The sequence below is a fragment of the Pempheris klunzingeri genome, chromosome 3 (genome assembly GCF_042242105.1).
Source record: "Pempheris klunzingeri isolate RE-2024b chromosome 3, fPemKlu1.hap1, whole genome shotgun sequence".
Lineage (NCBI taxonomy): Eukaryota > Metazoa > Chordata > Actinopteri > Acropomatiformes > Pempheridae > Pempheris > Pempheris klunzingeri.
This window is the reverse complement of record NC_092014.1, coordinates 7,868,729-8,012,907: the sequence shown is the minus strand read 5'-3', so window position 1 is coordinate 8,012,907 and position 144,179 is coordinate 7,868,729. Positions and strand designations below refer to the sequence as shown.

General features: G+C 40.9%; 1 protein-coding gene across 3 annotated transcripts; it reads left to right on the top strand.

The window, feature by feature from the left end:
• Positions 1-63,632: 63,632 nt before the first annotated feature.
• Positions 63,633-135,184, top strand: fat1a (FAT atypical cadherin 1a). 3 transcript variants are annotated; one of them, XM_070828528.1, is made up of 29 exons: positions 65,322-65,425; positions 67,003-70,292; positions 81,661-81,975; positions 92,084-92,145; positions 97,142-97,471; positions 98,485-98,701; positions 100,544-100,683; positions 107,904-108,179; positions 108,476-108,686; positions 109,309-113,382; positions 114,172-114,368; positions 114,487-114,640; positions 116,030-116,263; positions 119,586-119,972; positions 120,892-121,106; positions 122,141-122,278; positions 122,473-122,616; positions 124,168-124,365; positions 125,084-125,674; positions 126,302-126,524; positions 126,651-126,782; positions 126,889-127,046; positions 127,858-128,326; positions 129,078-129,231; positions 129,583-129,693; positions 129,854-130,494; positions 130,650-130,787; positions 132,589-132,624; positions 133,588-135,184. In XM_070828528.1, exons 2-29 carry the CDS (start codon positions 67,031-67,033, stop codon positions 134,265-134,267), a joined length of 13,887 nt encoding a protein of 4,628 aa, XP_070684629.1. In that variant the 5' UTR covers positions 65,322-65,425; positions 67,003-67,030; the 3' UTR covers positions 134,268-135,184. The 3 variants fall into 3 exon arrangements, with proteins under 3 accessions (XP_070684628.1, XP_070684629.1, XP_070684627.1); XM_070828527.1 differs by lacking the exons at positions 65,322-65,425; positions 132,589-132,624 and adding an exon at positions 63,633-63,702; XM_070828526.1 differs by lacking the exon at positions 132,589-132,624.
• The last annotated feature ends 8,995 nt before the right edge of the window (positions 135,185-144,179 follow it).

The following is a 144,179-nucleotide window of genomic DNA, read 5'->3' as shown; positions in this document are numbered from 1 at the left end:
GAAAAACCTCTATATTGCTGGTCTTTAATGACTATGAGTCTTTGTGTTACTTCCCTCTCATGAGCCTGAGGCTTGTGGAAGCATTTAGCAATGAGCGTGTAATATAGTAGTTATAATCATAAACTACTGTGTATTTCATTGTTGTTTTATATGTTCTTAGTAAAGCACTTTGTAATGCTGGTTGTGATGACTGCTATATTGTTATTATTGTTGTTTTTCTTATTATTATGGATATACTTGCTCAACTCTATTAGGGTTATTTTTTGCCGATGCCACTGTATTAGTACGTATACATTCCAAGTGATTTGGTTCCACGTATTATTTTACTTTTTCAAGTCCTGGTAGCTTATTAATGTGTCTGTATGCTTCATCCAAAGTCCTTGTTAGATGGTTGAACAGTGTCTGAAATCCCTCCCCACACACCTTTCCAACAACACGTGTGCAACACTTTCCGAAACCACCAATCACACCCCATTCACACACTGATTTTCTGGGTGTGTGAAAAGAAACAGGGTTTTAAAGCTGAGCTTTCTTTTCTCATTCTTCACATAACCATTTCTATCACATTTTGTGTGTTCAAGCGCAATGTTATAAATACCTTCAAAATTGTGCACCTTTATCCCCATTTGAAGAATTATTGCGCTCCCACCACTCTGATTGCAGGTTTTCAGCCCACTTTCAAGATGTCGTCAGGCAACACATATTACAAACTACTTTACTTTAAGCATACCTTTTAAAGCTTTTAAAGTTATATCATAAAGAATCAGGAAATCGTTAACCACCATGATCAGCTTCTCCAACTTTCCATTTCCAGGGGGAAGGGGACTAATGCAGCTCTGTCGCCTGTAATCACACAATTTCTTCTCTCTCCCCACTAATTTGCATTCTGTTTTTCGAGGACTTTGGCAGGGATCAATGTGGCATTTACTTCCTAATGGAACTCTGTATTAGTCCAAATGAAGATAGAAGAATCAGCCCTCCTATTGACACACGTTACTGTTTAGTTTGCTTCCATTGTTTTGATTCTCTGTAATGAAAATGGAGATTTACCAAGACTGATTCATATTCTACTGTATGTCCCACATGATTCTCTTATTTCTCACTATATTGGTGTACACTGTGGTCTCAATTAGCATATTCAGTTCCAGGGTCTGTCCTTTGTGCAATAATGGATTATAGAGGAACCCAATCACAGTATTGCAAGGCTTATAAACAGTGTTCAGCTGTGAACATTCAATCTTCAGTTTCATGAAAGGCCCTTTAGACTTTCAGACAACAGCACTCCTGGATAACTTGAGTTTTCTCCATAACGCATTCATTTGTGCCATTTTAACACATCTTTTACACATCTTTCACAATGCCAAGTTCTCTGTGGTGGACAAAATAAAATATTTCTTTTGTGTCACCACAAATTTGTGAAGGTAAAGCTTGTTTAGCAATGAATGTTGTTCCAATGACAGATAAATCTGAGCACTTATATTTTCTATATCAATTTATTTTTAATTTGTATCACAATAAAATGAAAGTTATCTGAGCATAAAGCCACAAAAATGGCATTCAATTTACACATTACACACACTGTAACATTATTTTAGTGGGGTAGGCAGTGACAGTTGATAGATTAAAAAGAAATTTGGTGTTATGGTGCCCAGATGATGAATCCTATCATAACATTGGTTATGGCCTGACTTTTCCTATCGCACCAACATGAGTATCACACTTGGGGTTTTGAATGAAATGTCATTCAACAACTATTGGATGGATTGCCATGAAATTTGGTACAGACAGTCATGTCTCCCTAAGGATGAATTTGTAATAACTTAAGTGATTCATAAGCTTTTTTTGTTTACACCTTATGGTCAGATACCAGCTAAAACACCCAAAGCTGTACGTTGTGTTTTGTGCTCAATACGAAATATTAGCATGCCAACATGCTAAACTAAAATGATGATCTGTCTACAACCCAATGCAACCTTTACAGATCCCATACAGAGCTGCTGGCATGGCTGCAATGATGGAGAGAGATGTGAAAGACTGAATGCTTGTTTTTATTAATGACAGGGCCAAAAGAATCTTCGTTATCATCGTATGGCCAAACAGGTCCTGGTGACCGATTGCTTTGAGCAGAAAACTCAGTCTGACATTGATTTAATAAGCTGATTTTCTAAACCACATTTTGACTGACTAAACATTTTAGTCCTGGCCCCAGAGAGTGCCCAAAAAGATCACTCTTTCACACATAAAAACATCGTCTTATGACTGCACCTTTATTATGATATATGGAGTGGACACACACGTTAAGATTTGCAGCGAAGAACTATGCCAGATGTCTGTGTGTTATCCATAAACACTCCCTATCTGGAGACAGATCCATAAATTAGTGTTTGTGATATAGCAGAGAGATGAGGCATGTTAGTCTAATCAGAGATTTTGCAGAAGCTGGAGCTTTGAACTCTGATGGTGAGGAAGGCAGCTTTTCTCAATGCATCTGGGCACTACATGTAGTAACCCCTGAAACCAGAACAAAGCACTCACAGTAGACTGTTAACACACCCGCACTACACTCAAAACACAAAGGCGTGTGCGGTCAAGAGCCTTCTGGCAGGTCTACACACTGACATGTCCACTAAGGAGTGATGAATGATCCACTGTGGAGTCTCTCTGCAGGCAGAAAAGCACATATGCTGAAGTTCGTCCACTCCAAATACTTCCTAAATGTATTTTCTAAGAAAACAAACCTTGAACCTTCCCTGGATGGAAGCTATTCAGCTTGAAAGAGACCATTTTTGTATGTTAAAAACACAAACAATCTAATTTTAACATAATTAATGTGGGGAAAATGAAAAACAAAAATTTAATGACTCAACATTGATAGAAAGGTTGTGGCAGATATACATGCACAAGAACAAATGTATGATCCCCTCCAGGCTTACGTCTCCCAGGAATGACAAACACGAGAATACAGAATACTACAATGGTGACTTAAACAAAGCAAATCCAATCATTTTCTTTGTTAGTCCCTTGATCATTGGAGAAACTATGAGTATTTGTCAAACAAGGTATACATCCAGAGGACTGGCTGAACAACTTGCAATCACAAGAGACTCGTCTGGATGAAGCCACAAATAAAGAAGTCAAACAGAAACAGTAATATAGCTGTAAGTCAATTAAAGTGAATAGACTGAAATTAAAAACAGATTAAACATACCTCATTCATCACCACTAGACTCAAGATATTATCACAACTGATCATTCAGAGGTATGTAGTTACCATTAGTGGTGATCAGCAAAGCTGCTGATAATATGGCACTTAGCTGATTTCATAAGAGTTTGTCTCAGTTAGAGCCTGTAATTTTGTAACATAATGTAACTTATGAAATGTCCAGAGAAAAAAATTTGCCAGGGCCTTGTTAATCATAGAGACTGAAGTGTCATGATTAACAATTTCATTCATTCATTTAAAGGCCTCATGCCAGTGGTGCAGCTGTGGTAATCCACAGTGAAATTACAGTTCACTGACAGAAGCCATATGTTGCCTGTAACTCAAAAACCTTCAGTGCTTAATTAATCATAAATGTGGCCCCGTGAGGTTTGCATTTTGAGAAAATTAGATTAAAGCTTTAGCCTTTTCTATAATCTCAAGCATTCTTTCACGTATATGCCGAATTTGCAGTGGCAATTAGGCTTTTAATAATGCTAATGGCTAATTTCAATCAAATGTTGACTCTTCACAATGGTAACCATGTGTTTTGTGCCTCAATGGTGTAGGACCATATGTCAAAGCTGAGACCTACTAATTCATGGGATTTTCCTAGCAGTTAAAAAAGTGATGAGTCTTCACCTTTAATGCAGCCGATGACCTTGTAGTTAAATAATGTGTCACTATTCAAATATACCCGAGGCATCAGTTCTTGCTAAATTTCTGTTGAATTCATTTAGACATCTATTACAAGTGGCGACAGATTTCAACACTGTGAAGTCACAGTCATTAGCATGTTTTACCCTGAATCGCTTGTTAAATGAGCTCTCCACTAAAGGCTAGACTTCTTCAATGGTCATTCAAGTGTAAATTACACTTTAAGCATCTCTCCAATCCCCTATCTTGTCTTCATTCTCCTGTTATCTCTATAATCCAATTCACTCTGTAATCACAGTACCGCCAGTGAAAATTAGTTCATCTTCTGGGAGGGAATGTGTTATTGTTTATTTGTTTATTAGGGTTTGAATGCATGATTGACCTTGTAAGTCCTCTGTAAAGGTTCACTTTACCCAGACAAATCAAGAAATGGAACTTACTTTTGTAATCAGTTCCTCCAATTTTACACCTTGTTCTTCTTGAGATATTATCTCTCCACTCATTAATATTGGTGGTAAAATGTCAGTGCCTTTATCTTAGTTTATTAATAATGAGATGAAGGACCAAGATGAGACCCTGAGAGAAACCTAATGTTTTTCCGATTCACTTTTCAGGTCCATACCTTCTACAATTGCACACCAAAGCATTTTCAGCACTCCTATCAGCAGGATGACATCATTTTCTGTCCTTTTTCAAAATTACTACAAGGACTTGGCTGAGACCTGGTTCACCAGCACTGGTGCCTGGGTTGGATAGGGGCCCAATCAGACAGGTGACATTTTGATTTCAATCACAGGTGTTACTGATTATATTGATAATTGCTCCATTTGAGTTACGTGTACTAATTGCAGGGCTCTGGCATTGTGAATCGTGGCTCACTGACACATCTAAATGGAACACACCTGTCTTTCATTTTATTTTTTCGTACTCTGCTTCTCTTGCTTGGACGAGTCTAGGACAAGAAAGGACTGTCCCCTTGGCATTTGGAAGCTTGTGAGAGATTATGTTCTTGTTGCTACACTGGAGACTACTGGTTGGTTGGATGTTTCTGTAGAGATCTGGGAAAGCTAGCTTGTTCCTGATCTGCAAACTAATGCATTACAATAACTAGAAACCTACTTCAAGCAGCTGGCTTGCTTCCTTTTGGTGCAGCCCACCGCACTGGTGTCTCTACTGTATGAGCCCACCAGCTCGTCCCAAAGATTTTGCATTGAGAATAAATCACACACACATTAAAATAGCTTTATAAGCTCTAAGAAGGCTTTTACAAATATTACATTTTTTTGCTTTTGAGAACTGAGCTTATTTGAGTTTATTGAGTTTATTTGTCCTGTTTATAGATTTAGATACTCATGCATTAGCTGACAAATGCTTTCACTATCACCTTTTACAATCTATAGGCTGGAAGGATAAATATTGTTATGTCACACCTTTAATTATCTATCATAATAATACACAGCAGAGTTTAATGCGGCCATGTAGCTCATGCATCCTTCTGAATAAGCAACTTCTTCTACCAGCATTGTAACATATTTGTTTAATTTTATCAATGAAAACACTCATATTTAATGTTAAAATTACCAATTTTGAAATCTGTGTGCATCACACACAAGGAAATTGTTTTACAGATTATCTGCTCCTCAGTAGCTGAGATCTTCACCCTGCAGGACTACAAAATACTGTTTGTGATAAACAATACTCTTGCCAGAGGGAGCTAAGCATTACCCTTCTCACCTATTTTCTCACTCACACAATCATCCTCTAGCTAACCCACACGCACACGTGTAAGCACAGTCTCTCACCTCCTCAAGTCTTTTATGTTCATACGTGCTATGACATTTCTTAGAAAACACATTAGTCTTGGTACTTCTGACCAGCAGCCAAGAATAAAATAAACACAAGTCAGAAAAAAAAAAGACTAAAGACAGATTTGTTTCTGAGTGCACACTTCTGAGAACAGAACATGTACACGGTCAGACATACAGTGTGCTACAGAAGTCACAGGAAATTTGTAATGTGAAGAAATACATGTATTACATAAGGGGACAAGGTTGTCATTCTTTTTAAAATTTACTTGGGGCTCACACTGCACCCAATAGTTTCACACATGAAACTACCGGGTGCAGGAAACCACTCATGTTATTTTGGCACCATGACACTGTTTTTATTAGTCCACACCAACAAAATTTATTTTAAGATAGTTTTAAAATCTCACTGGATGAATACATCAGTATTTGAGATGAACAAAATTCTTCCTTCAAACACAAGAAATGTCACAGGAGAAACACTCTTAACAGCTGCTGACAGATCAACCTGTAATCTCTCCAATGTAAAAAAAATAAACATATAAAAGGATCAAAATAGTAATATCAAAAAAGCAATTACTGGTAATGTTATTAATAGTACTACCAATGCTATTACTGCAAAGTATATTGATAAATACTGTAATTTTTCACATAATGACAGTGACAAAGTTTCCTTGAAGTTGAATTTTTCACTCAGAGAGAGAAATTCATAGCACATATAGTACATTTATTTGGTAGTCATAACAGTTGAACCTTTCTGAGTTAATGGAATGTCAGTCTTTAACATTGCTTGATAATTTGTACTGACTGCTGATGTTTATCAGGGTTTTATCACAGCATTCTGTCACTCTGGCAAATGTATTTTACAAATTAGATTAAAGCAACTGTATAACTTCTTCTTGGCAAGTACTTCCAAAGTCATTTAAGTGTGTATAAATGTGACACTTAAACTAATGCCCTTACACTGATGGAACATGCTCGTTTGTAGCCAAAACAACCAAAGAAGCATTGCTGAAGCACAGATTAACATGATTTAATACTAATCTTGCAGATTGTGGCATTATTAGCCTCTGATTATGTGACTAATCTTGGCCTCAGTGAGCAAGCCAAGTGGTTTAGTGGTGTCCAAGGGTTATTTCTGTCTCTGTCCAGTATTCTACTGATCCAGTGACATATGGTTCACCAGCAAGCCAAGATCTTCAAGCAATGTCAAACTGTGTCATCACAGTTTTCTTCCTGAATAACATTGTCACGGTGGTGAAAATATCAAGTCAAGGCACATTCAGAGCATTTTTATGGAACATTTTGTTGGACAGCAGCCTGTATGTTTTTCCCCTTGCATATAACTGTTAAATAAAAAAGGAGTGAGATGTTTGTGAAAATGATTGGTTTCTCTTTAAAGTTGAAAGATTCCAGTCCTGATTGATTTGACAACACCCACGTGACAGTGCTATTAAATCTATAGCAAACACACCTTGAGCATCTCAGATGATTACACGGGAGTTGCATTTCCTGCAACTCCACAATTAAGGCCACCGTGTGTTTCATCAGTTAAAGCTGCAAAGCAGTAGAAATAGTTCAGTTGGCCTGGCGTCTAATACAGCTGTGACATTGTTCAGAATTAACTTCTTTATCAGGATTTGTGTCTATTAACTCTAATGAAATACTGCAGACATTCCATTTAATTCAGTCTCTTTCTTCAAATGAGCTGTATTCTGATGACTGTGTTTTTTTTACCGTTAAGTGTTAATGAATCACAGTTGTCAATGTTTTTGTAGATTGCTGATGACTACATTCCTATTGAATGCAATCAATTACTCCACGAGCCTGTCGATACATTAATCAGGCTTTAGAGGGCCTATTAGTACTGATCAGAGACCACCGCTTTGTCTGGACCCCATCCAATCAGAGAGAGAGACTCTGGAACCAGCAGGGTCTCACTGAGCTGTTAATTTGTCTTTTTCCTCCAGCAGTTTTGTATTAGTGCTCTTGTTATCAGCAGAGATCAAAGAAAGTCGACAGTAAACTTTTTTGTTTTGCTTCTTTCTATCATCATTCTAAACCCATCTGTCATTTTTATTTATTCTTCTATTTTATACAATTTATTGAAGCTTACCCTGAGGCGTCAGCAACACAGTCCTAAATTAGGACAGCAAAACACCACTAGTCAGCTGTTGATCATAGTTTAAAAGACATGTAGGTTCCAATAAGGTCTTAACTGTCATTTCATAAAAGGGACGAAGCTGTAATTTAGTTTTGCTCCCCAGTGCGTGACTTGTCATCATATATTACAGGTTATTCACTCTGTTTCCATGTACTCTTTTCTTCTACGCCTTCAAAAATCAATATCAAATATTCTATTCAGTATGCCCTGTCAAACAAAGTCAAAACTTCAGCAGAATAATGGAAAAAATGACTCCAATTAAACTGCTAATTGAAAACAATCACTTGAATATACATGGCCAACCAGAACCGTGTATTCTGTACGGCGACCTTGTGAGCTTTGAAAGGCGCCCTAAAGATAAAATGTATTATTATTATCATTATATCATTTAATAGAGGCACAGCCATCAAAGCAGAGCTAATGGTTCTTAAGTGATTCTGTAATTGTTTTAGACATTTACATTGACTTGCACATTGAAACAGCTCAGTGTGATATAACAGTAACCAACTATTAAAGTCATCTGTACTCAAAGAGATTTGACAAAATGAATTTAATTGTCAAAGCACACTGAATGAATACATTTTAAAGTTCCCCTCCACTCAGAAATGTTTTTTGCTTCACTTTGCTGTGTTGTCTTCAGTGTGCTGAATTCATATGCAGAGTTTAACACTAAAAGGCTGTTTTCACATTCATCAACTGAAATTTCTTAAATTTCAATCTGTGTTTAAGTCTGTGTGTAGTTGTGACATCACAACTAGTTTGGAAGTCATTCATGGCCCATTATGTAATTTACAGAAATCTGACGTAGAAGCTTGGACAGTGAAGACATCTTGTGTCTGAATTTTTTTTATTTTCTAAAAATAAGACACTTATAGATTTAGGATTTTTCTAATGAGGGAGTAGATGTAATTAAAAGAAAATGAAAATTTAATTGAAATTATTTTGTGGAAAAACCATATCAGGCACATTGTACATTGTAAGTCTGACATATTTGTTGACCAACCCTGTGCAGGCTTTAGGGCTCTTCGGCATCACACCCGTAGGTGTTGTGGGTGTTGCAACACACCTTCATAGAATCATGAGTCCAACCCACGCCCCTGAAACTAAAATCTGTAAAAACAGAATAAGTTCATTGTCAATCAATGTGCTAGCCAACTCAATCATTCCAGTTGCAAGTCTGCTGCATCCGACTTAATGAGAGATTATTGTAGCTGAGCAGTGGTGGGATAAGTATTCAGATCACTGACTTAAGGAAAAGTATTAATACCACAATGTAAAAATATTCCTCTACAAGTAAAAGTCCTGCATTCAAACCTCTCCTCAGATAATTACGCAACTATTATCAGGAAAAATCACTTCAAGTATGAATAACAAAAATTATTGTGCAGTAAAATGCTCCCTGTAGGTGTTTTACTATTATATTTAATGCTTTTAGATTAATCTTACTGCTGTGGTTTACTGTTGTAGAAGTTTAAGGTTGAGCTAATTTACAGCAGTGCATCCTGGGCCACAAGATCATCATCATATGTTTGTACATTGCTGTCTTGTCAGAACTAAGTATCTTTAAAAAAAAAAAAAAAACATCTTTTCTTCTGAAAAACAGGCTGTTTTCTGCTCTGCGATAAGACATTTTTCAGCTGATCCATATGGCATTGGAGAAAATGTAAAAATGCATTCATTTTGATTTGGCATGTTGTGGAGACTGGAACGGGGCTGAAAGGGGGTGCTGGTTGTTGCTGCATTCACGTACCACTCCTGGAGCGCACACACACACACACACACACACACTCACTGCTCCACCCCTAGCTTCACGATTCTTCCCCCTTTGCTCCCAAAAGACAGCAGCTGTAATTCCCAGAGCTTCGTCACTTGAATGTAAAAATATGTTGTTTATGGGCATTTGCTGAAATGATTGATGCCTTCGTTTTTCTTGGAAGGACATTCTCTGCAAAAATGTATCCGCTGTTTCTTCATGCAAGCATGTCTGGCTCTAACGTCATTTATTATCCCCAACGGGCGAACAATAAATGTTAAAATGCTAGAGGTTCAGTTTCCTCCGTAGTCAGGACACAAGGTGGATGCAGTGATTTAAGCAGCCCTGCAGTGAAAGGCTCTCACTGTCAACGCGCTAACATCCCCAGAATAGGCAGTTTGATCGAATGGGTTTCCAATGAGGCTGGAAAAATAAAAAGTCGATAATGCTTTCATGAGGGTCAGAGTTACATTTTTCATCCATCTGTCTGATGTGTTAAATTCAAAACAGAGTAAACACGGCAGAGCGTGTGTTTTGTTCTCAATAGTTTCACGTACTGCCTCTGTGACATCTGTCCCCTCCTCTCTGTTTCTTACTGCAGCAAGATTGTATCTTATATTAAGCATAATCATCACTGCATCCTTTGATGTCAGTTTTACCAAATAAGAAATCACTTCTCACTAATATCTTCTACTGTGGGAATTTGTCATCACTTCTTGTCTGCTGAGTCACTCCTCTTCAGATCACAATAACTTACTCTGAACCCTGACCTTGATTTTACTCCTGACTTTCTCCACTTTAGAAATCAGACACTTCCGGATAAGCAAAATACTTAAAATATAATTTAGATAACCAAAACTTGTGGCTATGACCTTAACAAAGCGTTAAATTTTGTATCCCTTTTAGCATCCATGTTTAATAAAGGGTGAGACCTTCAAATGTCATGCATTTCTGAAAATAGAAAAACATGCAAGAGTTTAATTTGGTGTCTTGGGTGAATACAGCACTCATAATTCATTTTTGTAAGCAGTTACACTAATTTCCTTCCAAATAATAGATAGTGGTTTTGTTGTTTGATTTGTGTTTATATTTAGTTTGACAGTAACGAGAGAGCGACAGGTGCAAATCTTGCTAAACAAATGGATTGGGAGCTCAGTGCTGGGCTCAGCCCCGATTACCTCCCATAAGCCCTATCAGCTGATACCTCTGAGGCATGCGTCTGCTGTTCTTCATGAGCAAATCCACAAAGTGGAGGATCCAAAGAGGATTTATCAGGCTCTGGTTTGAGTTAATCTATTCACAGGTACGCTAAAGATAATAGCTAATCATCATCAGGAAAGTCCTGTAAGGCATCGAATTAGTTTCCATATGTGCTGCAGGCACGTGGAGGTCTGTTCAGCCAAACTACTGTTCCTCTTGTCAGCTTATCTGTGCGCTCTGTAGACGTTACGAGTAAAGATAGCATTACATATTATATCTGTAGATCTGAGGTCTACTATTTGCAACATTAAGGTGTTTACTGCATTAAGAATTTTCAGAACAAATGAAGTCTGCAGTCGTTTGTGGATACAGTCAAAGTTCAGGGTAATTAGTCACAGTAGCTTTAAAAGCTGTCACAATGTGATGATGAGAAATATGATCTCTGAAGTTTGATTCAATTACTGTCTGTCAGCTGATGGGGAAAGTGTTAGAGGATTCACCTGTGAGCACAGCTGACAGATCCCTCAGTCACACATGTAATTCCTCTGCAGTCTGTGAGTATCTGTGCTCTCCAGCACCATTATGAATGAAACAGACCAAAGTGTGTCTGTTTGCACTGAGGCTTTTCTCTTGCCGTAGTTAATTACTTTTATAGTTTTTAAGCATTGTACATAAAAAATAAAGATTTTTCTTTAAAATGTAGTATTGTGTATTGTTGTAATTGTATAATGTCAATGCGATCAATTCCCAAGGAAGTCATTTCAGACAGAATATACGCTCTTGTGTGGCCATTAACCGGCAGAAGATGTCAGACAAGGTTATATTTTGTTGGGCTCCTCCTCAGAGAAGTGCGACAGAGTGCAATCCTGCAGAGATCCACCACAGACCTGTCACTGTGGAGGGTGAGCTTTGAGAGTTTGATCTTCAACATGGTCACAGGCAGAAATCTAAAATCGGATTAGAACTAAAACAGTATGGGAGCAGCCCTGAGTGTTTTGGATGGATCTTGTTTTCTTCCATATTTTCACAGCATCAGATCAATTTATGAGAGAAATATAGACTAAGTGTAGAAGACATCTAATGTAGTGGACAGGTCAGTTGGATGTCTGTAACTGTTCACATGCATCAGGTAGGTATTCATAAGCAAAATGATATGAAAGTTCTCCAAAGTTGTTGTTTTTTTTAAAACTATTATTTCTTACAAATTTTAGAATCTCCATTCTCAGTGTAGTTGAATGAAAAAACAAATCTTCAGTCTTTTTTTCCAGGAGAATGATTGTATAGTGAAAATAAATGTATTGTATAATTTACCGTTTTCTTAACCCCTTCCCAGAACAGCAATTGTTGAATAATCGCTGGTCAATAGGTATTATTGGATGCCCTCAATGCTAAGTATATCAGAGTTTAGGGTAACGTTTGCAGGTCTGTTCTGCTCTTAAATGGATTTGAGTTCACACTCCAGCAACCTCAGCCAAATGTATTAGTGTGAAAGTCCCTTTCACACATGCACTGCAACCCTGAACTTACCTTTACAGTACCTGGAGAAATAGTACGCGCAAATTCAATTCCCAATCCCAAATTTGTTGGACTGGACATTTAACAGACGTTCCCCCGAGCCCATGTGTGAATACAGCATGCCACTGTCTGGAGGCTTTGCAGCGCGCCAGTGGCCATGTTGACGATATGTTTTGTCATATGACTGGCGCAGAAGCGGAAGAATACAAACATCCATATTCTCTTCTCAACTGTCAATGCAGATACAGCCAAATACATGTAGCACTGATAAATGCAAAAATAGTCATCATTATGAATGAGTCAGTAGCCTCATCTGCTATTTTCTATGTGCTATAAACAAAATCTTTACAATACTGTACTGCACTTTTTGCATCATGTCCTTGCCTCCTGCACACTCAGGTGCAATTCCTTGCCCAAACCAGACTGGGTATATTCAGCAGGTGAGAACTCGTGTGACACGAACAGTCTGTTGTGTGCTACATGTGTGAAAGGAGAATTCAGACAATGACCGGACCTGATTTTGTGGACAATGTCTTGAGTTCATAAGAAAAGGGAGGCCTCAAGCTCTCAAGTTAGTGATCAACATCCCCTTTGAAAATGCACACAAGGTCACATAAATCAAACATTTTGCTAAGAAAGTTAAACAGGATAATGAGACATCTTTTCCTATTGTGCTTACTTTGACTTTTTGCGACTTTGTGCAGCTTAAACTTCAGCTTAGTTTTTCAACATGATGTAACACCCATGTTCATATTTTTAGAACTCTAAATGAGTCAGCAGGACATGTTCAAAAGTCCACCTGAGACCCAAATTCAGCTAACTCATGGGGTTACGTTAGCTATATTAGCTACAACTGATGAATCTGCCAGTTATTATAATAGGTCATCTGGGCAAGCAAAAGTTAGCAGTCGCTGGCAGGAAATAAGGAGGTTGCTTTTGTCTAACATCAAGGACCCATTGTTTCAAAAATAAATCTCCCTCCAATATCATATGGAAATTCCTTATGCACCATTAGCAAATTTGAGCAAATAACATGTCAGCATATCGGAGTGAAATAATACTTGTTCAAGTCAAACATTTGAGTTTGATAGGTTTTATTTATCTATTAATTTATGTATGCACGCATGCTTTGTGTTTGGATTTAAGAAATGAAAAACCTGAATTCAAATTCACACTTGTATTTTCAATGAAGTTATTCCTCAGTGAACTTCAATGTCAAAAACCCCAGTAGCTGGTATACAAAGAAAAGAAAAGAAAAAAACATTATGTTCCTCTCCTTTCCTCATGATGTGTTCACAGCTTTGGAACAAGGAGGCTAAAAAAATACAAATAAAAAAAAAATTCTGAAGCTTGTTAATAGTTGCATGGTTACAGTGGAGAAGCTCCAGCTAAAGGTGCTCTATCCTCAGCTATAGCCGTTTGGAGATTCATTTGTCATCATCCATCTAATCCTTTCTGCCTCCTAATTAGGAGAAGAATACAGAGCTGTGTGTGAGAAAAGAGAAGCAAAGAACAGAGGCTGAGCATCCTCTCTGGATGTGTTCCTGTAGAGAAAAGGCTGTGAGAGCCGTTTGTGTCAGTAGGGTCCTGAAATCACAGTCATTGTCTGAGGAGCCATGCGGGCTGATAAATGAGTCTTGCCATTACAATAGCCACTTACAGAGCATGTTTCAAAGATGCATCGCTTCAAAAAATGCCCTGTGCTGAACCCTAAAGTCATACATCTGGATTCAAAATATACAAATCAAGAAGACATGTGCAGATGTAATAAATACTGAATATAATACTGAAAACTGTAGTAGGAGTTGCTAGTAAGGCGTTGTCAGCTCTGTATGTATGAACAGGTGATTTTGCATGTACAGCAATATGAACAATTATTAACATTTCCCTTATTTCATTCTTTTGACGTGTATGTCCTCAGAAAAATAGTCCCTTTGTTCCTACTATGTATACATTTGTATACATACTCTTCTCTCGATTCATCCTGAAGTTTCCCAGTGGGTTTTTTTGTGCAGACTTTCCCCCTCTTTTTAGCAAAATGGTGGGCAGTGATATTTGTTCCCTGTACTTTCAGATGACCTCTCTGTCTGTCAGACACTTCACACCTGACTGCCGGCTGAAATCCCCATATTATGGTCAGCAGCTCCCTGCTGATTCTCAAAATGCTCCGCTGAGCATGGGTGGTGGCAGTTGGGATAGAGACGGGGGGGGGGGGGGGAGCGGTACCATCTTATTCTAACTTACCTCTGCCTCCTCGCACCACCTCATGCAGAGATTTTAATGGATTGATGTTTAGAAAAACAGAACAGAAGCTAGGCTGGTTTGGGATAAACACTGTGGGGAACATTGCTGCTGTGTTGTCAAAACCCAAAACCTTTGACCCATGACTTTCTGTCTAATGCTTGACCTTCTCATACGGTTTAAAAAAGATGCTGTCTACCTCCCGAGAGTCATTTACATGTAGGGCACTATCTCTGTGTCCTAAACAGATGGTGTGGCATAAAATGTACCATTTATAAGGCCATGCAGTGCTGTAAATCTACGCATGTACAGTGTAAGAGCCTGCATCACGTTATATTTCATGCCACACAGCATATGTGGAGGTTTATGGCAGGTTCAGAACCTCCAATTTGATGTCTGATTTTTTTTAAAGCTATTTGATTTATATACATCTATCATTTATATTACAAAAACCAAGCCTTACATTTCCTCTTTGGATCTGCTATTTCTCACAAATTACATTTTGACGTGTCACAGTAGGAAAAGCACAGGTGTAAATAATTTATGCTGGCTGCCTGAATTGTGCACACCTGTACACCGTCATGGCTCAGTAGGACGCTTCAGTAGAGCGATGCCATTGTTAATGTTATTAGTAACACCTGCGCTTTCCCCACTATGACAAGTCAAAATGTCTGCTGTGACAGAGGCCTTCCTGCTGTTCCTCACCTGCCCACTAGCAGCCTCTGCGGTGTCCTACTCACCCAATCCTCTGCCTGCCCAGCTGCTCACATTCAGTCCTCAGCCCAAGTTTGCTGCACACAGTGGACTGCTCACACTTTCTCTGCCTGATAATCAATGTTTTCATGTGTACTTTAGCAGTTGAGCCAACTCGGTTTCCTCTTTATCTGCTTTCTGCCTGAAATCCCTTTCCTGGGTTTTGCTTGACTGCTGATTCTGTGTGTATTTGCTTGATTTCGACCTGCCTGCCAGTTGCCGACTGGAGGCCTGAACTTTGAACTAGTAGAACTGTTTTTAAACAGTTGCCTCGAGTCCTAAGCCATCCTTTGGGTCCAATTACCTGTTGTCAGTTGACCTCAACAATGGCAGTGTTCCAAAAACAAGCTGTAGTTGTGGTATCCATTTTATATCCTTAGCTCCACTGGCTAATTAGCTAGATATCAGGAATATAGTAGATCAGAGTCACTAGCAGTTTAAAGCCCAATTACCTAACTGTAAATACTGTGCATCAGCCTTACCGACAACCACTCAGTACAACAATAGTTATCGAGAAAGGATACATAATGAATAGTGAAATGTGATTTATTGCATTAGCATGCATATACATGTCACGTGTGTTTCAGAGTCAGTCAATCGACACATAAATGCTGTTGCTACAAAAAGTCTGGGATCGTACTGCATATGAATAGAATAGAATTGCAATGTTCCCAAAACATGCAAACGTTTTAGTAGTTCACATTTAAAATGACCATTTAACAATTTGATGTCAAAGCTTTTAACAGCATATTATAACAGATGCTTCACCTGTAAAGACTGGCCAAACTAACTGCAAAAAATTACATATCTAGGAAACATTAATTTTTAGGGGGAGAAGCAGAGGCCGTATTAAAACTGCCATGCATTAAATGAGCCGGCTGTTAACGCTGTCATCTTAATTTGATCACGAGATGAGATGCCTCACGATTCAGCTCAGTTGGTGACGATGAGTGATCAATCACATTGCACTTTTTCTCTGCTGTAATTAATGAGTGCAACACACTGCAACAGCGGGGAAAAGGAAATGGTTGGGTCAGTCTCAGTCAGGTGTGTGTAGTTGGGGGTGAAGAAACAGAGGAGCAAAAGCAAATCTGCTGCTCAAGTTTAATAATCGCCACCTGGATGCATTCTTTACCACATAGACTCTGCATCAAGTCTCATCATATTTTGAGTTCTTGCTCCTGTAAAGTTTGGAGCAGTCACAGTTGGATTGTCTACCCTATAACCCAGACTTTTGCCATCTTTGTACTTTCTGATCGCATGGGAGGAGTCTGTCACACCTCAAAATTGAAAAACGCCTTACACTGGAGGTACTCAGCCATATATACCGCCCTCATATTTCAGTTTCCTGAAATGCAGTTGCTGTAATAGAAAAGTTTGTATGGCGGTTAACATGCTGTCCACATAAAGTGTTGAGAGACAGCGAGTCCTGAAGTAGTTCCTTCAGTAGGAGGAAAAACAGCAATAACAAGCCTAAGATGAAAGTGAAGATTAAGGAAGGAGAGGCAGCAGCAGAGGCTCACTCCTCAGATAATTCAGGTCTAATCTATGCTCTGCAGGTGTGCAGTTAGCAACAAGAAGGTGAGCCAAGCACTTCCACAAAACTCTACTCTCAGCACTCAGCCAGCATTATCGCGCCAGTAGAAACCACAGACACACACTAGCACATAAAAACACAGATGATTTCAGAAGTTTGTCATCATTAAGTTTCATCACTGATTTAAACCCTGTGATTTTAAACAAGCCTGATGTTTTCAGAATTTGATTCAGACAATCAAAAACGTGTGGATCATGCGCTGTCCTTTTTGGAAATATAACTTGAAACTGTTTGTTACACTGTTTAAAACACAGAAGATGGCACAATAGAGGAAATGATAATTAAAACATGTTTGCATGTTAGTGCACTGTATGCTTGAATAAAATGACCATGAATAACATGGCTAATGAGATTTATTGTGCATTCAGACCATTTAAAAAAACAAAAATACTCCACTGATTAGAAGAATTTGTTCAGAAAGGATGCACCTTTTGTCTAAGACAGTTACTGCAGGTGTTTTGGGTTTTTTTTATTCCAAATCTTTAGTAACTCACTTAATTTTGTAAAAATATTCATCTTGATCTACTTGACTGTTTGACTTGCATATAAACGTAAATATTGAATCACAAGATTTTTCCTGGTGTCATTAGGCTAATCTGATAATTTAATGCAAATAAAAAGTGTGGCAGTCGACCAGTCAATGTGCAGCATTGCATGTAAGTTTCGATAGAGTTTTTGATCTTTTTTAATGCATTGAAAACTCTTCACTGTCGGAATCAATATCACACAAACTGATCTCACTCTGTATTGCCTGTGAGGAGGCAAGTTATATAATTTTGCAGAACATGGGAAAAAGTTTCATAGTCAATATTAACTCTGGGTGAAGCAACCCTGTCTAAAAAAAAAACCTGCCTGCACATACACAGCAGTTTTCAATTAGGCTCATTAGACCTCTGCTCAGGTCTACGCTGGAAATGACACGAGGTCAGCAGAGCTATGTTTCTATATTTATCTCGACTGGTTGTATATCATCGCTGTGTGTGTGGTATGATACTAGTAATTGAATTAAAATAGAAAACGCTTTTCAAACATTGTGTAATTATCAGAACTAGATCTTTCAGTGGCAGCCCTACCACCACCCCCAACTTTGTTAATTGTATTACTTTAGTTGACAGGGACAATGTTTATTAATCAACAGAGGCCTAAAAATACAACTATTTTTAGGCCTCAATTCTCAAATCCTTAGTTAGAGTGTGTAATATTGTACTGGGACAATAGTAAATGTGCAAATTATCTGGTTTTAATAGGTGTGACAAAACGATTAGTGTGAGGAAGATGCCAATCAACCACAGTCACACCCACACAGTGGTGAGGAGACTCTAATCAGGTGAAGACACGTTTTCATATTAAACCTGTAACTGTTAACAGGCACTCTCACCTTCTGTGGCTGTTTGATCAAAGAAACTTTCTCCACGCTATTACCTCAATAATGAAAAGAACGAAAACCAGTTAAGATAAAAAGACATTAAATTTAGGAAGGCTTAATGTGTTTAAACATATAATACTTATTCTATGACCCCGTGCTACTTGGGTAATTTGGTTCAAAGTCTTTCAACACCTTCAGTTTAAAGCGCCCTGAGGATCTGAGGCTGAATGCTGGCTCAAAGAGAATTAAAAATATCGCTTGGGGCCATGTAATCATGTTTTAAAAGCAAGCACTATCGTCTTAAAATCAATTCTGAACAGGTAACCAGTGAAGAGACGCCAGTATTTTATCTGTGTAGTGTTCAGCGCCCTAGCTGGTGTGTCTGGCAACATGATAGAGAAATGTGGTTGATGCCCGGGAACAAGAGGATTGCAGTTTGTTTGTTTTTTTTATTTAAATGTGGAGAAAAACACTCAGGGATGATTTTTTGGTATCTCAACAAGCTTAAAAACCCAACCTGCTTTGCATATTCTATTATATAAAATATTGACCCCCACTGTCTGTATCATCTCTGTCTGCATAAGACAAATAGGTCTTTTGAGTAATAACTCAAAATGGTAAATGGTCTGTATTTGTATAGCTTATTTCGACGACACAAAAAAGCACTTTTACATTACATCTTCATTCACCCATCATTCATACAGGAGGAATCTAAGTTGAAGGAGACTATTCTTTCACTGCCAGCACAGCCGTTAAAACTCCAGCCATCTCCATTTTGTTCAAAAAAGTTTATTTGGTGATTTTTTTTTTTAGTCCCTACAAGTCTGAATTTCTCTAACCATTTTTCCTACCAATTGGTTCTCTGAAAACCTCCAGCACATTCTTATGTTCCGGCTCAGCGGGATAAGCTATTAAACCGCAGTTCATTTTTCTCCTCCATGGATCGAGTATGTAGATGGCATCTTTCAGTGCTTTAGTGCTGCGGGCTGTGGTGTGGTGTATGGTCTTGTTACTCCGCCTCCTCCTCTGCATAGTAAGCCTGCTCTCAGCTGGCAAGCTCCCCCTCAACTTCATTTTCCCCACGCAGGGAAGTGGCATATGCCAAATGGACCATATATGCGTGTGTGTGTGTGTGCGTGCGTGTGCGCACACTTGATAAGTGACAAATGTGCAGTGCTGCAGTGAATGCTTTCCTGATGCCTATTTTGCAGGTTTGACTTTTAAAAAGAGGATCTTATGAAACAGTGAAAACTGGATAGAAAAATCATATTAAACTCACTTTTGTAGCACAAATGCTAAATAGTGTAACAATTTCTCAATAGTATTATCACCAGCAACTAAGCCAAGTCTCCACTTAGTTGTCTCTTAGCAGAGGCGTTTTGACCCATAAGTGGACCTTGTATAGTTTAAACTGCAGTGAACAGTGTCTTCTTGCAGCAGGAAAGGCAACAGAGTTTGGTGAATATAAAATTTGGGGGTTTTTTTGTTGTTTTTTTTTGATTTTGCATATTTTGGTGAAAATGAAAAGAAATAAAATCACACCAACAACCTTGCAGTCTTTGATTTCAAAGATGTTTGTTCTTAGTTTGGTTGTAATCAGCTTGTGTCAACCACACTCACACCTAAGGTTCAAAAACTTGTGTCCACACTAAAAATTACCAATAAAACTAAGCTGCTAAATCCCTATTGCAAATATTTTAATCTACTCTAGCGGTGGCAATTCCAGTTGGTTGGTGGTAAAAAGGGAATCTCCAAAAAAGGTATCAGATTTGTTGCTTGCCACTTATTTGAGGAAAAAAAAAAGTCTCTAAAAAGGGATATTAAAAGGTCATCAAATCTAGAGAGAAAGCCACTAAGTTGGTAACATTGATTGGGTACAGACCATAGACTATATAAAGATGGACAGCATGACAGCACCCCAAAAGTGAAGCCAAAACATGGCAATCCTTTGAGCAATAACTCAAAAGGCCCTAAAGCCTCCCCCCACATTGGCAGATAGGACATGGGCCAAACCAAAAAAAAAAAAAAAACATCAAATAACTTTTTCTCAAGGGTAGTTTGACACAATGAAACGGGGATGTGGCATCATGATTGACAGCTAATACGTGTTCTAAGTTGCAGAAGATGGACCACAAAACAGAAGAGGTAGTGGAAACTGTTGATCATTTTTTTCCCTCTATGACAGGCACCACTACACAGGAACTGAGAAACTAAATGCACCAAACATAACAGAGACTGCAACAACAATGAAGTGAAAACCAGGACTAAAATACAAACTGAACTAATGAGAGAATGGGGAACAGGTGTCACGACATGTCGAGCAAAGGAGCTGATAGGTTGAAGAAACTGGGGGCGAGGCAGGGCCAAAGAAGGTGATGCAAGACAGATGAGCAAACAAGGAACAGGTGCAGACAAACACAAAGACAGGAAGTTAAGCACAACAAAACTACTACAAAGTAAAACAGGAAACTGACTAGACAAAACGATAAGACATGACCAGGGAAGTGCAGACTCAACTCAGAAGTCCTTTAAGTTGAAAGTTCTTAAACTGAACATGAAGAAGGGAACCGGATAATGACAACAGTAACCCATGACTGAGTTGTACAGGTGTGTGAGCGGGACCTTGAGACCAGCCCCAGTCACTACTGCGTACACTCTGGCTCCATATGAAGTCACCAGCTCAATATGGCAGGACCCTTAATTGGGATATTTTAGTTTCATTTTAGTCCAATGGGAGGAAGAGGCGACGCATTGTCCATCTTTCCCACAGGATGAATTTTAATAACTTTGATGATCCTCTCCTTTCATAGCACCTTCATCGGGTCAAAAATTTACTTTGACTTAATCCAAAATTATTTATGACAGCTACAGGATGGATTAAAATGACATCTTCATTCATTATTCCTATAGCCCCACCATAAAGTTGATATAATTTGAGGCTGATAGTAATTTTGACCTTTAACCTTTTATTTAGTGCGGCCTTCAGGTAAAAATTTGATTTAATTTGACCAGTACTTTGTTCGTTCAGAATTAATGATATTCCCATCAACCTCAGTTGTACTGTCACTATAAACATGTTGCAATGCTAACATTAGCATTTAGCTCAAAGCAGGGCTTTGCAGGCTGTAGAATAGCTGTAGAGTAGTGATGATGGACAAATTGTTGATGAGCTATTTGGACAATATTCATGCATGGTCTGGTTAAGGTTGGACAATGACACTTTGTTAAGGTTCTGGAAAGATCATGGTGGTTAAATAAAAACACTGACTCATATGCAGCACCTGGGGTTGAAGGCAAAAAAGTGTCAAGTTGCTCCAACAAAAAAAGTCAGTATTATCTTTCTTGTCTACTCTAAACAGCATTGTTGTCTGGACTGGCTTTTTCACTACGTTATTACTTTTGTTGCTTGGGCCAAACACTGACCTTTAATAATTTTCAGTACCACAGTCTTCTCCTGTGAGTTATACTTACCTCTTTATACCGACATGGATGTTTAGAGCAGGATATTCATCCTCGCTCTGAATAAATCCTTCAGATGTCAACACACTCAAGGACAGGGATTCCCTGAAGTTATGAGCCGTCCTTCCTCTGAAGTAATGTTTGTAGCTCTCCTGAGAGTAGCTGCCAACATTTTCTTTTTGCCCAGTAGACTTGTAATTTAGGCATAAAATGTCTTCTGTACATTCTGAAGATAAAAAATTGAAATGCTTTTGACTTTGAAAATATTTGCTTCCACTGACAGGCACTCACAGTCACACTAAGGACGCATGTTCGAGAGGCAGATTCCTTTCTTTCAAGATTAGGCTAGTGTGTGCAAAGTCATGCATCTGAGGCGTCAATAGATGATGTTGGATGCCATTCATACCTATATAGCCAAAAACTGACCCTACGTATGTTAACTTATAATGAATTCTGAAACAACTGCTTTACAGACTTTGAGCAGTTTTTACTTCTTATATATGCAGTGGGTTTGACCGTACTAGTATATTAAAGATTTTCTACCATTTGCAATTCATAATGGATGCCATTTTTTTATTTTGAGTGCAATCTATGTGTCCTCATGGGAAATACAGCCATTGTTGCCTTTAGATACATTTATGCACCAAAGCTATTTGAGTCCTGTTACCTTTTCAGATCTCTAACTGCCAAGGAGCTCCGGTATTTGCCTGCAGACAGAACATAATCCAGGGCAAACAAAAGAGGAGGAAGACAAAAATGAATCACTGCTATTACAGCAGAGGATGGTGTACCGGGATCTTTGGTGACATTTTTTTTTCTTTAACAATGTAACTACCACCCATGAGGGTCCAAGCTGTCAGGATGTTGAGGACACTTGATGGACTGCTGGTGAGAGGTGTTTTCATAGCTGAAGGCAAAATTCCTATTACCTTACATTTACATTGTCCTGCAGACAGTTTGCAAGGGAATTATAGTCCAGTTCTGCACTGCCTTATAGGCAACGTAAGAATGTGATTATATTTTTGCATTGCACGCTTTTGAATTAAACTGAAAATAAAAAAAATAAACATCTCTATATGTTTATCACAACTTAATTAATTTGATTTGCATTTACTTTAATTCTGCTGTTTAATTCTATTTCTGTAAATGTAAGTGCAGTCTTTAGCATGATATTGATTCTAACCAGTTAAAGAGACAATGTCTCTCGATATGTTACTAGTTATTATTGTATGGTTCAAATATGTTGTTTCTGTAGAGTTCTGATTAAACTGCTCTCACAGACTAAGGGCTGTTTATATATGTTTGAAGCATGCAGAGACAACAGCACTGATTGTATGATGGTCGAGGCTTCAGTGAGAAACCTGTCTGCTTGACCTTGACGTCACTGAGTAGTCTTCTTGAATTCCGTTGGGCTTTACGACCTCCATAATACACGACATTTTACCTTGGTGCAGGCAGGCACTGATGACATTCACAGGCTTTATTGCACCATAAACAACTTCCTCTTCTTACCTTTTCTCCACAAAGAATGATATGGTGTTAATCAGAGAACATAAAGTGGCTCCAGATTTAGTCAAGAAGATGTGACAAACTTTAAAATCCCTACGTCCTTCTCTGGGAACCTAATGAAAGTGGTGGCACAAATGCAAAAATCATAAAAGCATGTCAGCTTAGATTTTGATTGAGTGATTGTGATTTAAATGGTTTAATAGAATGTTTGTTAGATTCTTTTCAGAGAAATTCAGATTTGTTTTTTATGAATGGTTTCAAATGAACGAAATTATATGTTATATAGATAGTTTTATATATAAAATGGCAACATTTTAAATGAGGTCATTTCAATGCTGTCAGTGGATTCACTTGCGGGGCCGAAGGTAGTCGATGCATATTTCTTTATGGAGTTTATCTTTGAATAACTTTGATAGGAAAATTCAAACCATTGACCAAAAGCCAAACTTTTGGTCTTAACAGTTGTGACCTTTGAGGGTACTGAGAGCCACTGAGTGCTAAGCGGAGGAAGCTATAGTTTATTTAAAATGTGTCTTAAAATGATGATAAAATTGTAAAATGTCTTAAAATGTGTTACACCAAGTATTTAACCTCCTTTTGTTGAAGTTGTAGCTGCTCCAAAAAGAGCCACGGTATGGAGACAGTTATGAGACAGCTAGCGGTCCGTACATTACGAAGCCTCTAGAACTACATGTTCTCCTTTATGGTGTGACCCCACCTTAGCTCATCTGAGGTTTGTCATGAATAACAAACTAAAATGCGACTGACGACAGTAGTATTACATTGCTCTATAGAATCCATATTCAACCATTAGACTTGTTCCTTCTAGCTGTATTCATTATACTATAGTGCTGCATGAAATGCACAAATGGATCAATGCCTGACTCTGGGATAACATGCAAGTTAACAACCCATATGTCAGGTAGTATAAGGTCATTTCATCTGAAAGGAAGAGGAAAGGTGTTTGGTTCACCTCCCCTGGGCCAGGACGCACAGCCAACACGTGGTCAGTCATTCATTCTCCATTTTATTTAAGTCGCAGCTGAAGCAGTCTCATTAGAGGATGTCACTAGATACCAATCGTTGGGTCGCAAACCTCACAAGCCGTTTCCATCAAACTGACGTGCAAATCTTAGGAAAACTTAAATTAGTGAGTATTTTGGAATGCAAATTATTAGCACACCTGAACAGCAAATGCAGTTAATTGTGAAAGAATAATGAGATGTTCTTATTATAAGTGGTGAAAAAATATGCTTGCTTTGGGGTTTTGTTTTATCCTCGATGGAAGCTTCTGACTTTGTCTGGCATTTATCCCATCTTTAATCTATTATAGCCAATTTCATGTAGGCTTAAGCGTTTTTGGAGTGAGCAGTTGTACTGGGGTGGATTTGTTTATATATGTGGGTGCATATGGAGAAATAAATGGAGAATGGCCAACCGCGTTTGAAAGTGATCCTGGTTCTTATCAAAATCAGAACATACCTGTAGATTATTATGTGGCCGAGGTTCTGTTAAAACATTCTCAACTTGTCATCCAATGTCAATTTAATTTACTGCATGTCTTGGCAGAATGCGGAATTCATTCTCAAGTGGCTCAATATTTGACCATAATACACCTCCTAGACGAGGGCTCTGTACTCAGGAATGGATGGATGGCCAGAGCAGAAGCCAAATGGACATAGAGCCAAATTATGTCTGGTGCTTTGGAGAGTGAAAGGCGGCATTGTTGTTCACTCTCGCCTCCTCCAGTGTGAGGCTCTGGGTCTGTTCCACAGATGGATGCTGTGCTTTTCTCTTCACGCTCAGCTGTGGCTGGGAGCTTAAATAAAGAAATACACGCAGGAGGTTTTGCGGGAAAAAAAATCTTTCACCTGTTCAGTAATTTGTCAAGCATGAATGAGCTTCAGCTCTTGTTAGGCAAGACAACTGGTTGTGTTGAGGTTCGATTTGAAACAACTGCAACACTGACAGTTTAGTTAACTCAATAACACTATAATGTTGCGTTGAAATCTTCAGGAAATTTGTCAGCAATCTATGTCCATTCTGACACTGAATTACATCACTTGCACCAAAACTGGTAGGGAGTTTTACTAGAGGTAAGTACTGATACATACTGGATAGTGCAGTTCAGTTTTTGAATATGCTTTCAAACACAGGGGCAATTCAAAGGTCTTCACCTTAGAGGAAGAAATGCATTAGAACAGCATTCAAAAACACAATTAAGAGAAATCTAGAGTCAAATGAAATTAAATAAATAAAATGTGCAGTATCAGACCATGTCTCCTGAAGGGCAGGTGATATGGAAAAAAAACTTGTATGTAAGATAATTAAAGCAGGAGGGCTGTCAGCTACCATCATACTAATTTGCTTGAAATGCTTCGAGGGAAATAATGTGTATCTAAATAATGATTGGCTGATGACAAGATTGTTTGCTAACTAGCAGCCCACGGGCAATAAATCATTCCCTTGACTGCAGCAGTAAGTGCCGCTGCAACTCATTGGACTGTAAGACGATGGCAACTGCTCCTTTAACTGAGGGGCAGAAAAGACTTGGAGGACAAATAATGATCCTTCTGGTGAAACTGTTTGCCTTAACTGCAGTTTCCAAGGTCAAGAATGATCTGAGAACCACAGCTTTCAAGTCAACATGGACTGAAAGTCTTTAAAGTGCTCAAAACAGCTTTAATTCCATTATGACCCCAGCCAAAGAGTTGCCCTTATGGTGAGATTGTTTTGTCAACTGCTGCATTTTTGCATTGTTATTGATAAATATTGTGATTTGATAAGTATTAGTAAAATTAATCTGGGCTGATGCTCTAGCTAAATGGCTCTACTTGCTGACCACATCTGTCCTCTGGGCCATCAGCTGAAGAGCCTGGGAGAGCCTCTAACCCCTTTTGACTCTGAACAGAAGTAATCAGGGAAAATTAATAAACCCGCAACCTGCTAACATGCTCACAATTATAATGCAATAAAGTATTACAAAATACTAATATTTTGACTTGATGATGGTGCTATATAAAAAGTAGAGATCTCCAAAGTTAGAACAATTCACCCCAAAGCCCGTTTGTGCAAGATTTCATTGCAATCCATCACCAAAGTCATTAGGATCCATCCACTGGGGACCACAACTGTGTGGACAAAAGTTCATTGCAATCCATCAAGAAGTATCTGAAATATTTCAGTTTAGACCAAAATGTCCAAATGGTTCAAATGGTGGCCCGGCGAACCAACATTGCCATCCAAAGAGCTGAGGCCAATCACTAGGTCAAGCTTATGGTAGAACAGCGCTAAAATTAGAAGAAATCCAACTCAACAACAACTGTAAAATCAGATTCAGTTTCATCCATGGAAAATTAATAGAAACATTGCTGTGTACAATCCTCAAACAAAGTTCAAACAATATCCTTCATAGCAATGCTGCATCTGAACTCTGGAGCGAGTCCAGAGCTGGGTGACAGTTCTTTAAGCAGCGATCCATGACAGTGATCTAATGGTCTAATGGCTGGCGGAGAGGGGCAGGACCTTCTGGGTGCTGTGTGACCTGAACATGTCTTCCTGATAAACTGTCAAAGGGGTTTTGCTGAACTATCTACATTCAGCAGAGGTGAAGGATGATGGTGAGTTGGCCTTGCTATCATCAGTCATCCCCTACACGCTGGTATCCAATCCATACTTGTTTGTCACCTATGAATTTATTCTGAAATGAAATCATATTTTAATCTAATCCGTAGACAATGGGTGCTTAATTTTTGATGATGGAAATCATTATAGGTCACTGCTTTCATATAGCCGACCTACAAAATAGAGATACAAACAGAACTTGCAGCAGTTTGTTATCAAAGACCAGCTTCTTTCATTCCCTTTGTATTTTTTTATTAAATGCATCTCTCTGCCAGACGGAAGATACATCAATCGTAGCAGTTCAACTTCCGTTTCTTAACATCATATTATTTCTAGAATGACCTTTAGGTATGTATTAGGACACAACTATAAGCATTTTCATGGCAAAATACATAAAAAGATGTAGAAAAACATGTGCGGACAGGGTGCATTTTCACAAACAGCTATAGAAGTTATTTTTGCCACTTGATGATGCCACTTAATACAAATGGGTTGCTAGGTCAGATCAGAAAGAAACTGTTTTGATTCACTCCCAACATCTGCTTTATGTGTCGCAGCAGGCAGCCACTTCCAGTGAACATGCAACTAACTGGTGAACACAGTGGAACATTTAGCTGCTAAAGAGCCAGATATTTCCCTCAGGAGTTGGTGGAGACCAGAAACAAAAAAGAAAAAAAGACAGTGAATATTGGATTTACATTCATTTCCCCAAATGAATAGTAATGTTGTTCTGTGTTTCCTCGATGTCAAAGCAGATTTATTTTATTTTACTTGGAATTGTGCTGCCCTTTCCCTCCAGAGCTTTATCTCATGTGTATCTAACTCTGCCTTCATTTAAAAAAAAAAATGCTAGTGGTACTTTTCAAACAAACTGTAAATATACAGATAATAAGCACACAGAAAGAGAGGAGGTTGAAATCTAGATGCTTTGTGTCGATCTCTTGGGTGCTGATTACTAGATCTATGTGGCTTCATGCTAAAGTACGCTCCCGAGTGCAATTGTGGAAAGTAAGAATTTATGTGAATAAGCAGAACAGCTCAACTCGTACACCTGAAAACCACAGGAATCCTGCAGAAACCTGCTGTGAAAAGCTGACGGTGAGTCAACATCAAGCTAACTCACTTTCCAGTACCTTCTATTCATCACGCAGGATGTTTATCCCCTCTTTTTGAAAGCAGCAAGAGCAAAAAGTTTTAGCACACTTAAATCGTTAAGATCAGTCCCACTCTATGGACACTTTTAGGCCAGAATAAGCCTGAACATGCCACCGTTACAATAGCGATGTAGTTGTTTCTTAATTTGTTGTATACCCGTGCTTGGACATAGAATCAACAAGCTCAAAGGGCCACTAGCCTGAAGAATATGATGAATATTGCATGGCTTGTTTGGAGAGGTGTTTTGAGGGTTAATTGTTCCAGCAAAACACCTAATACAACTGCTTATATCTCAGACATTCAATATTCGTTTAAGGTATTCAGAGCATGTAAATCCATCACTAATGCATTAATAATTATCTCACTTCACACAGTGCTACTGTCTCAATTAGCTGTGCAACAATGCAGAATTTCCAACATTGCTATCTCTTCCACAAAGTAAACATTAATTTGTATTTTTCTATTATTTTTGACACTGTGGATATGTATGCCGCTGCTGATAAATTAGCATTTATAAATATTCCGTGGTAACTTTTTTTCACTATAAAAATTTGTAATGATTACAATTTAAAACTAAAGCATGTTAAAGTTAAAACTAGTAAGTCCATAGTTACAGAGAGCTTTAGATATCTTTTAGATAGCAGAGATTGCTGAACTTTTACTGCAATACTTTTCTACCCAGAGGAACATTAGATTTGTTGATAGTGTAATAAACCTGACAGTTGTGCAGTATTGTTTCAAAGATGTACAGTAACTCTATGAAGGGCCCTCTTGGTGTTGAGCATAAAAACAAACTGGAGTGCATGTGAGTCATCTTTGTTAAGTACAGCACAAATATCTCAGAAAAATGACCCACACGGGTACAAATCAGTGTGTTGGTCGCTCTACTCCGGCCCACTCTTGCCTCCCCTACAGAGCTCCCACTCACCATCACTACACTGCTGGGGTCACAGCAGACAGGTATTGGTGGGAAATTAACTAACACACTACATTGCAGGCTACCTACCACAATGATGCTTGCATCGAGATGACGAACAGCTTGTATTCTTCAGCGTGTATTTTTAAAAAACATTCTGGATACATCCAATGTAGGATCTATCTGTCAGAACTGCTGTTAAAGGGAGGCATAGACTTAAGGCAAACTATGATATAAAGAAGAGTGTTTCAAGAGCAACAACAATAAATGATGATAATGTGACTTCAAAAACATTATCTGTTAACACTGTTAGAGGATCTTGATTATTTTCTCAAACTGTAATTCCAAGATCAAGAATTTAATTTCCAGTGGTCTAAGTGTACAGCATGATGATTTACAGTTTTATCATTTTCAAATTACATAATCAGAAAAGAACAGAGGAGCTTTTTGACCAGCGTGAAGAAAACTGACATTGGATGAGAGGTGGGGTTCAACCTGGCCTGGGTTGTAGAGACAGACAACCATACATGTTGACATTCACGCCTATGAGCAGTTTAGAGTCACCACATAACCAAACCTCTTTGTGTTCAGACTCTAGGAGGAAGCCGGAGGAAAACCCTCACAAGCACACTGAGAACATGCAAACTCCACACAGAGCCTCAGCCAGCCAGCTGAGGTTCAAACCTTCTTTCTGTAAGATTACAGCGCTAAATACCGCACCACCGCGCAGCCTATTTTAGACCAAATAAAGCTAATAAAGTGTCTGTGTTGTCTGTGTTTTGTGATGCCCCCTATTGGCCCTCAACTGACAAACTGAAAAGCTGCCTGTTCAAACTGTTTTCTTGCAGAAGTTGACATAAAAACACCTTGATACGGTAGAGTTTGTTGGATTCTAGTAACCCGTCAACAGCGGAACGCAGCCAAAAACTGCCTCTTTGTACAGTCACCTCCAGGTTAATTAACACGTGAAGAAAGAGCCATTTCCCCTGACTGCCACTCTCGGAATAGACTCCTGCCAAAAGCAGCTGCAGGTGAGCCAACCAGTGAGCACAAACAAATCCTGCCTTTGTAGGTTACATTAATTGCATCCCACTCTAACAGAACACACCAATAGCAGGTGCTCCAACCAGATGGGTGTGTAAAAAAATTCACAGCCTCACTCATAATTATTTGTCACTCTTTTTGTATCAAGAGAAATTTTTGCTTGACAGGGTGCCAAGAAAACATCTGATGTGACAAGTCCGTGTCCCTTCATATCAGTTCCTGCTCTGAAACAAAAATCGAAAAATGGAAAACAGGACTTTTTCTCACTATCAGTGTTTGTAACAAAGTTTTTGAAATAGATCTGTTTTCCACTTAATTGTGTTATCAAAGTAGATTTTTGTTCTCTTATTACAGATTTTCATATATTGAGTCAAACACAAAAAAAATCAATTTTCCATTACACAAAAAGTAAATTGGGGTGATTGAAAATGATTTTTAATGAGATAAATTAATTCATCTGTAAAGAGATGATGCACAGGCAGAGGACAAACTTGTGCCTTGTGCCACAGAAATGGATGGAGAGGCCATGAAGCAAAAGCTGGCTATCTATAATTTTCTATGCCTATAATATCCTTGCAATGAAATTTGACCTTCAGTGCCTTTACTGTTACAAATGATCATTTATTTTTCACTGTCAAGTTGACCAAAGCATATGGAAGACCATGTTGAGTAGCTATTGTATTGTCAACATCGCTGTAAATTGTGTAGCCTATTTATAATTTTGTCCAATAGCGATGAAAAAACTAAGATACATTATAGATAATTTACTTATTCTATGGTCAGGAATTGATATAATGGACGGAGAAGACATCTCTGTTGAGATTTATATAAATGACCAAAGGCAGCTTGGCAACTATTGTCGATTGGATCCCGAGCAGCGTGAAGCCATTTATATATTCAGTTAACATTTCCAAACCTTAGGCTTTGTTCTGTAAAGATGTAGGATAACCTACAAGCTTTTTATTTCATGCATTTAGGAATTTTTTACACCCGAGTGGATAATATTGTTAGCAGCCTTTATCAATAGGCACATTTTGAACCAATCAATAATGAACTGTGCATCGATATAACACATCTTAAAGTCACAATGAAATGGCACTTTGTTCTATTAGTGGAACAGTGGAATAAAACTTTCTCATGGAATTTCATGAGAGTTCAACTTTGACAGATTAGTGGATTCGATGCATCAACAGAGGATGTGACATCATTTTGTAGTTCATTCATGTTGAAGTTGAAAAGGAAGTCAGTGTTGTGGCTGCTGTTAATAATGTTAAAGGGTTAGTGTTAATATTAACGTTATATAGGACATTCCTTATCAAGAAAAATTAAACTTGCAAGTGAATAAAACAATTATTTTAAAAATAATGACGGTACATAGATTGTGACGCTACTACTGAGACAAAAGCATTTGCAGTCCTTTTCAGTGTTGTAGCATGCATTTACACTTATTTGATTTTAGAAAATCAATGTATACGGTTTAAATGTAAGCGTTTTGTCCTGACATAATTACCTTATCCAACAATCTACTGAAACGTGTCTGTCTACTGTGTGTTTGACCTCCAGGTCGTGTCTCATTTTTGATGTGGTGCTATGAACGATGGCCCCTCACCCGTACTCCCATGATGACCACTGATGCAGTAAATCTCATGCTGGGGGAGGCCCCATAACAGAGTCACCCAGTCTGCGCGCAGTGAGGGAGGAGCACATGAAGAGGACTCGCTTTGGAAGGTTTCTATCACCACACAGTCAGTTCTTATCGTTTCTCCCTTTGATGAGAGGAGAGTGGGGGAAGATAATGTCTGAAGGTCAACTCTCAGCACCAAGCAAGAACCTGATAAGGACTGAGCTCATACTGAGTAAAAGAAACCCTCCAGCCCCGACCGACACCCGACAACTATAGCACTCAAAAAGGGATAGAGTGGCTTTTTTAACACAGCTGTACACAGTATCTAATGTTAAGCTACATATGTTATTGTGTGGATGAAACTATTTTGGACTTAGTATTTTGTGGGAGCTCTCTGGGTGGGCATTTCCTGTGGCAGCACGGCATTGCAAGGAAACATCCTGCAACTGTAACCTTTGAATGCTCATACATTTTTGTTCCCTTTGTCAATAAGCCCTCAAACATTGGCTATGTACAGCTAGCAATTTAAGATTTCTGTCCCTTTATAACATCTAACATCTTGAAGGCTCATCACACTCTTCACAGTGTGAATTTCACTCGGAAAATGGACGCTTGCAAGCCAGACTAACTAGCTTCCTTTTGGACTCTGGATGCTAGTAAGCTAGTAAGCCTCGCTTGCTAATATTGGCATTGATTCCCACTAGATGTAACTTGTTCCTGTTATATCCATGGATGTATAAAGAGAGCTGGATACAGCGTTGGAGGCAGGGCTCCTGTCATTCCTAGAAAAGCGCTGTGGCACATGGAGCATGTGCACTAGCCTCTCAGGTCTGCTGAGCCTCCTCCATAATGAATGGGAACAAAATTATTTAATCGTTCGGTTCCCAAAGACTTCAGACTTCCCAAATGTTATTGGACCAAAAAGATCAAATTCTGATGGTGAAACAAGTCATTTTGTGGGGGTTGTGGGTTATCCACTGATTTATAGGTGTCTCTTTCACAATCTGAGTCTATGGCAAAAAGTCTTTTTGGGCCCAATGACGTCACGTGACAGACACCATTGCTGTAATTACAGGGTTTGGCTACCATGTAAAATTGGCTTCAAAGCCTGGCACACTTCCTGAGGGCTTGGTTATATTAATAGGCCTACATGCTAAGTAATTGAAGTCCTACACACTCAACTAATGCTAGCTAGACTGTTGCATAATGCAGAACTAACACTACACTTTCATGGGACCTGTTCCGGTGGTAGTGCACGACTGTTGCACATGAATATTGTTGTATTAGCTTTAGGTTAACCATGTGGACTTTTTCTAGAAATTCAAGTGCCCATTTTCCGATAAGAAGGATATACTGTTTAGGACGTCAATTCATCAAATGTAGAAAATGATTTTATTTTTCTGTTATCCTAAAAATGCATCTCAGGCTCTTGGCTGCAGGCATTCACTACTGCTACAGTGAGAGTAAATGTGTGTGAGCAGGGTCACTGGCCCTGATCAGAAGGCGTTGCCATCCTCTGTTTTCAGAGTAATATTTAGGCAGCTGTTCAGAGTTCCCACAGTCAAAGTGGACTGACCAAACCTTTTTAATGAATCAGTCTATTTTCCAAAGTTTTCAGTATATTCATTTCCTAAATTTCCCATGGATTCTTTTCGTTGCCTTACTGCTTTTGCTATTGTCAGTAGTGATAAAGTTACAGGTACAGTGTATTGTCAAACATGTAATTAAATTCCCCTTTTCTTTAAAACACGCAGACCCTGCACACAATGGCAAATCAACCAGAACCAATCAGTTGTTAGAAAGAAAATAAGCCAGTTATTCACCACTTATTGTATCCATATTCAAAGATGTGGGCTGTTCTCCAGTGATAACAGATAGTGGTGGAATAATATTATCTCTCCCCTTTGTATTTGAATTTAAATTTATTTGAATCACAATGGAATGTATGGTATGCCATTTCTAAAAGATATAAAGAACACTCTGATTTGTGTTTGTTAGCCACATATAATTGATTCGCTCATCTCAATGAATTACTGAATTATCTTTTTAAATGGGTGATGCTTCAATCTGTCTGTCACTCACTTTTGTATTTGCAATAACACATTTCTATCAATCCTGGGTTTTTTTCTCTTCACAGTGCCTCAAATGCTTTCAAGCCAAACAATTGTGAATTTAATTAAACTCATGTTATCATTTTTCTTTTAATGTTGTCTTTTAGTTCTCACACCATTTCCGTTGCAGCCATAGCCCTTCACTGCGGAGGGTAATGATCAGTGGACAAAGTTCCCAGAGAGAAAAATTAAATTCAAGGAACTGTAGCCAGTGTTAAAGCTAAAGCAGCATCAACAACGATGAATCATGGGCTAATCCCCACTGAGCGCTCCTAATGCTACAGTTCATGGTCCACATGATGTTTTGGAGTCAAAAGTTATCAGCATGAGTATTTGGTGCCAAATCCACCCAAACGTCATACCAACTTGCCTTTAAGTGACTGAATTGTTCACTTTGGGTTGAGGACATGATGGTCATTCCCCCTGTAGTGTACAGAGAAACCTAGTACACTGTTTGTTTTATGGAGAGGTTCAAGTAAATAACAGCAGTGTGAAGTTGACTGGATGGTTTGAGGGTTTAGCATTTTGTTAATGATAAAGTTAAACACAACTAAATAAACAGCATAAGCCAGTGTCATATCATGCAATTTAGGTCTGTGCTGGAATAAAGAGGGAACTTCATTGGATCTGCATATGACGTTGCTGTCTGTTTCTTGTCCTGGTAGCATCCACCTATTAAAGGAACCCTCTGGAGCTTTTGACCACAGACACACAACAAAAACAAGCAAGCAAATATGCATTTAAATCAACCAGAAAATACGTTTAACATGTGTCTTAGACCTCAAGGGTACACATGATCCGTCTTGGTGTATAACACTGAATGTTAATGTTAACATAATATTGTGTGTCAAAGGGCACCTTTAAGACATATTTTCTGGTGGTTAACTCGAGTATTTCTGCAACATCATTGTGTTTTTCTCTCTCTCAAAACAAGATTTATATCATGACAAAGCGACTGTTCCTCAATATTGATGTGCTTTAAGCTTGGCCTCTTAAGGATCATTATTCAACTAAATATGGCCACAGTGTATCCACCAGTCGTATTTGATTTACATTGTAATCAGCCCAATGTTTTTATAATGGGATAAAGACAGCAGGCTCCATTTTGTCATTCAGACATGAGTACATTACAAAATCGGTGTGAAAGCACAGCATCCAAAGTAAGATGTATGGAAATTGGCAAGGATGATGTAAGACGATGAATTTTGGTTTTGCAGTGTTTCTTTGGTCGTTTTATAGTCACTATGAAATTATTTTAACCCAAAACCCAACAACTAATTAGTGTAATAAAGAAAAGCCATTAGAATGGCATTACAGCAAATAAATGCAGTTTTACCTGATGTTGACCAGTAAACAAACTGGGATTTTAAACTATTTATATGAATGAGATGTACAGTATGTAACAAAAAGTTACAAATTATAAGAATAATGTATTGTGTAGCTTGTGCATTTGTAAATTACTGTGAATATATGCTGTTTATGTTCTGGTTTAGCTACTATGTAAGTATGTGCTTCACTGTACATTATTTCCTGCAACATGGCAATATCCATTCTAAGTTTCATTACATTACAGTGTATATTTGTTCATACTTGACTCAGATTTTAGTTACATTTTTGTCCACTGCAAATAAAATCCCCATTGATCGTGTCACATGTGCTCCACATGTTGGACAGCAGTGGTCATAAAATGTGAAGGAAAAAAAATTGCCTGTGAAATCGACATTTAACCGTCAGTAAAACTTCACAAATAAAACTCTAGGCAGGAAACAACCTTGCTATCTGTGAGGGAGTCAGGACAGTGTCTGCTTTCTAACCATGTAGCCAGTTTTTATGAGCTCAATGCTGGGGTGAAAAATAGAGTAGGAAGGAGGAGGTTCAAAATACCAATACTTGGACAGACTGAAGGAAACAAATGAAAGAGAAGAGCAAATGGGAGGTTCAGCGAAAATGAGAGCCAGATAATGCCTCATCTCTCTGTGGTCAAGGGTAGTTGCACCACAAAGTCTGACACTGCAAACAATCCCAGTTGGGATCTATCTAAAGTTACAACTTGTATTCATGAAACTTCATTATTCCTCTTTAATCTATTTTCTTTTATTTACATAGACATTCTTAAAACTGACCCTGCAGTTTTCGCTGCTCACTGTGTGATGAAATTGGAATTGATTTTATTGATCTGAGATTCATAAGCATCTGAGTTTCACTCCACTGCAGATACTGTGGAGTACCCTGTAGTTTCTGACTTAAACAGCAGCTTTTTGGGGGGGTAATAATCTTAATATAGATATACTGATGAGCATGAGGCTTCCAGTAATTGAAGAGTCCAACATTACCACCGCACCAGCCTAATATGCAGTGCCATAGTCGCATCAGAGATTGGCAGAACAACACTTGCCAAAGCTGATGTTGGAAACGTAATAATATGTGGGTTGTGCAGTAAGTAATGTTGGCTAGATGTTATGTGCAACTGCAACATGACTTTTTGAGTTTGTCATATGTATCGAGTTCTTGCACCCATGCACGATGTTTCACAGAGAAACGATAAAGCTGAATGCACATCTCTACATTCATGTAAATCTGCTTTCACGTGAGTTTATTTAGTGACGTCAGTGCTATAAGAAAAGGTCCGTGTGAAGACACTGTGGCAGTAGTATTGTAGTTGGCAGGCTGCTGTGGTGGCAGCAAAACAAGCACACTAACAGACAGGTTTTAATAGCAAGCACACTGACTGCATTTATGAGATGCTGAGACGTCCGCCAGTTTGCAATATTTGTCTGTTCAACTCAACTCTCATATTGGGCATTCCTACAAAACCTCAAATTATGTTGAATTACAATACCTACACATGGTAATTACAATATGGTTAAGGTTAGGAAAAGATTGTGACCAAGAGTTTATTTATAAGGTTTATTATCATAAAAAAAGTATTTTAACCAATCATGGTGTTTACCTAACCTTAATAAAGTACTTATTGTAACCCAACCCATAATTTCCCCCCAAACCGTACCAAGTCGTTTTTGTGGCTAAACCTCACCCAACCTTAATCATACCAATATCATATCCTAAAATGGTCTCATTTCACTTCATCTACAGTGACTTGTTAAAGTTTTGGAATAGCACAGACAACTTATGTTGTCCTCCCGATAGGGGTGGCACAAAAATGCTTGTATGTGTTGTAGTAGAAGGCATCTGCAAACATTGTATTTTGGCATTCAAGATGGACGACTTGTTCGATCGTTAGTATTAAACATAAATGGTGAGGTGTGTGTGAATCATCCAATATAGAAGTAATTCATCCAAAAATTAGCAATAAGAATAAAAGATTGAGGGGATCACAATTAAAATGTTCTGTGCACAAATGATTTGTCCACCTGTAATTGATGAATGAATCAAGAGTAATGACGATCTGCTGGAGACTCAATCTTTACCCAGTACTTGCAGCTCCTTCAGTTCAAATGAATTTGCAGACTAAATGAATATTCTGCCGAGTTGTTCTATTACATTATTAAGGAAAAATTAAAAGAAATCATATAACAACAACTAAGGTTTAGGTATCTAATTAAACTGTACAGTTCTGAGACCAGGGAGCTGTTTGTCAGTGATGCTCATAAGACCAGTAGGAGCCACGTTTTCCACTGAGTAATCTTTGAGGTGATAACCATTCAATCAAACGTGTGTGCTTTGCATTTAGATACTGTGGAGACTTTCTAAAATTAGAATTTTTTTTTTCTATCAAAGTGAATATTTCATATTTTACCATGGCCCTCATGTCTCTCTACACCCTTGCTTCACTGTCTACAGCAATGTTTCACAAATCAATTCAATCTGTCTGTTCATCTGCCTGTCTGCCCCTCCCCAAACGATTTGCATGTGCTCACACCCACGCACTCACTTTTTTTTTTTCCCATCAGCGATGAGATACGAAGATCACTCAGAAGAGGCTCTCCGCGCCCCCTCATCCCTAATATCAGCCTGCTCTGTCTCCACTTGATTCGAGTAGCTGGTGGCTGGCAGTGAGGAAATTTTCTCTGCGACTGGTCTGATGCCAGAGAAGCTCTGTGGTGGTTCAGTTTTCAGGTTTTACCACAGCAGCCCATTAGGTCATACATTTATTACTCATGACAGGCCAGGGAGGAGGGGAGCAATAGGAAGAGATGCCCAAAAGCACTTTTTTTTTCTGAGAGTAAAATAGACAGAATATTGTAAGAAAGCAAAACACGAACATGCTGTCCCTGTTGCCTGTTGTTACAGATCGGGCCCAGCAGGAAGCCATGGAAAACGTGTGATTCTTGTGAGGTCAAGCCGTTTAGACAAGACACAAAATGGGATGTGGCTCAGGTATAGTATAGCAACCATAGTTAGACGATGTTAAGGAAAGATTGTGGTAGATTAACTGATTTTTTAAACCTCCTAGGGGAAGCACAACAGGTTGTAAACACAACACGTTTACCATATTGAATTTATGGGATGATACTATGTCACAGAGTGGCTTATTTACACATCACACAGTTACAGAGCAATATTATCTTTTATTTGAAGTCCTGTTTCTGGCTCCCTGGTGAATATTGATTCACTGTTCTTGCAGCGCTATGTTGCTATGTTTATGTTTAGATATCTGTCTCTTTAACTTCTAAATGCTCCGCTATGTTCTCCCACTAGTCGCTAACTTTGTGTGCTGTTTGGTGCTGGAAAGTTAGCTCTCAGTTGTTTTTAGAGCTTTTTTCAGCAGCCTGCTGCAGTTGAAATCAATGTGAAACGAGATGCTGGCCCTAAAATCCAAACAATGCTAAAAATGCTTTGAAAATACTAAATTAGAGCTGAAGGGAACTAGTAATTATTCTCGGTGGGTTTGTCACTGGTGACCCTTTTCACATTACATGTATTTACTTGATCCATTGCTAATATAAAAATACTAATTAGAGAAGCTTGCAGATATCATTAAGCTTTGGTTCTGATGCATGCTGTTAGTAGTTTATAAGGCTGCAACAGAGGCAACCCACATAGCTCATTATTTTTAATTAGCTCTACCTTTTTCGTCCATCACAACTATCCTTTACCATTGCTCGTGTCAACAACTGTTTGACCTGCCAATAACATGTCAAGAACACTTTTTACCACCAAACTCTTTCTTTTGATGTAACAGACCTGTTCCTCACCCTTTAATCGAAGATATAATAGTTCACATTGATATGACTGCAAAGGTCAATGAAAATGATTCCTGTCCTTTTTATTGTATAATAATTTACGCTGAGCTTTGCACCTTTAACTGCACAATGAAGCTGGAAAAAATATAGGAAATTGTATGCTAATTTAGTTATTGTAAAATAAATCTCCTTTAGTCTGGCTCACCAAGACAAATCAAGAAATGAGAAGTTTCACCACAAAGCTAATCAAACGACATTATAAATCCAACACCATGCATGACTTGCAGAAGGGATTGAAGCACCGTTTTTCGAAGATGATATGGAGTGATTCCCATAGGTGTTTTCCTCCCTTCAGCAGTGGTGCACAGAGGCTCACAGGTTGACTGTGATAAATGTTCCACATTAGAGATTATAGAGTAGTCAGTTTAATGATAAGTGTTTTCACCCAAAATTACTCTGGTCTATTTCCTAAGGCTCACCTTATTTATTAGCAAGTACATGGCCTGCGTAAATCAGCCATTTAATCGCTGGTTTCACCTCAGCGCTTTATTTCATCGACTGACCCCTATCACACTCGCTGTTGGGACCCTGATCTCATGGTGGGTCATCTTCACCACTGTTCCATTAATGGTCAAATCATGTCTCATGGTCAGGGATTTAGTTGAAAAGAAACTGTCCATATAGAGTACAGTTTATTAAAGCATATACTATACCAGCATGATATAGTGGCTCATATTGATCTGAAATTTGAACTGACATGAGGATAAAACCAGATTTGCATTTGTATGGTTTGACTCTGCCATCTTCATGAAAATGATACAAGTCCTTTGCTATGCAGGTGTATGATTTCAAATGACTTTCTGTAGTACCTTTGGGATTTATTGGCAGAACACAACACATGGTGAATAATGGCATGTTGATGAGTGTTTTGCCTGTTTGAATGTGTCCTCCATTAGGACATATGAAACTACATTGTGGGGCCAGTGGCCTCCAGTGGAGGCAGTTCTTAAGTCGTCCATTTGATGTGCAGTCCTGAATGTCAGCGAAGGCAGAGGGGAAATGTAAAGGACTCATTAGGTTTAAATCCAGGGCAGGACGCAAGGGAGGGAAGATGAGGAAAATAGAGGGAGAAAGTGTAGGGGGACTGGGAGGGCTAGACTTGTGTCTATGCCGGGAAAAAAATTACCCAAGAGGGAGTCGGAATAGACACAGAGACAGGCAAACTTCCTAGGGGGAGAGAGAGATGATTATGGTAAATGATGGACAGCTGCAGGAGTTAGATGAGCTGAGATGATAAACGATACATAATCTGAGGCACATGAAAATCATGGGGCCAATTGATTGACAGATAGGCCAATTGGTGGGCGACGAGTGGGGGAGGCAGGCTACAAGTCATGACTCAGTCAGAGTCCATCATTCCAGCTCCCGATTTATTTGTCAGAGATAAATCTGTGTCCTCACTATGACAGACGGAGTGAGCTGTGTTCAGCACTCAGAATGGAAAGAGACGGACTGTGCTAACTCTGTAATGTCCATACAGGAGTCTAATTCAAAGCTCTAGGGTCAATTATAATACTAAGAATTTTTTAATGGCCTGTGGATATTCTATCAGTGTGGCACATGAATAACAGTTCTCTCACTCCAGGCAAAGTGCACTGCCTTAAAGACATACACAATACAGTCATTTCAAATAGTTCTGAATAAAGCTCAGATCGATTATAAACACAGGCTTCTTTTAGTGATGGAACACCTTTTCATGTCATGTAATACAATAAGTGAATGTTATTACAGCAACTGAATAACACTAAATATTTCACAGTTCAGGGATTAATGGAGGCACTTCAGGGCTGATGTGCCAGATAAAGCCTTTATTAACAGAATGGCTCTAAATGTTTTTCATATCAAACTGACTTGCCTCACACAAAGTGTTTGAATAGAGTGTGCACTTCATATTATCATAGTTTCACCGATATCATTTTTTCCTTGCACTTCTTTTTTAATTTATTCACTGAACGTTTGCACTTAAAAGTTTTGTCTACTTTGTGATGTACTTAATAGTAAAGTAAGATAAAGTAATCACACAACGCATCAATATTAGGTGCATGCTCTCTATGGAGGGATTGGACACAATTACAGTGCAATGTCATACAGCCCAATAACAGTAGCCCTGCTAGAGGTATTATTGCAAGGCTGTGACATCTTTTCATTATGTTTACCCATTGTACTTTTATGTCCTCGTAAGAGCTAAAGAAAAATGAACACATTAGCCTTTTTTAATATCCAAACTGTAGCACTGTAGCTGCCCAATCTTCCAATAATATTCAACCACAAACTCTAAAATCACCGTCACCTCAGGCTAACAATGAATTGCTAAATATATTCCAAAACAGCATCGTACTAGTGTATTACTTACATGATACTATAATTTACTTACTTCAGGCTAGGGGAGCGAGCTTGTCTTGTTAGCCTCATCCCTTTTCAAACTAAGTTAAACTATAAAAATATGTTAAATATTAAACACAATATGGAACAAAATAATGACACATCTTGTGCATATCATTATCCCTATTAACCAGGTGGTAAACAGACAATCTGACATTTTCCCTCATTTATACATGATTGTACATAAAACAATTGTAGTTAAGTTTTAACCCCTCCTTTACTGTGGAAACAGCTGTGTTTACTTCTGTACAAACAAAACACACAGTTCATTCACAGCCATTAATCACACGACTCCTGCAGTGGCAGTATCATATATCATTCACCATAAACACACCTCCTGGTTTGTTAGTAACTTTTAAGTAGCTTTTACAAGCCAGGGATTAGAACCTTGTCGGGCCATCATATGACAAATGTACAATTCACAGCATTTGTGGTGTCAGAACTTTGAACAGACGTGTGGGATTTATGGCAGTGTGGATGGTCTGTGAGTAAAATATCAAACAGCAAAAAATTCCACTGTATGGCTGATAAAAGGCTATTGCCTCAGTGAGTAATTGCCTCACCTTCTCCAAACGTTCCTGCCCAAAAGGTGAGGCCCGATTCTTATCGGAGAAGAGAGGAAACTCTGAAGTTTCTCTTACGGGTGACTTGTACTGCTATTTGATTCCTGTGGAAGGAGTAAATGAGCTGTGAAGGTGAGGCAAGAAAAGAGAGGGGGATTGACACCTTTCTGACCATGGAAATGTGTTTACACTAAACCCCCCTTACATAAGACAGCAGCTGGGTTGTCCACACAATAACACACGCACACACACACACACACACACACACACACACACACGGGCACACACGCATCTTCCCAGCAGATGGAGAGTTCATTATTCGAGGAGAAACAAGCCTTTGTTTAGAGCACAAGCACGGCCAAATCAGACCGTATAGGGGGACTGGCGGTCTGTTTTCAACAGTAAATGAACATAGTGTGCTCTGCCTTTTCTGACAGTCTATTGTAGCCTATAGATGTGATCAGAGCGATACTACATGATTTCATAGCACTGAATTTTCTTTTGGAAAAAAGGAATATGTGGTCACAATAGAAATGTCACAACAGACATTTCACAACCTTCTCTGCTTGTAACAGTATTGTTTACTTAAAAAGAAAAAAAAATTATAATTTGAATGTGATTTTATGTGGTTGTGTTTTCCCATTTCCCATGAACATATATATATCTAAAGTACTGACATGGCAGGCAGGTGCAAGTCTGTGACCACAGAGACCATGTTTTATTACCATCATACATATTCTATTGCAGTTTCACAATGGAAGCAAACATAAATACAAATATATGATGCTGTCTGGATGCACCGAAAACATAGTTTTGTTTTGTTTTTTACAGATTTTTAAAGTGGCCTGAGTATTGCTTGTGAATGCAATATTTTAAATGTAAAACAGAAATAGATTAACAGCTACATAATATCTGAGAGACTTGTTTCAAACTATGCTACAAAGAAGCAGAGGTGTGATAAAATCTGTGATATATACTAATATGTGTAAGATTTAATTGTCAAAATTAGGGTAAAATACAAAGTAAAGGTTCATGTTTATTTGGAAATGTTAGATAAGCCAGAATATAATCATAATATGTCAAAAAGCTCAAGCTCAAAAAGAGAGACAAATCCAAAAGATGTTATTTATGTGTTTATCAATACCGTTTGCATGCTGTCCTTGTATTCCCTCTTTCCATCCATTGCATGTGGGGAAACGTTCCAGCTCCCTCCATGATTCTGCACAGGAAACGGCAGGTGAAGAAAATAAACAACTGAATTAGGCTATACTCATCTTACCATATATGAAATCATTCAAGTACTCAGAGTCAGAGGCATGAACATTTCGTACAACCAATTCAAAGTGCACTAAAGACGTTAAATATGAAATCGAGCATAAAAGGATTTTAAGACATTAAAAGATAAAAACAGAAATAAATCAAAGGTAGTTCAGAATGTAAGTGCAGAGTGGATAGAGATGAATATTTAAGGTTCAGTGAAGTCAGTGAACAGAAGTTTTGATCTATTTTTAGACGTAGTAAAATTTGGGGCTCATCCCTGTATCCTTATATCTTTTAGAAGTTTCTTCCATCTCCATGGTGCATGCTTCGCCATTTTGAGTTTGCACCCTGGAAACTGTTAGCATAGCAGACCTGAGATGTACTAGATGGAAAGTCAATGCAGAAACTTGAGAGTTGGTGTGATGAGTTCAGTTTTCTGCGTCTTCTTTAGGATCCCAGCAGCAGCTTTCTGAATAAGCTAAAGTTGTCTGAGAGTTTCTTCAGGGTGACCTGAAAAAAGACTGTTACAGTAGTTCAGCTTTCTGCAGATAAAAATTTCTCAAAGTCATGCCTGGATATGAATCCTCTAGTTTTCAATATGTTTTAAAGATAGAAATCAGGCTATATTTTACTCAAGGAAGTATAGGCACATCCAATCAATACTGTCTTCCTCAAGTGAAGTTGAGGAAAAGACTTTATGGGGTAGTAACTGCATGGTGCATGGTGACAGAAGGAGAATGTCAGTATCAAGTAAAGAAGGCCCAAGGAATGAGCCTTGGGGAACGCCACATGGCTCAGACTCATTGTTCCAAATGAAAAAAAGCACAGGCAATCGCTTTCTCTCTATGTAAACATATGTGCGGTATGTGTTCATGAACAACCCATGTAAATGAATTTGCATGCTGTGTTTGTTTGGTGTCTCATGTCTATTTGAGTGTGAGGGGTCTGATAGAAGCCCACAGTAATAACATTATCTTGACCAAAACCTCCCTTAGGTGAGCAATGAATCATAGAATAAGGAAATGTAAACACATCTGTAAAACAGACTGTAATGCAGATGTGACATTTACAGATAACATCTATTTGACAGTCTCTCCCTTATGTATTAGAGTGATGGGAATAAAGAACAGAGATGTCTGCCTTCTTCTGCCTCATTATGTTGAACTCTTTTGCATGCAAGTGGGAGTGACTCCATCTACCCCTGATGCGTTTTAGGATCAGATTGTCAGAGTGAAAAAGTTGTACTGAAAATATTCCTCTTTGTAGCCCTGTGATAAAATAGTTTTACTGTATTTTGCCCAGTGCACAAGGACAAGCCCCATCCCTCAGTGACTCCAAGAGGATGGATGTATGGATAAACAAACAGAAGGACCGGATGCTTGGACTGATGACTGAATACAAATATGATTGGAAAGATTGATGGATGGATGGATGGATGGATGGATGGATGGATGGATGGATGGATGGATGGATGGATGGATGGATGGGCACAAACAGACGCATGATTGGATGGATGGATTATTGGATGTCTGATGGGTGGATGATAGGCAGATGGATGGATGGATGAATGGATGGATTGATTGATGCAGTAATCCTCTTTGTCTCAGTGAGTGATACTGAAACGAAGTCACGTTGAAACCAATGAAGTGTTGTGTGTGTGGCTGTTGCCCCCACGAGTACCATTGTATCTTAACAAACCTCCTTTCTCTTCTTCAGAGGCAAGCAAGTGATTATGCAGCTAACTAAGCTACCAGGCAGGATGAAGAGGAGTCTCTGAGGATGTGCGTCTCACCACACACAGCAAAGCTTTGTGGTTTCAACACAAAAACACACCACATAAATGTCAGAGGGCTTCTGTATAATAAAACAACTTACCAGCTCCGAGAGGATGGCCACACACTCCTCTGATCTCATTATTTTTGAAAAGATATGTTCACCCAGTTCTCTATAGTATTGAGAGGTTTCGTTCCAACATGTCTATATATTTGATACCCACTCAAGCAAAATTTTGCATTGAATAGTATTCAAGTTTTAGTCAAGCATATGATGGGAAGCCCTTAGAAAAAACTGAGTGATACAGCTCATGCAAATATTTCCAGAATGGATTTATACAGTGCTTTGGAGTCAAGGATTTAAATTTCTTTTGGTAAATGCAAGTGCATGTCTTTGTGTTTTTGTCTAATGCTTGATACTAACTAGTGCAACGTGAATGCTGTGTGTTTAATGGTCCATTGGAAGTGCAGATGCAGAGAGGTCACCAGCAATGCCCTCCGATTGCTTTCCGCCCTCTTTTGCATACACATGCCGACAAGCCATGCCAGCTGCTATCTGCCACTGCCACGACTGCTGCTGAATTTTTGTTAGTGTGTGCATGTGCAGTGCATGTGTTATGAGATTATGTATTAAAGGTAAACAACTACATCATTGATTTTATCTAAATACTATGTGTGCTTGAGAGCTACTAGACATAAATCTCCACATCTTAATTGGACGCTTTACAAAATGAAATTGGATACTTTTGAGAATTGCTGGCAGCCGTGGCTGTTTGAACAACTTTACTGCTTGTTTGATGCCACACAGCAATATTTACTGTTGCCTAATACTTTCCTTGTCAAATATATTTATTTTCCACATTTTCGGCCACAAATACATAATATGTTATTATACTAATAACAACAACTAATAATCCTGAGTGCTCTAAGGCAGTGTGCCAGTTCTGGGATTGAATTAGAAATTAAAACATACTTCTGCATCTTCAAACTGTCAACGACAGCTTATATGTTAGCACTGCCCTTTGAGACTGTGATTCACAGCTGTGATTCTATGATCGTTGTGGCTCAACTAGCACTGTGATTCATTTATTACTGGACCATACGTAGCTTTTTGGCACCTTGATACTTCATGTGAATTTCGCTGTTGTAAGTACTAAAAATAATTGGTACTTTGGGTGAAAAGTTTAACTGTGTACGTCTTAGAGCTTCGAGCTTTAGTACGGCGACGAGATGAAAGAACGTGGGGTCCTCTTTCTTTAATAAAACAATCCTACTAAAATTTTTCGTGCTGCAAGCCCTCCCCAGCTTATAATGCCAAGAATCATCTCCCCATCTTTAAATCAGATTCTGGCAGTTGCCTCTACCAAGGAGGTTAAAGGACAAAGCTGGCAATATTTCACATTTTTCTTATTGGCAACAAATTCCATTAAAAGACCAGAGTCAACAATAAATTAATACTGTAAACAGTATTGTCTATGTAGCCAAAGCTTGATGTAGGAGGTAAATAGTAGATTATTTCTCTCTGCCACAGATCTCCACTACTATGCAAAAACCATAGCTTTGGCTAGGTGACATGTTCCTTAATTACAATAAAAATGAGAACTGTAGCCACATACAACCTCCGGAATACCTAAATAATTACCGATTTGAATTCATCTGCAGCTGAAAATGGTCCCCCACAAACCAAAAAATATAAAACTTTAATGTAAAAGTTTAATGTCTTCAGTAGTCTTCAGAAACTGTTGACACTATTTCAACAATACAGTTTTTTCTTTCTTTGCCAAGGTGCACCCTTGGCAAAGAAAAACATTGTTTCCCACTTTTGGTCTGTGTTTATTCTGTATATTTGGTCTGTAAGTATTCATTTTACCCAAAAATATAAACAATGAAAAACCAGCAAAGATGAGTGTTGGTTGTTACAACAAATTCCCATAACATCCATTACTCAAACAGTGACAGTTCACGCATACTTAGCTTGAAATTGTGATCGATTCTCTGTTCTTGCTGTGCAGTTTGCAGTTGAATGTGATTCTGACTACTCAGATTTGGAATCAGTATTTCTTCCCATCATTCTCTGCCACCACCATCACAGACTTTTTCTCTGCAGTACTGCTTCCCTGCCTTCAGGCATAAAGCACCCATGCAAGTTTTCTGTGTCTGCACCCAATTTTAAGACCGAGCCAATTGAGCTACACTGTAAAAGAAAAAAAAAATGTCCCAAAGCAAAGCCCTGGTCTGGAGGCAAGTTAGAGTGTCTGTGCTGATAACAGTATAACTGTGGGATATACCAGATAACAGTGATCACACACACATGTAGGCGATCATGTGCAACACTGTTACAACTATAATCAGTGCAATGGGGTGTAACATCACTGTCTTTACCATACCACGGTGTAATACTGCTTTTATGTGGGAGTTACCAGTGGCCCATGCTTCATTTTCTCTCATATAGTTTCTATCTATCTATCTATCTATCTATCTATCTATCTATCTATCTATCTATCTATCTATCTATCTATCTATTTGTACATGTACATATATATAAATGCAGACAGCAAATAGCTGTCTTACGATTTCACACTCCTTTCAGGCTTGTAGATGATGGATGTAAGCAGAATAGAACCTTATTTAGAAACCAAATAACACTCTCTAAAAGGGAAAAGCTGACATTTTCACTATCTTAACTCCAATCCTCTAATGTTTTTGACTATGATGCCAGCTTTGCTTTGAAGACACATTACAAACACTGTCTAAACAAAATCTGTGTGGTTTTACATATTTTGTGAGGAGATCAACTCTATCTGCCTATCCTTTCATCTCTCGAACCCAATTTCACTAAAAGTTCTAACCGAGAAGGATAAAATTAAAACCTCCATAGTCACAAACACTCAACTCAACTCTTTCTCCAAAAGACAAGTGACGGTGGATTTTTAGCCCTCTGTCCACCAGATAGGAAATTCAGGTTTGCCAGCCACACTTCAGTGAAACACTCAAATTTCATCAGGTTCTACAGCATCTTAAGAATATATATTTTTCTCCAAATCCAAAGCCACTGAGCTTTTCACTAATTACTAATCGTGATGATTCAGACAGAGGTACACAAAAGTAAGCCTCTAATTTCTAGCTAGCAGCTGTTCACTGTTAAAAGGCTGACCTGTCATCAGTAGATTTTGCGAGCTATAGCTAGGAAGCTAATCTTCGCAACTCACTGACGTGGCTGAAAAAACACTGTCTCCAATTGACTTAAATGGGCACTGATGAGCTACATACCTAAAGTATAGCAGTGTGGCCAAGATCAGGAAATACAGTGGATTTGCCAAAGTAACATTGCAAATAGCGAATAATATGCAAACTCTTGGCAATGACAGTATAGCAGGGTTAATAGGGTTAAGGAACTCTACCGCAGGTCATTCCTTCCATCAGCCATCAGACTCTTTAACATCAGCATCACTGGCTGATGTTAATACACTGTTTTTCATTCATATCATTCCATTCCTTTCAAATTCCTGTTCATACTTGTACATTTTATGCCCATAGTGTAAATATTTATTTATCATCACAACATATATTTATTTGCTATTGCTTATTTTCTACTGTTGCTTTCTTCACTCTTTCTTTTCTATTGTTGCTGCTGTAACGTGAATTTCCCCCTATGGGGGATCAATAAAGTAAGTCTAAGTCTAAGTCTATTCAATTCAATTCAATTTATTTGTATAGCCCAATATCGCAACAGAGTTGTCTCAAAGTGCTTTACAAAGTTCACTGAAATAAACAAGTGTAAGTGAACAATCAATCTAATAAAGAGTCCAGCAGTCGATGAGACCAATGGATCAGTCCGATGGATCAGTCCAAGGCATCACCTGCCCTTTATGACCCTCCTTCTTCGGGAATGAAAAACTCAAAAAAGTCTTAATACTGTAGGTAGCTAGTTAGCTGGCATGCTAATATTTGCAGCTTATGTTTAAGCGCGACAAATGCTGTGCAATTTTGGATTTTGGAAAGCCAGAGAGGATGACACTTTGACACCTTGTGAACTCAAGACGAAATCCACAGCTTGACAGGCCTGCAATGCATTCTTATGATTACTAAGCTATAATTGAACAATCACTATTCTGTAAATGACAGATGTTAAAGCCTATGTTGATGAAACACTACAAATGGCATTTTATTCATTTTTAAAAAATGTATTTAATGCTGTGGGTAAATTTCTTTTCAGCACAAATAATACCACTCTATTAATATTATTACCGTTAATAGTAGATGTGGTGGTGGAGATATATGGCTTAATTTTTTTTGATTGTAAGATAGATATAGTAGGGAGGCATAATAGGTATTTATAATGCAGCACACTGTTGTACAAGCAGTGCTTCTCTATATGATTGCTAATGCTTCAGTTGTAAATGTAAACTAACAAGCCAAGTGAGTTGATGTCACTGTATTCTCCATAGGATAGACTAAAGCAGCTGATCAAGGCCTCCAAAGAGCAGAGAATCACATTAGAATGAATAGTTAATTAAGTGAGTCTATTTGTCACTGCGGCGAAAGTGCCGTGAGACTGCACAGATTCTGTACTTGTTGATTCTGGTAGCTGCAGCTGTGGGGGTATCAGATTTCCCCGGAGTGTTCGTGAGGCGCAGGCGGGCTGAGAAAAGAGTGAGCGTCTGGTGGCTGAGGCGCAGACAGACACGGCCTGCTGACCTTTGAGCCAGTTGCTGATTCTGCGGGTGGTGGCATGAGGGTAAATAATGGTGACTTGCCTGTCACTTCAGGGTACAACTGCTCGGAAGTTTGGGGGAGCGGGGGGGGAGGCTGTCATAAATTCACCAGGGGCCAGATTGGGTGGTCTGCTGCCTCAACTGAAGGGCATTTCCATTTAGCTGCAGTGGAAGCCTAATGAACTAAATGCGGTGGCAGGAAAAAGAGCAATTTCAACAAATCTTTCATCCTTCAACATAGCTGCTGCAGCATTCACAAAACAGAGTGGCTGTTTAGAGTGCAATGGCCACCAGGGAGTCCAAATGAACAAATAACATGTTCTGCCTTCATTTTGGTCATAATTTAAAGCTTAATGAATCAATATATTTTATATCAACATTGAATCAAATGACCATGTGCATTGAATGTACAAGCACTTAGTTGTGCTGCTTTATGGAGCTTTTTTGCCTTTTCAAGTTCATTGTTTAGCTTTTACTGTATGGTTGGGTCACAGTGTTCTCATTTCCAGTGGCAGCAGGCAGCTGTTTTCAACAAACATGATAAAGTGTCTCCTCCCTGTCTGAATAGCCAAACCAAACAGCAAGCAAATGAAGTTGGCAATTTGCTGGTAAAGAAAGCTGAATATCTAATCAACCATATAAGTATTTTAGTTTACTATGTTGTAAGTACACCCACTCACAACATTTGCATTTTATCAAACTGAAGAAAACACGACTTTATCAGTTGAAATCCACCATAGCCGATTAAGGTGACAACATAGGAAGACACTGAAAATTTCAGACAAATGCCTGATTCTAATTCACAAAATTCAGTTCAGTTCATGGGTCTCCTTCCGCCGCTAGAATGGCCCCAGCACCAATATGCCACTCAGTGATCAATAGAAAATAAAAGCCTGACAAAGATTTATGGTGGAGGCACCATCTTGAGAATAAATGAGTTGGAGGGAAAGAGGAAGTGTGCGCCTTTTTGTCCAAAGAACGTGGTCAATACACGGGAAACATATAAGTTGTTGGTGACAATATAATTGCATTGTGGCAATTTTCTACTGCAAACAAACCATTTTTTTTCTTGTCTCAGTGGGAATAGAAAGTTGTAATTTCAGATTCTTATCGTCGATATGGTTGAATTGAGTTTAATTGTTTGATTTTTTTTTTATTCTGTAGCTAAAGTTCAGACACCGTTTAGCTGATGTAATCTTGATAAACCTTGACAAGGAAATCCCGCTTCAGAGATAAACAGTTTGTGTAAAAAGCACATTACTGGTTTAAAGTATATCAAGATTTAGTCCTGCTACTTGTTTCGCAGCAAGTGCGCTACCATAGTATATTACTGATGGAACAGCAGATGCCCTCACCTTTTATAGGTTACTATTATTTCTCATAATAGAGACCAGCTGACAGATAAATGGATAGATGGCAATAGAAAATAGTTTCATTTTCACATTTGTTGCACATAAATACTGATAAAGGGATGTTTTCCAAGCCATTTCTGGGAGGCAATGTTGAATGAAGTTGCCTCTAAAATTTGTCGTGTCACTTATAATCCTTAATATCTTCATTAAATCAAACCCCATTTCGGTACCATATACGGCCTTCAATTTTCCAGCAAAACCATCACACATTAAATGTCTGTGCATTCTGTATAGCAAATATTAGTTGGTTTTTTTATTGTTAGTGCTGGGGTTCCTGTGCTGGATTCCCTATCTGAATTGCCTATCTGCACGCAAGGAATTCACAAGAAAACTATGCATGCATGTAAGCCAGTGTTGTAGTTTTGTCTCATAGATCAGCCTCACTGTTGACTTTCTTTCCATAATACAGCAAAATAAAGGGTTTATTCGTCCCTCAGCACTAACAGCAGTGTCAATCAAAAATACATCATGGTCATTTTCTGCATTTTTTGACAGCAGATTGTTTTAAATGTTGGGATGATGGAAACGGTCAACTATTGACTGGCTTCTTCTTCTTAAGTATGGAGACCAAAGTTGGGAAGAAATGAGCTCACCTGATCTCTGTCTGTTACTCCTTTTAATACATGCACTTTATAGAGTAGACATCACAGTAGTCCCAAATGCACGCTATGCCTAGCATTTAAATGTGTTATTTTTAGAAGGGACGTGAACAAAGAAACATAATAACATATGGCCAAGCATAATGCCCAGAAGTCATCTTGGAGGCATTGCACTCCCCTTGACTTGTGGGTCACAATATCAGCATCTGTGAAGAGAATGAATGTATAATGTACAGTACATGCAATTTCTTTTGTGTCTTAACTAGAACCCACAAGCCCTGCTCATGTGCTCATGATCCTTTAATGGCCTGCGTTGAAGCCTGAAGCCTGGTCATTCACATATTGAAAAAAGACTATGGGCATAAACATGCCAGAGATTTTAAAAGGCTGAAGATTGGACTGCATGTCTCACTAGCCAAGGGCAATTTCAGGGTGGAACTAAATGAGTGATGATGATAATAACATCCCAGGTCACCCCTGCAGTTCTGTAAAATATGTCTGACCTATCTAATGTATTTTTGATTCCACAGTATCAGCCATGTCCAAAGGCTCTTAAGTCACTGGTGCCCAGTTTGCTGTGTATTGTCAGCCTATGATGAAAAGAAAGAATGAAATATTCACTTCAATTCCTCCAACTTTGCAAAGGCACTGCAATTTTTATGATTTCTTTACTGCTTATGATAAAATAGTTATTATTATTCCCCATCAATATTTTAACCTTCATGCTGATGATTTTCATGCTTTTTCACTAAAAGATACACCGTCACATGCTGCACACATTATTGTAAGAATATTATTCTTTTAAGCGGAACTCATAGGCATTACCATATTGGGTACTAATGACCATGTGGCTGAAATAAAACCCATGTATTAATTTTGACAATGTCATAACATCTAACCGCAAAGATTCAGTGCAGCACTACATTATTTTCGCCCCACATTATCCCGGTATAAAGATGACTTCGTCTTGCTCTTTATGGTCCGGATCTCCTCAGTTTGTCTTCAGTCCCAGAGGAGTTGGGAGATAACTCGGTCTGATCAAAGAATTTGAATGAATCATTCTGTAGTCTGTGGGCCTTTAGCTCCAGGGAGAGTTACAGCCTGATTGGATTTTCCACTTTCAGGAGCAATCCTCTGTAATGTCACTGACACCTCACTAAAGCAACACTGTCATAGCGTGTTATCTGGTTCAATATTCTCCTATTGGCATTTTCCTGCCTGCGACGAGCGGAGGGCATACGAAGAAAATGAGACAAGTGAGGGAATACACCCTTTGTTATTTCCAGCCGGCAAGAAAGAGAAGGGGGGAAAAAATGGTGTTTTGTTACAATGACAGAAATACGAAACCGCCTGTCTCTGCAGGGAGGTGACTGTAACAGCATTTTGATACAGTACAGCATTACACAGCACCATATCAGACGGTTAGATCCACAAGTACAACAGCTCTTCATCAGTTATGCTCAGAGACTAAACACGCAGGGTTTTTGACTCTCATGGGAACACTCTGTTGGCTCATGCATTTGTGTATTCGTATCTGCATGCAACAGCATACAGTATGTGTTGTATTTGTTTATGCAAGAAGATAAATCGTGTTATATCGAAAGGAAATTTTGACAAAATCGCTCTATGAGGGAAATCTTTCAGGTGGAAAATGGACAGAGTATGCTACCTTTTTGTGACTCCAAAATATATTCCTCCCTTGTGCATTTATTCACCTGAAATATGCTGCAAGCTTAAAATAGTAGATGAAAGCTTCCCTGGAGATTAATAAGTCTGTCAATCGTACTTATACGTTACCTTATCATTTTCCCTCTCAGTTGGTATTCTCCCAGATCATAATATATGAATATCGGATCCCACAAGAAATTATTGAATTTAGCTATCCTAGCAGCAAAACTTCATTTTTTAGCTCCAGATTTTGATCCTATGCAGTTATTCACTCTTTTGTCAATTTCTCTTTCCTCTCAGGTACTCTGGTGTACTTCTCCTGGTCTATTGTGATTTTCGTGATGAAATGCAAATGGGTTTGCATTTTCTTGTGAACATCACTTATGTTTTGACTTTCAATTTTAAAGCCACCGTGATTATGCTGCCTGCATTACCACAAAACTATTGCTAATGCAGCGCACGCATGAAGCTTCTAGTGTCTGACTGAACAGGCAGACAACAAGCATTTTACATAAGTGCAAGATATTAAAGAAACTTACAGTGCAGATGTTTTATAGTAACCTAACTTTAAATGTTGGAGTGAAAAGCCTATTTTCACTTTTAGAAAACAATGCAAGTATATTTAATACACACATATTTTTATAATAAGCGTATTTTGTATTATCACCAGTACCAGAAGAGAATTATTTATTTTTGTTCCATAATTTATTTCATGTTTATTCTCACTGCAAGACCACAGATGTAGTGGATACAAGTAGGCTACCATAGCCTTCATGTAATTGTATTTAGCACAAAGCATTTAAATAAAAAAAATTTGATATGAGCTACTCTGCACAATTCAGCTCTGATATGGATGTGGCTGTGTTAGGCTGTGTTAACCTATCAGAATGATTTATTTTTCCAATGCCAGCATGTCATCTTACCTACATTGTGTCAAAGCCAGTGTTGTGCAATAATACTGGGGACAAACTGAGGACAAAGACCGCTTCAGGAGTGGTAACATGGCATGGAGCAGAAGGTCAGTCTTTCATTTGGGGATGGGACCTCTCTAGTTGCTGCATGCAGTCAGCCACCAGGGCCACGCTAACATTAGCTGTTAGCAGTCAGCGCATATGATGACTCCAAACTGTAAGATGGCTACTTAAACCACAATGCATTTGAATTGTGAATTTCTATTTGTAAAGAAAATAGATATAAGGTGTTAGTGTGGAGACTTTGGAGTTGTTTAAAGGCATCTTTGAACTGTGCAGAGTAACTCGTATAGTTATATAGTGGCATCAATAGTGAGCAATGACACTAACTGCTTTTTCTGTGGAGTGATTAGTGAACTAATGTAATAAATCATACGTAATGAGTACTTGATTATATTTTCCCCAACAATCTGCTTGCCATTACACATCTGTGTAAAAAGTCCCTACAATAATGTGCAACAAGCCCCATTTCAAAAAGCTGACTCCAGTCTGCATCTCTCATTCTGCATCAGCCTCTTGAGATCACAAAACCCAGCCTGGTCTCCGGCAATTTCATGAAATGAGCACAATTTTGTAAAATGCTAACCTCACCTGTGCAAGAAAAATGAGAGAATTACATTTTTCAATCCCAACAGGATTACACGGTGGCAGCAATGCACCCAGAAAAAGGCAATAGTTTGACACTGAAACAGAGCGGGACAGAGTAAAGCCTGGGTGATGGATGGTTTCTATAAGCTTGCAATTACGCATTTTTACATTTTCACAGAATCTTACCTTTTACATAAGTGGACTAAGCTAATAATACAGTTAAAACCTTGCATCTATTTCATGATTGCTACCTAAGTGATTTTGTGGTAAAGGAGTGTCATCTTTCCACAGGACATGTTTGACATTTTAGAGTTTGTGTTCATGTTTTTTTCTCCTCTGAGGCTGTTATGTTGTACTGACAGTGCTGCTCTCAGACTCTGGGAAACTGCCACTGCACAGAACAGCCTGTTCCCAGGTGCAGTCATATCAAGGCTTGCACAGGACAGCGGTGTTTGAACACCCTAATCCTCAGCCTTCATTCTTCCCAAACTTCAATAGCTGCCGCTGTTGCCACTTCCCCCACAACAACTGCCTCTCTAATGTTTTGCACACAAACCCAAAGAGGGCCCGGGCTGCAAGAAACATTCGTTAGACCTTCAAAGAGGAGCCGAAACCTGCTTGATGATAAAACACTGTTTTGACCCATCTCTTTGAAGAGCGTTACAATACATGAACTGTACCAAAAGCCTGGGCACTCATGCGCTGTACAGGCTCTCTCATCCACACACACACACACACACACACGTGCGTACATACATGGGCATACATACAAAATGGCACAGGGAAAAGATGGATAGCAGGGGCGAGTATAGTCCATTTTGCAACAACCTTCAGATCAATCCAAAAAGGAAAGGGCAGGGTTTTCGCCCCATCAGTATAACACAGTCAGTTGACCTTTTGTAAATGAGTGAAAGATACGCTAAGGTAAAGTAAACAGTGGTTTGTTTGCAGCATCATGGCAAGCTGTATTGATCCCTGTTCTTAGAAAAGGTCACGCACTTGAGAGGTGATTGTTATTAGATAAGCAAAAAAACAGACCATGAACTTTTCAGTTTTGTGAGCAGACAATGACATTTAATTGTATTAGCTCAGTAGAATTTCAGCGCTTCAAGTTTGTTTTCATTGAAAAGCACATTTTTGTGTTATGTACAGTACTTGGCTTCCCTTTGGCCGAACATCTGTGCTGAATCGGCAGTAGAGTTGTGTGTGACAGGTCATTAGCAAACAAGAGCCAGTCTAATGTCTGCTAAATAGCTAATAACTGCAGTCTGAGGGAAGGCGGCCAGAAAAGGATTGAATGTACTTTCAGCACTCTCCGTGCAGTCTATTTAAGAGCTTTTGGTGATCGGGTCATTGATGTAGCTTTGGTTGTTGTTGAAAACTACAACTATCATTTCTAGCTTTCTTTTTCTCTGCTTTTCTTCTTTTAGGAACTGGACCTTTAAAACACAAATAAATCATGTCAAGCTGCTCATTAGGCAAGTATAGATATTTTCCATTTCACTGTATCATCTCTTCAGGGGGCAGCACCCAGGTGCTGTTCCATCTTTCTAAAAAAAAAAAATGTACGAGCAAGATGATCACAAGTGAATATGCGATAGATACAATTAACAAATGCCTGTGAGACCCTGACAACAAAACATGGAGAAGACATTTGGATTTAATTCAATTTGGATCCAATTAATTTAGGCTCTTGATAGCTAATTGCACTTCTAACACGGTGATTATGACAATTATTGTTGGGATAAGAACATATTAAGGTGTACATGTACTGAGGTGTGTTTGCTGTGATTGACAGGAATCTCAGGCGAACGCTCTCGACTGGTGCTTGTTGCTCGCTTATTCCAAATTTTTTCAGGCTTCAACTGCCAAGATGACAAGCAAATCAACTCCAGACTTTAAAACATCTGTTCGGAAAAGTTCACATCTGACATCACAGATGCGGTACTCGTTCCTTTCCTCATATGTATGACATGAGACGAATCCTGATGCCAGATATGAACAGCTGTCCCTCTCGACTGGATTAAAACATAATCTGGATACACGACATAAGAGAGCCTCAGAAATCCTCATCTTTAATCGCAAGACTCCTGCATCCTGTTTAAAGGCACCTTCGTATATGTTCATTTTGCATTACCAGCACACCCATATTGCCACGAGGCATTATTCAGTTTAAAAAGCCACATATGGTAAATAAAACATGAGCATTGCTTACAGCACTCTGTCACGCTGAGGAGGTGTTGCACTGACTGATCAGTTGACTGAACCGGCTGATACGTGCAGCTGCCTAAACTTCTCCACCCAAATGAGCTTAATATTAGAGCAGAATTTCCAGTTGCAAGGTTTTTTTTTACACCAACAAATCCAAAAGTTTGCAAGTGGATTACTGATTAAACCTGCGCGTAATGCAACAAGTCTGTTCTGCAACAAGTATTGTGTGTGATGACATTCTTAAAGGGGTAGAATGTAGAGACTGATGTATTAAAAATAACCCTGAACACTGAAAGCAGGCACATTTTACCCCATTATATTTAGTTGAATGACAGACAGTGAAGAAAGGGCTTTCACTCATAGAGCAGCAAACCCCCACTGAGAGGAGGAAGTTGATGAAAATGGAATGAGTTATTCTTTCAGGGTCTTTTTATTCTTTTAAAGTGTTTACATATGGAATATTGATTTAGACAGAGAGTGACATGATAATGGCGCTCAGTGCTGCGGTTTGGCTGTGTGTATTTGCCTCTTTCTCATCTCACTGTGCTGTCATGAGTTCACCAGACTACCGCTAAGAAAGAAAGAAGCCCATCAAACATTGATGAATGCCACTCTCCGCCTGCTGCTCCACTGATTTGCATGTCTGTCCTGGCACTGATTCCCTGCTCTGGGTCTTGCAGAGGGGTCTTTAACACGCAAATGCACGCCGATTAAAGTAGGTATCTCTGAGCCAGTTTATTTATATAAAGTCACACACTTCAAAACACACTAGCATGACATACATATTGCCTTATTACAGTGACAGTGCTGTCGGGGGCCACCAGCACAGCCCTCAGCGAACATGTCCTGAGGGCAGATTATTTGCCACCGAAGCACTTTGCTATTTTCATGCTGCGACTTTGTGAGGCAGGAAGAGAGGGAGCTGATGTCCATCCCACAATGTAGGTTTCATGCAGATAATGCACCATGAGAGCGTATCTTTCATGTTGCATGAATGTTAGGGACTCTGGGGAGCAAGAGGGAAACACTGAACAATATTTCTGGCTGGCACTCTGACAACCATATCAACAGGCAAACACATGCTCATTTTAAAAAACGCTGACCAAACTGACAGGCCTGCAGTGCCTAGTTACATCTGCTAAACTGTGATTGGACAGCACTGTTAGGGGGAGGGGTTTAGCGAATGGTTAATTTAGTGTAAAAGTGATCCATAGTTTTCAGGTTACCTTTGACAAAGAACTGGAGCTGAAATCCCGCCTACAATCCCACAACTTTAATTTGTACCTGCTGTAGAGATGCAGCCTGAATATGGTGGCCTGTCTGTTTGCCGCAGATGGGATTACGCAAAATATTATTTGCAGGCAAGGACCGAGCATCCTCTGCTGTGACTGTGCCGAGGACGTACACATGTTATTTCAGCACTTAGTCACACAAATGCTCTCTGTTTTGTGACTAACTTGGTGAGCAAAAGAGAGTGAGTGAAACTTTGGCCCTTTTAGGTCCTTTTATTCACTCCCAGGAGTGACATGACATCCTCCAGATCTGAGGATTAGGGAACAGTGTGTGGGCCTCAGGGTATTTCATAAATCCTTTAAATCTGAGACGCGATATGGCGCCTATTAGATAAGCAAATGTGTCTGTAAATACATAATACATGACTGCCAAAGAATTATGATTGGCTTGTTTTTGTACAAAGAATGCGATTGAAGAGTGAGGCGGTGTCTTGTGGAGCCCGAGTGAATACACTGTGAAGTATTAATGGATTCGTTTTATTTGCAATTTTCTGTTTTCTGAGCACTAGTTTGTTAAAGGGAAAATGTGGGCTGGGTGAGAGTGAAAGGCAACATCATCCTCAGGGGTTTCAAAGCAATCCCAATCCTCTGTATCACTGTCTTAAAGCCCTGAGCTGTAAATGAACATACAGCATTTGGTGTCTGTTGTTTCGAGTGGCTTGTTGACATGTGAAACTGTCCTTGTAAAGCAGAATTTCTGACTTGGGCATCTGTTTCTTGCTGATATATATGAATTCACAACTTTTATGGCAATGAGAAATTATCTGTGCTCCCAGGGTGGGAGATGAGTAATGTGTGTTAACATGAAGTGGAGCGCCGCATCGTTTTAATGTGCAACAACAAGAAGATGGAGGTTTCGCTACAAACATGAGCCTCCATTACAAGGCTTTACTAATCCATCCATGCAAATCCATGTCCAAAATGCGCCTTTTGTGTATAATCCCGACACAATTTCTGTGGGATTAGGATTTATCAAGGGAAAAAAATGAGTGGTGGAATACAGTACATCAAAAATATCAGTCAGTGTTATGTTCAATTTGTTGTTTATCCCCTACTGCCTTTATATATCACATAAAAGATCTCATCAAATCACATCAAAGAGCTGGCCTCTCTCTCTCTCAAGAAGGCTGAAGGAAGTGTGCTTCAGCAAAAATGCAACCAATTCTGTATGTTGACACGTTGACATGCTGCAGGCGTGACAATAACATACTTACCGCAGGGCCAGAGAGTTAGACTGCAAAGACAGATTAAATAATTTTATCCTAAATCATAACAATTTATTCTACTTCAGTCCAGCTTATTGCTTGGACTGACACTGCACAGATAGACTTCACCGCATATGCTAAGCAGTCATGATATGTTTAGCACACTCTCAAAGATATTATCTCCCCAAGCCACCTACTCCACCAGCCACTCAATCAGCACTACAGAGAGTCCAGAGTCTCTGGATGAGAGGAGGAGAGGTGATTTCACAAGAAGTGTGAAAAATGATGTTTCAGTGCACCTGAGCCACCTAATTAAGACCAATTGCAATATTTCTCTGATTGGTTTAATGGACTTGTTTGGCATTTTAGGGATTGCGCTTAATGTTTGGCTGTTAAATATGAAGCTATTGTCAGCAGCCTGTTAGCTTATCTTAGCTTAGCATAAATACTGGAAACGGAGGTAGACAGCTAGCCTGGCTCTGTCCAAAGGTGCAACTCAATAATTAACACAACTTCTAATTTAAACAAAAGAGATGCAAATGTATTGATTAATGAGTGAGCTTTACAGGTGCTGCTCGGCTAGTTTTGTTACCTTTGGACGGTGTCAGGGTTGCTGAAGGCTTCTACACCTGTTTCCACTCATGCTAAGCTATGCTAACCAGCAGCCGACCACAGTTACATGCTCATCTGACATTCATTCATGAGTCACATCAGTGTTCTCTAACCCACACTTTATTAAATATGCATATTTCAGAATAGTTCACCATGTTCACAGTGGTGAACCGTGACTGTTTCCCACCATGTTGGAAAATACTCAAGGTATAAGGTCATCTATTTTTGTTAAACAAGGTGTGATGTGTTCACTATTAAGTTTCAGAGGTGATGGTAGATTTTGTTACCTTAGGGAAAAGCTACTCTAGCTGTGTCCCTGTTTCCAGCCTTTATGCTAAGCTAAGCTAACTGGCTATAGCTTCATATTTAACAAACAGGTATGAGAGTGGTATCAATCTCCTCATGAGCATATTTCCCAAAATGTTAAAGTATTCCTTTAAACATTTCTTGCACACATTTCTTACAAGTAGTTGAGTGGCATAGAGTGTACAGTTGAATAACAGCAGTTTTGTTTTTAAGTAGATGTCAAATTTATGAGACATGTTTCTGTATTGCTTCTGTATTCTGTATATATTAAAATATTTAAAAAGATAAAACGATTGTCAATCTAGTCTTGGGTCACTAGATAGACTTTGTTCTCAGGATTAATAAGGTGAAAAAAGTGTGTTTACAATACATGTACTAGTCTGATCCACCTGGGGACATCACGTGGAATAGCCATCCTGTTTGGATTATGAACCAGTGAATAACGCGGCTTCAAAATGTAACCCAGTCTGAGTCTAATATAGAGTTCATAAGCAGAAAAAAGGGGGTTTTATTGATTTCCCCGAGGGCACGGTACAGGTTTTCATGATGGCCCTGCATGCACAGAGAAGTGCAGTAATCTATTTCACACCTTTTTTTTTGGCTTGCATGCTCTCTTAAAGTCACAACACCCAATAAATAATGCAGAAATGTTAACTCTCCGAACAGGTTGCTCCAGATATAGCATAGTGTATTCTTGTGTCATTTTTTTTTTTTTTGTAGGTAATTACGGAAGCTTCTACAACCAAGGGGCTTTGCTTAGATAATCTCCTGCTTTGCTTGAGGCAGCAGAAGACGTTATTTTCAGAGCACAGCAGTTTGTCTCCAGCTGCAGGGGGAATGAGTGTCAATTGTTTATTATTATTTCTTTTACATTTTTTATTATTTTCCACAAAAAAAAAAAAAAAGTCCCCACACCGGAATATTGCCAGGCACATCTTTTGACAAACTTAAGCTTCATTTTGAAACCCAAAATATCAGTACTTGGAGTGCTTGTGCAAAAAGATAACACATTATCGCAAAATGAATTGAGGGTCATCTTTAGAACAATGGCACCAGCTCCAGGAGGGTCAGTGTCTTTACTTAAGGACAATACAGCCGGATGGATATTGAATTATTCTAATCTCACTTCAAGTTAAGCACTGCCTCAGGATTCAGATTCTACACTGATTGGGTGGTGGGAGAAACAGATACCTGGGTGCTGTATTACTGCAGGCGCACTACAAATCATCGGTATCTTTTCCTGATCTCTATCCAGTTTCAAGTTGCAGGGGGAAACCTTCAGCTTAAGACATTAGTCACAGGGAAAGGGGAAGTAACTCACTCAGCACGCCAGTTCGTGCCCGTTCCCAACATCTCTCAACAACACGAGCACACTAGTACGATTTTAAGATGAAATTGAGCCTGCAGTGTGTTGTAGAGAAAAAAATGCAGCACACTGTAGACTCTGCTGTAATGAGGCATTTAAGCTGACATACATGCATCAGTGTAGCACAGAGTGCGGAGACATGATGAGTCAGTCATCCGGCTGTCACTTTTCTTTGCAGTCGGAGTAACAAAATATTATTCCTCCCTGCTTCCTGAATTAAACATCATGTAAAAATCTCTCCATGTAGTTGATTTAACTTGGTTATTAAGGGTCTAGGGGTGTGCCCACCCCTCCCCCCAATACAAACACTATACCTCCATAAGGTCCATAAGGTACTAGGGCCTGACCCCCAGCAACCAGGACTGCAAACACTTGGTGAGATCAAAGCAGTGGAACCAGCCCTGGGCATCACCTGACCTGAATTCAATTAAAGCTTTACAGGCAGATCAGAGGGGAGGCTAAGAGAGAGCGAGAGAGAAAGAAAGCAGTTTCAGATACCTAACATTGTCTTGGACAAAACTGGCAACGAGATAGAGGCGAGACCGAGAGAGGGGAGAGAGAGATGAAACATTACACACTTGCTCTCTGACACGCACGCTCAATCTTTATCTCCCTCCCTCCTTCTCTCTCAAACACACACACACATGCACACACACCAAACCCATAGGTCTAGTTCGTTTACTCAGCCTGTGGGCAAATGTGACTTTAATGAGCCAGTGCTGAATGGACATTAGGCAGAGATTCTCACGCTGGACCGCCGGCCCCAACGGCCCCCTCTGCTCTGGCATTTTTCGGCAGCCACTTCACAGCACGGTGTCGAGTTTAGCTGTTGACCACATGTTCGAAGGGGCAATGGATGAAGACATTTGCTTCATCTGATGCTCAAGTGCGTTCATTGATCTCTTATGAAACTACATAGTGGCTTCTCAAAGGGCACGAGAACGCGACACATAAGCAGAATCGATTGAGAAAGCAAAAAACATAAATGCTGTGAGGCGTTTGCTTGGATTTTGGACAGAATAAACAGCTAAGCTGCACTGAGCTGTGCATGCATGGAATGAGAGAGGGATCCGTGACGTCAGAGCCGTGTCTCAAGCTGGAGGTGTCAGATCCTGGACGCCTTCAAGGAGATCTGATATGCTCCTGCTTGTAAACTTTGTGGTTTTTCACATGACTTGCAAATGCTTTGAGTAAAGAACTGACCATTTAAAAAAAAAACGACCCTGTAAAAGCACGTTTTAATGGCTGGTGTTTGAATAAGAAATGCATCAAACTAGACACATGCTGGGGGAGAAAATATGCATCAAACATACAATCCACGCATTCATTATGACTGTGCAGGACTTATCTGCGTGACATGTAATTAGATAAGCAGGGAGGCGAATCAAAAACACACGGGTTAATAATGAAAGGCATCACTTTCTCCATCAGTTGTTGAAGTGACTTCCTCTCACTCCTCCCCCCTCAGTGGCTCTGTCACTTTTCCGAGTAAAGGGGCGAGAAAATCTTTGCCATTCCTTCCCTATTTTTTTTTTTTTTTTCTTCTTCTTGTGCGCTCCTATCAGGGTGGCGATATTTCCGATATCACCTGAAGGCAGCAACAGTATGCAACTCCACCTGAGCCGCTGTGGAGGAGAGGAGCGAGGCAAACCGTAGCCTAATGCTGTGCTGAAGCAAGCCACCAAGTGTGATGACCGAGAGCGGACCGCAGCAGAGAGCGCAGAGAGCCGTGAGGGACTGAAGAGGAAGAAGGAGACTGGATTCTCCCCAACAGAAGCCTCCGTCGTGTGAGAGATGCGCGCAAAGAATCATTTCCCCACAAACTGACAGGATTTATGTGAAGTGAAGTTTGGAGCGGCAGCCGGCGATCATCCAGCTGGTCTGGTGAGTATCTCTGAGTGACATTAGAAGACGCGGACTTTGGTTTTGTGTCTAAAGGAGGTTAGAAATCACTCTTCAAACTTTACGCACAACTCGAAGCGCCTTTTTTGTTTGTTTTGGAGGGCGTTGGAGAAAAGTGAGTGGTTCTGTCTGACTTGAGCCAAACAAAGCACAATGCACAAATTGCTGCGCGCACTCACACTCGGACAGGAGCGATGCCTACAAGTTGACAAGTTGTCAGGCTGCATGCAGCACAGGCTTTCTGCAAGGCGCGCCAGCTGGATCGCTGCAGTCCGGGCAAGAGCAGTGAGACAGCGCCATCAATCGCATGGCAGCCACACTCCTGAGCTCCCGTGAAGGGGGGATGTGGTGCAGCTTCAGGTCTGAGGAGCAGTGCGTGAGGAGGGGGTGGGGGGTGAGGGTGGCGGGGGGGTTGATGGGATCAGCGCCTTCATGGCGTGTACACTTCCACCATCAGTCAACCTGCTCCAGTGCCAAAGCGCAAACCCGGGGACGCACTGCTGGGCACTATATCTTCAGCCTAACCTGGGCTATTAAAAAACTATTTCATTAGCACGAGTAATGAGAGGAGGATCATCCCCAGAATTGATGTTAGGAGACACGCGCACACACACACACACACACACACACACACAAATGCAACAACACGCACGTTGAACTTTGCATTTGCAAGTACTATTAGCCCCAGGGCAAGCTTTGGATTGCGATTTAATTCGCGAACTAGACTTGATGCACCTCTTTATGCTGACAAGCAAATTATGATGTGGATTCACGGGTCATTTTTTCCGCACAGAGAGCTTTAATTAGTCCAATCAAACTATTTTCACAGTGTTTGTTTATTGACCACCAGCTTGGGGTCACGATAAACTCACCAACCCTTTTTTTTTTTTTTTTAATTTTACGCAAAATAACCTCGTTACGGCGCCTAAGTGCTTTGGGCTGCAGCTGGAGAGGTGAATATTGGATTAAGGTTAGTCCCATTTGGTCAGGACAAGGTTTTGTCCTTTGTAAATATATCTAACGTGCAACCTGGAGAGGACTTTGCTGTAGTGTATTTTCATTTATGCCTCCGTAATGATGAGCAAAGAGAAAGAAAAAAAAAATGCATGAAATGGAACTATAAATCGTGTATGGAAAAGGAGTCACATCAAATTGGATACATCTCACGCGCCTAAAAGCCCCAAATGATCACCATTTGCACAGACTATATAATAAATAAAAGCCAGTTCTGCAGATAAAGCCATGATCAGCGTGACCTCCCGAGTGGACGCACAGGTTTTTGGAAGTTTTAGTGACAAATAATTTCAGCCTTTAATTAAAGAAAGGCATGAGAGGCCGTAGGTGAGGTTATGGTTACGAGACTGAGATTAATCTGATTTAGTTGAGCACAGCCTTTTGGCCCTTTTCTCGTAATACCCGAGATAAATATACCGTGCAGGCCGGCTAAATGGAAGCAGGCTGCTCTGGTCCGGGTTTTGTCCTGCTGCCAGCCGGTAAGTAGATCCGGACGTGCGCAGCGCGGAGAGATACGGAGGAGATCCAGAGTGGGAGAGAAAGGGAGGCAGAGAGGGGGGACGGAGAGGCTGCCTGCCGCTGCTAGATGGAGTAACGGAGAGGAGACAAGTCCACGTATTACCATGCCGAGATTTGGACTACACAAACTACATGCAAAACCCCCAAATATACGAGATTAGTGCGAGAAGAGGTAGGTGAGCGGTTGTTTTTGGACTCGGAGGTCGTTTTAAGTCCGCGGTGGTTCAGCTTCGGCTTCTGTGTAGCGTTTAAAAAAGTTGAGGCAGGTTAGCTCGGCTATTGTGAGCCGTGAAAGGAACCAGCAGCTTTCTCCACCTCCTTTAGGGGAAGTTTAGCCTCAACAGAAGTGTTGGTTTAAAGTCGTGTTTCGGTAACACGGAGGGTTTCCGTGGCTGCTTGTGGTACTTTTATGTGTTGTTTTGTGCTGTGTTGGGGGAAAAAGTAGGGGCTGGTTTTCCAAGCAGGTCTGTGCTCCGCGCACGGCTGCCATCGTTGCACGAAGTGAAGGGCTCCAGTTGGGGGATGGGGGGGTTAAAAAGGACTAGTCTGGAGGCAGTTAACTTTTTCTCTTGCAACACTTTATTTATTCTTTTCCCTTAAGGAAAACGGCTCTGTGCTCAGAGGCTGCAGAGAAACCGAGCACAGCGAATGAAAAATCCCGCTTTTGAATTGTTTGTATTTAGAAGAAACTGGAAGTTGTAGTTTTAGTAGGATTTTTTTTTTTTTTTTTTTTTTTTACAATGGTCGCCCACAAGCAGATGGTTCTTTTGTACCTGCGGGCGGTAGTTTCAGATTTAAGGTGACTTCAGCAAGACTGAGTCACTTATTAACCCGGCAAAAAGCGTTAATAAGTAAACCCTGCTCGGGTTATTTTGACACACCATAAGTAAATAAGGTAGGTTTTATCCGCAGCACTCCTGGGCACACATAGCAACGTCTTGCCTTTAATTGTCTTTGTACGGACTCCCACGCAGCCCGAGGCGCCGTAAAGCTGCCATAAACCAATGAATCTGCAATTTGAGAGCAGTTTCATAGCCATCATGTCTGTGGCTTCACCGGTGATTGTAGCTGGATGGCAAAGAAAAAGCAGCAATATGTTTGATCCACCACTGCATCTGTGTTTGTGCAACTGCTGAGAGAAGTCATTCTAAGTTACTGCATTTCATAGTTGTTGCTACTTGTGTAAATTAAATCATCAACTGGTGACCAGAAAATTACGTTTAATTTCATTCCCATACATGTGGAAAATCATGCAGATGGTCACGTGCAGTCCTAAAATTGAAATATTTTGGCATCAATGAGGAAATTAAAGATTTACATGTTTTCATTTTGCCCGTTCTTTCTCTCTGAGCTCATTAAGCTAATGTTTGGATAGATTGGGCTCCTCAGTGATGGAGCGCACAAACTCGGCATCTGGCATTGTGCAGACAAGGGAGCAGTGCAGGCTTAGATCTCGTCACCTGACTGACAGCTCTGCTTTATCTTATTTCCACATGTAACCCATTAAGCCGTTTTATCAGCCCAGTCGTCGCTAGGCTTGGCATTTAAAGGAATCTTGGAAAGTGCACAGCGAAAGAGAGGAATACTGTAAAGAGCATTTAGACCGTCTCTCTCCAGAGATTTTAGAAAACGATGAGGTCATGTGGTTAATAGCTACTTTTAGGTGTAATTGCAGTTAGTTGTATGCACTAAATGCATTTGCATGATGAAGTGTCATATTACTAACAGTCACATTTTGTTTGTTTCCAGGTGGTTCTGTAGAGATCACGGTACGATAATGGGGAAGCGCTTGGTTTCACTGCTTGTGCTGCTCCTGCAGCTCCTCTGTGGCTGTGCAGGGAACCAAAGGATGGTGAGGGCCGCCTCCATGCAATTCACTCACTCTGTTTACAATGCCACCATATACGAGAACTCTGCTGCTAAGACTTACGTAGAGAGTCACTCCAAGATGGGCATGTACATCACAGATCCAACTTGGGAGGTACGGTATAAAATCATTTCTGGAGACAATGAGAACTTATTCAAAGCAGAGGACTACTTGCTGGGAGATTTCAGTTTTTTGCGAATAAGGACCAAAGGAGGCAGCACTGCCATTCTGAACCGGGAGGTTAAAGACCACTACGTGCTGACTGTAAAAGCATCAGAGAGGAGCACTAACATGGAGTGTCGCACCAGAGTTAAGGTGCAGGTACTGGACACCAATGATCTGAGGCCTCTCTTCTCGCCAACATCCTATAGCATCTCTCTGCCGGAAAACACGGCCATACGCACGAGTGTGGCCAAGGTCACTGCGACGGATGCAGATATCGGTACGAATGGAGAATACTACTATAGTTTCAGAGAGTGGACGGACATGTTTGCAGTTCATCCAACAAGCGGCGTGGTGACACTTACCGGCAAGCTTGACTTCTCTGAGACGAAGCTGTACGAGTTGGAGATACTTGCAGTGGACAGAGGGATGAAGCTGTATGGCAGCAGTGGCTTCAGTAGCATGGCGAAACTCACAGTGAGGGTGGAGCAGGCCAATGAGCATGCACCTGTAATCACTGCCGTAACACTGGCTCCCTCAGATGCAGACCACGACCCCACTTACGCTATTGTGACGGTGGAGGACAGTGACCAGGGACCAAATGGAGAGATAGCGTCACTGAGCATCGTAGCCGGTGACCCTCTTCAGCAGTTCAAGGCTGTCAGAACCAGCCCAGGGAGCAAGGAGTATAAAATAAAAGCAGTCAAAGATGTAGACTGGGATAGCCAGCCTTTTGGATACAACCTCACTTTACAGGCAAAGGACAAAGGCAGCCCCCCTCAATTTTCATCAGCTAAATTGGTACATGTCACTTCTGCGCAGTTCAAAGTGGGTCCTCCTGTCTTTGAAAAGCCTGTTTACAGGGTCAATCTGAGTGAGTTTGCCCCTCTTCATACACCTGTCACTATGGTAACAGCTGTGCCAAAGTATCCACAGGTAAAATATGCTTTTAGACACAAATCTGAAAAGAACAAATTTATTATCAATCCGGATACTGGCTTAATCAGCACTGCAGGACCAATCAATGCCGACTCTGCTGCCCGATTTGAGCTGGATGTGATCACCACTGACAAAAAAGCGGCAACTAAAGTGATTGTAGATGTGACTGACGTGAATAACAATGCACCCGAGTTTCAGCAGACATCATACAAGGCCACTGTTGATGAGAATGTACCCATAGGGACCAGTGTGGTAACGGTTAAAGCCACTGATCTAGACAGAGGCGAGAATGGCTATGTGACCTACAGCATTACCAACCTGAGCCCTCAGCCATTTGTCATCGACTACTTCTCTGGTGTCATCAGTACCTCAGAGGTCCTAGATTATGAGCTCATGCCAAGGATTTACAGTCTCAAAGTCAGGGCATCAGATTGGGGATCCCCTTTCCGGAGAGAGGTGGAGGCATCAGTCACCATAACATTAAATAACCTGAATGACAATAAGCCCTTGTTTGAAAATGTAGACTGTGAAGTGACTGTGCCGAGAGATCACGGCGTGGGAGAGCAGATAACAACAGTGTCTGCCATAGATGCTGATGAACTGCAGCTAGTGCGGTACAATATTAAAGCTGGGAATGATCTCGACCTGTTTGAACTGAACCCGAGCTCTGGCGTGCTGTCACTGAAGCACACGCTGAGCGAGGGAGAGGCAGCTAAAGTGTCCTTTCATAGTTTACAAATCATCGCGACGGACGGCGAGCACGAGACTCAACCAATGCTCATGAACATAACCGTCATCACGGCACGCAAGCCTGTCCAGTTAAAATGTGTTGAAACTGGGGTCGCTACCATGTTGGCTGAAAAGCTACTTCATGGCAGCAAAATCCACACGCAAACTGAGCCGGATGACAACTTAATGGACATTCACTCAGTCAACCGGTACTCTCCTCAGTTTGCAGAGTCTTTCCCCAGTGTTATTGAAGTCAAAGAGGATCTCCCCGTTGGGGCCCGGATTGTCCATTTAAGTGCCACAGATTCAGATAGTGGTTTCAATGGGAAGCTGGTGTACGTTATTTCAGGAGGAGACACAGAAAGCCGCTTTGTAGTAGATATGGAAACTGGCTGGCTTTTGGTTTATTCCCCTCTTGACCGTGAAACAACAGACTATTACACCCTCAACATTACAGTTTATGATCTTGGCATACCACAGAAATCCTCATCACGCCTGTTGGGTGTGAAGATCCTAGACGCCAACGATAATAGCCCTCAATTTTTGCAACACTCATATTCAGTTGAAATAAGTGAGAGTACACCTGTGGGGACGGAAATTATCCAGGTGGATTCAACAGACAAGGATCAAGGAGATAATGGAGTGGTGAAGTATTCTATTTTGGGAGGCACAGATCATTTCACGATCAATGAGGAGACCGGCGTGGTGACTGTCACGAAGCCGCTGGATCGTGAGCTCCAACCAGTTTATATCTTGAAGATAGCGGCACATGACCAGGCAGTGAGAGAGCCTCAGTTAGTGTCCACGGTGCTGCTTAGAATCACTTTGGAAGATGTGAATGATAATCCACCCAAATTTATCCCCCCTAATTATCGCGTGAAGGTGAGGGAAGACCTTCCTATTGGTACTGTAATTATGTGGCTGGAAGCTCATGATCCCGATATTGGACCCTCCAGTCAGGTACGCTACAGCCTCATTGACAACGGAGATGGGAATTTTGAGGTAGACAAACTCAGCGGCGCTCTGCGGATTGTGCAGAATCTAGATTACGAAACAAAACAGGTGTACAATCTGACAGCAAAAGCCAAAGACAAAGGGAAGCCCATGTCCCTGTCGTCGACTTGTTTCATTGAGGTGGACGTGGTGGATGTGAACGAGAATCTGTACAGGCCTCTGTTCCGGTCGTTTGTGGAAAAGGGATTTATAAAAGAGGATGCACTTGTCGGGACTTCCGTGATGACTGTTACAGCTGAGGATGAAGACAAAGGACGAGATGGAGAGATTCGATACTCCATACGAGACGGATCCGGCCTGGGGATATTCACCATCGACGAGGACACTGGTGAGTCTCTTTTCTCAACGTCACTATAGTGCAATGTGAAGCTTTTGTTCATTTCTGAAAAAGGCAGGCATCGGCTTGAAATAATTAGCTTAAAGGAAATTTTTATGCAGCTATGTTTATTCAGACACGTCACTATGTGGAACAGTGAGGTAAAGGGAGTCTTCCAAGAGACGGATATAGTTCCTGATTCCAGTCATTTTTCTTTGGGAGAATTGACGCAGTAACAGATGGACCAGCTGTCTCTCAGACCTGTGGAGATGTTCCTGAGTTGCTGCCATGGTACTAAGGAGCTCCTGAGTGATTTCACTTCCTCCTCCGCTCTACACAGTTACCTGCATGCTCCTTTTATGAAATAGTTAAAATTTGGATGTAAACATACTCTAATAGCATTTTTAAATGTTTTTTTTTTTACATCAGTAGATTTTCAATATTGTACTGTAGGCAGGATTTGGTTGCGGGTTTCTTGGTATGTTACTGAAAATATGTTAATACTTGCTCAGCTGTCCAGAATGATTTTAACAGCTGACTCAAATTAGCTCAAAATAAGCAGTCTGGAATTCCAGAAGTTCCTACCCAAAACCTAGCAATCACCTGATTTGGATGTTTTGTACTGCCCTCGTTTTAAAATTTAGTAACCACATTCTTGGGCTGCTTAATGTGACTTTCTTCCCTGTTTTGAAATTGAATTTCTCTCTGCATTATACATATTTAATGTCTAAATGAGGCAGTGAAACTTAATGCATAAAACATTGATTTCTCTTGGCACATGTAACCTCAAAGGTTCATATCTACATAAGAAGGCTGGAAAATGTAATTCATTAGTGGTCTATATCTTTCGTCCAATTTTCATGAAGAAACAGGTAGATGTAAATTATTCAATAACTTGACAGGAAGTCTCCCCAGCGAACCTGTTTGGAAATACTTATTTTACCTGGTGAGTTTAGCATGAGGAGATGAGCCTGTGTGAAGGATGTGTCTTCCAGGTCTATGTGTCAGCTGTGGTGTGTGATTGTTTGTGTGGTAGTGGTTGGATATCAGATTTGTTTTAGAGATCTTGTTTAATGAACAGAAATTCTATAATGTTGAAAGCTTGAACTAGTGCTTTCATGCAGGAATTACATGTGCTGCTCTGTGTCATTTTAATTTGGTTTCTTCTTATTGATGCACTACATAGACAGTAATGAAAGGTGAATTTTGCAAAGAACTGTCTAGATCTAAGGTGGACTGCAGTGCTACGGTATCAGTGTTAATAGCTCCACATGCCAGCCATGTCTAACTCAAAATCCTGTGTAGGGTACAGATTCTGGAAGCCGGTCTGATCTTCTGCTTAATCCCAAAGGCCTATATTAAGTGATTATCAGGAGGTGCAATGATAGGATTGTCCTGGGTTGGGTCCTGTTATTATGGATTACATCTGAGGTCAGTACACAACTAAATACAGCCAAGGTGGTAATACCCCTCCTATGATTTCACTAAATGAAGGGTGTGGTTTTTAAGGCTACCATATGCATTTAGAATATTTTGCTTCTAAAAAGGAAAATATAAGCACGGGTGCACACCCTACTATATACCCAGTGCAGCAGCTGCATGTTGTGAATCTTAACCAGAATGTTTTAAAGTGGTTTAAATTAGAAAACAAATGAAAAAGTGGCATGAGGAAAGATGCCAGGCGCCACACACCTTCAGTTATGGAATTTGTGGGAAGAAATGAGGAAAGAGCCGGGTCTTTTTCTGTTTTACTTTATGCGTGTAATTCTAAACCGGTGTAGTTGTGTTTGTAGTACATCCGTTTATTGCATAGTTTTATCTACCTTTATAGTGTTTTGTTTGTTTTGTCACCACAGGATAAATCACTCGTCTTTTATTCCTCTTACAGTGGCATCCACAATAACTCAGTAACAACAATACTGCTTTGTGGCTACCAGAGTGTTGCTGTGGAAAGCTTTGCACTCTGTGGTGGTTGATGCAAGAAGACAGTGAGTGAGTCTTATAGAGTAGGTGTACACAATAAATCTGAACAAGGTTTGCATTTTAGAATAGGCAAACAGGCCACGCTTGCTACCCACTTCACTGACGTTCCCAAACCACACAGCGAACAAAGAAGTCATTTGTTTGTGACACGAAGCGATTAAATTTAAAAGTGGTGTCTGTGATCGCTGTTTATTGAATACCATCCTATTTTCATTTACATCAATTTCAAGTTTTCAGACTTTGTATGTGCGCCTCGCATTCTTCTCCAGATATGGTTCCTTTTCTGTCAGACTGCTCAGGGAGTCCATGGCAACTGTTTGCCCAGACATTCTCTGTGTTATTAAAAGCTCTGTGGTCACTGGCTCGGTGCCACCTTAATTTAAACATTCTCTTATCAAGACTCTTTTCTGGGCCCCTTCCCATACTGAAGACCAAATTTACCATTCCTCGCTTTAATGGGAAAATTTTTGACTGATAGGGACCTTAAACAAAAGTGAAGTTTGATACACTGAAAGCTTTCCAAAGGCTTATGTTTAACATATTATCCAAGTTGGAGATTCAGCAGAAACAGCAAGATTGACATTCTGCTGTTGAATATAAATCCAGCATAGCTTTTATCTCTGGTTTATTTAAGTAACTTTTGAAAAATGTATTTGCATCTCACAGTTCTTGAGAGATTAAGATCCTTAACCAGCCACCAGTGTTGGGAAGGAAGCATACACTCTACTTGTGAGGGCTTGTATATCATAAGTGGCTGGCAGCAGCTTTACATGTTTGGGCCCTAGAGGTCAGGCTGTATGGATTTTCAAGGCCTCATGCCAATTTTGAAGAGGCAAGAGTGGCAAATGGCCGATGTAATGACATTTTTTTTTTAAACCCATTTCCTCCACAAAGAGGCTTTGCAGCTGGTGCTCTAAAACCATGGAACACAATTTTAAAGATGGTAGCACTGCCTGGCCAAACGCACACCCTCAGCAAAGAGTGTGGCTGTGAAGTAATCTAAAAGAGCACTGCATACTGTATGTGGGTCAGTAGTAAAGAAAGTAGTGAGGATTATAAGTCGTTATGCAGGGCCCACAATTTTAATTTAGCCAAAGAAGTATGTGCTTCTACAGGGTCAACACATTTTTTTTAAAGAAGAACAATACAACCACTAGCAAATAGCATTCAGGTGAATAAATACATGAACCCATTTGAGGTCAGCTTGCAGTGCTAGACGGAATAGACAAGCAATGAAACAGTGCTTATCACGAAGCAAGTCTCCACATCTCAAAGTACAGCTGACTCACGTTCGACCTGACACACCTTACATCCGGCAGCACCCAACAGATCCAAAAGGCGAGGGGTTATTTTGTTGCCAGTGATTAACTGTTTTCCTATCGTCTGGGATGACTAAGGGAGTTTGTGCAAGTCAGGAAGCTGGAAAAGTCAATGCGAAAGGGGAAAGAAAGACCATCATGAGAGGCCTTTTAGATAAACCAAATAAGTCTGTCTTGTGCAGATACGGTACACACATGGATCAGTCCTAGAGCTGCTTTGATCAATATACATTAATATTAATTTTATGCTATATCACCCAATCCTTGATTGACTGTCGACTAACACAGGCCATCGGTCAATCAATTTATTACTTGAAAGTAAGAAGTAATTGATGGCCATGCTGCCATGGAGGATGGTTCAGAGCTAGAGAGAACTTACTTTGAAAAAGTGTTTAAAACGAGTCGCGTATCAGCGTGAAGTGAAATGAACCGGCATACAAGGTGACCAGAGCAGAGTTTGCTCAGTTTAGATGCGACGCAGATGCTGATTGCATAATGTATGCATTGCCCTTTGTTGTTAGATAATGTATGCATTGCCCTTTCACTTGAAGCTGTTTGCAGCCCGTGCTGTAAATGCGTCCTTTGTAAAAGAAAATGAAACAGTTTGATGCATAATGACGAAGTCCAGTTGTTTTCTGTTTCCACAGACAAAATTTCAGTACTTCCCTTCGTTTTTCACTGTCCTCTTGTTTAACTTAACAGATTCTTGACAACAAAAAAAACACATTCTTGTATTTGTTTGTGGATGACGTTTTATCATCAAGCATAGTTTGCTCAAAGTGAAAGCTGCTGTCCCCAGTTTTCTGTTCAGTGCCTATATGTTTGAGATGAAAGTGGGATTGCAAAGTGGCACATGATTCCAAATAGTCTGTGCTTGAGCGCTGTTACTGTGGAGACGGGACCAGGAATGTGCAGCGGGACAAAGTTGATTGTAGGTTGCTAAATGAAAAACACACTTTCCCTAGTTAAAAGTATGTTGTTCTCTCAGTCCATTAAATCTTTTTAAAGAAACTTAAGGCTGCCTTGTGCAGAGTGAGTGCGTCTTTATGTGTTAATTGCTGTCATGCTAACACTCCATTAGATCCATACTTTCTATTCCTGGTGATGCACTGCGGTTAGTTTTGCAGATTTTACACTTGAAAGGTCAAAGGAATATTCAGAAGTCCACAATGATGTTACGTACCTTTGCTTATGCGATTTATTAAAATATAATACTCAAAAACAGCTTTAGTTTGCTATTATTTAATATTTCAGACCAAGGATGCTAAACAGAACCACTGCCCTGAACAGCAGTATGTAGCATTAATTGGTACAAATATCAGAGATATTTTGAAAGCATTTGCATCTTCCCCTCAGACACATGTGAGCGTCTTCACCAGGGGACCTCTCGGCTAAATTATGGCAGAGACAATAGAGCTTCTTACATGCTTTTATCCTTTTATTCAAATTTCAGCGACTATTTCAGGTATTTGTAGCCAATTTCATGCTGTCTTGTACTTGACAAGTGACAGCCCTGACCACAAATACACTTGGGTGCAATGAAGAGGCTGCACTAAATTGGAAATAAAATACATTGCCTTGTCTGTCAACCAGTAATTTCGATGGCCATTCGCTGATACCAAATTTTGTTTAATCAATAAGAAAAACACATTTTCTCATTAAACAAATTAATGTAAACAATACTGAAAAGTATAGTGCAATAGTATTTTCTTGGCATTCCAAAGCGGACCGCAGGGCAGCGATAGGAAATGGGGGGGAGAGAGAAGGGGAAAGCTTTGCACTCCCATGAGACCAGTTTCCATAGACCTACATTTTCTGTCATCAAGTTTCTCAAAAACTGCAACATATTTAGAACTGCAGTGACTTTTCCTTGCATTTCCTTGCCCTGAAACCTTAGAAGATTCATTTATTGACTTTGCTGTCGAGAGTTTAAAAATGACGTGGTGAGTTATGTGCTCTGTTTTGACTTTTTGAGGATGAATTGGTTGTCACCAAGAGATTACATATCAATTAGTGAGCTTTAAAGATGCTGGAAGGTGGATTTTGTTTTACCTTTGAACAGATCAGACTAGCTGTTCCCCTATTTCCAGTCTACACTAAGCTAACTTACCTGGCTGCTGGCTGTAGTGTCATATTTACTGTGCCGACATGAGAGTGGTATCAATCTTCTCGTCAAACTGTTGGCATGTGAAGGATTAGGTATATTTCCCATATTTCCTTTTCACTAGAGTGGTACCTGAGGAGACAGCGCAAATCTCCAGTCATATTATGCTCTCCTGGGGGAATTGTTTGCTGTCAGCTGAAAGTCTACTTCCTCCTTGGGCGAGCCGGGGTTGCTGCATACAATGGGAATATAGAGAGAGCACAGTGAGGGAAGAAAGTAAAATATTCAGAGAGGTGGGGGGTATAGAAATGAATGAAGACGGACCCTGTGTTTCCCTCATTGTTATCAGAGGCACAGGCAGAGAGCTCTCCGGGGCTAGGAGGCATAGTAACTGCTCTGAAATAATACTGTGATATTGAATCAAGGAGTATTGCTCCGAGGCCTGTTCAAAGGCATTTGAAATAACGCTGTTCCCAGTAACAATGGAAGCTTTGTATCGTCAGCTAAAAGCTATCTCAAATGGAATTAATAAGACTATTTTTTTTAGAAAACGAAAGAAAAACCCATTCAGTCATGCGTCACAGACATATAACAACTGTATCAAATCAGTCTTTTTACAACACTCAGCACACAAATAAGTAATTTTCATGTTTTTTTTCAGACGGGAGTTTTACATACATTATGGCTTAAGAAATTCTGAACTCTACTGAACTATCAGCATGGCTGCAAAACAGTTTTATATCCCACTAAGAACAAACAAAAGCAGTGGGAATACACTGACACTACTGAGAAGTAGTGGTCTGCATTGTTAGGCTAGTGAAATAATGGAACTTGTCTTAAAGACCATTTTCCCTTAAGCCAGCTGTTGACAGCCATTTTTATACCAGTACTGACAGTACACAGCGTGCACAGTGATGCATGAAGTGGAAATGGCTCAGTGGCTCAACAGGCCGAGATATTGAGGGAGATAAGATGGACATGGTTTTTGTGTCTCATTGTATCATCGTTATGATTATCTCCAAGACATTTATCCCAATTTATTATGAGCCCTGCTTGCCCTTCAAACAAAAAGGGTGGATAAATGTGAATCGGAGAGCCATGATACCCACTGTGAGCCGGTTCATAGCAACGTATGTGCAGTATTTTATCCATGCAAGTGAAACACATCAAAAGATCAGTTTAATGTAGAACTCTGACCATGATCACCTCAGATTATTTAAAATGTTAATTCCAGTATTTCAGTCTAACAGGAAGAAAATACTTTGCTACAACAATCAACTCTATGGAATTTCAAACACAGCTTAGTTAAGTGTTAAAGAAATGGAAATTCACACATCATTAAATTAATGTTGCTCTACATAAACTGGTTCTAATGTAGAATTTATTGGTATTAAGCATATACATCCGCTACTATTAATTATAGTTAAGTGATTTCACTGACAAAGCTGACATTAGCTTGCTGATATTTACCCTGTTCAGAGTGAACAGTAAAACTCGAACAAAACTTTATGTCAGTAACATTTTGTTATTACGTACTGACATTAGCTAGACTGGCATACTCAGATATTTCCCATTCATGCTAAACTGCATAAATATTACAAACTTTATGGATTTTTTTTGCTTTCGACTGATAACCACTCTGTCATATTGTGCTGAAATGATGAAATCAGTGCTTCAGGCAAAGCTTTTAATATACAACAAAATATATTTTTGCCTTGAACCATACTTAAGATGCTTGAATTTTTCAAAAGGTTTCAGGCATTAATACCAACAAGCTTAATGTGTTTGAAGGACAGATCTTGGCTACAGATGTCTGGGAACTTTAAGATGATGTGATGTGAAGTTGCTGGGTAACAGAAAGCTTAGTTTAGGACTCTTTCTATTACATTAGATCCTGTAACGTGGTAGTGGAATTTGAAGCATTTTGCCAGGGCTGTGGAACGAGGGGGTGGGGGGGGTTTGAGCACTGAGAAAGTTTATGTAAGCATGTGAGCTGGAGGCCTGAGAAGGCTGAGGAATGTGGGGTAGGGGTGAGTGGAATTAACGGAGGTAGTTCAAAGCAAGCCCCAATTTTTCAACTGCAGAAGTACGGAAGTCCTGGTGTGCATAATCACAACGTTTTGGGTGAATGGTTAATGGTTAACTGCAAGTTTCCAGAGTCTTTAGCTAATCAGCATGAAGCACATCCAGGATTTTGTGAGTCTTGATATTGTAGTGACAGCATATTCTATACTTAGTACTTTACTTTGTCTCACTTGACAACTTGTGACATGCAGTAAACATTTTCATGCAGCTTTTTGAACTCCAATTTCACCCTCTTCAAACTGTGGTAAACTGTGCCTTCCCTGTGAATGTAAGTTGCTACAGAATGAACTCATTGTGCATCTGCACAGGATGTTGCTTTAAGTACACTTGTACGTAAAATACCTGCTGGCCTTGATAATTTGAAATCCTTTGGCTGTCTGAAGACTCACCCACACTGCCGCTGTGCTCAAGTAACTTTGAAGAACAAAGCCAGAGGGAAAAGAAAAGACCAAGGAAAAAAAGCGGAAAGCAAATCTGGCAGAGGCTGGTGCACGGCTTGTTTTTTTTTCCCCTTGTGGCCTGAGGGCAGGTTTTGCTTCTGCCTTAGTGGGAAGGCTAGGTATATGGGATGGGTGTGGCAACTTAAATTCTTCAGATTCACCTTTTATGTGCTTTGTTTGAAACTATTCAGTCAAAGTCCATGGCAGAAAGCTCATCATATCTGTGCTGTTTTACTGATTCATGGTAAAGCTGGTCAGTTTTTGAGTCTCTTCAGAGATAAAAATGAACAGTCAAACTTGTGTGCGAGTTGGCATTGACATTTAGTTTGAGAAGGCAAACAGTAACATTCCTGTTGCATCTGCAGTTGTATTCATGTTGCAAGTATTTTTAACTAAGAAATATAAAGTTATCTCCCGTTTTCTGATAAATACGAGGCGGAGAACTGTGAGCAAAAAGCATGACCCTGGTGAAAGTGGAATTGTTCTGCTACGCTGGTCTCTGCCAGTCAAGCAGATGAGCACTCAAGCATGGGCATCTCCTTGGCAGAGGCACAAAAGATCTCTCACACTTTCCTGTCTCCTCTCTTCTCTTGTACTTTGTCTTATTAGCACGAGTGCGTGTGCACACATGACCACCTCTGCTCAGCTTTACCTCCTCTGCTCACACTGACCTCCCCGACCATTTGCACCCTCTTATTCATTCTCACCATAAACGTTCTCTATTTAATGTCCCCTTATCCACTAATTCCCTCTCTACGGGTGTCTGAAACATTTATCCTCCTATCCTTTAGTGCCTCTGCTCAGGATGCCTCACGTACACATCTACATTTCTTATTTATGTGTAACATTTGCAATTTCCTGCACGTTTTCTTCCAGTAACAATGTTTATTATCCACTGCAAGTTTTCAGCTTCAGCGAGATCATAAATAAGTCATTACTGAGTTAGATTATGTCTAAATTATTGCGATCAAATCATTATGTTATGTCTGTTAATCATATTTTATGCCTTCTGTTAAGCACTGTTTCTTTCTGTATACTGTCAGCTTTAAGGCATCTGTTTGATTATACAAAGTCATCTAATTTGCATTGTTGATATACTGGGCGTTGTTGTTTTTTCCATGGGACTTTTGGCTTTAGGAAACATTGAGGAGCTACCTATTTTCCCTTGCCTGACTACCCTTCTTATTGCATGCCTCAAGCTAAGTTTAGAGAGCTATAATGATGACTAATGACAAGAGAGGATCCCAGGCCGAAAATGCAGGGACACTAAAGTAAAGCAAGGCGAGAGAATAAATGAGCTGCGCCCCCAAACCTCCCTGCCGTGTTAAATTTGACAATTTTGTGGCAAGTCATTTGGAGTGTTATCTCTTTTCTCCGAAATCTGTCATTACCCAAGGGCAGTTGTTTGGCTGCTCTCAGTTGCACTCCTTCATTGCAGTTCATCAAATTACAGTGAGTGAACAAAGGCAGCAGCAAAGAGATATCAATATCTAGAGTCTATATAAACTATTTGAACCTTTGGAATGTATCCTCATGCGCATGGTTTTCTGAAGGCTACCATTTCTGGGCCACCAGTAACTAAGTGTTTTATAGATTCAGACTCATTGCAGGGAATGGCCAACACCCATCCCCAGTAACGATATGGGTGTGCTTATATCACATGATTCACTCTTATTGGTTTCAGATAATGATGAAGTCAAATATAGCTATAAATTTCTATTGCACTTATCAAGGTTATACACGTATTGCAGATAACACAGACACAGAAATGGTTATTATGAAAGCTGTCAGGGTTTCCATTGTCTGAAAGATATGTGTGTGTTTATGCTACCCTTCACTGCCTTATATTTTGTGCTTGTTGAACAATAGGACCTCACATGTGCAAGTTGTCCAAATTATATTGCTTTATATTGTTTCATTATCAGAAGTGTGTTTTTAAAGGAACAAAAGGAAAGCATATCAAAATGTTGTATGTTTAGAATTAATCAGTTTGTTTAGCCCATATTCGTGCTATAACCAGATCACAATGAATAACCAATCACACTGACTGCTATATTAAGTATGGCATTAACATGCCTCACAGTTTATTGAGTTCACCACTTACTGTTTTTGTTCGAAGTGACTCATCTGAAAGATGTGTTTTAGCCATCAGGAACAAAACAACAAGAGAGGAAAAAATAGAGGGAGTTTTTTATGTTGATGAAAACTGGTGTAAATGTTCTCATTCATTAGTTGAAACATGATAGCCCTTCTACCTTAGGACAGAAAAACACTGTTTATTTATAGAAACATCATTTTGCGTCAAGTTAATTGCTTTTCATGCTTGTATAGAATAAAAACAGGAAGAAATGGTTCAGATGTCAGACATTATACAACGACTGAAAAGATTTAGACCCATTTAGATTTGCTTTACTACAACAGACCGCCCCAATTCCAATTCAAATGTTACATTACAGCAGTAGCAATTATGATATCACCTAAGTCGGGTTATAATTGAATAATTAGTGAATATGCAAACCCATTAAGTAAACCTCCTTACATGCAATCTTACACCAAGGCATTTGCACTTACCATCTCCCTGAAGCTGAAGCACCTCTACGTCTATTTAAACACACACATAGAAAACACACTTATCTCTTTCCAACAGTCAAAATGCACCTACTGAGCACCTGGTGAGTGCTTCTAAGTGGGGTTGGGTGGGGATGAAAAGCACTAAAGCAAATTCTCTCCTGTGAACTTTGCTGTTAGCTTTTCCTCGGAAAGATCAACAAGAGCATTCAGACCACTCGCCAGTTTCGAGCATTTAGACATCTAAACTAATGTTGGCAGATGTTAAATCTACAGACCAAGCACGCATATCTGTGTCCAACAGACCTGCATTGTTTTACGGAAAACCAATTACGTAGCATTTTTAGCACTTCAGCACTGTCAGATGTACCTTGTTCATACAAAACTTGTTGATGCAAAACTAGTGTATAGAGGCACTTTTATACAAAACGTCTTTGTACAATCTAACCTTGTTACATACTGCATTTAGACTTTTAGATACAATCTATCAGTCCCATACTCTTTCCCATTCAGCCATTGTCAACTTCTACAACTCACAGGCCTCTGAAAGCTCTTTGTTTGCTCAGCTGAAGGCTACAGCCCCCACATGGCAGTAAAAAAACTTCCCTGCCAGTGAATGTAAACAGAAAAGCAATGGCCAGTCGTTGTTAATATATCACCTTGACAAGTTTCACTCAAGGTGCCTTCAACCAACCCTTACAGCTGCCTGTTCAGGGGCAGCTTGTGTTCAAGCTTCTGTTCTCTTCATTGCCTGAAATCGATATCAGAGATCACTGATAGTGTAGGCGGTGTTGTGAGACTCGGGGCACGTGTTGTATGTAAAAATGTTCCACGCCACAATTCAGGCTAAAGAGTTTGCTTCTGTCTCTCTCATATCTCAGGTATTATCCGAACACAAGAACTCCTGGATCACGAGACAACACCCCATTACTGGCTCACAGTCTACGCGATGGATCGTGGCGTGGTGCCGCTCTCCGCCTTTGTCGAGCTCTACATTGAAGTGCAGGATGTCAATGACAATGCACCGCAAACCTCAGAACCTGTCTACTACCCTTCTGTCATGGAGAACTCCCCAAAAGACGTGTCAATCATCCAGATAAATGCAGTTGATCCAGATGCCAAGGCCAGTGATAAACTCACCTACAGGATCACCAGCGGCAATCCCCAGGGTTTCTTTGCCATTAACGCCAGGACAGGTAAGATTGCTGTTACTTTGATGGCGGCTCATGTCACTATAAATTGCATTCTCAGAGCAGGTAGTGCCAGCTCTGAAGTCCCTGCTCTGAGTCGTGAGCTTATATTACATTCCAGGACAAATGATCACCCTCTATATTGCTGTTAGCTTGCCACTCAGTCTCTTAACTACTAAAAATAAAGCTGCTCATAGGGTAACGCTTTGAAAGTTAACCATCTTCCCAGTGTACACTTAATCTAACCAATGTTTTGAATATTAAAAACAATAGCTAGTTGTACAGTCTTACATCACTGAGGTCACATCTCATTCTTTTCATGTAAGCAGGGATCAATTGTGATATCCTGACTGATTGATGCATGTAAATGATTTAGAACAAATACTACATTTATTTACCTTATCTTAGCCCATCATCTAATTTAAAGGCCGTAAACATAAAACATACATAAAGAACTTTACTACGCATTAAATGATCCTTTGAGACTTAAGCTCAGGCTTTGAGATACACTGTAGTGCATGGCTGACAGCTGGTGAACCTCTCTGAGGGTCCCGTTCCCCTTCTTGCGAAAAGGAAGAGCAGTGTGAACACAATATGTTAACCCAGGACGGGAGTGGGTTGAGCCTACAGGGGTTTTTTCCACTCTAACACTCTAAAGTGTGTTCTCATATGGTACTCTGGAAATGGTGTGATGATTAATATTTCATTGGGTTCTTTTAAAGTTGCAGGAGCAAGCTATGTTTAGTTGGATATCAGAGGAAATACTTGTAATAGGTGCAAAGTGAAGATCCGTGTACAGACGGAGCTTCTCTGTAAATTTACAGATTGATGCCTCTTATGCTGGACTCAGATACAAGTGTGATTCCATCAAAGAATTTGTTCTACATGTGTGTACAAACCCACTCCGAGCTAATAAGTTTTCCTCAGTCATTATACAAAAATAAAGTAATTCAAGGACATCAGTTAGCGTAAATATAAATGACTAACTTGGATCACAAAAGCAAAACGAGGGGGCTGAACTGTCTGAAAGCACCAATTACTGAACTTGTCAGTCTTTCCTACTTAACTTACACACAGGTGTCCTATTGCGATGAATGCAAGTGCTCTTTAAGCTGAAATGAGGAATGGATAGTGAAGCAGTTGCTGTAGTTTGACCTAAGTTACGTGTGTGGTCCTGGTTCCCAAGGTTGTCACATCAACAAACTGGAGTTATTTTTGTTGGAAGTGGCAATGTGAATTTTCTGACCAAATAAGGATTCATCACGCAGCATGCCTCCCAAACAAGCCTCACAGTAATGCTGGGCACTCCCCAATGGACAGGAAAAGAAAAGAAAAAAACAAAAAAAAAGATCAAGAAAAGGGGAAATCTTAGGTATGTGGACACTAAAGTTGGTGTTGTATCCACATGCACGAAGAGATCAGCTTACACATGCTGATAAGAATTCTGGGAGGCTAAGAAAAATGAAAGTGCAAGGAAATCAAATATTTGTCCTCCAACAAAACAGTCACACATAAAGCTGTTTTCACAAGGCAGACCTTGAGCTGTGAAGAAATTATATTTTTCTCATCATTTGTATAGTTCTTGTAGGATTCTCTTTCTTTCCTTTCCACGAACAAGTAACCTGTGATATCATGGTACAATAGCTGGGAAGGAATGTTTGCACCAAGGCAACTGGTCTTGGACTCAATGCCATTGCTTTCTTGTATTTCATTTTGCCTCACAAGACCGTATATTTATTTAATTTCTCTCTTGAGATGAGGAATTGTTTTCTTCATCCAGGCCTAGATTCTACTTTGTATAGATTTTAATAAATGCCCACAGTAAACTTAAAATACACGACTTATTTAGTTGAGTAAAGTCTTCTTAGCCCACATATGTGAAGTAATAATTTCCTACTCCTAGGATTACAGAGTTTTTATGAAGCTTATGGTCAAGTCCACTGTGGGCAGAACCTCTTTAAAGTAGAATTGGCTGTATCTTTACGTGGTTCTTTTATAAGCATCAGAAGAGCTCTCTGAAAAAAATGGCTTTACAGACGACACTAAAGCATAAGGATGAGGCCCATTCATGCATATCAAAGCATGTTAAAACTTTTATCAGTGGGACACCAGAACCCCTTGCGTCAGGTTCAACAAAGAGTGTTCTGGACAAAGAAAACCTCATTAAATCACTGCTCTGTTGCTTTGATTTTCTTTATTTGTTTTTGAAGATTGCAGCAGAGAGTGGAGGTACCGAGGGAGGTGGGGAGAGGAAACAGGGAGCCAAGTGTAGCTGACTACTCGAGAGGACAGAGATTTAGTTTTGAGTGCCAGTTAAAATGACTATGCTTAACCAGCCCGTTTTTCCAGTGCAGAATGGGATTGAATGTCTTGAGAAATGCAAATGACATTTTGTTTTCTATATCTGTGGTATTAAATGAGATCGAAATAGGCCTGATATCTCTCCACATTATCAACTCAATATGGCATTCTCACCGCATATTACAGGTTTTTGAAAATGTTTAAATTTACAACATGTAAGTCTCTGTAATTACATGTTCTAAAATTGCATTGGAAGCATAGGCCCTGTCTTGGCATATCTACAAAGCTCTAGAAAGGGGTGGGAAAAAGGAAAAGACATTGAGGCCTATGTTTTGTGTGTGGGTTTGGGAACTTTGTAGGCATGTGTTCCAAGCTAACTAGCTAGCCTTCTATCAAGGGCTACAGTCCTTGTGCAGCTTTCCAAGCAGCCCGTCAAGCTTCAAACACGTATGAGGTCTTCGCTTGACGCCTTGGGTGGCGTTGGTTGCCCTTTTTCCGCACAGACCCACATTGGCTCAGAAAGCCCAGGATAAAAGGCTTAGGCCTACTTTATTTCTGCCAAGTAAACAAGTCCTGCTGTTTTGGCTGTTCTCTGACTTTAGTTTGTCATTTAAGTGCAAGGCCAGCTCTTCTCAAAAGCAGACACTATTGGAATCACAACGTCTGAGAGCTTAGAACTCAACGGTTTGATATAGCCCTGCTTTTGAAAGGATTGGAACAGAGGGGGGAAAAAACAAGGCAGAGCCGTGCGGGGTGAAAATTGTGCCAGTCAGCTGGATATGAATTATGTGTTCTAAATCAGTATGAGATCAGTGAATTTGAATAATGCTGTTCGGGTGTGAAATTTTAAAAGATGAACCAGTGCTCAGTTGTCTGGTGGCACAGATCTCATCCCACCCACAGGCATGACCATGGTTGTTCCAGGCTCCTTAGCCCTTATGTGAGGTCTGAGGAGAATTGCATTTCCTGGATAAAGACTCTGACAACAGGGTATGGGCTGTGTGAGACAAATACATAATTGACACTTGGTTGTATTGTAGGGTAATCACAGGCTGTTCTTTGCTTGTGTATGCATTTAGAATAAGAATGGTTCGTCCACACATACAGCACTTGAGACAGCCAGCCCACCAGCTGTCTAGTTTTATTTTCTCTTTTATAAAGGAGTCGTCAGAGCTCTGAGCTAGTTCATCTGACGTTGTTGACATGAGTTGCCCACCTTTTCTGTGGGAGAGTGAGCGGTGTTCATTACCTGGTGAATCACTCTTTTCTCTGAAATGCTGTTACTGTGCTACGCTTTACTGGGCCTGGGCTAGAACATGCATGTGTTAGGAAAGGGCAACCAAGCAGAGCATCTAGTCAGAACACACACACACACAGGAAGTTTTTCAAATGTTGGCAAGGGAGAGTGAACTGGAGCAAAGATCACTACGATAGCTATCTTATCTTGCTGAATGCTCATTACTCTACTTCCTGTCGTGCCTGTTCTATCTTTCTATGTGTACAATTAGTACGTCGTAAAGGTTCTCTAATTGTCCCAGTGTTGTTCACTGACCTCCATTGACTTTTTAGAACATATTGTCATTAGTCTACAATGACCTGGAATAAGAGATTTGTGCTCAGAGCACCTAAAGGCTGTTGAAAACTCCACCCTACAATGATGGCGCCTATCAGTATTCGTCACCACACAATGGTGTAGTCATAGCCGACAAAAGCATGCCTGTAATAGGTTATGACTGTCTATACGTGATTGTGTTTGCCCTTTAATGGCAGCTTTCATTCCAGTGGTTAAACCCAAATGAAGAAAGATACACCCAGGTGAATTCTCACAGTCCCATTGAATAATTTTGGGCCATCTTTTTTCTGTGCCTGCAGCCAACTGCTCATTGTCATTATTTGAATAGGAATGCGGTGGGTAATGCTTTGGCAAGCTTGGATAACTTCAACAGGTTTTATGTGCATTTGCCACCCCCAGGGTTGAATGAAAAGGTAAGGAAAACAGCCACTGGGATTTGCAGCTGCGACTCATCCACTTTTCGTTGTGCTCATATCAACTTTCAGTGACGCCTTTCTCTGTTTTAGGGAGAAAACACTCACTGGTGTTATCAGTGGTTTACCAAAGCTCTAACCACTATCAGGGGAAGTGAGATAGGAAATGAATACTTCCAACAACTTCCTGATGTTTCCGGTGATTATGGGGCCAAACAGTTGTCACAGCTCTCAAAATACATTGTGAAAAGAAAATGCGGAAATAAAAAAAAAATGCTGGTTTCTCCTCTTCAAACTTCAAAGAGTGGTCATGGTGGCTTAGTTGGCTAAGATTTAGCTAAACCACAGTATAGGTGTGATATCTTTTTTTAAAATGTGGCATCAATCCTCTTTTTGCAAAGAATAAAGAATACTACATCTTGACACTGTGGTTGTGTGAAGTTTTCACTTAATCTTGACTGATTTCTGTCAAATAGGGCTGAAAAGTATATTAAGCAATATGTGAAGATTCTCCTGACTTTCCTGCATATAGGAGGAATAAATAAACAGACTTCAACACTGCATGATAAAGCCAGATAGATTGATATACGAGTGGCAAACTATTATGTGCAACCTCAACCTCATGACATAAAAGCTAGAAAAAGACTTCACACAGTAGGATCATTGTTTTGCTTTGTAAAATGAAGCATAGCAACTATAGCCGCGTTTCCACCAGCACTACTCGGCTCTGCTCGACTCGACTTGGCACGGTTTGGTTGCGTTTCCACCAGCGCTAGTACCTGGTACCAGGCACTATTTTAGTACCTCCTTGGCCGGGGTTCCAAGCGAGCTGAGTCGAGCTGACAATGTGACGTCACCAGACTGCAGGCCTTTTAGTCAACCAAAGTTGAACTTTGTGAAAAATTTGCACAGATTTACTTTATCACTGAGTAAATCCACCATCAGAATAAATAAATGCAACATACGATGTAACCACCTATTAAATGCTGGTGTCGCCATACAAGCCTTAAAACACACAAACTCCTAAAGTACGTAATTTAAGGAGAGCTTAATGTGTGAACAGAGCTATCCACCGAATCACGTCTGTACAATAAAAATATGTGATCTCCGTCCAAGTGACTTCTACTGTTCCTTGACAAAGATTACATTTTAAATCATGTGACTTTCCAGAACATTTTTATATTCAACAGCAAGCATTTGATGGACAGGTGGTCAATTGTCTAATTGGCATTGCAGATTTATTCTTAAAACCACAACAATGCTACTTAGGTTTCACATGTAAATTTGGCAGATGCCTAATGAGCAGTGAGAAATCCACCACAGTCTATGAGGGAGAGAAGGGAAAATTATTAAACAAGACTGTCTTGGAGTGTACTCACCAAGCAGTACATATCAGAACAAAACAATCTGCCAGTGGTCGCAACATGCATATATTTCTCTCTTGTGCAGCCAACATGCCCACACGGTCTCTCACTGTTACTACCTGTTTGGATTTCATGTCTGTATGTCAAAACTACCAGTAAGCACTATGATACCTCAGCTGCACCACTGCCTTACACGCAACCCATCCATTTACTGCCTGTAACATTCACTTTCATAAGCACTTGGGAACCTGAATCACCAACAGCCCCCAAGTGTCGCAATGAAGTAGTTGTCTTTTACAAATAAGCCAGTGAGGTGCTGAGGTATCTCACTCCTAAGCAGTTCTTCCTTACTAAATGCCCCTCACTGATTTTCATAAAGACAATATATGTGTATTATTATGCATGCATTAACTTACAAGACCCCTCTTTGATGCATTTGACAAATTCCGGGCATTTTTTGGACAACAGAACAGGAGTTAACTTTTACCACACTGCCTTTTAAATGGCTTACAAAGTAGCGGTTTCCTCCTCAATGAAAGCGAATGGTCAGTAGCTCTTAATAAGCACCATTTTAGAGACTCGGCTCTAAACAGACAAACAGCTCCTACTTTGATGTACCAATCCCTTCTTAGTCTCCCAATTTGAGAGTATAGATGGCATCATGAGCAGTGAAAACAGATACTTTTCACAGTGTTTTCTTAAGCTCAAGTGGCAGACACTTACAACAAAGCAGAGGATATTGATATAGTTGTGTGAGGTTGAATACTGGGTTTTGGGATAAGTAATTTGTTGCGGGCTTTGTCCATTATTTTCCTCACACAAGAGAGAAATGGCAAGGGTTTAAATAATGAATTTTCATAGCTTATTGTCAGTCTATCCACAATTATACAAAATTTCTCAAGGACTTATAATTTGCATAAGTCCAGCCACTCCAGACACATTCCAGATTGTCTGAAGTTACAGCTAAATGTGTGTCACATAAATATGTGTGTCACTCTCAAGACTGCTAATCACAGCAGCAATCCCCGGGTATGAACTGGCCCAACAATGTCCTGGACTCCTTAACTCCCTCCAGGCCTCCATTTTGGAGCAGCGGTTGTATCTCTCAAGGACATGGTTGAGAGTGCCACTGCTGCTTTGCTGTTGTTTTTCTCTCCCTCTCAAAACAGCATGGCTATAATTACTGTTGGCCCAGCTCAGCCCACGCCTGAGGATGGTTTTTGTGTGTGTACGTGTGTGTGTGTGTTGTGACATGGGCTGCGGGTTGGAAGTGCAGACTTCTCTGGTGAGCTCTGGCTTACTAACCAATCATTTTACAGTTCTTTAACGTTTAGGTAGAGATAAAGAGGTATTCACCTTTATTGACTGAACACAGGAGCCAGCAAAGTCGCACATGAAGGCACCATTCCTGGTCAGCATGTAGCTTTTTAATGACTGATCAAACTTGCGGGATGTGCTCAAATAGCTTTGGGTTTCTGAGAGATTGAGATGTTTTGGAAACAAGCTGTGGTGAATTATTTTGTGAAAGTGATATCAGCGCTTAGATATTAGAGTGGGCGGCAAGTCCTGTGGTCAGAGGGATCTGGCAGCGAGCTGGCAGCATGTCAGACAAAAATGGAACAGAAGCAAACAAAAGCAGTTAAAGCCACAACATAACATGCTTCAAAATAACTTTACTCATCCAAAGTAGACAGAACGTACTTTTTGCATTTGAGATGTTTGATTCTCCTCCCAGACGTGTCTACGCATTGAAGTGGATGCTGGTTCCATGCTCCATACTTTAACTTTAAAAATGTGAGAGAGCAGTGAAATTGAGTTTGCGGCTCAAACCATTTCTCCAGGAGGCCATACTCCAAAACTGCTTTGCTGATTATTGTAGAGCTTAAAACAGATTAATCAAATTCAATTTATAAATAGAAAGATAATCATCAACCATCTTGACAGAGAAAAATACAAAACAGTATCTAACTATATCCAATTTGAAGATTGCGTGCTTTTTTTTGTCTAATGTGACTGTAAACTCTCTCTGGACAATGGCTTTTCAGCAGACTATAGTGCATGAAATCTGAGCATGCACACTACCTGAGGTTTTCAGCAAGTAACCACAATGAAATAGGGACCAAATAACTTATCACATTATTAAGCTTTGAGATTACACCTAGACCAAAATATACAAGATTGTTTTAACAAGCACATGTACCCATAAACCAGTAATGAGCCAGTAATGCTACCCCGTGTCATTAACTCACCTTTCAGCGTGCTTGCTGTCGCAGCATCAATGTGTAAATTGTGTTTTGAAATGGGATTTCTCTGCTGTCTTTGCACAAATTTCTATTCTCCACAGTGGGCTTTGAATAAAGGCCAGGTGGTTTGTGATTTCCTTTCATTTTGCTAATGTTATGTTTGTTGCAGTGCGTCTGCTCTCAGAGTATACATTACAAGCACTGTATCTGTTATATCTAGCCAAGCTTTGACTAGGCAGCTGATTTGCGGGGGAATTATAAATCAGAGACTGAGACTCAGTGTAGTCAATGTTGTCGTCTGTATTCTACTATTTAATGCACGTACAGAGAAAGGAGTTACCTAACACAGCACACAGGGGAGCTTAAAAACATTATCATCCATCAGCTCCAGCCTTGCTAAAGCACATGAATAATTAGTCAGCGTGGTCTGTTTTGATGTGGCACAGCAGAACTATTAGCTTTGATGGTAATAATCTACAGCTCAATAGCTCATGTAACCCATGCTGATCCTCCGCAAAGTTTTTTTTTTTTGCAGATATGAAGCAACACTGCAAAGAGTAATTCCTGTAGGTCAAATTTACTAAAATAAATCGTCTTTGTTTTCGTCACCATTTCACTCAGTGAGGGGGAGTGTGTAACTGTGGGGAAAGGTGCATAGAGGGAGGTTTTCTCTCTGTGTTAACTTAAATTTGTCTTTCACATTCCCACCGACAGTGGGTGTGATTTTATGTTAATGTAAAATGACCATTTGAATTCGTTGCCTGTCAGAATGTAGGTAAGTAAGCAGAGTTAAAAAGAAAAAAAAAGGTCGCACCTACAGGAAATGTTTGGTGTTTTCTGTTTTCTAACAGAGTATCAGTAGACCAATATCTTTGCAGCTCACTGTGAAGATTAAATAAAGCCTAAGAAGGAGAGGATAAAAAAGGGGGAGCAAATGCGCCTCGCTCGTATGCCTCAATTGCAGTGCTGAGGGAGGGCTATTTCAGGACCTGTAAGTTGTGGCCTGCTATTCTCGTTGCAGGCATATGTGCCATTGATGGGTTTGGGTTTCGGAAATCCTTTGCTTTATGCTAATCAGGCGCAGTGTGGCAAGCAGACAGCTCTGGTGCGGTTTAAGTTGGCACGTCTACTCTACACTCAGCGTCTCTGCAAAGTTGCAGTTACATTTGTAGTGAGAACAGAACAGAACACTGCTTATAGTGCAGCCATGTAGCTACATCCTTCCCCCTTTTCCTTTCTTTCCTAGTTTGTTCATATGATTCAAATTGGATCAGCCAAGAATTTGATACTTAAGCTTGTATTATTTTTTGACTTTTGTAAAAGCCTGTCCCCTCTGTGTGACTGATGTCACATGCCATCAGTCATCCTGTTTAAAATCCTACTTAAAATAAAATAATGCGAGAACTCAAAAAGACCGTCGAAACATTTCAAGTAGCAGCAGGATCTTTACTAAAGTTTCCGTTTCTCTGTTTCAAAAAAGTCTGTGGGCGATGTGTGACTAGCTGTCTATTTATTCAGCTTGTGGAAGAATTAAAAGGAGGGTGTCAAGGCTATGCCTCTGTTTGGGTGCTATTTGCAGACCTTTGTGATATTTCACATATGTAAGGCAGTGTGGTGGGCTGTCTGGCAACTGATTTGACCAAAAACAGGGAAGACCTACAGGGAGAGCACTCCTCCAGATGCAAACTATTAACTCATGAGTGACTAATGAGATAACCAGATTAGCCAACATTGAGTGGGAAGATCACTTTTTAAGAGTTTTTCTTAGTTTTATTAATCATAACTGGATTTTTGACACTGGTATATTTAAGAATGTAAAAAGTCTGATAATGTATGAGCTGATACAATTTCCCCCCATTTTCAAGGATTCCTAAAATGTGTTTTTTAAAGAATTGTTACCAAAATGTTAAATGGGACGTTTTAGAACTGAAAAACAGACGTTTCAGTGTTTGCCTACAGACAAATTAGAATGGAGACACAGTTTCCCGTTTATCTCAAACACATCTTTGGAATGTAACTTCTACATTTTCTCGTTCCATATCGGCTGACTTGTACTCTGATATGGATGTACAATAGCTATATGGCCCATTTATCTGTCAGTGCCCTGACCAGCATTTTCAGTCGTACTTAGTTTGTGATTTTATGGCGATGGTTGTCGCTTTATGCAATTAGTTCTATATGTTGATGATTAATATTCGTATCATTGATTGTCTCCAACAGGTCTGGTTACAACTACTTCAAGAAAACTGGACAGAGAGCAACAAGACGAGCACATTCTTGAGGTAAGCACTTCATTTTTGGAAAGAAAAAAATTGGAGACGGGTCAGTGTCAACCTCTCTTATTTATGCAAAAAAACCTTCAAGGTCAACATGTTCAGTTTTCTCTGTATCAGAGGTTTGGCATTTTCTGCCAACTCTGGCTAAGTGCCACATGTTGCCAACAAAAAAAGTCCTCTTGTATATGCAAGTAGGGTCCTTTTGGAATAATTTCTCCTTGTACTGATTTCCGGATTGGGGTAGGGGGAGGGGAGAGGTGGGAGGTGTGTGGGAGATCTGGTGACTGTTCCTTTGTTCTTTCTCGCTGTTCCGTCTCGTGGATGGAGCAAGCTGGGACAGGAAACTGTTGTCAAACCAACAGGCCAATGTCTAAACTTGTGGGTTTTAATTGAGCTGGGCTCTGTTCTCTCCTGATGTTTCTCTCCCTCTTTCTCACCACAGAACAGAGGTTGATAATAGCTGTTTTAATTGTGTTTCCGGTGCTGACAGGGAGCAGATTGGACGCCTTTTAATTATTGTTACAAGATACACAATTCAGTGATCACTGGGTGACAGTTAGTGCTTGTGCATCTGGTGCCAGAGCAGTGTTGTATTTCATTCTCTGATTGTACATTGCTCTCCACTAATTGCATTACAGGACTGAGAGTAAATGACAGGGATGAAAGCCGGGAATAAGGGAAGACTATTCCCTTAGGGGCATGTTTAGTTGATGAATGAAACTGAAGAACAAGGTAGTTAAGAACAGTACAATTAAATCTTTTGTGCTACACCTGTTGAATTTGAGAAGATCATTGGGGACGATTGGGTATCAAGGTCAGAAAAATATTCCCATGCAAACCTAAAGCTCCTCCATCTAGTGGTTTGCTGTAGACGCCGAATTGCTACCTCCAACATGTGGTTCAAAGCTGTTGAATTACTAGGTTGGAGTTGGTGTCTGAGTCGTAGCCTTTGTGTCTGTGAAAAAAGGGAAAAAAATGGCCTATAGGTACGCCAAGCTGTGTTCATGAAAGTTCATTAGTCTCATTTAACAAAATGACTACAGAAGTTTAATAACCACATTAAACACTGAGCTCAAACTCTGGCAGGCTTTAATGTTACACCAAATTCAACATGCCTATTCTCTTCATGCTAATATTCTTGCTTTTCTTTGTAATGTTTATTACTAAAGCTTGCAATGCTTGTGCATGCTGTAATTTCAGTGCACAAAGAACCAAGAACTGATTTCTGAAACATAACCAATTAAAAGTTTTTCTTGCACATTCCTGTTTAATTTGAATCTGAGTTGGAGGGATAATTAAAAGCAAGTAACTTTCAACCTAAATAGGTAGGAAGTGGTTAAGAGAACACGGCCTGGGATGAGCGGTGTAACCATGGCAACTTAAGAAGTTTGTGTGTGTTGGTCACTGGTTATTGGGTGTCCAGCAGGAAGCTCTTTATTGGGCTACACAACACAGGCCCCTAAAACCTGCAATTTTCCCTCCCCACACCCACATCTACCTCAGTGTATCCTCAGGGCAGCTAATCGATGGTTGATCGTGACTAAGAAGAATACATGTGTTCGCACATGCCTTTGTGTGTGAACTGGTTGCTGTCAGAGCAAATAAAATGGAAGTCCAATTGAGTGTTGAAAGTTTTTGCACAAGCTTGCTGTAGGAGAAGAAACAGAACATGTGGGGCCATGTGGAACATGTGGAGCAATTAGGGTGGGGGCTGTGTCAGCATTGTTTGCACCAAATGCCAAGAGGAGGTGGAGGGAGCACAGGAGGCCTTCAGCTTTTATGATGAGATAGGTGGGGGTTGGTAGGCACTAGTCGTGTGCCTGTGTGTGAAAGAGAGCGAGAGCTAAAGGCAGAAAGGCAGTGGGGGAATTTGAGAGAAGGCGAAGCTGCTCCTGACGGTCTGAGTGTGGGCTCTAGCTGCCTCGGTCCCAGGAAGGAGGGGGGTGGGTAAATAGCACAATTGGGACATGCCAGGACATGCTTAGGATTCAGCCCTGGGACTGAGGAGAGAACATTATAATGGAAAAGCAGAGGTGAATGGGCTGTTCACATCTGTTGTCTGGAGCCTATCCCAGCATGCAGTTGGCAAGAAGCAGTGTACACACTTAACAGGTTGCTAGTTTGGCCTATTTGATTAAGATATTAGATCATGCTCAGACTATTTCTCCTGATTAATCATTTGATATGTAAAATATCCAAAATCCATTGCTCGTTGTGATGTGCACGGATGAACAAATTCAGTTAACAATGACATAAAACAGAAAAAAACAAAATCCTCTCACACGAGAAGCTGAAACCAGTAAAAAAATTTTTTTCTTATGATTATAAGTAAGGTAGCCTATCAAAATTGTTAGCACTCTATGTTCTGCTGATTGATCAATCAACTGACAACATTTGACCACACAAAATAAAATTTCCTCTGGTTGAAACACTTATTGATTAAATTCCCCACCAACATCATGTCACCATGTAAATAACTCTGTGGAACTTCAACTTAAAAGAAGTCTCCAATATCATAGCCAAGTACAATATAAAGTTTTTAGTGACTCATTTACAGAATCCACGTTTCCCGGGTCATTTTGTGGATGCATGAAATTAACATAAGTTACATGTGATCGGTCAGGTAAAGCTTACATTTTTGGAATAGATAATCAGAGCATAATGGATTAGTTCACTTCACTTCACAGCAGTGCTATACCGATGCAATGAGACACCTTCTCTCTGGTGTAACTTCTTTGCCTTTTGTGTAGTTTGCCTAATTAGCAACTAAAGGCTTTTAATGAAAAGGCCTTAAAGAGAGGCACGTAGTGGTGAATAACCGGGTAGCTTCAGCCTACATGCACACAGTTACACACATAGCAGTTTTGCTGAGGTACCGTGCTGGGACATTTAATTTCAGTACTTCATGTGTCCTTCCATAAACAGAGTGCCTTTTCAATTAATTTAATATAATCAGGCATATTAGACAGTATACCTTAATATTGTATATAAGACCAAAAAGCTCATATGATGGAAATGTTCATTCCACAGCTCAGAGACACATCCTCCCAGAGTGAGACATTAACGCTCAGGTTTCTTGTCATCCCATTTAATTAATTCTGCTCATGTGAATAGCGCAGACAGCTGCAGACACTGAGAAAAACAAAAACACATTACTTCAGTAATTGAAACTATGGTACCAAATGGTGTGTGCCTGGCCCTGCTCTCCTGACTGTTCTTAGTGAAGCACTTAGCAGATGGTTTTAAATGACTGTGACATTTGTTCTGCCCTTCTACAGTATTTTGCAGCTTAAAGCTGGAAATACTCACATCTCTGCCAGTGATGGGATGCATAACCCTTTAGCCCATCTTCCTGGTACTAGATAAGATTTGTTTTTGTTTAGGTCAGCCAATAGCTCTTTGCTTTTGATTAAACTCCCTAAACTGTGCTCTCATATGTACGAAGACACGCTGGAGTATTAATCATGGCACAAATTACAAGCATTAACATGCCACCAATAACACTTGATGTCATGGCTTAGATTAAGGCCCTATTAATGATTCATTTGTGTGTCACTGTCTTTTATACCGAGAACTTCCGGAGTTAAAAAAAAAAAGCCCCAAGCCTTTAGTGGAGGGCAGTAAGTCTTAATGTTTATTAGCGGTGCAAAATCTTTGTTTGTAAGTTTGACACTCAGCAGTAGACTCAGTGCAGCTGGAGCTATCAGACTGAAGAGATGCAGCTAATTAAAAATAATTAGCTCTGGTGGGTTGTTCGTGTACCAGTCATATAAGCTACTGTTATCATGATCACAGGCAAACATAATAAATGTAATTTCAGATTAGTAAAGTTTTTGTCCACCATAGCAGCCTCCAGATGAAACGAATCATGTTCACCTGAGTACACCAACACTCCTCAGGGGCGACAGTGACTCCAAAAAAGACTTTATCATTTCTAAAGTGATCTGATGATTACATTATCATGTATATAAGAGCTGATGCTGAAAGGTACTCTCCCTGAATTTGTTATTGTATCCCCAAATTATCAGGTTTGGTGCTTTTGACAGTGTACCTTTATGCATAAAATTAGACTATTAAGTCCCTATTGTTAGACTAAAATAGAGTCTGAGGGCCTGTCGTCTTTACATCCAAGGAAACAATAGTGGCTTTAACCAAACAATCACACAACCAAGCGACCACAATTACTGCTGTGAAAGTCCTGCACTTTCTAGCAGGGACGGAAAAATGCAATATTCCATTAAGTCTTGTATTTTTCCGCAGCAGAATCTTGCCTTTGAAGCCTCAGAGATTTGTGTTTGTGGTTCTGAGAGTCTCTTTTTTACAACATCAAGACGTTCTTTGTCAGGAAAGAAACATGCTCTATGGGGTACTTTATCACCAAGAGTTTGACTGGATTTATTCATTATACTGCAGAGATTAGATTATTAGGTTAAGAAACAAGGAAAACATCTTGTCTCCAGCAACAGATGAGTATATAAAAGCTTGTTTCTGAAGATTTGTTTTTTTTTTTAAAGTAAAGACTATGTAGACCCCCTGACAGCAAATCTCAGAGGGAACTGCCTTTAATTTTGGCTGCTGGTGAAGTTACAGAGACAGAAGGGAAATGAAAGCGTGGTGAAGGGAAAAAGAACACTTCCCCATTTCATCTCATCGTTGATTAATTTTAGGGTTTGGAATGATGAATTCCTAACACAGCTGTCATGATCTTCACATATCCCCATGATAGTTGTACATAATGTTCAATGATATTACTGGAAACCTTTCTAGACAAGTTACTGTCTCTTGTTCCAAAACTCTAACATTGAAACTGTTAAAGGCATTCAGGTCTTCACGGCATCTATGTGTGATAGAAGAGGGAGACAATAGGGACATTGTGACTTGGAAAGATAAGCGATACTGAATGTGTATTAGAGTTCACTACATCAGATAATATTTGCTTCCTTTTGTTCAGCCCCAAGCCATTGAGCCCTCTTGGTCTAACGTTTTTATTCTCTCCCCTCAGATCACAGTCACTGACCACGGTGTCCCCGCCAAATCCACCACTGTCCGTGTAATCGTCCGAGTCCTCGATGAGAACGACAACAGGCCGCTGTTCCTGGAGAAGATCTACAAGATCAAGCTCCCGGAGCGAGAGAGGCCGGAGAAAGAGAGAACCGCGAAGAGAGACCCGGTGTACCGGGTGATTGCATCAGACCGTGATGAGGGACCTAATGCCGAGATCTCTTATAGCATCGAGGAGGGAGATGAAAACGGAAAGTTCTTTATAGAGCCCAAGACTGGCTTGGTGTCTTCCAAGAAGTTCTCCTCTGCTGGAGAATATGACATTCTTACAGTGAGTATCTAATCCCAAGGCTTCATTCTGTCCTCAGCCGGAGAGTCTCTCAGTGAGCAATACATTTTTAAAGCTGCTTGTTTATTGTTCTACTGTTGTATTCTCTTCTTCCTCTCAAGTATTCTAACTCCCTGTTCATCTGCCCTCCCGTTTCCAGTTTTGTGTACGAAAATACAATGAAAAAAATATCTGCGAAAGACACCAAAAGCTAATTAGTCCACAAGTGTTGAAGAAAATTACTTGCAAAAGCCATTTACTTTAAATCTTAGGGGAGCATGCTCCAAACAACAGCCCACAATACACACTAAGATCAAAGATGCACAAAGATGTGCAGTATGTTTGTTTTATTATCATGGCCCTATTAATGTGGTGCCTTGGTTACCAAATTTGTCAGTCATTTATGTGACACTTTTGTGCGTACAGCACATGACAAAATTATTTTCTGCTCAACCTTGCAGCTGTTTATTGAAGAATATCTTAGAATTTCTGGCAAATGAGTTATATGTGTGATAATTATTTCTATCTGTCAATCATCGACCAGTGAGACCAAAAGCAAGAATCTACCTCTGGTTTAGTTGTAAGAGCTGGCTGTGAAAACTATATTGGTGATATATAACACTTGTCTTTATTACTTTAAATGAATCACAAAAAAAGACCATTAAAAAGGTATTTGGTCATTTACACCAGTACAAGGTTCTCCTGCCATGCAGACAGCCAAGCGTACGATTGTCACTATGATTGAAACAGAACCCAGTCTGTGGATTTGTGCCATAAATCAGTGGTTCTACTCAAAGTATGTATGCATATGCACTGTGTAGTAAATGTAATATCGTTTATTGGTGTATTTTATCTGGAATATTAACTAGGAAGCTACATCACCAAACTTTCCTGTATATTCAATTCGGAAGAGTTTCAGGCAGAGAATCCTCCAGAGAGCTGTGCAGAAACTCATTTGCAACAAATGTTGCATAACACTGTGTAACACAGTCTTTCATTCTCCGTCTTTTTCTCAGATTAAAGCAGTCGACAATGGACGTCCTCAGAGAACCTCCACTTGTCGACTGCATATCGAGTGGATTCCCAAACCAAAATTGCCGGCAGATGCAGCTCCCCTGCTTTTTGAGGAGTCCCCTTTCACCTTTTCTGTAATGGAGAGTGACCCTGTGGCCCACATGGTGGGCGTCGTTGCCACAGAATCCTCTGATGTTCCTGTGTGGTTTGAAATCACAGGTATTGCCTCCCTCACACGCATTTCTGTTATTGTGTGTGAGCATGCATGCTGCTGAAATGCTCTCTGTCATAGAAGCGCTTCGTAGGTAGAAAAACTCTTCCACTTTAGAACTAACATAGTGTTTGTGTGTGATACAGCTGGGAAATATGAAAAATATATTAAAAACTATAGTTCAGAAGACGATAATAATTGTATAGTATATTAACAGTTTCGGTAGTTTGTCATATTAGACTGCATGACAGAGAGGAGTCAAATTTAGACAGCAATTTTCAGCTGGCTTCCTCAAGTTTTACAAAGCTAAAATGCAGCAACTACATATTTGGTCAATACTTTTACCATATAAAAAGTATAATTTCATATAAATATAAAAATATGAATATCTTTGTGAAAACAACCGGATGAAGAAAAAAGCAAAACTCTTTGAAGCTCTCTCTCTCTCATGTGGATTTCGTGTGTATTACAATCCCTTAAACCCAAGTATATAAAAAATATTCAGCTATAGATTAATTTTAATGCCTAAAGTTAATCAAGGTTCCCCATGAAAAGTTTGTCCAAATGCACAAGAAAGGCAAGAAAACACATTTTGTTTGTAGTTACTGTTTTTCCTTGAAAACTGAGTGCACTATCTGTATTTTTAGGTCTTTGATTAAGAACCAACATAGAGTAAATCCAATAAAACATTAAGCATTCTAAGCATTAAGTAAAGACAAGGTCAGTTCTACTTGTTAGCAGTTTGCCAGCTAGCTTCACAACTTTAAACCATTTTTTTTTCTCAGTTTCACTGTTCCAAATAACTGCTTTCTGTCTTTGTGAAGCAGTTCAGATACAGGATTGTACCAGTTTATACATCACGTATATATAAAAAAAAATAATAAACATAAATATATATATATATATATATATATTTTTTTTTTTTGTTGATACATTTCCTTGCTTCCCCTTGTGAGCCAACTGAGATTCGGTATATTTCCTTACAATTTTAATTGGCAACTCCTTTTTGAAGTGTAAAAACTTAATTCGTCCTCTTCTGAATGTGTGTTTTTTTTAAACTTATGATAGGCACTGTATGCATGAGAAAACTTAAATTGACTGCTTTTAAAAATGCTTGCCTCTTCTCCCTTCCTCCCAGCCTTTCCTCCCTCTAATCAATGTCTGACTGACACGTCTCTTTTCTTCTCTTCTCTTTTTCTGTGCTCTGCTACTGCTTTCCTCTTTTCTCTGGAATGTTCTGTTTGGTTGGATTTTTGCAAGACGGCATAGAGGATACTGAGATGTTTTACATCCTTCAGATGGCTTGTGACCACAACTGTACAGCAGAAGGTAGCTGCTGGGATCTCCTAATATGCTGTGCTGTATTAAGAGATCATCCTACACTGTCTGTTGGTGCTGCCTGTTGGACTGTGGTTGGATTGTGTTGTGTCACTTGACTGATGTTGTGCTATATTTTCCCCCTAAACCAGTGACCTGATTAGTCTCAAAAGAACCAGGAAACCTCCTTCCTTACTTTTTGTCAATAAAAGCTCCATTTTATATTGATTTGCACAGTATATAAAAGGGTGTGCTGTCATACACTGATCACTTTGCATTGTAGTATCCATTTGCATGAAAAAGCTATTACGTGGATAATGTTGAGGTAAACATAAAATCTACAGTTAATGACATCAACATTAATGTTCTGTTCATTATTATCTGTGACATCAGCACAGTAGAAAATTGGTGTTTGTATATTCATGTCAGCACGCCATTCAGTGTTTGTGTAACCTTGCTACATGCAGACAACTAAGCGATGATTTGTCATTAATCTTTTGTCCTTCCTTGTTGTTTGTTCAAAAATTCCACAGGTGGTAATTATGACAGCCGCTTTGACGTAGGCAAGGCCAGTGGAACCTTGATTGTAGCACGGCCCCTGGACACAGAGCAAAAATCAAATTACAACCTGACGGTGGAAGCCACTGATGGGACACGAACTGTCAGCACCCAGGTAATTGAAACACTAATGAAACGGTTGGAGGCTGATGAGGCAGTTGTCATGGTTGTGTTTTTTCTCGTGTGAGAAATAGCAGGAGGAAATGGATGGGTAATGAGTGAAGCAGTGGCCAAACTGTCTTGTTTGTTGGGATATGTTTATGTTGTGATGCTATCATTGCTCTCAACTGGCCCGGGAAAATGACAGTTTATAGATTTCAGTTTCATTACATCCCTGCATGACTTGACTTCTAATTGCATAATGCTATCTTGAAGAAAAAGAAGAGATATTCAAAAAACGTGGGATATGAAATGGTTGGGCTGTGCTGTATTTAGACACCCTCTTGTATTGCCTGCTGCTGCAATCACTAGATTTACTGGTGTATTTTTGCTTATCAGCTCACTAGATAGGGAGACTGTCGATTTAACAGCTCTCTCATATTTGTTTAATATGACTACTGTATAACCAGCCGCTAGTTAGCTTAGCATAAAGACTGGACAGAGGGAGAGGTCGAGGTAGATAACAAACGATGAGATATGTGCGGGACTATTTCACGGCAACTTCAAGACAGTAAAGGTGCTGGTGGGCAGATTTCCCCCTATTTCTAGCATTCATGCTAAGCTAAACAAACCACCTCCTGGCTTTAGATTCGTATTTATTTCTGCTCTTTATTTCAAGACATGAGAGTGGTATAGATCTTCTCATTTAACTAATCTAAGGGAGTGAATAAACTCAAAATGTCGAACTTTTCCTTTAAGTCAAGCTTAAGGTCAGAAAGATTTTATGATAAACTTAATGATCACTGTTTGGACACGTTTTCAAACTGTGATATGGGTAGTCGGTGTTCCTCCTCCTTTGTTCTCTGCCATTTCAGTTGGGCGTTGAGCTTCAGGAATCTTCCATTGTCTCATTCCTGACGCAGGGCTGCTGCGATGATGGTGCCGTGTAGCCAGAGTTCTTTTTTTAAAGTGTACATTCTTGAGCCCCCTCCACTCCTCCCCTCTGCTGTGTCTCTCTGAACCTTCTCTTACTTTTCTCTGAGAGGAGCAGATTGCCCCCAGTCTTTTCTGAATGGACTCTAAATAACAAAATTTATTACACTCATACATATACAAGTATGTTTAAACTGCAAAATCAACTGTAAAGATACTTTTGTGCAGAAGAAAAATGAAAAAAGGAAAACTATATGACCCTTTGTGAGCCATTTTGATGAAAGACGAAACTAAAACTTGCCTTCAAAAATCTTCCAAAGCTATTGCATACTTGCATTTTAATATATTAATATGCTGATTTATTCCTACTTGCATGTATCTTGCTCCCCAGCTGATACCAAAGCTGAACCTCCACGATAAAAGATTTTAAGCATGCGAGTTGCCTTTGGTTTTTGTTCAGATGGTCATGCCTTGTCCATGAGATTTTGAACATTTTTACATGATAGTTTGGGTCATATGGGATGGTGGCATACAAAATGTTTTGTCCTTTGTCCTCAAAGGGGAGCGTCAGAGAACTGTAGCTGGAAAAGAATCTATTTGTTGTCACTCTGTATGAATAAAGCCTTTCATCATCTGGCTGCTGTGCTCCGCTGAGTCTTGGATGAAGCGCCGCCTTCACTGGCATTTTGCAGCTCATCCGAGGAAGCAGCCCGTTCTTTAGTTTAATGCAGAACCTTAAAAACAGCCACAGAGTGCCTATTTTCTCAGCCATGATTTTCTCTCCCCATAAAGCACTTTCTTAAAAGCCTTGGCAACAGACACTTATTTAAAAGCCTCTCAGCAATACTGCATGCAGTGACATTTTAAGTCAAATTAATCACATTCAAAGGTTAACCTATTCAAAAGGTCCAATTCTCAGCAGTGTTTGATTCTCAGTGGGATCAGCTATACTAGCAACCCTTTCACATTACTGGAAATTATTTAATTCAGTGTTCATATGAAAATACAGGGTCACTTATGGGCTTCTAGTTTACTTTGTTTACTTCACACAGAAAAGTTTATACTCAACAGACCAGGCCATGAAAGGGCGTCAAAAGCACCGGTGATGTCAGGACATTTTATTCACACCAAAACATCAAGACTGCATGATAATGTGCCCAGATATATTTTCAATGCATGTGCAGACTTTGAAGTGTGGAGTTATTTTTTTTTTTAACTAAAAGTTGATATTCTGAATCAGATAAACGTTTTTCCAGTGTGTCATTGTGAGGCACGTTTTACTGTAAGTGTTGCTGCTCCATCTGTACACGTCATCACAGCTCAGTTGAACCGCTTCACACAAGAAATGGGTCAAGGAATAATCACTTGAACAGTATATCAAATGAAGTTCATTGCTTTCAACAATGCACTCTTCCTCAATGCCTGCAGATTCTGAATGTGCATATATTTGTACTTATTAGTGGAGCTGTGACTGATAGGCTGTCTGACAGATAAGAGCCAGTGTTTAAGATACAGTCCTGCACCCAGCTGACCACTGTAGGTCAGCTGTTTTCTGTAGAGGGGATGGACTTACTGAATTTGTGTGCTCCATAAACCACACTTGTGATTTAGGCCAGCTGCCTGGGATATGCTGAGAGCCAAATAGGTGACTGAAAGAGGCACAGAATTAGCAGAGAGAGTAGTAATTGCCCAAATCTGGTAAGCTTGTAATAAAGATACCCCGGAAAGTACAAGATCATAGATTATTTTCAACAAAAATGTGGTATGAAAAAACCCTAAAACTTGTGTTGGCCTGACAACTGGGCGCTTCATATTTCAGGAAAGCCATCTGAGTGTTTTGGCTACTAACTTGATTATCAGATTACATTGTTAAGTAGTGACAGTATTTTCTCTATAAAATGGGATTTCAACAAAATCTGTAAATTCACCCCTTGCTGGGAAATGCATGTTTTTTGTAAGTGAGTGCAAAACTTGACCTAAAAGGCTCATGTACACCAATGCAATTTCTTGTAGACGGGTGTGTGGGAGGAAATGTCCGTAGGCAAGAGAAGAGAAAGCTTCCGCACTGTGTCCTTTTGCTAGTAAAAGGACAGTGTGCAGGTGCTCTCTCCTGTCTTGCAACAGTGAGTAACCAGTGGGGCTAAGAAGAGAAAGTGTCAAACCACACTGAAATGTATTAATTTACTTCTTGAGGTGGGCCTTTTAAAGGCAGACAAATAAGATGAACCAGACTGATGGAGGACATGACAGCTCCCCATAAGTGCACCAAAACATCTTGATTGTTCCCTCGTGGCTGGCTGCATTATCAATCATACATCCTGCACCCTCCATGTTAGCGGACTGGACATATGTCAAACTAAAAAAACAAAGTACATGTTTTCCCAAAGGTGGTCTGTAGGTAGGTAGCTCTTGTCATGCTGCTGTATGATTAAGGTTGATTTTAATTAGTTATTTGATTCTATATAAAAAAAAAAAAGGCTATGTGACGTTGCGATTGGCTAATCCTATCCCACACACTCTGGCTCCAAATGACTTTGCCAGCACAATATGGCAGTGCCCATATTCAGGATATTTTGGCTTTATTTTTGTACAGTGGGAGGAAGTGGGGACACATCATCCATCTTTGTATACAGCCTATAATATTAACCCCTAAATTAATCCCCCTGATAGTACTGTAGTAGGATTAACCAGGAAATGTTATATCATGTAGATTGTTACATAAAAGAGAGATGTTGAGTAATCAATTTTCTCCATCTGTGTGCTCACAAAATAAAACGAATCCAAGAGGAGAGAAATTCAAAAGGAAATCCTACGCAAAACAGTTGTTGACTAGGAATTTGTTTTCTTTAGGGGCTGTATTTTGTTTACCTTTTGAAACAAGTCATACAGAATTTCACTACAAATTAGATCTACAAGATCACACGCATGCAGTGCACCTCGTGAAAGCTCAAAGTCGGATTTATCTATTCTTCAAATCAAAGTCATGTGGAAGCTGTGCTGCCAGACGGGCTGGCCTATTTTCTCCCTCCTTGGAATGTTTTTTTCCCCCCTTCCCTTATTCTCTCTCTCCCTATAGCCCTCTTTGTCTTTCTTTCGGATTTTCTTCCTCTCCGTTTTCAAAGAGCTCCACATTTATTGGCCAGGCATGCAGGGATGATGATTATTCTGTTTGGGTAGAATAAAGTGCAAACAAGAGCGCTGCACCTCTGTGGGTAGTGGGCTGTGTTAATCCTGTTTTGGGAACATGTTCGACTCCTCGGTGCCAGTGTCCTGCCTTTGCCCAGAACCTGCCACCTGGCAGGGGGGCTTCCTCTCCTACACATGGCACAGGAGGAAAATGAGCACAATGGAAGCTCCTGCATGTCATGCTCTGGATCCAACACAAAAGGTGCTTCGTTATTCAAAAGACTCTGTTTCCTTTGTGGTCTCTTAAGCACATTTTTGTTTTTGAATGTCTGTTTTATTTTCAGATGACAGTGACAAACTATGAAAATAATTTTAAGTCCAACCTTCCTGTGACTCCAGCAGTAATATCAGCTTATTGCCTGTGGGAGGTATATGGGAAACACTCAGGCTTTTTGTTGTGCGCTTTCCATTTGACCATTGTAGTTAGACTATGAAGGCGTCTCTCAAGGATCAGCTGATGTAGACTAGGGGTGCTGCATTCTAGCTCGGGCACCTCATAGCTAGGAGCTGCGCCAACAAGGCAGCCTCGGCATGCAACCCAGGCTCCCTTCCCCCACCTCCAGCTATATGACATCCTCCCTTGGCCGCGCAGAAGTACCTCAAGCTGTTCTGCTCACAATCTGTTCCTGGTCTCCCGTTTCTCATGTTATCTCAGTCCACATTACAAAGACTCTCTTTATGCCTCACTTGAAGGTTCACCTTATTCACTCATACGTTATATGTTGTCTTGCCTTCGGTATCAAAGCTGACTATTGTATCTAGGACTCCTTCTGGATTTTTTGTTTTTACATTTTATTTTCAGCCACATCTTTTGTTTGTGCATTTCTTTCATTCCAACCCACAACCTGTGTTTTCTAAATTTGACCATTTCCTTTAGATTTCTTTGGTTTTTCACTGTCACTTCTCTTTCTTGATCTCATCTCACCCTCACAGCACTTTTTTTTTCCTTTTAGTATCTCCATCTGTCACGTCTGTGTCTCAGTCCCAATCTTGTTCCTCTCCAGCATTCCCGGAGGAAGCCATATACAAAGAGTTTTCTTCTACACTAGCATTTCTGCTGCAGTCAGTCTGTATCATCCCGTTTTGTGATGTTTGGGGGCAAAGTTCCTTTGAAGTGTTGTAGAGCCTCCTTGCAAAGGGAAAGGCAAGTTTGTGTGCATAAGAGGAGGGGGGGGGGTTGGGTTGGGATGGAGGGGGGTGAATAGCCTTTTGTGTGCTTTCTAAACCACATGATATAGTACATTGTGGATCGATGTGGATACTACTGACCAGGTTCCATTTCTTTCTGCTTCTTGACAGCACTATCAGGTCTCACCACCTTACTCGCTATTCACAAGATGCGTTATCTGACGCCGGCCATATTGAGACACATTGGACGGCCTCTTTGTGTGACCGTATGTGTGGAAGTGCACATTTTACGACCCTGTGCGTGCGTGCAGGTGCATGCATGTGCGTCTGTGCTAGAAAAAGGTGGATTGCGAGACATCAGGGATCTGGTGCTATATGATGTCTGGCATGACATGAGAAGGCACGCTTGGAATGAGATAGATTATCAGCCTGCTGAGGGCATAACATGCACCAGAGGCCCAATTTTATACGCTTTTTTTTGGGGTTCAGTGTTCATTAAAAAAATATATTTACTTAACATTATGCGTCCTGATTAGCAGTGTGACATGGGCTGCTCATGACACACGAGTTGTGGCAAACAGCCAGCTTACAGCACTGACGGACCACATGAAGCCCAACGCTCCCCCTGCAAGATGACATCTGTGAGCCTCAGCAGCGTTGCCAACATCACAGCACAGAGCAGATTGTAAATGTTATCAGTGCTGTCAGGTTGAGTCTATATTTGCCTCTGATATAGGCTCACAGTGCTTGACAAACAGTATTATGACCAAGGACAACAGTGGGCAGTTGTGTTGACCAGAGATCTGACAAATCCTGGTCAGCTAGTGAGTTCTCAACTGGTCAGAGCTTTTGCGACTCAAGTCCCCTTCACTGCTCCTGCACCAAACAGCTCAGCTTCGTCTCTTTCCTTACGGGACATCACCCCCTTGTGTTTGGTATGCAGGTGTCTAATCTGGGTTGATCCCTTTGTTCCCCATGTTTGGCAACGGTAGAAGCCCCTCGCTGGTCTGGGAAGCAGAGATGGCATTCCAGCAGCTCTCCATAATCCTCTGTCGGAAGTCCAGTAGACGAGTGGCTGGTGTTGATAAAACATGCTCCCAGTGGAATTTTACAGTTTGGGGATGTTGTCTTTGTGTGTGGGGAAAAAAAAAACACAGTGAACTTTTTGCTGTCTAAAGCAAGAATCGAATATGTGTAGCATTTTGTTTCATGGATTTTAGTCTGTTGAGTCAGTTGTTGGTGAATTCATTAGCATAACATCAGAACTGTAACACTAAAATGTGTTTAAGTATCCTAAAAGTTATATTACTTTTGGACGTCATATATTATTATTAGCCCCTGATAGGTCTCATAACTTTCCTCAGTTGACAGCTCACTGTCATAAGGTTTATCACACATGTACTTTCAATTTAATCACCTGCTCCTGCTCGTAGCTCGGAGTTCATTTCGATGCATTGTGGTTATTCAGCATTGATTTCTTGTTTTCACTGTTAGCTGCATCAAGTGGCCATTCAGTAAAAATATTGCTTTTGCCATCATATGTATCGATCTGGTCTATCTACACAACGCTGCTTATTACTGATGAGTGAGAGGGATTTTAAAAGTTTGTGTGTGTGTGGATGTTGAGAGGAGAGACTGGAAGAACAAAGAATATCATTCATGCATCTCAGGACCATTTGAGTGTTCCAATGTAATGACTATGAAATATGTTTTGTAAATTACCAATCCAGAAACCTTTAGAATTACCCTCTCTACGCTTTTATATAGATCAAATAGATGTGTAGCAGTGACTTGGACCATGGATTTATTTTGAGTAATCCAACCATCCATTTATCTTCTGAAGCACGACAGCCCTTAGTGCACGATGACCAAATCAGAAAAAGGCCCAGATAATAGCCTCGGAATTAGTTTGACATGCATAACTTGGGAGATGACTTAAACCAGGTGCTAAAAAAATGGATATTCTCTCCAATTTCTTTTCTCCTATAGGTACTTATCCGTGTCATTGACACCAACAACCACCGGCCACAGTTCTCTCAGAAGTGGTACGAGGTGAGTGTCTCTGAAGACAAACCAGCTGGGACCGAGGTCATGCAGATCAGCGCTGTGGATAGAGATGAGAAAAACAAGCTGACCTTTACACTGCTGAGCAGCACCGATCCCTTTAGCCTAAGGAAGTTCCGACTGGACCCAGGAACAGGCATTCTGTACACAGCTGAAACACTTGACCATGAGACCATGCATCGCCACATCCTCACCGTCATGGTATGAATCAGTGAACACAGACAATTTAAGAATAGTTTAATAAATTATGAGTTCCTGCATATTCTTTAATGGAGTTTATTTCAGAATTGTTTGTGCTATTGAGAAATGAAACATCCATGAAATTTAGATAAGCTCGTTTGTTTCAAATACGTTTCAAAATATGAATAGCTTGCTGTTGCATTGTGTTACCATTCAGGAATGAATTATGCCTTGAGGGCTCTCACGCTGTTATCTGTCTCTGCTGTTCTTCCTCCCTCCTCTGTCTGTCTGTCTCTTTCAAAAAAAAAATCTTCCAGGTTCGAGACCAGGACATTCCAGTAAAGAGGAACCTTGTGCGTGTTATTGTCAATGTGGAAGACACCAATGACAATGCACCCTGGTTTATAGGCACACCGTATTCTGGCCGTGTGTTTGAATCAGCAGCGGTGGGCTCTGCCGTGCTCCAGGTCACAGCTCTTGACAAAGACAAGGGCCATAACGCAGAGGTTGTTTACAGCATTGAATCAGGTAAATGCACACAAAGTTGCTGTTCCTTTTATTTATTTATTTTCGCATGGCAGAAAGCTTTCATTGTAAAGTAATGCAAATGAAATCAGCTCGTAAAAAATGTATGAGTCATCTTGAGTCATGCTGCCCACTGGAACTTGATCATGAATGGAATACTTGACAAAGAGTAGGAGAATATTGAAGACTTTGTCTAGAGGATCTCCAAATACGTGGGAGATGGGCAGATCCCCCCTCAGAATTTCCCACGATGTTTTTTTCCCTACAATAAGCTGTTATATGAGAACAAGAAACCTGCAACTATTAGCTTTTTTTCAAATACATGCATGTTTGAAATAGCTGAGATGACTTAATGTAATTGAATTGTAGCTTGCTTTGTTTTGAGCTAAACTGAGGGCTTAGGATGACTGGCTTGGAAAGGACACAGGCATCTTTGACTATCTTGTGGGGGGAAAAACATCAACATTACAAATGTTTATTAACCATGTAGCAAAACTGGGGTTCTTTTTGTTACCACCTATGTTTTGCATTAATAGCCAGGCACATATCACGGCTCAGAATGGAAAAACATTTCTAGTACAGCCACCTAATATATATTATTCTTTTTGTCTTCTCTTTCTCACAGGAAATGTTGCAAACTCATTTGCTATTGACCCTGTTCTTGGAACAATCGCAGTAGCCAAAGAGCTTGATCGCAGCAGTAAGACCCTGTTTGAACTCATCGTTAAGGCATCTGATAAAGGAGTATCTCCACTGTCGACTACGGCCACTGTACACATTGTGGTAACGGTTTCTGACAATGCAGCCCCCAGATTCACTGAAAAGGAGTTCTCGGCAGAAATCAGCGAATCAGCCCATCCAGGAAGTTTTGTGAGCTTGGTCACAGCCAGCAGCCAGTCGTCTGTTTTCTATCAAATAAAAGGCGGCAACATTAACAAGGCTTTTGATATAAACCCAAACTCTGGAGTGGTTGTTACCCAGAAAGCATTAGATTATGAGACCACCTCTCAATACGTGCTCATCATACAGGGCACCAACATGGCTGGACTTGCCAGCAACACAACACTTCTAGTTCATCTAAAGGATGAAAATGACAATGCTCCAATCTTCATCCAGAGGGAATTCAAAGGAGTAATCAGTGAGTCGGCCCCCATCAACAGTATTGTTCTGACCCATGAAAACACTCCTTTTGTCATTCGCGCCTCTGATGCTGATTGTGATCAGAACGCCATGCTCGTCTATCAAATTGTCGAACCTTTTGCGCTTAACTATTTTGCCATTGACTCAAGCACCGGAGCCATCAGAATCACAACTGCTTTGGATTATGAACAGAGGAGTGTTTTCCGCTTCACAGTCCAGGTCCATGATCTAGGAATGCCACGCTTGTTTGCAGAGACGGCAGCCAACGTGACCATCGAAGTAATTGATGTTAATGACTGTTCTCCAGTTTTTAGCCAGGAACTATATGAGACAACCGTGATAGTGCCAACATACAAAGGAGTGGAAGTAATTAAAGTCAACGCTACAGACTCAGACTCTGGGCCTAACTCCAAGCTTCTCTTTTCCATCTCAGAGGGAAATATTGGTGATAAATTTAAAATGGATCCAGTCACAGGCATAATCTATATTCAAAATGTCACACAGCTCAGGAGCAGATATGAATTAAAGGTTAGGGTTTCCGATGGCAGATTTGCCACGCTTGCTACAGTAAAGATAAATGTGAAGGAAAACAAGGAGAGCAAGCTAAAGTTCACCAGGGAAACGTACAAAGCCTATGTCCAAGAAAACTCCTCTGAGAAGAAAACACTAGCAGTTATTGCCGCCGTTGGTAACCAGGTGAACGAACCTTTGTTTTACAGAATTTTGAACCCTGACAGCAGGTTTCAAATCAGCCGCACATCTGGAGTAATCTCAACCACTGGGATTCCATTTGATCGCGAGGCACAGGACACATTTGATTTAGTTGTCGAGGTCACCAGAGAGGACCAATCTGAAGAAGGGGCTCATGTTCTAGTAACTGTGACAGTGGAGGACGTGAATGACAACAAACCCATGTTTGTTAACCTTCCCTATCATGCCTTAGTCCAGATGGATGCGGAAGAAGGCCAGGTTATCCGACAAGTCACAGCAGTGGACAAAGACGTGGGCCCGAATGCAGATATCCATTATCACCTGAAGGAACATCAGGAGCACTTTCAAATTAGCCCCTCTGGTGAAATCTCTCTCAAAAAGAAATTTGAGAAGGAGTCGCTTAACACAGACTTTGTTGTCATCGTTATGGCAAGGGATAATGGAGAGCCAGCGCTGTCAGCTGAAGTAAAAGTGCCAATAACAGTGGTAAACAAAGCAATGCCTGTATTTGAGAAGCCCTTTTACAGCATTGAAATTCCTGAAAACATTCAATTACACTCACCAGTTCTTCATGTACAGGCCAATGATTCTGAAGGCCCTCGTATTGTGTACACCATATCTGAGGGAGATCCTTTCAAACAATTCTCAATTGATTTCAACACAGGTGTAATTCATGTGATTCAGCCTCTGGACTTCGAGACCCACCCTGCCTATAAGTTAAATGTAAGAGCCACGGATTCTCTGACTGGAGCACACTCCGAAGTCTTTGTTGATATCATACTCGAAGATGTAAATGACAACGCCCCTGTGTTCCTGTCAAAGGCTTACTATGCCAATATCTCAGAGGCCTCTGTCATTGGCACGTCCATTTTGCAGGTTGAGGCCAAAGATTCTGATACTGGAAATAACCAAGAAGTATTCTTTCAGTTGGTTGAGGAAAAGGGGAAGAGCTCAGATTATTTCACCATTGACCGTGACACAGGAATAATCTCTACGGCTCAAGTTCTTGATCACGAGGAGATGCAGCAACACAAGTTGAGAGTCCGCGTTGTGGACGGAGGAGTTCCAGCCCTCTCTAGCGATGTCATTGTGACGATAGATGTTACCGACCTGAATGACAATGCGCCAATATTTACAGAGCACACTTATAAAACTACTGTTAGCGAATTGGCCCCACGTGGACATTTCATCACCCAAATCCAAGCATCTGATGCTGATAGCTCAGACTCCGATAACTTGGAGTTCTCCATTATATCCAGCAACGAGGATATGAACTTCTCCATTGACAAACACACAGGAGCCATTGTCATTTCCAACCACCGCAGGCCACATATGCAGCCTCTTTACAACCTCAATGTATCGGTGTCAGACGGCGTATTCAGAAGCTCAGCCCTCGTCATGGTAACGGTTATTGGTGCTAACTTCCACAACCCTACTTTCTCTCAGGTGGACTATGTGGTAGAGCTCATTGAAAACTCCCCTGCTGGTACCTTGGTAGCAGAAGCAAAGGCCACAGATGATGATGAAGGCATTTATGGACAAATAACATACCAGATTGTCAATGACTTTGCAAAAGACAAGTTCTCTGTCAATGAAAATGGAGAGATTTTCACTCTAGAAAGCCTTGATCGTGAGAATACCATTGAGAAGGTTATTCCTATTTCTCTCATAGCTAAAGACGGCGGTGGAAAAGTAGGCTTTTGTATTGTCAATGTAATTCTCACAGATGTCAATGACAATGCCCCACAATTCAGGGCAGCTGAGTACAAAGCCACTATTGCATCAGATGTCCCAAGGGGAACCTCTGTGGTTAAAATTGCTGCTTCAGACATGGATGAGGGAAGCAATGCTGACATTGAGTATTCAATTGAAGCAGATGTTGAAAACGTGGAGGAAAACTTTGAAATTCACCCAACCTCTGGAGTCATTGTAACCAAGGAGAGTCTCATTGGACTTGAAAATGAGCTCTATGCATTCTTTGTGAGGGCGAAGGATACTGGGAACCCACCCAAACACTCAGTTGTACAGGTTTACATAAGGATTGTTGCTCCAGAGACGGCGATTCCCAGATTCACGGAGCCACATTACCGCTATACAATTGCTGAGGACCTCCCCATTGGCACAGAGATTGATGTAATTCAGGCTGAAAGTGAGCAACCACTTGTTTACAGCCTTGTGAATGGCAATACACCCGAGAGCAATGAAGATGAGGTGTTTGTTATAGACAGAGACAGCGGAGCCTTGAAGCTGCAGAAAAGTCTCGACCATGAGACCACCAAATGGTACCAACTCACTCTGCTTTCCCAAACCAAACATGAAAATTATGAGATAGTGGCATCAGTAAATGTAAACATCCAAGTGAAAGATCTTAATGACAACGCGCCTGTCTTTGAGTCAGACCCTTATGAGGCTGTCATTGTGGAAAACCTTCCAAGTGGGACTCAAGTGATCCAGGTCAAAGCCACCGACCAAGACTCTGGAACCAACGGCCATGTTGTTTACAGCCTCGACCCCAAGCAGAACTCGCAGGAGATCTCTGAGCTGTTTGCTGTCAACAGTGAAACTGGCTGGGTGACCACCTTAAAAGAGCTAGACCGCGAAAAGATGGGCCAATACACAATTGCTGTAATAGCCACAGACCAAGGCGACAAAGTCCAACACGTCACTGGCACCAGAGTGGAGGTAACGGTCGCGGATGTGAACGACAACCCGCCCCGCTTCACTGCAGAGATCTACAAAGGCACAGTCAGTGAAGATGACCCTCCTCCCAGCGGTGTGATCGCTATCCTCAGCACTACAGATGATGATTCTGAGGACATCAATAAACAAGTGAACTACTTCATCACAGGTGGGCATTTATTATTTTGTGAAACCGATAATTAGTAAGCCCAGAGAGTTTACTCCCTACTCCTTTGTGTAACAGTTTTTCATAAACAGAGCTTAGGGGGGATTATCCGTTTATGCCACTTAATATGATGATAATATCTCATCTTTGAAACATTACACAGTCCTATTATCTGTTAGGAGTCTGAGTTATCGCCTAATCTGCTGAGGCTCAAGGCAAATATTTAGGTCATCGCAATACATAAATGTATAATTATCTGAATAATGCTTTGAAATTGACTGGGGAAAAATACTTCTGGTGTTAATTAGCAAGTGTGAATAACTATGTAAAGTCTGGAAATATCAAAAGGGATCAGAAACCAGCAGTATTATCAGTTCATATACACATTATGTCGTTTCTTGGTTTGCAGTATTGCTTGTGTATCAAACATATTTGATTTAGAGACAATAATTTGCTTAGTGAAGTAGTGATGGATACTCGGTAGCTTAGTGGTTACAGCATAGGCAGAATGGCCGTAGGGTCACCGGTTCAGTTCTGGCTGGGGACCTGTGTTGCTTGTCTTTTCTCTCTCTGTCAGTCTCTCTCTCTCGGTCTCTCTCTCTCCTATTTCCTGTCTGCCCCCACTGTCCCTTTTTAGTAAAGGAGAAAGAAAATGACACTTTGTGGTATGTAGTTTAAAATTCAGGACACATCCTCCTTGTGTCTTTTTAATGACTCGGGCTGCTTCCTGCTTTCCTGCGCCTGAGTTGTTGATCATTCTGAAGTGGTATATTTCTCTTTCACACCAAACAGGAGGGGACCCACTTGGCCAATTTGCCATTGAACACATTCAGAATGAATGGAAGGTCTCTGTCAGAAAGCCCTTGGACCGTGAAGAGAAGGACAATTATCTACTTAACATCACCGCCAGTGATGGCATCTTCACTGCCAAAGCTGTTGTGGAGGTCAAGGTGCTGGATGCCAATGACAACAGCCCTGTATGCGAAAAGGTAAAGTCAATTATCTTTCTTGACTTTGTTGTAATTTTAGCACTTAATTCTAATTTGCTGTGCCCTTTTCTTCTTGGTATTCACTTTAATTTCCTCCTCACTCCATCCGTCCCCTCAGTCTCTGTACAGCGAGAGCGTCCCTGAGGACTCCCCTGCTGGCAGGCTCATCTTGCAGGTCTCTGCCACAGATGCTGACATCCGCTCAAACGCCCAAATCTCTTATGAGCTCCAGGGAGTTGGATCTGAATTGTTCATCATTGACTCTGATACAGGTGCGGATCTGTGTGTTGACAGGGATGGTTGCAGATATTTTGCATATACACATATACGTGTGTGTGTGTGTGTGTGTGTGTACTTCATGTTTGTGTATGCATGTTATAGTATATGATACGATTAATACATTTAGCTTTGTGCTTTGTTTTTGAGTTTGATTTCATTCCAGCTGTGTTGCAGGCTGAATATTGGGATGCAGTTTGTAGGACACTCATGTTAAAGTCTCTCATGAAACACTCTTGGCCCTCTGCTTCTAAACCAGTAAATCAAAAAGGCAGCTCAGCATGACAGCAATCTTACATTCCACACTCATAAGATTTGAGAATTGTGATCCCTCTGCAAAATGCTGTTTTTTTATTTGTGTTTCATTATGTGTGTGAATCATTATCAGCCATGGCAGAGGCTTTTTTTTTTAGCCCAGTTGTTATTTACTTATTCATTTTAAAAAGAGTTAAGAATATTTCCCTGCTGAGCAACTGAAAGACCCACAGTGGTGGCACCAAAATACAGAGTTGCACACTAAATTTATGACTGCCTGCAAATAATTTCTTCTGGGAGATCCTCTTAAATCAGACATTCCACCTGGCTACTAGGATGAAAAAGAAAGAAGAAAAAAAAAAAAAACCAAAGATAAACAACAGCAGTTAATCAGCACCAACTTGATTTTAAAGTAAATGCAAAGTAAAAGCATGAAAGAACAAAACAAACTAAGCTATTAGATTAAACCACCTATGCAACACATCTGCTGCTGCGCAAAATCCCGAAGAAATGGCGAAAATCAGCCTTAATATGCTGAGAGACTGACATCAAGGCAGACAATAAGGAAACAATACCATCCAGCTGTCTTTTGGCAACCCTCGATATTGAGTTTCCAGAAGCTGCACTACTGTTATGGAGAGGGTGTGTTATTTATTTATTTATTTATTCGGTGCAGACAAGTAGGATTACTGCAGATGAGGACCGCCAAGAGACTCTGGAGTTTTCCAGAGAGGTTGTGGTAATGTTGGCTGCCTCACATCCCAGGACACTTCCAAGCTGCTCTCAGCTGCCAAGTCTGATGGTTTCCTTCATCAGCCCACTCTCTAAGCCATTTTCTCCCTCCTCTTGTGCTTCAATTACTTATTTATTCCAATCTTCTCTCTCTTGAAAGGCATAGTTGTTTGGATGCTTTCTGTGTGGTTAGTAGACAGTAGTTTTAGTGCTGGTAGAGTATTCATGTTTTTGCCCTCTAGTATATAAACTCAATCTCTTGATTAATTGCTTACAATGACATTATGGCTGTCTGTCTTTTTTATTTGTAAATAGCAAATGAGATCCTTCAACTCCCCAAATAGTGTGCGTGTTTGTGTTTGTGCATTATGCTCAAAGTTGCTCTGCCTCACCTTCAGGGGAGTTGAAGACCCTACAGCCCCTGGACCGAGAGGAGCAAGACGAGCACACGTTCAAAGTGCGGGCGGTGGACGGAGGAGGGCGCTACTGCGAGGCCGACATCTACATCACTGTGGAAGACGTCAATGACAACCCGCCACAATTCTCATCGGATCCTTACACCATTACAGTGTTCGAGAACACAGAGACGGGCACATATGTGGCAAAACTGCTGGCAAACGATATTGATGCAGGTGAGTTCTCAGGCACAATATTTTCATGACCGCGCTCTCAACAGTCAGTCCATTATCCAAAAGAAATCAAAGTACAGCAAGGACCTTGAATCCATTTCATACTATAATCGATTCATTTTCCTTTATTCCAATTCCAATCTTTTCTACATAAGAAATCTGGCTCTTCTATTTACAGTTGATGAAGCTTAATGGGAAACTGCTTAACTTGTGAAGCATATTATCACACCACCAGAAAACAATTGGTTAAAGAGTCAAACCGCTTTACTGCTTTTATTTTGCTCTGTTTCAGCAACATGTCTATATTTAAACGCAGTTAAGTACTTGTTAATTACTTAATCTTAGCCCTTAGAAGTAAGAAGAACCTTAGACCAGCATGCAATGCAGAATGCCAGAATGCAATTTTCCATTTGAAGATCTCCTTTCAGTACTTTGTGTTACAATATTGCCACAGTGCAGCGCACGAATAATTGAGGTATTGAAATATGAAAACCACGTTTTAGATAAACCTTTTAGAGGTGGTATTGTGGCAGTAGAAAGTGAATTGTGTGGCAATAAACTCACAAATGAATGTACATTATGCTTAAAATGCAAGTCATGTTTAATAAAAGCATTAGTTAAGGTCACAAAAACAAAAAACAGCACTTGTTTTTCAAGAATAGACCTTAAAAGCATTTTTAGCATCATGGAATACAGTATGCATATGCATGTGGCTAAATGCTGACTCACAATGCACAGGTTATTATCTTTTCTTCATGCAATTGCATTACGTTAAATGGCAAGAGGGGTGGATAACAAATGTGGAATTTCATGAATGATCAACCCCTCAAATTAAAAGCTCCATTACACTCTAATGAAATTCTTCTCTCTTCAAGCTGAATTCTCAAAAGGGCTGATTGCAATTTTCCATTTGCCTGGTGCAAAGCCACAGGGCCACATATTTATCTCCAGCGTCTTCATCTTTCAGCAAGCATTGCCAACCACTGAGAGGCCCGCATGTGGATAAGACTGAGAAGTTAGACCAAGCAGTTAAACAGTCATTTAAGCTCCTTGAGACTTAATCCAGGAAGCTATTGGACCTGCCGTTCAGAAGCACACCTTTAGTTTAATGGATCAGGACATTTTAGCTTCAAGAACCACTCCAGCCTGCTCACTGTGAGAGAATCGACGCCCTCTCTATTTCCCTTTTTCAGTCCCTCGTTTTGGGTGGACTGACAGCTTGACAGAATGAAAGGGATGCTAGAATTGGCTTCCTCAGAGTAAAATGATGAATGGTGAAAGGAAAGAGCCAGTATTAAGACATTTCTTCCCTGAGGCTTTGCAGGCACAAAATTTGCTTCAAATCTTAAATATCAAGTATAAGGGTACTTGAAGGAGAGGTGGAGAAAAAAAGGTGCTCCCTGCAGTTTAGCCAGGGGCAATAATTATTTAGAGTTACACTGACTGAAAGCAGAGGGGGATTTGATTGGTATTTCTCTCATGTGCGGGTATCGCACACATCAAGAGTTCTTCTCTCGTGTCTGTCTAGTATTTTTTGATTTAAGTGAAAGCTCGAACAACTGGCAAGTCCCAGGCATCATGTTGAGTGTACAAGAAAAATAGGCGTAGTGGCTGTGACCTAGTTCACTCAGGCTTCAGTCAACTGTCTTCACCACCAACCAGTAAAATGTGAAGCCTAATGGAACCCTCCTCCTTAGAGAAAAGACTTGCTTTATCCTCCATCGATATTTGACTCTGCATATCTGTGTGAGGGCTCATTCTTGGCTCTGGTTTCTGTGTGCCACAGCCTCTACGATCCCCCTGCCCATTTGGCTGGGAGATGTTTGATACATACCCACATTGCTGCTCCTCAGTTCATGCTGCTGTCGCAATCTCTGAAAGGCAGCACTTATCAGTGTGGAATGGTTATGAACCAGACAGACAAACAGACACAAACTGGTGCACTTGATCTCTGATAAACTTGAGTCATGCAAGTACACGTTCCTTCTCTGGTTCTGCTTTGTCCTTTATCACTCGACCTGGATCTGAGTGTCTCTTTGTCCTCTGCGCTGCCTGGCTGTTTTCTTCATTCGATTTCTCCTGCTGCTCCAGTGTGGAGGAATTTAATCATTTCTTTCTTCGTCCACCTTGGTGCTGGGGCCACATTCGTGCAAGTTCTTGACAGTTTTGCCTCCAATACTGTAGAGAAAGATGTCTTAAAGTATCACCAGCTTTCCTGTCAGTGTCACTTTAAAGATCAGTGTGCAGTTCTCATGTATATCATATCATGTATCATGTATATCATCTTTTAGCAATATTACAACATTTGCATGAATAAAGGTACTGTCCCACATTGTCTTAAATATAGGCAGTAGCAACTGAGGATTATTATGATCAAGTAATGTATTTGTTTGATTAATTGCTCAATGTTTTCCTCTATAAAACTTTAGAAAACAGCAAAAGAAAATCCATTATAATTTTTGACAGTGCAATTTAATATATTCAAATTTCTTGTTTTATTCAACCACCAGTCCAAAACCCAAAGATAATCAGTGTGCTATGATATATGACGAAGTTTTTAATCAATCGACTAATCGTTCCAACTCTATTTTGATATTAAACATTCGAGCCATGGGACTAAGATGGACACGCGATCATAAGCACATATGTAGGAGGCAATACAGGCAGTCGCATTCAGCACAAATCACTTAACCACCATTAAGTAATTGTCTCAAGGATGATCAGACCAGAGGAAAGTGATGGGAAGCCATATAAGCAGGGCTCCCCGTGGTAGTCTCTCCAGGACGATAATGAGATCCACGGAGGATGGGGGCACTTACCTGATAAATGGGAATATAATAGCTTATTCCAAATCGGGGCCACCTGCAGAAAGGCATTATGATTATTATTGTGATCCGTCTCTGTCTAGTTGCTGGGAGCGTCTTGCTAGTGGGAGGACATGAGTTATGAGGATGGCATGGATTAGACGTTTACAGCTCCTGTTTATAAGAGGCTGTGTGAAAGATGGTTTTGGAATGAGAATGGAAGGTGACCATTTTAATCATTCAAGAATCAATGCATCAGTATAACAATCAACATGCTTGATCACGCACTGTACTTAAAGGAGTATTTCTGTTGACGTGGCTATCAGTCTTATTGCTGAGGATAACATTTTACTCACCAGCTTCATTTCTGAGATGTGAGTAGAAGAGTGACAAATATCACAGTCAATCTGACTGTAAACTGAGTGGAATCACATCATAACAAACAGGAACGATTGTCAAAACTGCCAAAATAAGATTTACGTTTCAAAGTAATCTGAACTGTCCTTTGTCTTCCATTCCAGGTCTTAACAGCGACATCCTCTACTCACTGGTAGATTCTTCTGATGGATTTTTCTCAATTGACGAGCACAGTGGTGTGATAAGCCTGGAGCGTCCCCTAGACCGCGAGGTGCAGTCAGCATATGAGCTGAAGGCCCGCGCCAGTGACCAGGGCTCCCCACGTCTCTCCTCGCTGTGCCAGGTGGTGATCTCTGTCCTGGACATCAACGACAATCCGCCAGTGTTTGAGCACCGTGAATACACGGCTACCCTGTCTGAGGATGTGGTGGTGGGCACTCAGGTGCTCAGAGTGCAGGCAGCTAGCCGGGACATGGAGTCCAACGGAGAGATCTCTTACAGCATCATCAGTGGGAATGAGCACGGCATGTTCAGCGTGGACCCACGCACTGGTATGTGGTAGCATGGATTACTTTTCTTATATAAGCTTTTATCTTACTTTACTGTGCAGCACTGAAGTACAAAAATTGTTTTCATGGGTTCAAGGTATCCTGTTAAGTTTTGGACCACAAGTAGCACTATGGAGTGGATCCCTGTTTTGTTTATAACATGTTTGCACACGAGGAAGCTGATTCTTGCCCAGTTTTCATATGATTCCATCACAGTTAGTGTCAGCTGTTTGCAGTGAAGAAGAGGGCTAGCAAACAAAGAACTTTTGTTTTACGACAAAGAAAAACAGACTAATCACTAAACACACAATAATGACTGCAAAAAAAAAACTCCAAAGGCACCTTTAAACATGGAGCTAAACATCTAGAGCCTCTTTGCATATATTATCTAATTGTTGTTAGATCTGCATTCCTGTCTTTAGTGTGATTTTGTGTTGTTGTTTTTTTAAATGAAAACGTTTGCAAATGAAAGTAACCACAAACCTCGGTCGACCGAAACAGTTTTGTTTCAGGCTTGCTAGCTGCACCACTGCTGGGCGACACCAAAGAAAAACAAATAAGATACTGTTCAGTTGTTTTGCTGCAAGCAGTAATAAATACAAGTAAAAGGAGCTGAGCCAAGCATAACTTTTGAATTTCAAATGAGATTCAGTGACGGATGACAATTTGACTTCTGCTTTGCGGTGTATTTCAGCTCAAAATATTTGCATTTAGAGTTAGAAATTAGTCAACAAAAGTTGTAACAGGAGCAAAGAGAATAACTTACAGCATGTTGCCCCTCTGCAAAAAAGTGCTGCAAAGCACAGTGGTTGTCTTTGATTTGAGATATTTAGATAACATTTTGATATTGAATTGTGAGTTCTTGTAACATGACACGAGCTCTCGCTACCTCTCTCACTCTCTGCTGCCTCTTTGTCCTTAGGCGACATCTTTGTGATTGAGCCATTGGACTACGAGGTCTCCCATGAATACTACATCACCATAGAGGCTACAGATGGTGGCTCACCGCCGCTCAGCGACATGGCCACTGTGAACATCAACCTGACTGATGTGAATGACAACAGACCTGCCTTCAGTCAGGACGTCTACACAGCCGTCATCAGTGAGGACACTGAGCTGGGAAAGACTGTGATGGCGGTAAGAATATACATACTAGCTTAAGGGACACTTTACAGATAGCAGGGGCTTGTCGAGGGGCAATACTCTGTAATTACAGTAAAAGTGCATGCAGGGTGAAAGGCATTTTTCATCTTTTAACTTTCCTGCAGCTAAGTCTGTCACTTTGTTCACCTTCTCACTCAGTCGCTCATTTACTCCCTCACAGCCTCTCTCCTCTCTGCTCATCCCTCACTGCCTGCACTATCACATATCTGCACCTGTGGCAAATCACCATCTGGTGGCACAGCTAAATCAGGACCAGTGCTCTTCATGCTCATTGCACCCCTGTTCTCGTGCATTATCAGACACACATGCTCAAACAGTTTAATTAAAGACATTTGACTCATTAAGCCTTTATTCAAGATAAGGAATTTTCTTCCTTTTGCATGTTAAAGTTTGGCTCCGTCTATTTCTGTCTGCCCCCCCCCCTGTATAAACCACCTCTGCTAATGACCATTTATCTGTGTCTAATGTACCTGGATATAAATGATCCATCAGAAAATTAGATTTTAATACCTGCCATTGTCTCAGACTTGTAAATCGTCACTGCTGATTTCCCCAGAGATCCCTTTCAATATGCGATGGTTGGTGGGTTTTAAGATTGTGTGCGTGTGTTTGTGTGTGTGTTGGAGGAGGATGCACCAAAGAAAGAAAAGGTTGTATACATCCGTATGACGTTACAACTGTAAGGCTGCAACTCCAGTTTTCATCATCAATTTTTCAGCTGGTTATTTTTTTTTAAATGAATTCATACGTTGTTTCGTCCATCTTAGAGTCCAAGATGACGTCTTCAAATGTCTGGTTTTTTTTGACCAACTATCCAAAACCCCAAAGATATTCAGTTTACTATGATAGACATGACATGATTATTGGCATTTTGCTTAGAAAATGCTTGGGACTACTTTGAAAAATGATCAGTTTTTTTGATTAATTTTCTGTCAATTGACTAGTGGTTTCCACCGTACAAACATTGATTTATCAATGTTTTGATGTTTTGATTGTTTGATTTGAAGGTGATGGCTGAGGATGTGGACGGGCCTTCTTACGATCACGTGCGTTACTCCATCGTTGACGGCAACCAAGGCAGCCCCTTCACCATCGATCCGATCAGAGGAGAGCTTAAAGTTGCTCGCCAGCTGGACAGAGAGAGAGTAAGAGAAACCGCAGACTCAATGCTGACTGGACGTATAGAGTTTAATCCACAGAGGAACTAATTGCACTCTATGCAGAATCCAATCAGAGTCATGTCAGGCCTAATTGGGGAGCTTGTTTACTGATCTCCACTATATTATTGCTTGCAAAAGCAGCTTTGCCTTTGTATGGTAATTTTCTCTCTCTTTGTCAGACTTCAGGATACACTCTGGTGGTGGTAGCCTCAGACAATGGGGTGCCTCCTCTTTCGAGCAGCGCCATGATCAACATCGACATCTCGGACGTCAATGACAACCCTCCGCTTTTCTCCCAGGCCAACTACAGCCTCATCATCCAGGTGAGAGAGTGAAAGGGCTCAGTTTAGATGGCTGATTAGAGGTGGAGAGGATGAGACTGAGGTATCGGAAAGGGAGAGAGAGAGAGTGAGATGTATAGGGGGTGATTGCAGTGGATACAGGGAGAGGGATTAACAGGGAGAAATAATGGGAGACTGCGACTGGAATGTCAAGAAGGAAGTAGGAGGGTGGAGCAAGAAAAGAGGTAAGGGCTGATGGAATCTAAAGACAAAGGCTGCATCTTAAGTATAAGAATGCAGATAAGGGATGGAAGGGTAAGACTGAAAGACAGGACTGATGAAGATGGGAATGTGCAAGATACCGAACTGATAATGGACGGTTGACGGGAGTAAAGCAAAAATGTGTAATGAAAGGAGATGCACCTGTATTCCAGTGCGGGAGATCAAAAAAATGGAAAAAAATAATGATTCCAGAGGTATGGGGGGGATAATTTGTTTCCAGTTTTCCTGCCTGTTTAGAAAACAGAAAAAGCAACTGAAAGAGACACTTTGAGGAGGCTTTATTTTGGCTTTATTTTACTCAGTTGTGGAGCTTTGATCAAGGTGAACCAAAAAATGGTACTAAAGCAGAACAAGAAAGGCACATACTGCACACAGTACCAGGGATATCAGGAGGTTTTTCAACACAAGAGAGCAAAAGTGAGTCAGGACATGAGTCAACAGAAAGAACAGATCTGAAGACGAAAAAGATAAAACCTTAACTGTGCAACTGATATGATCCCCTTCAGAAGCCTAGCCACAACATCATGCACCAGCTGTTGGACAAGGACAACTGACAAATACCAGCACCACATTAAAACAGTAGAAGAAGATGAAGTCATCCATAATTTGGCCCAAAACCTGTTGACACTGTGCTACATCACAGAGAAGTACAAAACCGTACAAATGTACCTTTGAAATATAAATGTATGCACATGCACCAAGTGAGCCACCTGTTAACAACACCGGCACAAGTAGAAATTATTTATTTCAACTCAGTATAACATGCTCTTACCATCTCTAAAGGATTCTCCATTTAATTGCCATGGTTAATGGCTATTTTATGGTCTATGTCTGACTGATTGTCGTCACGTCCTGTGTCCAACCTTTCATTCATTTTCCACAACTGACAAAAACTTGGTCAACTATGTTTTCTCATCAGCTAATGTTTTGGTTGACTAGGAGGGGCTGGTAAATAGGCAACTGTTTGCTAACAAGTTCACCATATCAACTTAAATGGTGAAGACAATGTGTTTCCGCTGCCCCCAAAGGCCCAAAAACATCAGTTATTGCAGGTTTAATTTGAAAAGGCAGCTAGATAAAAGTGATTGGTGATCAGTCCTATAGAGATGAAACACTTCTGATCTTCTGTTTTTTCCATTTTCAACTAGAAAAACTTTAGTCTGTTCAGTCCCCATAACAGCAATGTTCTGTGTGTGCATATTTTAACTTCTGAAAACTGTTACATTGTCAAACATCATAGAACTAAAGAGCATCAGGAGAGCCACCTCCTGCCCCCACAAATGTTAAACATGCCTCTCTTGTGTCACACAGGAGAATCGACCAAAAGACACAAGTGTTCTGCAACTCACAGTAACCGATCGGGATGCGTCCCACAACGGCCCACCTTTCACCTTTGGCATCGTGGATGGGAACGAGGGCGATGCTTTCACCATCAATCAGCAGGGAGCTCTAGTGGCCGTCGGGGTGCTGAACAGGAAACGTAAAGAACACTACCTACTCCAAGCTCAGGTGAGTCACAGCACAGAGGAGAAACCAGAGTAGAGAGGTCTTATTGATTTAACCGTCAAGCCATAGCAAGCTGATCTATTTGCCTTCCCGCTTTTCCCTCTTTGTACCTTTTCTCTGTCACGTTCTCTTGTTGCCAGCTTTTACCAGTCAGTGTTCATCTCTGCACCTCTACCCTTAAACCTTTTAAATATATTCTAAAGAAATCTTTTCACCCTGCAAAGAAGTGTATATGAGATGCTGAATTGAAACAGGCATACAATAAAGCTGCTGCATCAAAGTGCATCTCACAGGAGAATCATAAATCAAAGACATTTGGTTTGAGTTGGCGTGATCACGTGTGTTTCTGGCTGTTGATGTGTCACCTTAGAAGAAAGAACAGAGGGAACAAAATGAGTGGGCAGATGGGATATGAAATGTAAGTGGGATGTCTTGTTACACACAAGATGCACACTCAGATTTGAGTCATACTTGTTTTTTTTTCTTGTGGAGCCGATGACCATCGGTGTCAAAGTGTGAATGTTAAAATGCAAGATCTGTAGATGTTTTGTCGGCTTTAACATCCAGTGCACATACAGTATGTAAGATGCTGTCAACCTGAGGATGTCAGTGGAAGAGCTTGATTGCCCTCTGCTGTTGGAAAAACAGTGCCTGCAGATGAAACCCCACAGTGCACAGCGTTTCCTCATGCATGTGTCTCCTTCTCCTTCCTCATGTTTAGGTGTCAGACAGCGGCAAACCTCAGCTTTTTTCCACCGCCTTCATCAGCATACGCATAATCGAGGAGAGCGTCTACCCTCCTGCGATTCTTCCGCTGGACATCTTCGTGACCACCGCCGGCGATGAATACCCCGGAGGTGTCCTGGGGAAGATCCACGCCACTGACCAAGACATCTACGACACGCTCACCTACAGCCTCGCGCCCTCTTCTTCCTCAGACGAGGGCGGTGCCTTGTTTTCAGTCTCCGCCTCTGATGGTAAAGTTATCGCCCTCAGGCCGCTCGATGTGGGCCACTACCCTCTCAATGTGACGGTGACCGACGGACGCTTCACCACAGCCGCTGATGTCACGGTGCACGTCAAGCAAGCCACCCGTCAGGCTCTCGACAACTCTATCGCGGTGCGCTTTGCAAACATTGCACCCGAGGAGTTTATCGGGGACTACTGGCGCAACTTCCAGCGAGCGCTGAGAAACATCGCTGGAGTCAGGAGAAGTGAAGTCCAGTTAGTGAGCCTGCAGCCTTCAGAGCAAGGAGATCTGGATGTGCTGCTGACACTAGAGCGATCAGGCAGCCCCTACCAATCTCAGGAGGTAAGAGCAGCCACAGTCTAGATGTTCTTTTGTAGCTGATGGTGCCAAACTGTCATTTTGCTGTTGAAACCACAGACCACATGATTTATCTATTAAGTGTCACAATTACCAAGAGCCCAAGGTGAGGTCTTCAAATGACTTATTTTGTCCGACCAGAAGTTTAAATTAAAGGCATTGAGTTTGCTGTCATATAACCTCACATTTGCGAAGCTGGAACCAGCAAATGTTTGGCATTTTGGTGAAATAAACACTGTTGATCACTTCTACTCACTTTATTCACAACATTCCAGTCCTCAGACCTTCACCAAGTAACACTGATCTGAAAAAAATCAGCAAGTGATTCAGTAAGATATTTTGGTTGCTTTGTAGTCAGAGTCTAGGTTCCACGTACTTGTCTGTGTGAGTTTCTGGAGTGCAGGGACAATTCTTACGTGTTTGAAAAATGAGCGGAACAGTTTCAGATTAATTTTCTGTCAATCAACTAATTGAGGTCATTTATCGAGAAGACAATGCCTAACATTCAGAAGCAGAGCTGGAACAATTTAATCAGCCATTAGTCAGAGTACTCGTTTCAGCACTGATCCCATTTATTGAGTCTTTTTATGTTCGTGTTTCAATTGTCTTCAGGTCGTCTTCCGAAAGCTGAACTCCTCAGCCTCTGTGATCGAGGAGATGACGGGGGTTCGGATCGTACGGGTGGTGCAGAAGCTGTGTGCAGGTCTGGACTGCCCGTTACACTTCTGCGATGAGGTCATCTCCCTGGATAAAACCGCCATGTCCACGCACAGCACGGCTCGCCTCAGCTTCGTTACCCCGCGGCACCTGAGAACTGCGACCTGCCAGTGTGAAAGTAGGCAGATGCTGAGACACGTTACACACACACACACACACACACACACAGACAGACAGACCCACGTTTACGCATTCATTGTCTGTTAGAAAGTCCCATTCTGATTGGATATGTGTTGGTATTAAGGTGGCAGGTGTCCTGTGCTGAACAACCTGTGTGATAACAACCCCTGTCCTGAGGGTATGGAGTGTGTGGCAGATCCTAGAGAGACTGTGTACAGTTGTGTGTGTCCAGAGGGCAAAAAGGGCAAATGCTCCGGTAAGACCTTCCACCTCTTAATCTATGCTCTCAGACATCTTTATCCTTCATCCATCCCCGACTTCTTCCCAGATCTTCTTAATGCATTTCTGTTCCCTCATGTCAGATGGCCACTCACTGACGTTCAGCGGCAGCGGCTATGTGAAATACCATCTGATGGAGAACGAGAACAAGGAGCTGATGAAGCTGTCTCTGAGGCTCAGGACCTTCTCCAGCCACGCTACTGTCATGTATGCTAAAGGAACTGACTACAGCATCCTCGAGGTGTGTGTCTGCGTAAAAATGTATTTGATCCAGCATTCTTACTCTGCCGTAACAATACAATTATTCCTTCAGCCTCTCTCTAACTGAAACCTAAACTGTCCCTCTGCATTGCTTAGCTTGTCTCTGTGCCCAGCATTTCCATATCAGAAAGGCTTAATAAGCACATACCTGACCGTTCAGCCATGTGTACCAACCAGCTACGCTTAAGGGTTCAAAATGCCATTTTAAAACCGCTTTTCACATGAGGGACTATGGGAATGTGGTGGTGGGTTAAAAAAAACTACACATAAGAGCTATTTTAGTACTGGGAGGGAAACAGAAAGCAGTTTTCCACACATTCCTTTTACAGTCTGTCTGGTTTAGCAGTCTGCACGCCAGACTTTAGCCTGAAACCTGGCTGAATAAGAGGCAGTTACTGTTTATCAAACTGCCATGTAAGGCTCTTAATATCCAAACTGTCTTATGTTTTATTCAGAGGCGTGAACAGAAGTTTTCCTGTAAAGCTTGTATTATGTTGTCAGGAGAAATTTATTTGCTCTTTATCAAGATTAGATTATATTCCATTATTTCATAAAATGGCAATACATTTACTGGGCACACTGTTTTTCCTCATAAGTAGTGATTTACAACAATGTCAGACTGCTTTATCACAGTGACTTGATAAGATTGTTACAATTTCTCAGTCCAAGTTATAAACGTTGGTGTTCATCAAAAAGGGAAAGAAAGAGTTTTGTTCATCTTGTCACTTCTGCTCTGATAAATGCTGAATGTTTATCATGTTCTAACTCTTTATTTTCTGACTCTCAAATAGATTGTGAACGGCCGTCTGCAGTACAAGTTTGACTGCGGCAGTGGCCCTGGCCTCGTGTCAGTGCACAGCGCCCAGGTTAACGACGGGGAGTGGCACACTCTCTCACTGGAGGTGGACGGTAACTACGCCAAGCTTGTGCTGGACAGGGTGCACGCCGCCTCAGGCACAGCGCCGGGCACCCTCCGTACCCTCAACCTTGACAACAGCATTTACTTTGGCGGTCATGTACGCCAGCATGCCTCTACTCGCCACGGACGCAGCCTGCCTGTCACCAACGGGCTCCGCGGCTGCATGGAGGCCATCACCCTGAATGGCCAGGAGCTGCCTCTCAACACCAAAGCTCACCGCACCCATGCTGTGCTGGAGGACATCGTGGACGTGACTCCGGGCTGCGCACTTCCACCCGCTGAGAGTTGCTCAAGTAACCCGTGCACCAACGGAGGGAGCTGCACGTCGCTGCCTAATGGAGGTACATAATGTCCTGCTCAGCTGCACTCACTCCGATTTTCACTAGCATACGTTAAATTCCAACTATCATATTTTGTATGCGAGCGTACCTTTACATTTTATTATGTCAGGGAAGATTAAGAGGAATTTTAATTGTGCCCTTAATTCCTGGCCTGGTTATTTACTGCTGCCTTCACTGTAAATCAGACATATCGTTCTCTCTGCTTTTTGCAACCAAGTGTAGCAAGTGAAGTTTTATTCAGGCTATTAGAGACAGGCATATTTTATCATAGTTGTGCTCTTGCGCTGTGTTAATTTGCAGTCCATGCTGTTTGCTATTAATGCAAACTCAACATTTCTGCATCTGTTTCACATTAAAAACCTGCTAACGGTTAAGGGGGCATGATCCCTCACCATCCCTGGAAGGCTTGTCTGTTAAACACATCTGCAGGATGTGTTGAGTTTCAGTAACATCAGCTTAATTTTAAATGGAAGACGAAAACATGGTAAGCTTATCATGGCTCTGATGTTGTACTATTGGAATTAATGTAAATTATGCAGAATTTACCGTGCGAGCCATTAAAGTAAAAGTCACAGTATTTTATTTCCCCCTGGCATGTATGCTTGGCTGACCTTTACCTGTTTGAAGAGACAACAGAGCCCCCCAGCGATTGTTTCCAAACTGGCTTCTATTTAAGAACTTTCAGTCGTTTAAAAATGTCCACTTACTCAGTGCCATTGTCTTCATAAGTCTTTTTTTCTGAACGCTACAGGCTACTTCTGTAAGTGCCCTGCCTCTTTCATGGGCACCCACTGTGAGATCGGCATAAGCCCTTGTGCCTCCAACCCCTGCCTGTACGGGGGCACCTGTGTATCTCGTGCAGACGACTTCTACTGCCAGTGCCGAGGGCAGTACTCAGGACAAAGGTATTACAACTTAACATGTTAGAAACAGAAAAGTTCACATTGTCCACAAGTGCACTGAATGGTGCCATGTTGGCAGAATGATTTTGCATGTTTGTCTGTTAATGCTATATTTTACACCCAGCACTTCTATTATTGAAATTGATACTTAGTACTAACATTTAATGTTGAGTAGTGATACTCATAGGTTGGGTTTCTTAGGTCTGGGGGGATTCGTAGAGGTGATCTGCATTCATGAGTAGTTTGTTTGTAATTCTCCCCTGAATACAAATCGTTCTCACTGCAAAAACATGTTTCAGAAATGGAGTGTTCATATATTTTTGGGCTGCTTAAGTAACCTTGTTTTGAATTCAGGTGCCAGTTGGGGCCATACTGCAGAGACAACCCCTGTAAAAACAGTGGAAAGTGTATTGACAGTCTGGATGGTCCAGTATGTGAATGTGAAGCAGGCTTCCAGGGAGACCGGTATGTCAATTTTGTGTTCAGTTTCTGTGAACTCAAAAACGAACTTGCTCAATTATTTAATATCTCCAACTCCGCAAGTCTGATCTCTTGTACCAGCTGTTTGTAACACACAGCATTTCACCCTCAACAACACCTCACTAAACCCCAATGTGTTGTCCAGGTGCCTGAATGATGTTGATGAGTGCATCAAGAACCCGTGTGCCAACGGAGGCCAGTGCCAGAACACATACGGCTCCTACAAGTGTAACTGCTCGCTGGGCTTCAACGGACAGATGTGTGAACTTCGCGCTGAAGTCCGCAATGAATTCATCTCCACCTCCTGGAACATCGGCCTCGAGGAGGTGATTGGCATTGTGGTCTTTGTGTCCAGCATCTTCATCCTGGTCCTCCTCTTCATCATCATCCGCAAGAAGGCTTGTCGCAGCAAGTCAAAGAGCGAGGACGACCAACACCTCAGAGGTTCAAGCATGCCCCACTCCTTCCTCCAGAAGCCCTACTTTGACGCCAAACTCAACAAGAACATCTACTCCGACATCCCGCCTCAGGTCCCTGTGAGGCCCATCTCTTACACTCCCAGCATTCCCAGCGACTCAAGAAACAACCTGGACAGGAACTCATTTGAGGGCTCGGCCATCCCGGAGCATCCAGAGTTCAGCACCTTCAATCCGGACTCTGTGCACGGACACCGCAAGACTGTGGCCGTGTGCAGTGTGGCGCCCAATCTCCCCCCTCCCCCTCCCTCCAACTCTGTCTCAGACAGCGACTCCATCCAGAAGCCAAACTGGGACTATGATTACGACAGTAAGTTTGCCTCCAGGTTGCAACACTTGTTCCGAAGCTAATTTGTTGCACGTCCCTTTACAAATTGATTTCACAGCTGACCTGCATGGGACATATTTAGACCTCATCCATGTCCTCTTGTATACACTAAACTCAAATAGCGCTTTCTCCTCCAGCTAAAGTGGTGGACTTGGACACGTGCCTGACCAAGAAGCCTGTGGAGGACAGCGCCTGTCACCCCTACAACACCAGGGGCAGCATGTCTGAGGTCCAGTCCCTCAGCTCCTTCCAGTCAGAGTCCTGCGATGATAACGGTATGCCGCCACCCAGCATCGTAAATCTGTTCCTCTTAGTCGGTGGAGAACAACTAACAAGACAGCGAAGTTTGAAAAATGCTATATTTTATAACATGTATGAGATGTCATTTCGCATTTTGTGATAAGATATTGTTTTTACCTTTGTCTGATCAGCCTGCAGGTTTTTTTGCAACTATTACCGTTACCAATCTTGCTGATTTTCCTGCTAACGCTCCTTTTCTGCATGCTCAGAATGGATGGCCTAAATGGCGGCTCTGGGGTCACATGTTCTTTTCTCTTCCTTTTTGCTGCGGGGCTTCAGCTCCCATATGGATCAAATCAGTCCACAGATCCAGAACAAGGTTTTAAATAGGGGGGTCCAGCCTGTAAGTCCTCAATCACCTCCGGTACAGACGGAAGCAATCACAACAACTTGTGCTGTGTAATTCTCCTGGGATTGTAGATTTTCTTAAAAAGAGCATTCTGACCCTGTTTTTATTCAGCCGGCTGTCAGTTTGTGTTGAAAAAGGACTTTGATGACTTACTCAGACAGCACTTATGTTCGTTTTGGAAATCACTAACAAGGTCATTGACTGTGACAGATGTCTGCATTTTCATTTATTTATTTTTTATTTAAAAAGCATGCCTTTTATTCTTTTTTGTTTGTCTTTTTTTTTTTTCCAAAATGTAGCCACAAACGGATGTTTAGCGAAAGCATCAAGGAACATATCACAAGGGTATACATGCACATGTTTTGTTCTCCCATTTCCTCTTCATATCGTACTTATTACCACATGTCATTAGGGGGGGGGACATCATGATGGGGATTGTGCTGCTCATAAGTCATCAAAACCTTCATGTCTCACCACAAAAATGAGAATAGACCCTAAAGTGAATTAGAAATTATTTCCTAACAGGTCATTTCTATTTCCTCGCTCTCTCAGCTTGCTTTCTAAACACACACAGGCTTTTCTCTGTGTTAGGGTTGGAAATGCATTTATATCTCTGGGGAATTTCACTGATTCTTCCATCTGTACTGTCAGTGGCACCCCGTAGCATCTCAGTATGTTGTTGTTGTGTGTTATCTTGCGCAAACAAAACCAGACCCACTCCCCCACTGTGTCGCCTTCCACCATTGTGTTGTCTTGTGCCCAGCCATGAAATGGGAAAAAAAAAAAGTGTCCAGCGATAAGGACAGCAATGTTTGCAGAAAGAGTTGCTCATGTTGTCAATACTCCCACCACCATGCACTCCATATGTGTGTTGTTTTTTTTTTTTTTAAATCATAAAAACTAATGCTAGATCTCTTCCACCCACTCTCCCCTACCCTGCCTCTCACAAGCCTCCATAGTGACAGTAATCCACCTTGTCAACTCTGTTGTTGACACAGTGGAAGGAGAAGGTACTTTTATTGCTTCCATCTGCCACTAGTTTTGTCCTTGGTGTTGGGATGTGAAGTGTAGGTTTGTAGAGCTGCCATTTTCTTAGACTGACGAGCCTCGCCCAACCCTGACACGTTCCGTCCTAGATTCAGCTGCACACGAAAATGAAAAGATATGCAAATATCAAATTAAACAGGCACAGACGTGTCGCCTCCAAGTATCAGCTCTGAACTTATCATTACACAACTTAAGAAGTCTGTTTAAGAAAATGGCAAGCCTGTCATCCATTAATTAATCTGTCACTCTCTTTATCAGTATTTGGTTTTTCAGTATTTCATTGTTCTCATTTCATACGTGTTCTTAGCTGATTGTTCTTTCCTCTCAGGTTTTAATGTGACTTGTTTTTTCTCTCTTTCTCCTCCTCGCCTCATATAAAGAGTCTGTTTTGGCTCATGATCTCAAGAACCCAAGAGGTGACTTTTTACATCTTTGTTTGCCTGATGTTCACTGGTGCCCCCCCGCCCGACCCCTCCCTCTAACTCTTAACCACTAACTCCAAAGCTTAATGAGGACAGGGTGAAACCTCCTCTGGAAAGGCCAAGCTGGTGTGACACTGAGGGCTTTCTGCATCAGTGGCCTCACAAGGTGTTATGTCTGCCTCTTCGAGATTATTTATAACCTCCAACACACTCCCGTGCATGGCTTTGATGCTGCGGCAGAATTAAAGAAAAATGTCAATCCGAGCATTATACGGTCAAAGGTTTTGCTCAGTAACTAATTGGAAATGTAGCTGACTGGATGGAAGTTGGTTGTGTGTTTTTGTTACAACTGTAAAGAGCTCGTCAAGTTTTTGCCAACCGATAGCCAAACACACAACTGTGACCCATGAGGCCGATCTGCTCGTCAGTACGGTGCAAGTGGGACTTTATATGTCAGTTGGGCTCAGCTAGTCGCCCCAAACCACATTTGATTGGATACATTTATGTACAAGCTGAGTTGGAGATGATCCACTAATTAAAAATGTGTACACGTTTTACGGGAAGGAAAAAAAGAGATTTTGCTCTAAAAATACTCATGACACATAGGCTACATGCCAAAAGAATGAGAAAACAAACTTTTTGCACACAAGAAATAACTGAAACACAGGGAGACAGACTAGATCTATAGAAGAGTTTTTATTTCACTTTGTCTTAAAGTCTGAATGTGTCTGCAGTGTGTTTAAAAATGTGCCCTCACAAAGTGGTGTGAAGTGTTTATTAATGAACAACTCATTGTGTTGGTGTGACTTTGTACTGTATTGTGTTACTGTTGCATGGTGCGGGTTTGTAATATTAACCTGATGGCATTCGGTGAATGTTAATAATTGTGCTGTGTGTGAGTATTGGTGCCGGTACTAATGATTGTGTTTGTGCTTTGGGCTTTTCTGCATCCAACAGGATATCACTGGGACACATCTGATTGGATGCCAAGTGTTCAACTTCCTGGAATCCAGGAGTTTCCACAGTATGAGGTTGTGGAGTCGCCTGCCCCACTGTACAGTGACCCGAGTGCCATCGATACCGACTACTATCCCGGCGGCTTCGACATTGAGAGTGACTTCCCTCCGCCGCCAGAGGACTTTCCTGCGAACGACGACCTGCCACCGCCACCTTTGCCAGAGTACGGCGACCGCTGTGACACACTGCGGCCCATGGGTAGAGATTTGGACCCGACTGCGACCAGCCCGGGCGGCTCGCCCGGGGTCCGCCAGCGCCCGGCCCTGCCCCAGCTCTACAGCCTTAACCAGTACCTGCCACAGCACTCCTACTCAAGCGACGCAGGCGACACCGAGGGCCATGGCGCCACCTCCACCTCTGCCACCACCACCCCAGCTTCTACCTTGGGCACCAGTGGCTACAGAGGGGGCTACCCTTTAGGTTGTAGTCGGGACTTTGACTCCTCAGCTCTGGACAATATGTCCATGTCTCTGTACACGTCCACAGCCTCTTGCTCGGACATGTCGGCGTGCTGCGAGGAGTCCGAGGTGATGATAAGCGACTACGAGAGCGGCGACGAGGGCCACTTTGAGCGGCTGGTCATCCCGGGGCTGGACTCCCAACAGCACACTGAAGTCTGACACTGGATCCAAACAAAAGTGCCTGAACCCACAGCTACACTTTGTTAGCCCGTCACACACCACCCACATGCACAGTATGTGTACACAGAAAACAGCACACACACACACACACACACACACACACACACACACACACACACACACACACACACGATAAATTGAGTCAAACACAGGGGTTGTTGTTGAGACTGGTTGTGAAGGAGAGACTCTGGAGCATCTTAACATCTGCTCAGTCCTACTCCTGCCCCTTTGAGTTGGCGGTGCCATTGCTTTATGTAACTGTCATCATGCACAGGAAGTGGACTGTCTGAAGAATCAACATTTCAATGTACAACAGGAAAAACATCATGGAAAAAAAAAAAGAAATATTTCACAACATCTTTCTTTCTATAAATAAAACCAAGCAAAATGTTTTTATACAAGTCCTCATTTTCAATGTAAATTTAAATGTACAGTTTTGATTTCAAAGTTTACTAGGTTTTGTAGATATTCTATGCTTTTATTTTCAACAAAAAAGCGTTAAATGGTGTGACATTATCAGCCTTACTGTGCTTACATTCACAAAAAAGAAACGTTAAAAAAGAGAGAAGATAGAGCGTGGCTTTTCCAAACACAGTGTACTCGTAAAGTTTATCGTCTCCTGCTCATTTCAAAAAGGGTCTTCAATGAACGACTGCATATTCTTGTGTTGTTTTTTTTTTATTTGTTTGTTTGTAAATTTTGACTTTGGAACCTCTTTATTTTTCCACCAAGAAAATGGGACCCAATATATTTATAGTGCAGAGTTATCCATGGACACGTGACTTTTTCAGGTGTCTATGTGTGTGTGAGCAATGCTATGGTCTTGTTAAGGTTTTTATTGAATACTGCCACAAGCTCACGCTTTCCTACTGGCAATAAATTATTCCTAAAAAATATCTCTGCTGTCTGTGTGCATTTATTTGCAAACTAGATTCATAAATGGAACCAAATTGTTGCAGGAAAGTAGTATTGTTGTTTGGAAGTCTGGCATATTGATTCAAGCTTTCTATGTGTGTTGCCTTAAATGCTGCTGTATTCCCAAGCTTAATTTAGTGTCTCACTGTAATTAACAGAAAATGTATCATCATTTTCACAACTTTTTAAACTGAAATTCCTCAAATTCAGAGGCTGTAGCTTCTTCAGGTTTTCTTGGTCTCATACAATAAATGACATAATTGACATAATAAATGACATCATTTGTAGCTGAGTTTTCTTTACATTCTTCTATGTACACACACCTTGGTATCTTAGTATATTAATGAGTATCAACTTCAACTTATTAATAAGCCCTGGCCATCAACGTCATTACAAACTGTTAGAACTTAAACTCGTTTATAATCCTTAGAGACTCTAAAAGTTTTCAATGTGTATAAGACGATTCTAAAAACATCTAGAACATTTGATGTAATGCAGCAATAAGATACGTGGATTCTTGGTTTTGAATATTTAATTTGGGGCGGAGCGTCATTAAGCTTCAACGAAGAGTCGGGACAAGCTCATCCGGAGTATATACAGAACGCTGTCAGTGATTTTTTAACAAAGCTTCAGCACATCAAAGAAAAACTAAAAGACAAACGTACGTAGTGGAGTTAAAACCACGACCTCTGTCTCACATCTTGTTACAGGCCTCCTCACAGTCTGACGGCTTCGTGTCACCTCCCTCCTCTGACTCCCTGCGGCTGCTTGTATCAGTGAATTCTGGTTGTCTCACATGAGGCTGAGAAACTAACATGAGCCTGATACCTCCAGGCCTGCCCCCCCCCTCCACTCTCCACTCTCCACCCAGTCACTGCTCTGTGTTTTCTCACTGTCGGGCTCCACACGCCGCACTGACCCGGCCACCGCTCCACACAGCACTGCCTGTTCTTCCTCCTGGGCTCTGCGGTGGAAGGTGACCTTTTCACCTCTACTCAGGACGGCAGAGTCGCTCCACATCTGCCACTAAAGGCCGACCATTGTCAGGCCCACCTCCCCTCAGCCTCTCTCTAACGAGCCATATCATGTCTGGATGTCTACGGTACCGCAGAGGTTGTCCGCGCTGGATAAAATCTCAGCAAACCAAAGTTTGAGTGACGGGCGATAAAACATCCGCAAGAATAACTTTTTGGTTGCCAGGCTCGGACAACCTGCTGTGTTTCGTCCGGTCATGAAGGTCTCTCCAATGAATGGTACTGTTTTGTACTACAGTCACGCACTGCAAATAGAAGTTCTGCTGTCTTTTATGATGGTAATATGCATGATGGTACCAGGCTGTGGGACATCAAAGTTAGACATTTTCAAACAGTACACCTCCAGTAATGACTTTACAAAAGTTAGAACTACGGGCTTGATGGATTACTGTTACTAAAGAACCCACATAACATTCATAACTGCCGACCGGAGGGCTTCTCACAGAGCGAGAAACTGACTCACTTTGTAATAAGCCTCTGCAGTTATAAGTCATTTATGTAAGTCATTAATAAAGTGTCGTGGATCTTTTAGTTTGTAATAATCTGCCAAGCCTGTGGTTATAAATTAAAAGGAACAGTTTTGGAAATGCGCTTCTTTACTTTTTCCATGCGTGGGAGCAGTTACCAGGCAACCAATGGTCACTCCAGAAGTTACTGGTCTGCGCCAAGAAATAGTACAATTCAAAACTCCTGTTAAAACTGTTGTTTTTCACACTTTGTACAAAATAAACACATGAGATGTAATGTGTTGATTAGTGAGCTTTAGAGGTGCTGCTAGACAGATTTTGTTGTTTTTGGACAGAGCAAGGCAAGCTGTCAGCTGGAACCAGCTACATCCAGTATTTACCATGAGGCTGGTATCAGTCTTCTCATCTAACTCTTCCTACGGGATTTAGGTCCTCATCGTGATTTTAAAAGCTAGGACAAAGCAACTTGTGCTGAAGAGGATAAACAGGAGGCAGATGGATCTTTCTAGTCTAGTGTGTTTATTTCAGCTTCATAGATCAGTAAGTGTTAAAGTATTTACCAACCAAAAACAAAGCTATTAATAAAGATTCATTAGACTTTGGTAGCAAGTTGAAAGGTCACATTATGATAATTGAATTCCTCAAATCTCATCAAGAAATTATTGTATGTACATTGAAATATGCTTTTTTTTTTTTTAGGCACACATTCAGTAAAGAAAATGTTTTAAGTAGTTCTTGAAAATGCTTTCCCACAAGTGGTGCTGTCAAGCTGCTTCCTCATGCACCCGCATCTTGGCTTTGAAATGACGAGCTCTTTGGTTAACCTATACATTTCTGCTCTTAACTGTGTGCAGTTTGCTCCCTAAAAAGGAAGGCTGTTGCTAAGAGCCATTTGTGGGAATGGACGGTCTTGTTTTTCCACAGCTGGGCTGCAGAAAAAAGAAAAAAACATATTTAGCAGCTCCACAGTCTGTGAGGTGTAATGTGGAGAAACATACACCCCAAACTCTAACAGGCGTTGGTAATCGAAGCGCTTTGCGACCACTCATGTGCTGCTTAATCTCATGCTTGGTGGATCCAATTAACTCTGGAAATGGCACCAGGTGTTTTCCATTAAATAAATTAAGATTTTTATACCTATTAATGCATTATTCATAACAGAATCACAAAATGCAGTTCTGTGGGAAAGGAGGCGTTCTGCTTCAGGGGCTGTGGTTATTAGTGTTTGCTTGGGAGGCCGAGAGTCTGCAGTACTGCATGACAGCCACGAGATGGCTGCACACGACAGCTCATAAAAGATGGAGGAGGATGGTGGTGGTGGTGGTGGTGGGTGGGGGCAAGAAAACCGCGGAAGGACCCTCTGAGAGACACATGCAGTCTCAAATGATTTCAGTCTGTTGATCCTTCTGGCTGAATGAAGGAAGACAAATCAGCCGATTCATGGATCAGTCGGTATGAAAACCTGCACAGAGTTTGCGTGATGTTATATCACCCTCACTGTTCTGCCCACCAGTGATGATGAACTCTTGTCTGCCCTCAAAGGCAGAAAGCCACATTCATAAAGATAAATAAATGAAATAAATAGAATTTAAAAAAGCGTCATATGCTGATCATGAAAAACGTTCTCTCAGAAAGTTCCAGTCAACCCAGAGTTTGTGGCAGCAAGATTAGTTTTCCCATCAATCCCGCCTCAGGCTATGATCTGCTGTTTGCACAGAATGTGCGCAGAAGAGTGGTAATAAATGCAAGTTGACGCTCCTCGTACAATATGCAAATAACTCAAGTAACTCAAATATCAAGTCAAACAGTGTCTGAGAGAAATGCAGGGGGGGGGGGGGGGGGGGAGGGTCGTCAAGAAGAGGCCAACGAGCTGTTTAAACACGTGTCCGCGGTGCTGAGCAGGGCTGTGAGATCCATGCAGAGAGACTCAGAGCTGATATTAACACCGACCCACCTCAGTGTTCTGCCCCGACATTGTTCTCCACAGACAATGCAGAGGAGGATGAGGATGAGGATGAGGATGAGGATGAGGATGAGGATGAGGATGGCCTGGCCGCCTCAGCAGAGCTCGTGATACGTGTCACTGTGGAGGAACCATTTAAACGAAGCTCTGTTTGTTTACAAACATGTTCACAATGAGCAATTTTGCACGAAGCGCTGCAGCAATAATTTGCTTGGTGCCGCCGAAGTTTTTGTTCATATTTCTAATTAAGATAAAACGGGACTGTTTTTAATGAAACTAAATGAAAGGTGATTTTTCAAAGGGCAGCGACAATCCGTAAAGACTTTTACACATTTTTAATTGAAAGACTGTGTTGGTGTAGTGTTGACAGAAGTTGGCGAGCCTCTGCAGGGTCAGTCAAACAATAATAAATTACTAGAAAAAGTAGGATTCAGTTTTTTGGCCAATAACAGAGAGTTTGACCAGTCCCTTGCAAGTCCCCCAACTTTATGAGTTCAATAGTAAATCAGAGAAACCCAATCATTAGATTTTAAATGAAAATGTAAAAATTGGGTGTCCTACTTTTTTTTAGAATAATTCAAAACACACCATAAATATAACCAAGCAGGTCAGTCAGTGGAAACACATCCTTCAGTTTAACTGTCCAAAGGGTCGGAACCTGTGGGTTGAACAAACGGCAACAACAAAAAACGAATTGTGTGGCTCCACTCACGTCAGAGCAAATCAGTTACTGTATTGTTGTCTGTTAGTGCATAATCATGTACTGTCAGGAAAAGTGTGTGTTTGCGTGAGAGAGAGAGGGAGAGAGACACGCAGAGACCACTGACCCCAATAATCCTCTTTCTACCAGCATACACATCTCGTTCCTGGGTGGAGCTCCGCTGTTGTTATGGCAACCGGCCATTGGAGGAGGAGGAGGAGGAGGAGGAGGAAGAGGAGTGGGTGGGGGGCCAACGGCAGATAAAAGCAAACACTCTTGTTTCTCTGTGGGATGTAGTGATGACCAGTGAAGCAGCAGAGACATGCCGGAGCTGTGTCGAGACCGCACTCATTACATTACTTCTGTCTCCTCTCCCTCATTTTGCTGACAGCTCTCTCAAATGAGAGACGCGGGCGTGTGTGTGTGTGCGTGTGTGTGTGTGTGTGCGTGTGTGTGTGTGTGTGTGTGTGTGTGTGCGTGCGTGTAAGGGGGGGGTCCTCTCGGCACCCTCCTGTCCTCATCACGGGTGCATCTGCCCTTTCCCTCCCCCACGCGCAGCACTTCTCTCCCACTCTCCCTTCCCCTCTTTCACCCTTCCCCTCTTTCACCTTCCTTCCCCCACAAAACTCATAATGGCTCTCTTGAACCTGTTTCTCCGTTTCGCACGGTGAAACTGTACAGTGCTGTACATCTTCCCTCTCTCCGTCCTTTCAGTGCTCCCTTTTATTTGCCTAACACAGGGATTTTATTAATGAAGATGGCATTTCAATCAGCTTTAAAACTCAACAGGCACTCAGTTGACATAAAAAAAAAACCCGAAAGAGTCTCATCTCTAACCTCTGATGTTCTTTAAAGACTAGAAGATGAAAATGACATTGTGGCATAGAGCAAGCGTTCACGAGCTGCGTTATCCTGTTTACTCTTTAGGACCATTTCAGTAAAAGTGAACCCTTGTAGCAGCGGTGTGCTTTCTTAAAAGCATGGGAGTCAAAACAAAACACAGCAGAACCCTGCAGATATGTCTCTCTCCCGCTCAGATGCCTGGTCATTACTCGTCTCGGGCAGGGTTACATGTTCTATGCTTGCTCCTCCACCGCTGAAATTACTGATTTATAAAGCGCTTCAATTATCCATTAGATAAAAAGGCTCATTGCTCTGGATGCTTATGAAGACACAGCGGGGAAAACAGTGAATCATGGGCTCCAACTTCTATGATTATAGTCACATCACTTTTGCCAACAAATCAGTTTATACACTCTTGGTATTTGGTTTGTGAACTGTTATGGTCAAAACTGGAATTACCAAAAGGGAGAAATGTAAGTTTTACGATCCTGATGGGTAAGATCGGCGCTGGTAATGTGGCTGATGAAACGTCTGTGTGGGCATTAAGGGGAGTTCCCAATCCAGCAGAGACACCAGCGGTGAACCAGCTGGGAGCATCATGTTGTTGTTGTTGTTGGCCGCTGCTTTTTACCATCTGTGGTTTATGAGAATTAGAGTAGCGTACGAGTGCCAGAGGTACGAGGTCACAGGACTACTTGTAGCTGTGAGGACTGACAGTCTGGTCAATGCGAGCTATACTCCATCCTCTCTAAAGTGGGACAAACACTACACTGAAGGCCAGGTTTACTTAGAAAAAGGCAAGTAGGCGTTACAGTTTTCCTCGAGTCTGTGGCCTCAATCTGTATGTATTCAGCACCTGATTTACTAAGGCTGCAGCTCACTGCGCAGTCAGCTCCTGGCACGCACCTGGTACTGCCTGCTAGACACACTCAGCGAGTGAAGGAGTTCATAAGGCGGACAGAGCAGGTGGAGGCTGTGATGGTGTTGATATGGATGGTAATGATTGAGATAAACGCAGCCAAATGCACACTTAGATGTTTTAACTGAACAAAAAAGGTTTTTAATCGCAGCCTGTGGGGATTTTACAGCTCGCTGATGGTCAAGGTTGATGGGCACAAACCACATCATCTATCGACTATTCATTTGCATTTACAGTAGTCAGGTATTGTGTACTTGAATAATACCCTAAGTGCTTCATTCTTGTTTGTAATAATGTGTTTTCAGTCACATAAAAGCCTGTAATTAATTCATTTTTCCCACTGCAAGCTTCCCTCTGGCTCTTGGAAATCCCGTCTGCACTATGTTTTGACATCTCCCTTTCAGAGGCAGACGACTTTCCCCACAAAACTGGCACTCGCAAATAGCGTGACCTCAGTAAATCCAGCGGAATACGTAAGGGAGCTCTGTTGGCATCTCCTCTTATTATTTGCAGGATTCTGCCTTAACTCATAAGAACCCGCGGTGACACAGGTGTCACAGACATAAATATACTGGAAATTTCCCTACACAGCTTTATCCTTGAGTTTAACTCAACAAGTCCCTCAGTGACAGCTACTGAACATCCTGGTGCATCCCAGTGTCAATTTGCTAATGTTAAATAGCTTGTTTTTGTTATCAAAAGGTACGTTTCAAACAATTTAACAATTCTAATCCTGTCCTGGATTACAATTAGCCTGTCCTGACCATATTTTATGAAAAAGTTGATAACAACTTCAAAAAATAACGCTGTGACATATATCTAACATTTCTGATCTCCCAAGTGTTGTAAAGGAGCAGGCGTTTCACATTCCTATCAGCATGTGACGGATGTTAGGTGGCTTTATCGAAAAAGGAGGACGAAAACGTCCCGTATCAACGTTCGTAAGCTACGGGGCCATGGCGTGCACCGCATGGGTTGTGAGCTGACAATGACGCAGCAGGCACTGAATACTGTGAGGCCTGATGGGAGTCAACAGTAAGGACGCAGGCCCCAAAATATCAGTGAGCTGCTGCCATGGGAACCGCCCACCCAAGGGTCTGAAGCTTTGACGCCGCTTCCAATCATATTTCCAAAATATGAGGTTTTATCCCCTTTTTGAGGCTAAAACGAATATGAACAACAACAGCAGCATCGTTCTAGTTTGAGTGCACTAAAAGTGAGAAGATGAAATAACTACGCAAAGCTGCAATTGCAGTAACTGTAAGTTCTAGCTTCCCCCCATGTGTAGATAATGAATCACTGACAATTTAGTATGATTTTAAGCATTTGGGGCTCTCATGAAGTTACTCAAAATGTTCCACCTGCTGATGCCGCTAAAGCCTCTGAAGCATTAAATATCAGAAAATGACTCAAAGATTCAGTCATTTCTTACTTCCCGTCTTCTCTGAGTCCCACATTTACCGTTTCTTGCAATGTGTTCGCTGCACTGTCCCACAAACTGCTCTAATTACTCAAAATCAGTGCTCGCTACTGCTTTTAACTCCGTCTACTTTATTCTGATATCTGGCAGGGCGTTCTGTGATGTGCGCACGCCGATCAATGTCTGCTAGCAGAGCTGTGCAGTGCAAAGAACAGGCTGACCTAAAATGTAATGCGGAGTGACGAACGGGGAGAGATAATGATCACATTTTACATGATTATGATAATAATATAATGATAATAATAATCATTTTACAATAATGAGCTGTTTGTATCTTGGCCGTGAGATGGAGGATAAAGGAGGAGTTCAAACATCCGCTGAAGATTACCATGGCAGATAATTGTGGGATGCTGCTGGGTAGTGACATAATAACGCTGTGAGGGACATAAAGGGATAAAAGATGACAGTCTTCTCAGAATAAAAGCTAAGTCAGGCCTTCATCACTGTGTTAAACTGCACTCGCAAAATCAGTGAAACACACACTGATGATGGAAAACGAGAACAGACAGACTTCAAAAGACACAGAGAACACAGAGTTCAGTTAGACTTCTTTCAAACTATATTTTTTGATCCGCAAGTTGCTCCGCGGACGGCTACATACTGTGTGTGCTGTTGTGGCGTGTGATAGAATATGACATTCATATGCTAATAGTCAGTTTTAGGCCAATTATTTAGCTCTAGGTTTGTTTTTGTTTTTTGTTCGCTTTCATGTCGGGACTACAAAGAGAGTAATGCATTGATTTGGCATTGACAAATGCAAAAAATATTGACAACCCTGTTTGTTAAAAGGTAATGCTTCTTGTTAAAAAAAGGGAATAATCTATAACTTGTGACCGGCAGGTCTATCAGTAGAGTAAATACGGCGGAACAGAAACGAACAGGGTTTGCTTCACCACATCTTCACAAAACAAGCAATTCAGGGAAAAAAAAAAAAAAAAAAAATCAATCATGAATGTGTGAAGAGACCATAGTGTGGATCAGTGGTAACCCTGACAGCTCCATGGGAACCATTGCTGTGTATCACAACCAGAAATCACGTTGTGACACACTGATTAATCTGGATTAATCTTTAGTCTTAATCAAACGTGATTTTCTTCCCCCAGCACATCAAAAATAAACCCATAGATGACTTTATTATGACAAACTGTCATTTCCTGAGGCCGCCCAATGGGCTGTATTGTAGTGTGTGTGTGTGTGTGTGTGTGTGTGGGTGTGTGTGGGTGTGAGTGTGTGTGGGGGCAGGTGACCCATTTATGGTGAGCATCATTAGCCCCATGTAACAATAGATGGCAATTCTTAGCAGAAAAACTCCATCTATTCTCAGGGATGCTCAAACAAAATCAATTCATTTACACTGCAATGGTTTTAAGTGTACACAGTGGGGGGTGAGGGGGTGAGGGAGGGGGTGATGGGTTGGTTTGGAGGAAGAGGAGGAAGAGGAGGAGGGGGGGGGGGGGGGGGTTACTGAAGCAGATATTATTGCATTAAGTTGTACAGAATAAATTCTGTGTTAAATCGCGTCTGCAAAGCATTTCCGGAGGGAAAACGTGTGGGCAAAAGTTGACGAAGC

Bases quoted from the DNA above. Each gene is read 5' to 3' on its own strand.
- fat1a (XM_070828528.1), top strand. From the start codon at position 67,031: ATGGGGAAGCGCTTGGTTTCACTGCTTGTGCTGCTCCTGCAGCTCCTC. The intron at 122,279-122,472 runs GTAAGAGAAACC...TCTCTTTGTCAG, and splicing joins GCCAGCTGGACAGAGAGAGA to ACTTCAGGATACACTCTGGT. The intron at 128,327-129,077 runs GTACATAATGTC...TGAACGCTACAG, and splicing joins CACGTCGCTGCCTAATGGAG to GCTACTTCTGTAAGTGCCCT.